This window comes from Acanthopagrus latus, chromosome 2, assembly GCF_904848185.1.
Source record: "Acanthopagrus latus isolate v.2019 chromosome 2, fAcaLat1.1, whole genome shotgun sequence".
NCBI classification, from domain to species: domain Eukaryota; kingdom Metazoa; phylum Chordata; class Actinopteri; order Spariformes; family Sparidae; genus Acanthopagrus; species Acanthopagrus latus.
Window position 1 is genome coordinate 625,001 of NC_051040.1, and position 135,000 is coordinate 760,000.

At 45.4% G+C, this 135,000-nt stretch overlaps 11 protein-coding genes, 2 long non-coding RNA genes and 1 pseudogene across 33 annotated transcripts in view; 8 read left to right on the top strand and 6 right to left on the bottom strand.

The window, feature by feature from the left end:
• Positions 1-7,411, top strand: part of LOC119033671 (olfactory receptor 52K1-like) — a 126,517-nt gene extending 119,106 nt beyond the window's left edge. For 2 of the 12 annotated variants that reach the window (XM_037124059.1, XM_037124151.1), the window contains exons 2-5: positions 2,212-2,353; positions 2,913-3,019; positions 4,297-5,739; positions 6,376-7,411. In XM_037124059.1, coding sequence (XP_036979954.1) covers positions 6,433-7,380 — 948 coding nt within the window. In that variant the 5' untranslated portion in view covers positions 2,212-2,353; positions 2,913-3,019; positions 4,297-5,739; positions 6,376-6,432 and the 3' untranslated portion in view covers positions 7,381-7,411. Of the gene's footprint in view, positions 1-146; positions 355-2,211; positions 2,354-2,912; positions 3,020-4,296; positions 5,740-6,375 lie in introns of all 12 variants that reach the window. The other 10 variants (XM_037124091.1, XM_037124084.1, XM_037124098.1 and 7 more) reach the window with 10 other exon arrangements.
• Positions 7,412-13,626: 6,215 nt separating this feature from the next.
• LOC119030864 (olfactory receptor 52K1-like) lies at positions 13,627-18,866 on the top strand. Its single transcript, XM_037118798.1, has 2 exons — positions 13,627-15,079; positions 16,934-18,866. Exon 2 carries the CDS (start codon positions 16,989-16,991, stop codon positions 17,931-17,933), a length of 945 nt encoding a protein of 314 aa, XP_036974693.1. The 5' UTR covers positions 13,627-15,079; positions 16,934-16,988; the 3' UTR covers positions 17,934-18,866.
• A 1,326-nt stretch (positions 18,867-20,192) lies between these two features.
• Positions 20,193-23,681, top strand: LOC119007750 (annotated as a pseudogene).
• On the top strand, positions 21,155-26,384 carry LOC119008873 (olfactory receptor 52K1-like). Its single transcript, XM_037079589.1, has 2 exons — positions 21,155-21,435; positions 25,298-26,384. Exon 2 carries the CDS (start codon positions 25,346-25,348, stop codon positions 26,288-26,290), a length of 945 nt encoding a protein of 314 aa, XP_036935484.1. The 5' UTR covers positions 21,155-21,435; positions 25,298-25,345; the 3' UTR covers positions 26,291-26,384.
• Positions 26,385-27,774: 1,390 nt separating this feature from the next.
• LOC119008868 (olfactory receptor 52K1-like) lies at positions 27,775-32,445 on the top strand. The gene is made up of 2 exons (XM_037079578.1): positions 27,775-29,100; positions 31,167-32,445. The coding sequence occupies exon 2, from the start codon at positions 31,222-31,224 to the stop codon at positions 32,167-32,169; it is 948 nt and encodes a 315-aa protein (XP_036935473.1). The 5' UTR covers positions 27,775-29,100; positions 31,167-31,221; the 3' UTR covers positions 32,170-32,445.
• Positions 32,446-35,353: 2,908 nt separating this feature from the next.
• Positions 35,354-53,447, top strand: LOC119008837 (olfactory receptor 51E2-like). Of its 7 annotated transcripts, XM_037079538.1 has the most exons (6): positions 37,948-37,962; positions 38,192-38,259; positions 38,347-38,386; positions 43,617-43,737; positions 51,968-52,993; positions 53,366-53,447. In XM_037079538.1, the coding sequence occupies exons 4-5, from the start codon at positions 43,665-43,667 to the stop codon at positions 52,975-52,977; spliced, it is 1,083 nt and encodes a 360-aa protein (XP_036935433.1). In that variant the 5' UTR covers positions 37,948-37,962; positions 38,192-38,259; positions 38,347-38,386; positions 43,617-43,664; the 3' UTR covers positions 52,978-52,993; positions 53,366-53,447. The 7 variants fall into 7 exon arrangements, with proteins under 7 accessions (XP_036935452.1, XP_036935461.1, XP_036935469.1 ...); XM_037079520.1 differs by lacking the exon at positions 53,366-53,447 and having other exon boundaries at positions 51,968-53,342; XM_037079557.1 differs by lacking the exons at positions 37,948-37,962; positions 38,192-38,259; positions 43,617-43,737; positions 51,968-52,993; positions 53,366-53,447 and adding exons at positions 35,354-36,250; positions 36,426-36,475 and having other exon boundaries at positions 38,347-40,000.
• Positions 53,448-53,474: 27 nt separating this feature from the next.
• arrb1 (arrestin, beta 1) lies at positions 53,475-71,525 on the bottom strand. The gene is made up of 16 exons (XM_037079510.1): positions 71,345-71,525; positions 65,185-65,215; positions 64,660-64,720; positions 64,432-64,476; positions 63,740-63,936; positions 62,843-62,902; positions 62,646-62,713; positions 62,420-62,555; positions 61,909-61,993; positions 61,424-61,496; positions 60,335-60,472; positions 59,276-59,359; positions 58,889-58,912; positions 58,652-58,722; positions 57,301-57,349; positions 53,475-55,729 (listed from the first exon to the last, which is right to left on the bottom strand). Exons 1-16 carry the CDS (start codon positions 71,362-71,364, stop codon positions 55,618-55,620), a joined length of 1,254 nt encoding a protein of 417 aa, XP_036935405.1. The 5' UTR covers positions 71,365-71,525; the 3' UTR covers positions 53,475-55,617.
• Positions 71,526-76,215: 4,690 nt separating this feature from the next.
• LOC119030099 lies at positions 76,216-77,405 on the bottom strand. The gene is made up of 2 exons (XR_005078163.1): positions 77,363-77,405; positions 76,216-77,287 (listed from the first exon to the last, which is right to left on the bottom strand). It is a non-coding gene; the product is annotated as an uncharacterized LOC119030099 (long non-coding RNA).
• A 165-nt stretch (positions 77,406-77,570) lies between these two features.
• On the bottom strand, positions 77,571-90,075 carry LOC119011178 (protein Atg16l2-like). 3 transcript variants are annotated; one of them, XM_037084127.1, is made up of 18 exons: positions 89,430-90,075; positions 88,204-88,261; positions 88,040-88,100; positions 87,266-87,339; positions 86,729-86,980; positions 86,564-86,629; positions 86,143-86,235; positions 86,002-86,055; positions 85,811-85,916; positions 84,482-84,587; positions 84,333-84,403; positions 84,180-84,251; positions 83,274-83,394; positions 83,089-83,194; positions 81,448-81,600; positions 81,313-81,360; positions 78,735-78,836; positions 77,571-78,540 (listed from the first exon to the last, which is right to left on the bottom strand). In XM_037084127.1, the coding sequence occupies exons 1-18, from the start codon at positions 89,602-89,604 to the stop codon at positions 78,447-78,449; spliced, it is 1,812 nt and encodes a 603-aa protein (XP_036940022.1). In that variant the 5' UTR covers positions 89,605-90,075; the 3' UTR covers positions 77,571-78,446. The 3 variants fall into 3 exon arrangements, with proteins under 3 accessions (XP_036940022.1, XP_036940013.1, XP_036940004.1); XM_037084118.1 differs by having other exon boundaries at positions 85,811-85,913; positions 88,040-88,118; XM_037084109.1 differs by having other exon boundaries at positions 88,040-88,118.
• Positions 88,267-89,460, top strand: LOC119011194. Its single transcript, XR_005072136.1, has 3 exons — positions 88,267-88,384; positions 88,473-88,906; positions 89,321-89,460. It is a non-coding gene; the product is annotated as an uncharacterized LOC119011194 (long non-coding RNA).
• A 1,756-nt stretch (positions 90,076-91,831) lies between the features above and the next one.
• On the bottom strand, positions 91,832-93,957 carry wdr74 (WD repeat domain 74). The gene is made up of 2 exons (XM_037073094.1): positions 93,120-93,957; positions 91,832-92,736 (listed from the first exon to the last, which is right to left on the bottom strand). The coding sequence occupies exons 1-2, from the start codon at positions 93,726-93,728 to the stop codon at positions 92,218-92,220; spliced, it is 1,128 nt and encodes a 375-aa protein (XP_036928989.1). The 5' UTR covers positions 93,729-93,957; the 3' UTR covers positions 91,832-92,217.
• Positions 93,958-94,219: 262 nt separating this feature from the next.
• On the top strand, positions 94,220-103,797 carry LOC119005456 (protein IWS1 homolog). Of its 2 annotated transcripts, none has more exons than XM_037073082.1 (15): positions 94,220-94,460; positions 95,458-95,540; positions 96,158-96,821; positions 96,927-96,992; positions 97,146-97,362; positions 97,449-97,506; positions 97,586-97,692; positions 97,821-97,971; positions 98,052-98,134; positions 98,490-98,619; positions 98,709-98,826; positions 98,909-99,020; positions 100,239-100,295; positions 101,138-101,249; positions 102,784-103,797. In XM_037073082.1, the coding sequence occupies exons 1-15, from the start codon at positions 94,418-94,420 to the stop codon at positions 102,907-102,909; spliced, it is 2,127 nt and encodes a 708-aa protein (XP_036928977.1). In that variant the 5' UTR covers positions 94,220-94,417; the 3' UTR covers positions 102,910-103,797. The 2 variants fall into 2 exon arrangements, with proteins under 2 accessions (XP_036928977.1, XP_036928969.1); XM_037073074.1 differs by lacking the exon at positions 94,220-94,460 and adding an exon at positions 94,614-94,766.
• A 140-nt stretch (positions 103,798-103,937) lies between these two features.
• ostn (osteocrin) lies at positions 103,938-109,604 on the bottom strand. The gene is made up of 5 exons (XM_037073108.1): positions 109,384-109,604; positions 107,904-107,984; positions 106,595-106,824; positions 106,330-106,475; positions 103,938-106,259 (listed from the first exon to the last, which is right to left on the bottom strand). The coding sequence occupies exons 1-4, from the start codon at positions 109,438-109,440 to the stop codon at positions 106,388-106,390; spliced, it is 456 nt and encodes a 151-aa protein (XP_036929003.1). The 5' UTR covers positions 109,441-109,604; the 3' UTR covers positions 103,938-106,259; positions 106,330-106,387.
• Positions 109,605-124,291: 14,687 nt separating this feature from the next.
• On the bottom strand, positions 124,292-132,630 carry gmnc (geminin coiled-coil domain containing). Its single transcript, XM_037079069.1, has 5 exons — positions 132,429-132,630; positions 129,801-130,003; positions 127,275-127,360; positions 127,074-127,190; positions 124,292-126,340 (listed from the first exon to the last, which is right to left on the bottom strand). Exons 2-5 carry the CDS (start codon positions 129,880-129,882, stop codon positions 125,387-125,389), a joined length of 1,239 nt encoding a protein of 412 aa, XP_036934964.1. The 5' UTR covers positions 129,883-130,003; positions 132,429-132,630; the 3' UTR covers positions 124,292-125,386.
• Between the last annotated feature and the right edge of the window lie 2,370 nt (positions 132,631-135,000).

Genomic DNA, 135,000 nt, shown 5'->3' on the forward strand with positions numbered 1-135,000 from the left:
ATATATATATTATATATAACCTGCCTAGGCCCTTAGGCTAAATATCTCTGTTAAATTTGAGCTTCCTGTGTGAGCCATTTGTGTGGTGGTGGCTCCTGTGGGAGAAAGCTAACCAAAACATTGTCTTTCCTGTGGTCACTACACAGGAGCGTAAGCTGCTGGCGACAGAGCATCTTCCCACCATTACCTGCGAGGCAGAGTGTGTTAATTGGCCCGTTAGTGAAGCTGGTTGGAGTCTCCAGGGTGTCCAAGTGTCCACACAGACGTTTGAGCGTTGTGTTGTGCTACAGATGAAAATAGTGCTGTTGACGAGAAGAGGAGCTCCGTCGGGACTCATTACTGAGAGATGAAAGAGTAAACATGATGAAATCACACATCTCAGTCCCCACTGACCCCTCTCTGTCCACCACACATCACACTGTCAGCAATTAAAGATCTGTGACCTATGGAGAAAATAATGTGACCTTTAGTTGGGTGATGTAAAGTGTTGTCAATATGGTCCAACTTCTTTTTTAGTTTTGATTTCTGGTGGAAGTTTTCTCTCCTGCTGAATGGACAGGACATACAGGAAAATATCCAGAGAAATGTGTGAACATTAAGCACCAAAGGTTCAAAATGGGCTCAGAGAGTTGTAATGGTGTTAGTGATACATAACACATACATAAATATTGTAGATGTATAATGAAATTAAAACAATAATTGCATGTGTTTGGATAAATAATGATTAAGTTTGGAAAAAGAGCTTATCGCAAACATTTGAACCCAAAAGGAACAATTCACTCAGAAATGTGCATTCACTCGTCATCTCCTCCCTCCTGATGATGTTAGGAATCGATGGTGGGGAAGATGTGATTATTAGAAATTAATAATTAGTGATAATAATTATTCAATTATATCAATACATATTTATTATGATGAAATCATCAAAACGGGGCACCACCCTGATAGACCTTCACAGAGGGGTTCACTTTAAATGTAAATATTTGTAAAATATTAACAAGTAAAGGAACAGTGAAGGAAATGAATCTGAGCACTGACCATCACAACCAGAAAGTATCACAAACAAATAAATTATAAATTAAATAAATAAATAAATAATTAAACTGAACAACAAACAAACTCAAGCACAAAATAACAAACAAGCATGTAGTGTGTGTGTGCGTGTGTGTCTGTGTGTGTGAGTGAGACGTTCCAAAGACTACAACACTGGTCAGATGTGACTTGGAGAAACAAACACAAATCCTGCAATTATGATTCTGGTTCTGCTGAATCCTGTACCTGGAATTCAAAAATGGTGGACATGAATATGTCACCATAAAGATCATGATGAAAGATGGAACGAACGCGCAGGATTTGCACAGCGGCCATGGTTACAACACCGTTGGCTCCATGTTCACTTTTGGATACAGACAAAATATATTTAATTCCAAAAAGGTAGCACTGCTACCATGAGGTATATGTTAAGTATGAAAGGGGGTTCCCACAAAGCACACGTATCAAATGTTAGAGCTAGCTTATTAACCATAAAGGTCTCCAAGGAGTCACTAATGGCGGTTAAAATCCAGACGTCTGGTTGCTCTCTTTGAGTAACATGCTCACAGTTGCTCTTAATTTCTCCATTCATCCCGTCATTGCGCAACGGAAATGCATTCAGGTGCGCCCTCAGACAATGGGAGATGGGAGTTGTTGGTGCAATGAGGCTGCTCTGATGTCAGAGCCATGTGGACGGTCCCAACATCCCGCCTTTGGTCTGAAGAGTTGTTTATCTTTTCCGACAAAGCCGGCAACAATATCAAATGTTTGATGCCTTGAAATATGTGCTGGGACCCTGTTTCTAATGTTGCTGAAGTTTGGTGCTGTTCTGAGCATTATTTGTTGCTTTTTGATGGCGATTTATACTTGGATCCATTTGCTGCAGTGTACTGTTGTTGTGCGGTCGTTTCTGAGGATGCTAAAACTACGTAAGCTAGAAGTCCGCAAACTTTATCTCTTTGGGGGGGGGTCGTACTCGGTGTCAAGGTGTGTTAGAACATGGATTAAACTTACACTGGAATATCCCTTTAATCATGCTTTAATTCGTTTTGTATGATAAGTGATCATAATCATGTCGCATCTCTTCACATAGACAAAATTCCACTTTTAGAAATGGTGAAGATCTGGGAATGTTAAACATGATTTAGAAACATTAAAATCAATTGTTTATTTCAACAGAGTACTGGCCTTCACTCTAGCTATTGGACCGATGTGCCGAGCCCGCAGTCCAACCCAGAACACTCGAGGAACCAAAACTTCAGGACAGCCTGACTCCCAGACAAAGCAGGCTGAACATCTTCATACAGCTGGATCCACACACGTGAGAATGATTTGGTGTCTAAAGTTCTGACTTCTATCTTATAAACTTAAGAGAATTGAGATTATTGTCTCGTTAGTATTAAAAATTACTCCAGAATGTTTAATATATAAAAACCCGACCCTTTAACTTCACCATCTGCCGAAGGTCACATAACTTTATTACTTTACTCATTACAGTCTTTACATTTTCTGTTATCTGTTCTTGCTCATATTCTTGTTCACCTCAGGATTAGCCAAATAGTTAAAACAACGGAGGTGGTGCCCCATTTACGAGTGTATAATCAATCACCAGTGATTGATTACCTTTATTATTACATAGTGTATCTCCTACATCCTCCTGATAATATAAAGTCCTCCTCTCCTCCTCCTGATGGTATAAAGTCCTCCTCCAGTGTTCTGCTAAACAACTGAAGCAGCTGAGACTTGCTTTAAAACAGAGAAACAACCAAAAAACATCAGATGTCTCAATACAGTTTGTCTGCTGAGCTCACAGTCTGCAGGAGAGAACACATCACAACCTGATCTGAACAGAAAAACATATTTTTTTTTGTGTTCGGAAGCTGTGACTCAGGGGTCGAGCCAGTGTCTTGTTATTGGAGGGCCACTGAACCCCAAACTGTTCCTGGTGTGCTGGTCTTGCATCGCAGTCCCCAACATCAGTGTGAATGTATGTATGAATTACTGTAAGTCATTTTGAACAAACGAGTCTGATAAATGCCCTAAAATGTAAATAATTTACAGCCTTTTTAAAAATTCAGTCAACCCAGAAAAAACACCAAGTCTCATCTCTGAGAGGGCCAAATGGTTGATAGAGAAATCATTACCAAATTATCACAAACTCACTACAGGGACGAATATATTAGAAGTAACAACAGTAAAGCGAGGGAGAAGATCAAACTAACTATGTGCATTTTTACAAGATGAACAATGACATCCTAATCTGGAGAGAAGAGTGAAAGTGAAGATCAAGACTCAGCAGCTTCAGGTTATCTGTAAAGTACCACTGGAATCTAGAATGAAGTCAGAGAATTAACGAATCAATAGAGTGAACAGCAGCTATCCGGGCTGAAATCCACAGAGCGAGCGGCCGTGGTGTCGCTCCTGCTGCCCCAGCCAGCCCCCGACACACCGGCCGAGGGGAGAGACCCCGGTGCTGCTGCAGAGGAGCCGTGGACTGTGATGACTCTGAGCAGCAGGAGAATTTACAATATAATATATTTCTCGTCTTTCCCCTGATCATCTGAATAAGTCGCTAGATTTGTCACTAGTTGCTTTATTGAAATAAAGTCGCTAAGAGGGTCTGAAAAGTCACTAAATCTAGCGAGAAAGTTGCCAAGTTGGCAACACTGTGTGTGCGTGTGTGTGTGTGTGTCTCACTCCCGCCCTCATGTTTGTCATTGGTTGGCTTCAGCTGTCGATCCACAGCAAGCATGAAATGAGGTTTGTAATTGGCTGGCCTTAGCGGTGCATTCAAGGGCAATCGTAAAAATGATGTTTGTTGTGACTGCCAGAGCTGTACGTGCAGGGCGAGCGGGGAAATCTATATCGGTTATATCGTTTCTTTTTCGATATTAATATCTTGAATGTTCATATCTAGATATAGATACAATAACAATATATCGTTCAGCCCTACTTCTAACACAGTATCAATTTCATGTAATTGACACTTTTCACACATACTAATGCTATACATCAATTTCCTCAAACACTGAAAAGCAAATGTACAACTGATAGCAGAACAAATCAAAGCACGGACAGCGTGCAGACAGAAAAGTGTTTCAGGCCACTCCCTCTCCTCCACACTGTTTTTATTTGAAAGTTCAGCCCCAAAAGTGTTTGCGTGGAGAAAACAGCCTGTGTTATCAGAAGCTGATGTTACCATAGTTAACAGAAGTGCAGAAGTGGAGACTCGAATTGATGAATGCCTTCTTCCTTGACCCATAGATCTCCTGCAGAGTGGTTCAGTGGTGAAGGAATGTCATTGAGGAGACAGCTGTCACACATCAGGTGTTGTGCACAGTTTGAAATCTTCACAGTCAGATACAGGATGATTTTTCTGTCCCTGATAAAACAATAAATAAATGTTATTGAGGTTCAGGAGCACCAATCAAGTTCAAAGGTTGCCGTGGTAATGGTTGTGTCATTTAGTTGTTACAAGTTACACTACCTTGCTTGTGCAATATCATTGACTTTTATTATGTTTTCTGGGTTTACCATGTTGAATATGTTGCTCACTGATATCAGGGCCCTACACCCAACATGGTAATGCACCATGAGTACACTACAAAAACTGATGAGGAATGGTCTGAAGAATTTGGCAAAGAGCTGAAAGCATTGACCTGGCCTCCAACTGCCCAAGATCTGAAGCCGACTGAGCGTTAAGTTTGATCCATGGAGGCACCCATCTCGCAATCCCCAGGACACATACCCCTCTTCAACCAAGTCAGTTCAGTTGCTGGTTCGAAGCAAGTGCCTAATCTGGAACCAGTTCTTTGTGTTTCGACAGTCAAAGAACTATTAGGCAAACTGGTTCCAAAGGGGCACCAACACTTTTCCAGTCTAAAACAAAGAACTGATTGAGGCTGGGGGCAGGGTTAATCCGACCAAGGACCAACTAAAACAGCCTATGACAACCATTTTTACCAACTAGTCAGAGTAGTGTGTTCTAATGGAAAAGAAATTTGGTTGTCAAAAGGTTTACAGGTTTAAACCAGCACTAGTAGGAGCCTAGTCAAAAAGGGGGAATCAAAGGATATGTTTCCTCTGATCAGACACCAAATGACCACCCCCAGAGTTCCTGTGTCTACACCTCAACAGGTCAGAGCAAAGTAAAATTCATAGCAGGGCCTCCATGGATTGGAATGGGATGCCATTAAGGCCTAAGGGCAACCATTTTGAATCTCTCAAAAGGGTTTACATACTTTGGTTCTTATTTTTGATTGCATGACAGTGTGGTGACTTTCAGTCCAACTTGTTTGTCTCTTCAACCAATGGCAGCGTCAGACGGAGGATATTAAAGTGCAGAGTCAGTGTTCAGAAGGGACAGTTGTATCAGTCTTAATGGAAACCAGCTGATTTCTACAGAATGAACTGTAAGCAGATAGTCAGGTTTGAGTCTTCATTTTTGTCCTGAAATCACATTTCCTTCAAATTGAAGGAACAATTAGACGGTGGTGGGAGTTGATCTTACCTCAGATTGTTTCATACATTTTCTATACTGTCATATATTTATTCTGATGATTTTATGTCTCACTGAACCTGGAATGAGTTCAGTTTTCTCACTGAATTGGTTGAATCTTTGGATTGATTCCATTATATTTTAAGTTCTCTCTTCAGTTTGAAACCAAACCCCCTGAGGAGAGATGATCCAGCTCCACTTTATGACAGGTTTGTTTGCCAAAATGTTTCATGCTGTTGATGTGTTGTTGTTCTATTGTCATATATTTGCAGTTAAGCCCTTTTCAAAGTTCTCACATAGCCCGAAGACAGTCCCATGTTAAATATTAGGAAATGTAGTAAGTGTACAATTGTTTAAAAAGCTGATTATCACAGATATTCCTCAGAGGTCTATACAAACTGTAAAACTTCACAGACAGTTTGGGTCTTCCATTATCGCAGTTGGGTTTATTTTTTTGTTTATGTTTTTATATGCTCAGTAATAGACGAGATGATTGAGTTATTAATGCAATGTTGTTTCCTAAACAGATGAAACCCCTCAAAAGTCCCGTCATCTGTCCATGTGTTACAGTTAGATTCACATATCATTAATGTCATTGAGTAGAACATTAAAACAGTATTATGTGATTTTTTTCAGCTGATCATTATGCAGTAAAGGTATTGTATGTTGTACAGAGTGAACTGTATCTGTCAATCAGAGAGTGATCAGAGAGTGGCTCCAGTCCTGTTGTTTGAATTTCCATAATAGACAAAAGAATAATTTCTAATGTTATTTTTTTACATCGAGAAAGAAACATATTCAACTGTTGTGATGTTAAACATTCAAATCCCCTCCTGTGTTTTCAGATTTCTCTGTTTGATTCAACTAAAACTCTGAACAGGGAGGTTTTCTGAGGTGGGAGGATGGAGAACGTCTCCTCACACAAACACTTCATCCTCGATGGTTTCAGTGAACTCGGAGCACTGAGGCCCGTCCTCTTCATCCCCTTCTTCATCATGTTCATTGTGTCACTGTCGGCCAACTCCCTGCTGCTGTACGTTGTCATTTCACAGAGGAGCCTCCACTCTCCAATGTGCATCCTCATGGCCGGGATGGCGTTTGTGGACTTGAGCCTCCCGCTGTTCTTTGTCCCCAACATGCTGCTGAGCTTCTTGTTTGGCTGGAGGGGAATCTCTCTGACTGGCTGCCTGGTTCAGATGCATTTCATTCACTTTATAGGAACTTTTCAGTCCACGTTGCTTGTATGGATGGCACTGGACCGCTACTTTGCCATCTGCACACCACTCTACCACCATGAACACATGGCTTTACCCAAATTCCTCAAGTTTATAATCCCATTTGTGGTCAGAAATGTCCTCCTGGTTACACTGTTAGTGAGTCTGGCTGGAACTTTGTCATTCTGTGCTGGAAATGTGATGAACCACTGTTTCTGTGAGCACATGGCCTTGGTGGAGCTGGCCTGTGGAAGTACAGCCATCAACAACCTGGTGGGGTTACTGACAGTTTTCTTAATCCCAGTTGCAGACTTTATCTTTATTGCTGCTTCCTATGTGGTGATATTCAGCTCTGTGCTCAAGTCTGGCAGGTCAGGGGTCAAAGCACTTCACACCTGCATCACCCATATCATGGTCATCACTGTTGGTTTGATCCTTGGACAGGTTGCTTTCCTGTCGTACCGGATCAGAAACGGTCTTCCTGCAGCCATTCGGGTTTTCACCAGCACCATGTATCTGCTGTTCCCGAGTTGTTTCAACCCGATCATTTATGGGATCAGAACTGCCGAGATCCGACAGCACATCCTGAAGACACTGACATGCTGTCGCTTTGTTCAAACTGTGCCTCATTCTTAAGAAACTAATAAAAATCTGTAATGTAAAATGACTCTATAATGTTGAAATAAATTTCTTTGAGGAAAGCAAAGCATAAATAAATATTCCTAATGACATCAATAAAGACACTCATGGTAGAAAATATTGATTCATTCATTTATTTAACCTTTGTTTAGATGAAGGTTCGTTGAGGATGACACATCAGACATCACTGTGATTGAGTGGGATTATTCTTCCTGGTTCTCTTGCCATCCTGGGATTGGTCGAACTCTCAGTCTCTCCTTAAGAAGGACTGCTGATTTCCTCCTATGGTAGCTGATACTTGAGCTTCCATCCGAGATGCTTGAGGGGATCTTGTCTCTTGCCGGTTCTGCCCTGGTTTCACATTCACTTTGAATTTCATATGGATCCAAGATGGCACCACGGACGGCTGCCTCGGTGCTTTGCTCCGCAGTACATTGTTTTTGTGTATTTGTAACGTAATATGTCATCCTTCCCTCATCCAGTACACTCGGGAGGAACTTTTAAAATGTGAACATGCAACTGGTCACAAATTTTCGCCATTTTGCTTCTATCCTGGAATATTCCTGGAACTTCTAGTTGGAGGAGCAGCAGCTCTCTATGGGACGTCCAGGAGACGCAGACGGGGCAAATGAGCCAGCGCTGCTGTTAAGCTCAGACAGGGATTTCGAACAGCACTCCTGTCAATACACCTGTCCACTCTCTTAACAATAAAAAAGATGAACTGCTGCTTCGTAACAGCAGAAACTCGGACTTTTGCAGATCTGCTGCCCTGTGTTTTACGGAAACCTGTCTCAGCAGAGAGACACCCAGACATCGGCTTTCAAATTCTCAGAGCGGACCACATAGCAGAGCTCTCGGGGGAAGAGGAGGGGAGGTGGAATCTGCTTTTATATAAACAAAGGTTGGTGTGCAGATGTCACAGTGTTAAACAAACCATGCGGCCCCGACTTGGAGACACTTTTCATAAACTGTAAGCCATTTAATTCACCGCGGGCGTTCTCCTTGTTTATTCTGGTTGGTCTTTACATCCCACCTCAGGCCTGTGTTACTGAGGCTTTACAACACCTGGCTGACCAGATAACCGACATGGAGAGACATCCAGACTCTCTGCTCTTTGTTCTTGGGGACTTCAACAGAGCAAACCTCAGCCTTGAACTGCCAAGATATAGACAGCATGTTAAATGTCCCACCAGGGACAAAAACACTCTGGACCACTGTTACAATATTTTAAAGGAAGCGTATCTCTCTGTCCCCCGTTCAGCTTTGGGGCTCTCTGATCACTGCATGGTTCATCTTCTCCCAAATTACAGGCAGAAATTCAAAGTGAAGTTCCCCTGAAGTGAAGACTGTGAAGAGATGGACCACAGAGTCAAAGCTGGAGTTACATGCGTGCTTTGACTGCACAGATTGGAGTGTTTTTGAGGCTGCTGCTACAGATCTGGATGAACTCACTGACACTGTGACATCCTACACCAGCTTCTGTGAGGACATGTGAATGCCGACCAAAACGTTCTGCACATACAACAACAATAAACCTTTGTTCACTGCAAAACTCAGGATGCTTCGTCAGGCCAAGGAGGAGGCCTACAGAAGACAGAGTCCTGTACAACACCACCTGGAACACACTGACAAAGGAGATCAAAGTAGCAAAGAGGCGTTACACTGAGAAGCTGGTAAACAGTTTCAGGCTAACAGGCCTGCATCAGTGTGGAGAGGTCTGCAGGAGATCACCTACTACAGGAGACCATCCCCCCACATTGCAGTGAACTGGCTGGCGATATGAATGTCTTCTACCTCAGGTTTGAGAAGCCAACATTCACACCCAACACCCACTCCAACATCAAACAATCCTCATCACCCCCTGCACCACCTTCACCCCTCCCAACTGACCCCCCACCATCACTCAGGATCTGTGAAGAGGATGTGTGCCAGCTCCTCAGGCAATAGAAGACCAGGAAAGCTCCAGGCCCAGACGGCATGTCACCCTCCTGTCTGAAGGTCTTTGCTGACCAGCTGGCACCCATCTTCACCCAGATCTTAAACAGATCACTGGAGCTGTGTGAAGTCCCCTCCTGCTTCAAAAGCGCCACAGTAATCCCAGTCCGCAAGAAACCAGCAATCTCATGACTAAATGACTACAGACCCTTGGCCCTGACGTCTGTGGTCATGAAGTCCTTTGAGAGACTGGTGTTGAGCCACCTGAAGGACATCACAGTCCCCCTGCTGGACCCCCTGCAGTTTGCATATCGGAGTCAGAACAGGTCAGTGGTTGATGCAATCAACATGGGACTGCACTACATTCTGCAACACCTCAACTCCCCAGGGACATGTGCTAGGATCCTGTTTATGGACTTCAGCTCAGCATTTGACACTATCATCACAGACATCCTCCACTCCAAACTCACCCAGCTCACCATCCCAGCCTCCAACTGTCAGTGGATCACAAACTTCGTGACAGACAGGAGACAGCAGGTGAGGCTGGGGAAAATCACATCCAGCACCTGGTTAATTAGCATGGGCGCCCCCAAGGGATGTGTGCACTCCCCACTGCTCTTCTCCCTATACAACAACGACTGCACCTCAAGAGACCCAGACCCCTCCTGTCTGTAAGCAGACTCGAGTCTGCTTACAGACGGGAGGTGGAGCAGCTGGCCCTCTGGTGTGGTCAGAACACTTTGGAGCTGAACACGCTCAAAACTGTGGAGATGACAGTGGACTTCAGGAGTAGCCCCTCACTATTTTCAACAACTCTGTGTCTGCTGTGGAAACCATCAGGTTCCTGAGAACTTCCATCTGCCAGGACCTAAGTGGGCCCCAAACATAGACTCCATAATCAAAAAAGCCCAGCAGAGGATGTACTTCATGCGTCAGTTCAGGAAGTTCAACCTGCCCCAGGAGCTGCTGATCCAGTTCTACATGGCAATAGTCCAGTCTGCTTGCTGCACCTCCATCATCGTCTGGTTTGGATCAGCCACCAAACAGGACAGGAACAGACTGAGACAGACAATCAGGACTGCAGAAAAAATCATTGGTGCTAAACTGCCCACCATCCGGGACCTATACTCATCCAGAATCAGGAAATGGGCAGGAAACATCTCTGTAGATCCATCAGACCCTGGACATCTGTTTGAACGCTACAGAACCCTGTACGCCAAAACAGCCAGGCACAAGAACGGTTTCTTCCCCCAGGCCGTCACACTGATGAACACTAGATCAGTCATCCAGTCTCAGTAACCCCCCGGTTCCCTGACTCTATCACACACAGACATATACATACAGACTAAATTGCACTACAAATCCGCACTGCAAAAATCATATTTTGAATTTTCAAATAGATATTTATGATAGACCTCTGAACACTTGACACTTTACTTATTTATTTACTTATTTAATTTTTTATACAGTTCTTTTGTTCTTCTAGATGAATATTTATGTTATGTGTTTAAGTTTATGTTCATGTTTATGTCTGTACATCGTGAGCAAAGGAAAAAAAACAGAGTCAAATTCCTTGTATGTGTTCACATACTTGTCCAATAAAGCTCATTCTGATTCTGATTCTTTGTTTCTGGTCTTCTTCCCTCTGAGGGTAACACAGTCAACCTCACCATCTGCTTTTTTAATACCATTCCCAAGCGCCACTAGTTTGTAAGACATTTTGCTACTGGCATACTGGCATGTCCCCTTTACTAGGTCCCTCAGTTACCAACCACCACTGTTCCCAGCCCAAAAGGGAGCAATTTCTGTACCCTCTGTCCACATCCACCTTTGGTGCTGTCACAAAGTTGGAGAAAGGTCTGTGCTGCCTTGCTCAAGAACAGCTGCCAACAACGAGCAAATTGCAGACCGCAACTGGAGCCAGCCTCCCACTACATCGCAGAAACTCTAAGAAACCACTATGTCATTTCATTGGTGTATTTGAGATGGAAAGAATCAGTGTGTATATATATATATATATATATATATATATATATATATATATATATATATATATATATAGCAAAGTGAGTTGGTTGAATGAGTCTGTTGGTGAAGCTGCTCTTTAACTTGTCCAGAGTTTTGTGGTGGCTGAGCGACATTGTTCTTGATCACCAGCAGTTTTGCCAGCATCCTGTCCTCCTCCGCCACCTCCAACAGGGTGACAAGCTCAGAGTCAGCAACAGACTCTGCCTAAATGAGTTTATTAGGACTGTTTGCATCCTTTGCTTTGATGCCCACACCCCAGGACACCACGGCAATGAAGATGGTGCTCACAACAGTAGACTCATAGAACAACTGGAGTATCAGGTTACAGACATTGAAAGACCTGAGCCTCCTCAGGAAGTAAAGGGTTAGGGTTAAGGTCACTCAGGCTCTTCTGGCAGACTGCCTTTATTGTCCACATCCAGGTATTTATATGAATCCACAATGTCAACGTCTGCTCCACCGATGCAGACTGGAATGGTCGGGGCTTGTTCCTCCTGAAAGCCACCACCACCTCTTTCGTCTTCTTTCGTCTTCTTTCCCATGTTAAGCTGCAGGTGGTTCAAAATGGCCACAAGGGCCTCTGATCATCAGAAAATTTCTGCAGATGACCCAACTTACAGTCTGCAGTGTAGGTGGTGAAGAGGAAGGGAGACAGCACAGTTCCAGTGGTCAGACACACATTTTTGTAATCTCACATGCTGTGGTCTGCCTGTCAGATAGTCATCGACCCATGTGGCGAGGGGAGAATCCACATGTTCTGCATGTTGGCCTTCAGCAGCTTAAGCTGGATGGTGTTGAAGGCGCTGAAGAAGTAAAGGAACATGACACGGGCCGAGGTGTTGGGTCTATTCAGGGAGCAGTAGGCTTACTGCAGCAAGTAGATGATTGCATCATTGACCCCATTGATAGGCAAACGGTAAGGGGTCCTGTGATGGGCACATAGGGGCCTGAGGTGTGCTAGAACCAGCCTCTCTATGACCTTCATGTTGTGAGAGGTCAGTGCAATCGGCCTGTAGTTATCCAGTGCCGCATGACGTCCTTTTTTGGGCACCAGAACGAGGCAGGATGATTTCCAAAGCACTGGCCCTCTCTGAAGGTGGACACTCAGAGCTGGCTGGCACAGGCCTTCAGCACACGAGGGCATATATTCATACACTGATGGTGGTGGCTGCCAGGCAAGGTGTCGACCAGCACATCAGGAACAGTTTGGGGTTCAATATTTTGCCCAAGGACACTTTGACATGCAGACCAGGGGGATCGAACCAGCGACCTCTACCCCTGAGCCACAGCTGCCCTCATTAATACAGATATAGTTACTGAAGTTAGAAGCCACCCATCTTTCCATGTTTAGCCACTGAAGGCAGTCTTTCAGCCGTTTGTGTCTTCCTACCAGTCACCCTCCACATGACTAGATCATTTATGACCATCTTGCTAATACTTGAATATGCGCAGCCTGCGGCTGGGGTCTACAGTACTTGGTGTGTTAGAAAGGTTATGGTCTTGAGAAACACTGTTGACTCCACACTCCCACGTCTTTGACTCAACCTTGATGAGGGGAGACCTTGGGGTTTTAAGGGTTAAGACATGCAGAACAAGAGCCACTACTGCACTAGTTGTGAAAGAATATAGTCATATTTTTTTTATCAAATTAAACAGCAGAAGCTGGGCTACAACATGTAAAAGAAACATGTTTATATGACCCAAACATAGCCCAAACCCTACTTAAATAAACAACTAAACATCAAACTTCTTGAATCACCCTAACCCTAGAAAACTGGCTTGGGGCTTAAAAGGTTAAAGAGTGCCGCCTTGTTAGATGATCTGTTGCATCTGCATAAAGATGGGTGTTACACTTTGTTATGAATGATATGATATAGTGATATAGAAGACAGGAGCCAGTGAACAATTTTCTAAGCACTGCAAAGAAGTCAGTGTCTCAGAATTGAAGAAGAATAGATCTATTTTGAACATGTTAAAGGAGCCAGTAAGAAAATAAAACAAGTATAATAAAAATATAAAATAATGATTGAAATAATAATAGTAATAATAATGTATTTATTGCAATTCTAATCCAATAAAAACAAACATTACTGAACCTGTTACCTGCTCTCACACTCTGAAATAAGAGTGGGGCACAGAAATAATGATACAACTGTTTCTGATGAGCAATGACCCCGGTGCACTATAAGCATTCAGTTGTAACAGAGCGAGTCCATAATTAAAATGAATCCCGGACCAGGTGTTTAAAACAGCAGAGACAGGGGTGCAATGGCATGTCATGAGAAGACTAATGTTACACCTGTGACCATTTAATCATGAGCAGCTCCGTTGTGCTCGCATTGTTCGACTGGTTATATTCACTGAATCGCTACCCCGATTGTGTTGTACTTTACAATATACACAACATGATTTCTCAGTAAAATGCAACATCAACTCATAGCAAAGTCTATCATGGCAGAGGCTTTCTGTCAGCTTACTAGCTAATGTTTGACAAAAAAAACAAAGAAACACAGTTACTGTATGTACTTTTGTGGGTTCTGTTGTGATGGGTGAAAATGAATGTTGTACTTGAGTCACTGATTGATGACCTGCTGATCTTACACACCACTTCATCTCTTAATCAACAACATTAGAAACCAAGTTGTATTATTTAAGAAGGTCTTCCATGATATCTGCTTCACGTGTTAGCAGCCTCAACTGGACTGCAGCTTACTAATTGGTTGCCTGGTTTGTACTTCAAATCAGCCAGTCATGTTTAGAAGAAATCAACTTTTGATTATCACAAGATATGCAAATATTAGATTTCAGAAGTCAAGTCCCTTCAGGTCATCTGTTTGTAGTCCATGTTTCCATATGCCTCAAGTCATAAATGTCAAGTCACCGTCAAATTGAGTCTTTATCAGTGTTAGCCAACAAGGTATCAAGTCCTCAAATGTTCGACTCAACTATGACTTGGGTCAAGTCGCGTAGTAATTATATTACTGGCACAACTTTGAAGTAATGATTTAATTCATCTGTGTGTAATTTGACACTGAAACACTGCTGCTAATGTGCCAGTGCTGCTCCCTGACTAACTGCAGGACCAACATCAAGTTCACCTCAGAGAATTTATAGAAAATATTCTGAGTGAAATAAGTAAATGTGAGGTAAGAAGTGTCAAAACATATTACAAATCTGTGCGCACAAGGTAGGAACAATTCTGATTTGAGTCATTCGGGCTCTGTTCTGTCTTTCTTTCCTTGCTGGAAATAACTTGTGAAGTTTTCTTGACTTTGTTGGTGTTTTGATTGCATGACACTGTGGTGACTTTCGGTCCAGCATTCTCTGTCTCTTCGTCCAATGGTAGCATCAGACGGAGGATATTAAAGTGCTGATTCAGTGTTCAGTAGGGACAGGTGGATGGAGGAGAGTCAGTGGCTGACATTAACCTGCAGACGGGTCACATTCAGTCATGAACTCCCGGACAGCACCAAGTAGAAGCTGCTGATATCTACAGAGCTGAACTGTGAGCAGCTCGTCATGTTTGAGTCCAGATAGGTTTAGACATTTTCTTTACTGTAATACATTTAGATTCTCATGATTTTCTCTGTTTAATTGAACCTGACACATGTTCTGACTGAAGTGGCTGAATCCCATGAATTAATCCCATTATGTTTTCAGTGTGTTGTCCGTTGTGTCTTCAGTGTGAAACCAAACCCCTGAGGAGAGATGAGCCAGCTCTGCTATATGTCAGGTTTGTTCGCAGGAATCTTTCATGCTGTTGATGGTTTGTTTTTTTCTTTGTATTTATTTGCTGTTGAGCCCTTTGAAAGTTCATATATAGCCAGAACCCATACTTACTGTTAAATATTAGGACATGTGGTAAATGTTGCTGTGTTTATAGTTTCTGAGCACTACTGTTTAAGCATCAAGTCAGAATTATATCAACATATATTATTTTATATATATATTGGTATATTATCATTATATTTTGCAAACATGTACAACATTCAACAGCCTGCATGATTTGACTTTGACTGATTAAGAGCAAGATAAAATCCTTACAGTAAGCAACTTATTTCATCTTTGGGTCTAATAAACATTTACAAAGTATAACGTCAATCCAAAACGGTCCTGAAGTCCTACTAGTGTCTTTCTTGGAACAAGAGAAGCACCATCTTTACCGACTGACATTACTTATTCCTGTGAAAACAAACGCTGAATATTGCTAACATGAGGTTATCGGTCTTGAGAATATGACAGATTTCAATACATTACTTAAATTGTTTTTTTTTGTTTTGTTTTTTTTACCTTTTTAAATATGTTTTCAGACTCACTAATAGACAATATGGTCATATAAGATCAAATCATCCCTTAGTTATGTGTTTTTGTATTACAGTTCACATATAGTTCACCTACATTAAAAATGATCTGATTGTCAACAAGGAAATTATTGGAGGATCGTGATTATTGGATGAAATATGCTTTGGTATGATTTATGATTAACTCAATATTGTGCTTTGTTTCTTCATATCAGAACTCTGAATTGATGTTATATTTACAAAGAAGACAGATGAACCAGTCATAATGTTTTCATGAACTGTACTGATGGTCAAAGAATGCAGTGATGTATGTTGACCTCTGAGGAAATCTTGAGAGTATTTGTGACTTCAAGTTATATGAATTCAATTAACTTAGTAAATCTGATTGAATTGTTTGCTGGATACCGCAGAGTGAGAGCTGGCTCCAGGAGTGTGGTTTGAATTTTGTTGGTGGACCTGCTCTTTTGTTTATAAGATGATTATTTCTAATGTTGATTTGTACGACTTGAAGGCATCTTACAGAAACATACTATGATCAGCCACAAGTGAATAATGTTGATAATCTCTTTATAATGCAATACTCTGCTGGTTCTGGCATTAAGTTGATGCTAACACCCTTGCAGACTAAATACACCCCCTGGGGCAGCTTCGCTCTGCCACACCACAACATCTGCTCAGGAATGGCTCGGAGAACATGACAAAGAAAATGTTGATTCCAATCAGATTGAGCATGAGTGTGACATGCTAGAACAATTCCTATCTATGGAGGCCCCACAGGGGTTGGGTTTTTCTAGACCCATGGTGGTGTGGACACAGGACATCGGGGGGCCTTGTTGTGTTTAGGGCAATGGCAACAGATCATTTGATTCCTGTGTTGTGTGAGAGCAGCCCTCCATTTGTTTCAGACTTGTTCTGGTTTGCTCATGGATGTTTGACTAGATTATGGTCTTGGGAATTTGGAGACTACTCATTCAGTTTATTTTAGGTTACTCAGGCCGTTCCTGAGCAGTTTTTGCAGTGTGTGAGGGTGATTATCATACTGGGGGTCCACTGTCATTAGGCTGAGCACACAGTCTGCAACAGTGTTTGAGAGGGTGGTGCAGGTCAAGTGCCATCAACATGAATGCCAGGCCACGAGTCAAGGTTTCCCAGCAGAACATTGCTTCTTAGTTAGGTGATCTGTCTTATTCACTTCACAGGTTAGTACATTTGCTTTTGTTGCTGATCACTGATGAACATTGGAGTTGTTTGGAAGTTAAATGTTCAAATCATTTGGTCTTTCTCAGTTTTCAGGCTGATTCAACTGAAGCTCTAAAGAGGGAGGATTTCTGAGGAGGGAAGATGGAGAACGTCTCCTCACACAAACACTTCATTCTCGATGGTTTCAGTGAACTCGGAGCACTGAGGCCCGTCCTCTTCATTCCCTTCTTCATCATGTTCATTGTGTCACTGTCGGCCAACTCCCTGCTGCTGTACGTTGTCATTTCACAGAGGAGCCTCCACTCTCCAATGTGCATCCTCATGGCCGGGATGGCGGTTGTGGACTTGAGCCTCCCGCTGTTCTTTGTGCCCAACATGCTGCTGAGCTTCTTGTTTGACTGGAAGGGAATCTCTCTGACTGGCTGCCTGGTTCAGATGCATTTTGTTCACCTGATGGGAACTTTTCAGTCCACTCTGCTGCTGTGGATGGCACTGGACCGCTACTTTGCCATCTGCACACCGCTCTACTACCATGAACACATGGCTTTACCCAAATTCCTCAAGTTTGTGATCCCACTTCTGATCAGAAATGTGATCATGATCACACTGATAGTGACTAAGGCAGCACCGTTGTCTTTCTGCAGTGCAAATGTGATACAGCACTGTTTCTGTGAGCACATGGCCTTGGTGGAGCTGGCCTGTGGAAGCACTGCCATCAACAACCTGGTGGGGCTGTTGACTGTGTTCCTCATCCCTGTAGCTGACTTCATCATCATCACTGCCTCCTACATTGTCATTTTCAGCACTGTCCTGAGTTCTGGTAAGACAGGTGTCAAAGCACTTCACACTTGCATCACCCATATTGTAGTCATCACTGTCAGCCTGGCCATCATACTGGTCGCTTTCCTGTCATATCGGATCAAAAACAATCTTCCTGCAGCTATTCGCATTTTCTTCAGCATCATGTACCTGTTCTTTCCGAGCTGTTTCAACCCGATCATTTACGGTATCAGAACCACCGAGATCCGACAGCACATCCTGAAGACACTGACCTGTTCGTTCCCACTTATTAAGAGACCATTATAAAGTATCTATGTTCTATGAAACCTCATCTACAGCAGGACAAGAAAGAAGCCATTGAGAAGTTCATGGCAGCACTAATATTCAAAACTCCAGCATTGAACGGAGCCTCTCTTCCCTGTGCTGTCACAGCGCGGTGAGGTTGTCTTGTCTTGGGGTCTGTCTTGTGAACTTCCTGTTTTATTTTGAAATTAATTCTCCTCTCGTTTCAGGTCACTTGCCCTTCCTCTTGTGTCCCTGGTCTGACGTCATCCCTGATTCCTGATTGTTTCCACCTGTGCTCCCCTCCCTCATGTGTATAAAGTCTTTGTCTTCCCCTGTCTCCGTGCCAAAGTATTTCGTCTTTATGTCGTATGCCTAAGCCCTTCGAATCCACAGTCTTGATCTTCCTTGCGATAAGTATTTTCTTGGTTTATTTATCTGTATTTTTTGTCCTCTCTTGAAGAGTGATTTTTGGTTGTAAATTTCTGGTTAAGGTTTTGGTTTGTATTTTGAGATTTTCTAGCCCTTTTGGTTTTCCTCCTCGAGAGTGAATTTTTGTTGGTTAAGTTTCATAGGATAGAATAGATAAGTTTAATAGCCTTTGTGCTTCCTCTTCGGAGTGAAATTTTGTTGTAATTTTTATACTTAGAATTTGATCCTAGTTCAGTGTAGTTATCCTCCTTCGGGAGCGCCTTTCGTTTTATTTGTGTTCTTTGTTGTTTGTCTTGTATGTGTCTCAGCATTTTCATAGCTTTTGGTTATCATTCTTTCCTGAGAGTCAAAGAATCAGATTAATAAAACTTGATTGTACATCTGCCATACTGCATCTGAGTCCTCTCCTTTCGTCCAAGCCTGACATGTGCTCACTGAGGTGTGCAGCAGCCGTGAACTGAACATCAACTGAACATCAAAAGGTTGACACGGTTCACATAGTGAATAATATGTTATATTTCAGGATTCCAGTGGAGAGCTTACATTTAAAATTTTATATATATATCGAATGATGACTGTCACTCAAGGCTTACTTCCTGTTGGCGGAAGATGGTGATGAAGATGGTGTTCCATTTTCCCATCTCTTCCTTCCCCTCTGTCTTTGTGGGCACAGTCTCAGCCCAATGGTTTAAGGTTCTGATGACCCCCAGCTTGTGCTCTTAAAGATCCAGAGCAGACAGAGCAGATGGGAAAACCTAACAACATTGTCATTCCTTATGCTGCAGGAACAACTGAGGAACTCAGGAGGCTCTTTAATCAACATCGTATCCTTGCTCACTTCAAACCTACCAACACCCAGAGTCAGAAACTTATCCATCCTATGGACAAAACTCTCAGACATGAACAGAATAATGTAGTTTATGCTGTTTGGTATAGTAGGACTGTACAGATTTGTACACTGGGGAGACAAAACAACCTCTTCATAAATGAATGGCACAACACAGGAGGACCAACTCCTCAGGTCCAGACTCCCCAGGTCCAGACTCCTCAGGTCCAGACTCCCCAGGTCCAGACTCCTCAGGTCAAGACTCGTCTGGTCCAGACTCCTCAGGTCCAGACTCCCCAGGTCCAGACTCCTCAGGTCTAGACTCCTCAGGTCAAGACTCGTCTGGTCCAGACTCCTCAGGTCCAGACTCCTCAGGTCCAGACTCGTCTGGTCAAGACTCGTCTGGTCCAGACTCCTCAGATCCAGACTCCTCAGGTCCAGACTCCTCAGGTCCAGACTCCTCAGGTCCAAACTCCTCAGGTCCAGTCTCCTCAGGTCCAGACTCCTCAGGTCCAGACTCCTCAGGTCCAGTCTCTGCTGTCTGCTGTAATGAGATTGACCTGGGAACTGTCTGTCGGGTCTTCAGCTCTCACCTTCAGAATTTTTGTGCCTCCCAGGGGAGGTTGGGGACATGAAATCTGAGTGGGTCATGATCAAGGTCTCCATTGTAGAAGCTACTTGATGTGTTCAGAAGGTCATTAATCCATATTTGGCAATAACCCAAGAACCTGCGAGGGAAGTTGTCAAGCTGAAAAGGGGACCAAACTTCATGAAGGGTGTTGCAAGTTACTGTAGTTCCATAAACACTACGATATGTTGGAAAGTCGTTTGTTGGTGTGTGTTACATTTGTCCCTATCAAATCAAACCATGAACAATAAATGACTGAAAAAAACATGGAAGCCATTCAAGCTCATTTGGCCCAGAGGTCCCTTGAAGTAGCAGACAAAAACCAGTTGGCCAGAAGGGGTGCAGCGTCAACAGTCAGTGAAGAAAAACTCAGGTGTGGGAGGAGGTGGGGAAAGCTATGGAGAAGGACTTTCAGTTCGCCTTAGGAAGTTTACTGACAAATCCTCTGGCAGCTCAGGAAGAGAAAGCCAGTCTCAGCCCAGACTGTCGAAAAGTTTATTTCAGAGTTCCAGCTTGTGGAACCTGGGATTAAAGAGACGCAATGTGGCTTTTATCCTGGTCATGGAGGAATAGACCAGCTCTTCCTCCTTGCAGGCGTACTGGGGGGTTTACGCCCATATAACCAAAGTTAGAGGTGTTTCTGTTCACTCTGCACGAAGTTAAATCCCATCCCATCTCTATATCTGTTGTCTCTGACCGACCCTTAAACCTTCACTGACCCCCCATTTTGTAATGACACGATTTCTTGGATATGTTGAACCAGTGACAGGACTCTCTCCAGTCATCTGCAGTGTCATATTAATATATGTGTGAATATGTGACTCTCTCAAAGGGAATGATCTCAGTCACTTTAACACTGGAACACAGCTGCCAGTGGGTGCTGCTCACTAACCTACCACATGACCAACAAAAGAAATTTAAGAAAAAAATAAATTCAAGTAATGAATTGTCAGTTTGAGGGAACAAATTACAAATCTGTGCACACAATATAGCAACAACTCTGACACTGAGACATTCAGGCTCCGTTTGTTCCCTTTTGCCTTCTTGGGAACAACTTTGAAGTTTTCTTGACTTTGTTGGTGTTTTGATTACAAGGTAGGAACAATTCTGATTTGAGTCATTCAGGCTCTGTTCTGTCTTTCGTTCCTTTCTGGAAATAACTTCGAAGTTTTCTTGACTTTGTTGGTGTTTTGATTGCATGACACTGTGGTGACTTTCAGTCCAGCATTCTCTGTCTCTTCGTCCAATGGTAGCATCAGACGGAGGATATTAAAGTGCTGATTCAGTGTTCAGTAGGGACAGGTGGATGGAGGAGAGTCAGTGGCTGACATTAACCTGCAGATGGGTCACATTCAGTCATGAACTCCCGGACAGCACCAAGTAGAAGCTGCTGATATCTACAGAGCTGAACTGTGAGCAGCTCGTCATGTTTGAGTCCAGATAGGTTTAGACATTTTCTTTACTGTAATACATTTAGATTCTCATGATTTTCTCTGTTTAATTGAACCTGACACATGTTCTGACTGAAGTGGCTGAATCCCATGAATTAATCCCATTATGTTTTCGGTGTGTTGTCCGTTGTGTCTTCAGTGTGAAACCAAACCCCTGAGGAGAGATGAGCCAGCTCTGCTATATGTCAGGTTTGTTTGCAGGAATCTTTCATGCTGTTGATGGTTTGTTTTTTTCTTTGTATTTATTTGCTGTTGAGCCCTTTGAACGTTCACATGTAGCCAGAACACAGACTTACTGTTAAATATTTTTTTAGTTTCTGAGCTCAACTGTTTTAAAGTCAAGTCTGATTGATACAAACAGCTAAAAATCACACATTTTCCTTAAAGGCCCATACAAACTGTACAACGTTCAACAACCTCTATCCTTTGACTCTGAATTAATATCAGGAATTAAGGATTCATCTCCTTCTGACTGGGTTGTCTCCACAAGGTAGACAGGTGGACATGAGTAGCATTACATGAAGACCCTGTAAGAAAAGTCATGTTAATAACTTTAATGTAAAGTGACTCAGACAAGAGAGAATGTGGCCCAAAAAACACCAGGTCAGGCAACATCACCAAAGTTTGAGTCTTATGTGATCAACGTAGAGTAATGATTTTTCTGCAGAATTTATCCAGAATATGTTGAGGATCTCAGCAGTTGTCACTGCAATGTCTTGCTCCCATTTTTGTTAAAAGTGAATCTAATGCAGGAAACAGTAAGCTACTTGTTTCAGACTGTTTTAAGGTCATGAAAAGTGTGAAGTCCTAAATGTCTCTTCCTTTCTTACAGCAACTCAAACAAGATCTTATCAGATCTTATCAGATCTTGTCATGTTTTGTAAATGACTGATTTATTTTGATTTCATGTATTCAACTTTTATATTTTTTGCAGTTTACTCACTCAATGTTTAGTTTTTTCACAGTATGATTCAGTGTTTCAGCGACAACATCCATTAGGCATGTTTTCTTCCTTTGAATTGAAAGTTGAGGAATAAATAGTTTTGTATATTGTGTAAATTTGTGATTTTAAGATGACAAGTTCAGATACATTTTGTCCAGGAAAGAGAAGCTGTGAAATTACTGCTGGTGAGTCAGAGGGAATTGTAGATCTAGTGTTAGTCATTCTGTGAGGAAGATTAGCTGTAATATTTAATCTTGTCTAGATACTTTTTGGTAAATTGTCATGAAAATGTTGAAACTGTGTCAACAGAGTGTCAACAGGCAGTTTCAGTCAAGTCACCTGTGACCAATAGGCTTGATTGCAGGGCGGAGCCAAGTCTGCATGGGGTAAATCTAGCACATAAGGACTGATCACTAGAGCGTTAGTTGCAGTGTCAGGACAGCCGAATGAAGACTGGCGAACAAAGCCTTAGGAAGTTTCTCTGCGGGAGTCTGTCAAGGAAGTCTAAGCAATTCACTGCCCGTCACCAATTGGAGCCACAAGCTTTACTCAATCCCAGTCAAATCATCAAAACAAAGAAGCCTTCACCGGAGAAACATTGCTTGAGGCGGTAACCCAGCCAATCTCTGCTATCCATCATTCTCCAGCAGTACTGATTTTGAAGTACGGGGGGGGGCGGCTATGGAAGTCTGCAGTCAAGAAGGCGGACACCATTTCAGCCTGTGACTCCCTGCAGACCTTCCACTTCCTGGCCCTTCCCAAGACCTGGATTACCCCAGAAAACACTGCTACTCCAGCTACCCTCTCGTCTGCCTACTCCATTTCACACTCCCTGAGAAAAACAGGTCGAGGGGGAGGAACTGGCCTCCTCGTCCTCCTCGCCTACCAGGTCCTTCCCCATGACCACCTTTCCAGATCTGCTCTTGAATTCCACACTGTCTCTGTCATACTTCCTGTCAAACTCAACTTTGTGGAGATCTGTCACCCTCCTGATCCTCTCCATGACTTCTTTGATGAGATGGACGCACTCCGGAGCTGCTCCCCTGATGATGGCATTCCACTTGTTGTCCTGGGTGACTTCACCATCTCCCCAGAGAAGCTGCACTCACCTGAATTCATCAACTTCTTCTCCACATTTGACATCACACTCTACCCCCCTCCACTGACCCACCGAGCCGGGAACCTACTCAATCTTGTCTTCACAAGGTCTTGTAGTACCTTGTCACTCTCCATCACCCCGCTTACTGTGTCTGATCACTACGTTGTCCTTAAAATTCACCACCTCCCTCACCCCTAGACCTCACATGGTCACCACCCACCACAATCTGAACCCCCCCCCCTCCCTCTGCTCTCTCCTCTATTGTTCTTTACTCATTACCATCTACAGACCAATTTTCTCTAGTGTCTACTTAAGAAGTCTCTTCCACTCTGCTATCCTCCCTCTCCTCTTTAGTCACTCTGTCCACTCACCTCCCAACCGGCACTATCCTCTCCCCCCGACTCCCTGGCTGTCTGAATCTCTGCAAAACCAAAAGATCAGTGCTACGAGCGGCAGAGAGAAAATGAAGAAAATCACATCATCCTAACGACCTTGCTAACTTCCACAACCTCCTCTCTAACTTCACCTCAAAGGTATCAACAGCCAAATCTGCCTTCTACCTGTCAAAGATCAACTCCTCTGCCTCCAAGCCCAGGAAACTATTGTCCTTATTCTCTTCTCTCCTCACACCCCCCCCCATCCCTCCCCCTCCTTCCTTCCTCACTCCTGATGACTTTGCAACTTACTTTACCAAGATAGTAAAAGACATCAGTTCCTCATTTACTCCTATGCCCATCCAGTAAGCACCTTCCCTGATCACCATCACCTCTGTTGGCCTCACCTGCTTCAGCCCTCTCTCCTCTGAAGATGTTCTCACACTGGTGACATCTAACCGGGCCACCATCACCTCGATTCCCTCCTCTTTTCTTGAAAACATCTCTCATGACATCAATTGAGAAATCTGTCTTGACTAAGTGACCGGTATTGACCTTTATATAAGAATGTGTTATTCTGTTCTAGAGTTGGAGATAAACAGGGATTGAGAAATACTGATAACACATATCCTGCCATTCCTCACCTCAGTTGACAGTTCTCTATATTTCGCTTTACTCCATCGATTGTGATATGTCGTGGTTTCTCTCTTGTGGCAAATGTACTTACTGTCAGACACTTTGAACAAAAGCATCTGCTAAGTGCCCTAAATGTGAATGTAAATTTATTTAGTGAATTAGATTTAGTTGTTTACTACTTATCGGCCCAGAGAGTGATAGAAGGCTTCAGTCCTATGACTGGACTTTTAGTGGTCTATTTTTTGTTAGGGTTAGGGTTTTTGAACAATCTTGCAGGCATCTTTCAGAAGCATACTCTGATTATCTACAATATTACAAGGACAAACATGTTAAGTGACTAATATTGATCATCTTGATTCAATGCAATGTTCTGCTGTGAAACCCTGGGCTTCACATGCACCACCCACCCAAAGACTGTTGCAGACCAAGTAAAACCCCTCAAGGCGATGGCATGTCCTGCTCAGGACCAGAGGAAAGTGAGCTGAAGATGGGGACAAGCCAAACTATGGAGGACTCACCATGGATCAATTTTGGCTCTGAACCATTAAGGCATGGCTACAGTACCTGTAAGGGTGTCCAGTTGTGTCTGTCAGGAGGGAGCTGACACCTGATCGTGTGAGTCCTGTGAGTCGCAAAGTCAGAGCTCCATTTTTCACACTCGTTCCAGCTTGCCCATGGATGCTTGACTGGATTAAGGTTTTAGGAATATGGAGGCCAGGTGGACTCCCTCAGTTCCTTGTCATGTTCCTCAGGCCATTCCTGTGAAGTTTTGCGTGGTTCTACGTGGGACCACTGTCATCCAGTGGTTCCATTGCAATGACAAGTTGTAGTTTGTCCACAACAGTGTTTGGGTGGCCAGGCCAGGAGTCGAGGTTTGCCACTTGAGCGTTGCATTGTGGTGAGATGGTGAATGTAAGACTACTGTTGCTGATCACTGATGCACACTGGAGTCGTTTGGGAGTTAAATGTTCAAATCATTTGGTCTCTCTCTGTTTTCAGGCTGATTCAACTAAAACTCTGAACAGGGAGGTTTTCTGAGGTGGGAAGATGGAGAACGTCTCCTCACACAAACACTTCATCCTCGATGGTTTCAGTGACCTCGGAGCACTGAGGCCCGTCCTCTTCATCCCCTTCTTCATCATGTTCATTGTGTCACTGTCGGCCAACTCCCTGCTGCTGTACGTTGTCATTTCACAGAGGAGCCTCCACTCTCCAATGTGCATCCTCATGGCCGGGATGGCGGTTGTGGACTTGAGCCTCCCGCTGTTCTTTGTCCCCAACATGCTGCTGAGCTTCTTATTTGGCTGGAGGGGAATCTCTCTGACTGGCTGCCTGGTTCAGATGCATTTCATTCACTTTGCAGGAACTTTTCAGTCCACGTTTCTTGTATGGATGGCACTGGACCGCTACTTTGCCATCTGCACACCACTCTACTACCATGAGCACATGGCTTTACCCAAATTCCTCAACTTTATAATCCCATTTGTGGTCAGAAATGTCCTCCTGGTTACACTGTTTGTGAGTCTGGCTGGAACTTTGTCATTCTGTGCTGGAAATGTGATGAACCACTGTTTCTGTGAGCACATGGCCTTGGTGGAGCTGGCCTGTGGAAGTACAGCCATCAACAACCTGGTGGGGTTACTGACAGTTTTCTTAATCCCAGTTGCAGACTTTATCTTTATTGCTGCTTCCTATGTGGTGATATTCAGCTCTGTGCTCAAGTCTGGCAGGTCAGGGGTCAAAGCACTTCACACCTGCATCACCCATATCATGGTCATCACTGTCAGCTTGACTATTGCACTTGTTGCTTTCCTGTCGTACCGGATCAGTAACGGTCTTCCTGCAGCCATTCGGGTTTTCACCAGCACCATGTATCTGCTGTTCCCGAGCTGTTTCAACCCGATCATTTATGGTATCAGAACCACCGAGATCCGACAGCACATCCTGAAGACACTGACCTGTTGGTTCCCAGTTCTTAGGAGAACATTATAAAGTATCTATGTTCTATGAAACCTCATCTACAGCAGGACAAGAAAGAAGCCATTGAGAAGTTCATGGCAGCACTAATATTCAAAACTCCAGCATTGAATGGATCCTCTCTTCCCTGTGCTCACTGAGGTGTGCAGCAGCCGTGAACTGAACATCAACTGCACATCAAAAGGTTGACACGGTTCACATAGTGAATAATATGTTGTATTTCAGGATTCCAGTGGAGAGCTCACATTTAAAATTTTATATATATATCGAATGATGACTGTCACTCAAGACTTACTTCTTGTTAGCAGAAGGTGGTGCAATGACTGTGACTCCCAATTTGCATTTCAGTGTTTTCATTCCAGGACTAAGATTTGGGCCACATACTAAGATGTTGCTGTGACATAGGGAACGATGATGGTGTTCCGTTTTTCCCATCTCTTCCTTCCCCTCTGTCTTTGTGGGCACAGTCTCAGCCCAATGGTTTAAGGTTCTGATGACCCCCAGCTTGTGCTCTTAAAGATCCAGAGCAGACAGAGAGGAGGAGATGGGAAAACATAACAACATTGTCATTCCTTATGTCACAGGAACAAGTGAGAAACTCAGGTGGATCTTTTATCAACATCATATCCTGGTTCACTTCAAACCGACCAACACCATGAGTCAGAAACTTATCCATTCTGAGGACAAAACTCTCAGACATGAACAGAGTAATGTAGTTCATGCTGTTCAATGCAGCAGGACTGCACAGGTTTGCACATTTGGGAGACAAACAACCTCTTCATAAATGATAGGCACAACACAGGAGGACCAACTCATCAGGTCCAGACTTCTCAGGTCCAGAATCTGGTGTCTACTGTAATGACTTTGAACTGGGAACTGTCTGTCAGGTCTTCAGCTCCAACCTTCAGAATTTTTGTGCCTCCCAGGGGAGGTTGGGGACATGGAATCTGTGGGTGGGTCATGATCAAGGTCTCCATAGCAGAGGCTACGTGCCCAAATCAGAAGGTCATTAATCCATATTTGGCAGTAACCCAAGAACCTGCCATTGGACAATGGTGCTGAGGGAAGTTGTCAAGCTGAAAAGGGGACCAAACTTCATGAAGGGTGTTGCAAGTTACTATAGTTCCATAAAAACTGTGATACGTTGGAAAGTCGTTTGTTGGTGTATGTTACATCTGTCCCTATCAAATCAAACCATGAACAATAAATGACTGAAAAAACATGGAAGCCATTCAAGCTCATTTGGCCCAGAGGTCTCTTGAAGTGGCAGACAAAAACCAGTTGGCCAGAAGCGGTGCAGCGTCAACAGTCAGTGAAGAAAAACTCGGGTGTGGGAAGAGGTGGGGAAAGCTATGGAGAAGGACTTTCAGTTCGCCTTAGGAAGTTAACTGACAAATCCTCTAGCAGCTCAGGAAGAGAAAGCCAGTCTCAGCCCAGACTGTCGAAAAGTTTATTTCAGAGTTCCAGCTTGTGGAACCTGGGATTAAAGAGACGCAATGTGGCTTTTATCCTGGTCATGGAGGAATAGAGGCGTACTGGGGGGTTTACGCCCATATAACCAAAGTTAGAGCTGTTTCTGTTCACTCTGCACAAAGTTAAACACATTTCCAGTAGGTATTGGAATCTTTCAGGGTTGTCCCTTGACTTTTGCCTAAGGCAGATAGAAATACAGGCTAGGGGCCGACAATTAGATTGCAGATGGCGACTGTTCGATGGTGTTTATGTACAGTAACTACCCCATCTCTATATCTGTTGTCTATAACCGACCCTTAAACCTTCACTGACCCCCCATTTTGTAATGACACCCTTTCTTGGATATGTTGAACCAGTGACAGGACTCTCTCCAGTCATCTTGACAACTCAGGGCGGCTGTAGCTCAGCGGGTAGAGCAGGTCGACTAGTGATCGGAAGGTTCCTGGTTCAAACATCAGCTCCAGGCAGGGCTGAGCTGCATATGTCCTTGAACCCCACATTGCTCATCAGTGAGGGCCCTGCGATGAGCTGGCTTCTTGTCCAGGCAGTACCCTGCCCTCGCCCTGAGACAAGGCTGGGATTGGCTCCAGCAGCAACACCTTGGAAAGGGATAAGCGGCTATGGACAAAGACATGACATGCTGACGGGAATGATCTCAATCACTTTAAGAGTGAAACACAGCTGCCAGTGGATGCTGTTCACTAACCTACCACATGACCAACAACAGACATTAAAAAAAAATCACATAAAATTCAAGTAATGAATTGTCAGTTTGAGGGAACAAATTACAAATCTGTGCACACAATATAGCAACAACTCTAACACTGAGACATTCAGGCTCCGTTTGTTCCCTTTTGCCTTCTTGGGAACAACTTTGAAGTTTTCTTGACTTTGTTGGTGTTTTGATTGCATGACACTGTGGTGACTTTCAGTCCAGCATTCTCTGTCTCTTCGTCCAATGGTAGCATCAGACGGAGGATATTAAAGTGCTGATTCAGTGTTCAGTAGGGACAGGTGGATGGAGGAGAGTCAGTGGCTGACATTAACCTGCAGACGGGTCACATTCAGTCATGAACTCCCGGACAGCACCAAGTAGAAGCTGCTGATATCTACAGAGCTGAACTGTGAGCAGCTCGTCATGTTTGAGTCCAGATAGGTTTAGACATTTTCTTTACTGTAATACATTTAGATTCTCATGATTTTCTCTGTTTAATTGAACCTGATACATGTTCTGACTGAAGTGGCTGAATCCCATGAATTAATCCCATTCTGTTTTCAGTGTGTTGTCCGTTGTGTCTTCAGTGTGAAACCAAACCCCTGAGGAGAGATGAGCCAGCTCTGCTATATGTCAGGTTTGTTCGCAGGAATCTTTCATGCTGTTGATGGTTTGTTTTTTTCTTTGTATTTATTTGCTGTTGAGCCCTTTGAAAGTTCATATATAGCCAGAACCCATACTTACTGTTAAATATTAGGACATGTGGTAAATGTTGCTGTGTTTATAGTTTCTGAGCACTACTGTTTAAGCATCAAGTCAGAATTATATCATCTGAAAATCATAAATTTTGCGAACATGTACAACATTCAACAGCCTGCATGCTTTGACCTGTGATTAAGATCAAGATAAAATCCTCTGTATGTCATCTCCTCAGAGTAGACAGCTGGATCCAGAGTGTAATGACGGTCATATAGAAACAGGATCAGAAAAACAGAGCATGGCCCCAGAAGCTGCAGATCAGGCAGCATCTTTCAATGATACAGCCTATAATTACAAGATAATTATTAAAAGTTTGGGTTCATGTTGTCACGTGACTACATCCAGATATGTCCAACATCTTGGCAGATGTCATCACATCCTTGTTCCTTATCTTCCTTACAGTAAGCAACTTATTTCATCTTTGGGTCTAATAAACATTTACAAAGTATAACGTCAATCCAAAACGGTCCTGAAGTCTTACTAGTGTCTTTCTTGGAACAAGAGAAGCACCATCTTTACCGACTGACATTACTTATTCCTGTGAAAACAAACGCTGAATATTGCTAACATGAGGTTATCGGTCTTGAGAATATGACAGATTTCAATACATTACTTAAATTGTTTTTTTTTGTTTTGTTTTTTTTACCTTTTTAAATATGTTTTCAGACTCACTAATAGACAATATGGTCATATAAGATCAAATCATCCCTTAGTTATGTGTTTTTGTATTACAGTTCACATATAGTTCACCTACATTAAAAATGATCTGATTGTCAACAAGGAAATTATTGGAGGATCGTGATTATTGGATGAAATATGCTTTGGTATGATTTATGATTAACTCAATATTGTGCTTTGTTTCTTCATATCAGAACTCTGAATTGATGTTATATTTACAAAGAAGACAGATGAACCAGTCATAATGTTTTCATGAACTGTACTGATGGTCAAAGAATGCAGTGATGTATGTTGACCTCTGAGGAAATCTTGAGAGTATTTGTGACTTCAAGTTATATGAATTCAATTAACTTAGTAAATCTGATTGAATTGTTTGCTGGATACCGCAGAGTGAGAGCTGGCTCCAGGAGTGTGGTTTGAATTTTGTTGGTGGACCTGCTCTTTTGTTTATAAGATGATTATTTCTAATGTTGATTTGTACGACTTGAAGGCATCTTACAGAAACATACTATGATCAGCCACAAGTGAATAATGTTGATAATCTCTTTATAATGCAATACTCTGCTGGTTCTGGCATTAAGTTGATGCTAACACCCTTGCAGACTAAATACACCCCCTCGGGGCAGCTTCGCTCTGCCACACCACAACATCTGCTCAGGAATGGCTCGGAGAACATGACAAAGAAAATGTTGATTCCAATCAGATTGAGCATGAGTGTGACATGCAAGAACAATTCCTATCTATGGAGGCCCCACAGGGGTTGGGTTTTTCTAGACCCATGGTGGTGTGGACACAGGACATCGGGGGGCCTTGTTGTGTTTAGGGCAGTGGCAACAGATCATTTGATTCCTGTGTTGTGTGAGAGCAGCCCTCCATTTGTTTCAGACTTGTTCTGGTTTGCTCATGGATGTTTGACTAGATTATGGTCTTGGGAATTTGGAGACTACTCATTCAGTTTATTTTAGGTTACTCAGGCCGTTCCTGAGCAGTTTTTGCAGTGTGTGAGGGTGATTATCATACTGGGGGTCCACTGTCATTAGGCTGAGCACACAGTCTGCAACAGTGTTTGAGAGGGTGGTGCAGGTCAAGTGCCATCAACATGAATGCCAGGCCACGAGTCAAGGTTTCCCAGCAGAACATTGCTTCTTAGTTAGGTGATCTGTCTTATTCACTTCACAGGTTAGTACATTTGCTTTTGTTGCTGATCACTGATGAACATTGGAGTTGTTTGGAAGTTAAATGTTCAAATCATTTGGTCTTTCTCAGTTTTCAGGCTGATTCAACTGAAGCTCTAAAGAGGGAGGATTTCTGAGGAGGGAAGATGGAGAACGTCTCCTCACACAAACACTTCATTCTCGATGGTTTCAGTGAACTCGGAGCACTGAGGCCCGTCCTCTTCATCCCCTTCTTCATCATGTTCATTGTGTCACTGTCGGCCAACTCCCTGCTGCTGTACGTTGTCATTTCACAGAGGAGCCTCCACTCTCCAATGTGCATCCTCATGGCCGGGATGGCGGTTGTGGACGTGAGCTACCCGCTGTTCTTTGTCCCCAACATGCTGCTGAGCTTCTTGTTTGGCTGGAGGGGAATCTCTCTGACTGGCTGCCTGGTTCAGATGCACTTCATTCACTTTATTGCATCTTTTCATTCTACGTTTCTTGTATGGATGGCACTGGACCGCTACTTTGCCATCTGCACACCACTCTACTATCATGAGCACATGGCTTTACCCAAATTCCTCAAGTTTATAATCCCACTTGTAGTCAGAAATATCTTCTTGGTCACACTGTTTGTGAGTCTGGCTGGAACTTTGTCATTCTGTGCTGGAAATGTGATGAACCACTGTTTCTGTGAGCACATGGCCTTGGTGGAGCTGGCCTGTGGAAGTACAGCCATCAACAACCTGGTGGGGTTACTGACAATTTTCCTCAATCCAGTTGCAGACTTTATCTTTATTACTGCCTCCTATGTGGTGATATTCAGCTCTGTGCTCAAATCTGGCAGGTCAGGGGTCAAAGCACTTCACACCTGCATCACCCACATCGTGGTCATGATCGTAAGCCTGACTGTCGCTCTTGTCGCTCTCCTGTCGTACCGGATCAGTAACGGTCTTCCTGCAGGTGTTCGTGTTTTCTGCAGCATCATGTATCTGCTGTTCCCGAGTTGTTTCAACCCGATCATTTACGGTATCAGAACCACCGAAATCCGACAGCACATCCTGAAGATGCTAATGTGCAGTCGCTTTGTCCAGATTGTGCCCCATTCTTAAGAACTGATTTATCTTTGTATAGTCTCTGTAACTTACTTAGCCTGTTTCCATGAGAAAAGCAAAATATAATAATAATAATAATAATAATAATAATAATAATAATAAGAAGAAGAAGAAGAAGAAGAAGAAGAATGGAAATCAAAGAAATCTTGAGCCAGACCTGCCAGGGGCACTCGCCAGGAATCTGGTGGCCAGGCCTGATTCAGTGGGGCTGGGCACTGCTACGGATTGTTGCTGATACACATCCACACAACCAAGGAGGGTCAACGCCATTCAGCTGGACCAAGGGTGGATCAGACCCACCCTGCGAAGTGTCAATGCGAGGAAAGCAGCTGGTCCAGATGGGGCCACCGGCTGGATTCTCAAGGCCTGCACAGACCAGCTAGCAGAGGTTTTCACTACCATCTTCAACCTCTCACTAGTGCTGGGCGGTATGACCAAAAACGTATATCACAGTATTTTTCAAAATTCCGATATATATATATATATATATATATATATATATATATATATATATATATATATATATATATATGACAGTATTTTTTTTTCCATGCATAATCAGGTGTTCACAGCATTTTCTACTGGTTGAGAGAGGAATTACTAGCCCCTGTTAGATTGAAAAGGCGGCACATTTGCTGCAAGGTAAAGGTATAAGGGAGGTGTAATTTTCCTCTCCAGTTTCTCATTCCTTCCCCCCAAAAAGCGCCACTGAGGTCAGCGTAAACATGTGACATGACGTGAGGCACAAATTTGGGCATGGACACTGACATACAACATGTGCATCGGAAGAAATGTGGGAACACTTTATAGATTTACTTAATTATAGACCCGTGGCCCATATTCTCGCCTCCTCAGTCAAATACATGCCAATGTTAAACCCCTGCTATTAAAAGAAGCGTGCAGCAGAGCGCCTCGCCTCTTCTGTTAGCTGCCTCAAGTAACAGACAGCTAACAGGAAGCATGTCGAATTTGTCTTCAAAATAAGAGCTTTACGTTGCATCCCATTGGAGTTTAGAACAGGGTTCCACCACTATTCACCCCCACTACACCTGGCCGTCGCATCATGCCTGTTTAGAAGCGCATGGAAAAGGGTCCGGTCTGAAACAGTGTCCCATGGCGCAGCATTCTGAACGTTGTGTAATCAAATACAGTGGTATGGTGGTATATTAAAAAATTCATATCATAACAAAAATATACACCAGTATTCGGTATGAACCGGTATACCGCCCAGCACTACCTCTCACTTCTACAATCTGCAGTCCTCACCTGCCTGAAGTCAGCCACCACCATTATCAGTCCCAAAGGTACAGTGAACTGCCTTGATAACTATTGCCCAGTTGCTCTCACCCCCATAATTATCAAATATTTTGAGAGACTAATCCTCTCTCACATCAAATCTGCCATCCTTGCTGACCTGGACCATCACCAGTTGGCTTATCGAGCCAACAGGTCGACAGAGGATGCTGTCAGCACAGCACTCCATACAATCCTTACACACCTGGACCAGCCCAGCACATTTATAAGAGTGCTGTTTGTGGACTTCAGCTCAGCATTCAATGCGGTCATCACCCACAAACTAAGCTACAAACTGAGTAACCTGGGCTTAGGCAGTTCACCTTGCACCTGGATACTGGACTTCCTCAGCAACAGACCACAAATCGTCAGGATGGGAGGCCACAGGGATGTGTCCTCAGCTCCCTCCTCTACTCCCTCTTCACCCACAACTGCTCCCCCATCGACCCAACCAACACTATCGTCAAATTTGCTGATGACACAACCATTGTAGGACTGATAACAAACAACAGTGAGTCAGCCTACAGGGAGGAGATTTAACATTTGACAGAATGGTGTTCGGACAATAACTTGGATTTAAACACCTCGAAAACCAAGGAACTGATTGTGGATTTCTGTAAGTCTAAATGTACAGAGCTCTCTGCCCTCTACATGTGTGGAGAGGAGGTAGAGAGGCTAGAGAGCTTTAAGTCCCTGAGGTTCACATCTCGGCTGACCTCACCTGGACCACACACATCTCATATAGGTTGGGGAAGGTCAAACAGAGACTTTACTTCCTCAGGAAGCTAAAGCATGCTCACCTCCCTCAACACCTGCTGACCAACTGCTGTCGGTCAATGATGGAAAGGCTCCTGACATACTGCTGCATGATGTGGTTCTTTAGCTGCATGGCACAGGACAGGAGGGACCTGCAGCAGGTGGTGAGGGTAGTGGAGCGTCATTGGGACGACGATACCACCCTTCAGAGACATTTACACTGGCCGACTCCAAAAGATGGCCGGCTGTATTGTTGAGGATCCCACTCACCCCGGACTTTACTTTTTCTCCGCCCTGCACTCTGGGAAGAGATATCAATCTATCAGATCAGAGACTAACAGAATGAAGAACAGCTTCTTCAATAGGCAGTGAAGTGCCCCCCCACCCTTCACCCCTGACTCTCTAAACACTTGAAGTGCAATAAAAAAAAAACACTACTTCCCCTCACACACCTCATTCACATACCCCCCTATCAGAACCTTTTTCACTTTTAATTTGTTTATATTTATCTTGTATATAATGTATTATTATTGTTGTGTATATGTTAGGATTTTTGTCTTTTTTAATACTGTTTATATTTATAATTATTTGTTTATTTTATTTGTCTAAACGAAGAGCAGCTAACTGTGTTTCGTTGTTTCTTAAACAATGACAGTAAATGTCTATTCTATTCTATTCTATTCTATTCACAGGAACATAAGTGTATGTAGTGGCAGGTCACCATAGGCTCAAGGTCATTATCAATGTAGAGGCTACTCGCCAAGTTCAGAAGGTCATTAATCCGTGTTTGGCAGTAACCCAAGAACCTGCCATTGGACAATGGTGCTGAGGGAAGTTGTCAAGCTGAAAAGGGGACCAAACTTCATGAAGGGTGTTGTAAATTTGTATCATCCATAAACTCTGTGATACGTTGGAAAGCCGTTTGTTGGTGTGTGTTACATCTGTCCCTATCAAATCAAACCGTGAACAATACATTACTGAAAAAAACATGGAAGCCATTCAAGCTCATTTGGCCCAGAGGTCCCTTGAAGTAGCAGACAAAAACCAGTTGGCCAGAAGCGGTGCAGCGTCAACGGTCAGTGAAGAAAAACTCAGGTGTGGGAGGAGGTGGGGAAAGCTATGGAGAAGGACTTTCAGTTTGCCTTAGGAAGTTTACTGACAAATCCTCTAGCAGCTCAGGAAGAGAAAGCCAGTCTCAGCCCAGACTGTCGAAAAGTTTATTTCAGAGTTCCAGCTTGTGGAACCTGGGATTAAAGAGACGCAATGTGGCTTTTATCCTGGTCATGGAGGAATAGACCAGCTCTTCCTCCTTGCAGGCGTACTGGGGGGTTTACGCCCATATAACCAAAGTTAGAGGTGTTTCTGTTCACTCTGCACGAAGTTAAATCCCATCCCATCTCTATATCTGTTGTCTCTGACCGACCCTTAAACCTTCACTGACCCCCCATTTTGTAATGACACGATTTCTTGGATATGTTGAACCAGTGACAGGACTCTCTCCAGTCATCTGCAGTGTCATATTAATATATGTGTGAATATGTGACTCTCTCAAAGGGAATGATCTCAGTCACTTTAACACTGGAACACAGCTGCCAGTGGGTGCTGCTCACTAACCTACCACATGACCAACAAAAGAAATAAAAAAAAATAAAAAAATTAAAGGAATGAATTGTCAGTTTGAGGGAACAAATTACAAATCTGTGCACACAATATAGCAACAACTCTAACACTGAGACATTCAGGCTCCGTTTGTTCCCTTTTGCCTTCTTGGGAACAACTTTGAAGTTTTCTTGACTTTGTTGGTGTTTTGATTGCATGACACTGTGGTGACTTTCAGTCCAGCATTCTCTGTCTCTTCGTCCAATGGTAGCATCAGACGGAGGATATTAAAGTGCTGATTCAGTGTTCAGTAGGGACAGGTGGATGGAGGAGAGTCAGTGGCTGACATTAACCTGCAGACGGGTCACATTCAGTCATGAACTCCCGGACAGCACCAAGTAGAAGCTGCTGATATCTACAGAGCTGAACTGTGAGCAGCTCGTCATGTTTGAGTCCAGATAGGTTTAGACATTTTCTTTACTGTAATACATTTAGATTCTCATGATTTTCTCTGTTTAATTGAACCTGACACATGTTCTGACTGAAGTGATTGAATCCCATGAATTAATCCCATGTTTTCGGTGTGTTGTCCATTGTGTCTTCAGTGTGAAACCAAACCCCTGAGGAGAGATGAGCCAGCTCTGCTATATGTCAGGTTTGTTCGCAGGAATGTTTCATGTTGTTCTTTTTATTCATATGTATTTTCTGTTGAGCCCTTTGAACGTTCACATGTAGCCAGAACACAGACATTCTGTTAAATATTTTTTTAGTTTCTGAGCTCAACTGTTTTAAAGTCAAGTCAGATTGATACAAACAGCTAAAAATCACACATTTTCCTCAAAGGCCCATACAAACTGTACAACGTTCAACAACCTCTATCCTTTGACTCTGAATTAATATCAGGAATTAAGGATTCATCTCCTTCTGACTGGGTTGTCTCCACAAGGTAGACAGGTGGACATGAGTAGCATTACATGAAGACCCTGTAAGAAAAGTCATGTTAATAACTTCAACGTAAAGAAAAGTGACTCAGACAAGAGAGAATGTGGCCCAAAAAACACCAGGTCAGGCAACATCACCAAAGTTTGAGTCTTATGTGATCAACGTAGAGTAATGATTTTTCTGCAGAATTTATCCAGAATATGTTGAGGATCTCAGCAGTTGTCACTGCAATGTCTTGCTCCCGTTTTTGCTAAAAATGATTTGAATGCAGGAAACAGTAAGCTACTTGTTTCAGACTGTTTTAAGGTCATGAAAAGTTTGAAGTCACTTCTAAAGTCCTAAATGTCTTTTCCTTTCTTCCAGCAGCTCAAACAAGATCTTACCAGATCTAAATGATTGATTTGCTCAAAAAAAAAAACATAACATAACCACATAATTAACAGATAATTATGTGGCTGTCAACGGATCATTATGCCGATTCCACTGTGTTGTCAAACACTGCATATGCAAAACATCAGTCTGTTAGAACCCACTGTTATTACTTTGATTTCATCTATTTAACTTTGATATTTTTGCACTTTACTCACTCAATGTTTTGTTTTTTCATAATATAATTCTGTGTTTCAGCTACAACATCCATTAGGAATGTTTTAATCCTTTGAATTGAAGTTTGAGGAATAAAGTGTTTTGTATGTTGTGTATATTTGTAATTTTTAGATTATAAATTAAACTTAATAAATTAGATTTAGTTGTTTGCTAGTTATCGGCCCAGAGAGTGACAGAAGGCTTCAGTCCTATGACTGGACTTTTAGTGGTCTGTTTTTTGTTAGGGTTAGGGTTTTTGAACAATCTTGCAGGCATCTTTCAGAAGCATACTCTGATTATCTACAATATTACAAGGACAAACATGTTAAGTGACTAATATTGATCATCTTGATTCAATGCAATGTTCTGCTGTGAAACCCTGGGCTTCACATGCACCACCCACCCACCCAAAGACTGTTGCAGACCAAGTAAAACCCCTCAAGGCGATGGCATGTCCTGCTCAGGACCGGAGGAAAGTGAGCTGAAGATGGGGACAAGCCAAACTATGGAGGACTCACCATGGATCAACTTTGGCTCTGAACCATTAAGGCATGGCTACAGTACCTGTAAGGGTGTCCAGTTGTGTCTGTCAGGAGGGAGCTGACACCTGATCGTGTGAGTCCTGTGAGTCGCAAAGTCAGGCCTCCATTTTTCACACTCGTTCCAGCTTGCCCATGGATGCTTGACTGGATTAAGGTTTTAGGAATATGGAGGCCAGGTGGACTCCCTCAGTTCTTTGTCACGTTCCTCAGGCTATTCCTGTGAAGTTTTGCGTGGTTCTACTTGGGACCACTCTCATTCAGTGGTTCCATTGCAATGACAAGTTGTACTTTGTCTACAACAGTGTTTGGGTGGCCAGGCCAGGAGTCGAGGTTTGCCAGTTGAGCGTTGCATTGTGGTGAGATGGTGAATGTAAGACTACTGTTGCTGATCACTGATGCACACTGGAGTCGTTTGAGAGTTAAATGTTCAAATCATTTGGTCTCTCTCTGTTTTCAGGCTGATTCAACTAAAACTCTGAACAGGGAGGTTTTCTGAGGTGGGAAGATGGAGAACGTCTCCTCACACAAACACTTCATCCTCGATGGTTTCAGTGAACTCGGAGCACTGAGGCCCGTCCTCTTCATTCCCTTCTTCATCATGTTCATTGTGTCACTGTCGGCCAACTCCCTGCTGCTGTACGTTGTCATTTCACAGAGGAGCCTCCACTCTCCAATGTGCATCCTCATGGCCGGGATGGCGGTTGTAGAGCTGTGCCTCCCGCTGTCCTTTGTCCCCAACATGCTGCTGAGCTTCTTATTTGGCTGGAGGGGAATCTCTCTGACTGGCTGCCTGGTTCAGATGCATTTCATTCACTTTGCAGGAACTTCTCAGACCACGTTTATTGTATGGATGGCACTGGACCGCTACTTTGCCATCTGCACACCACTCTACTACCATGAGCACATGGCTTTACCCAGATTTCTCAAGTTTATAATCCCATTTGTGGTCAGAAATGTCCTCCTGGTTACACTGTTTGTGAGTCTGGCTGGAACTTTGTCATTCTGTGCTGGAAATGTGATGAACCACTGTTTCTGTGAGCACATGGCCTTGGTGGAGCTGGCCTGTGGAAGTACAGCCATCAACAACCTGGTGGGGTTACTGACAATTTTCTCAGTCCTAGTCGTAGACTTTATCTTTGTTGCTGCCTCCTATATGATGATATTCAGCTCTGTGCTCAAGTCTGGCAGGTCAGGGGTCAAAGCACTTCACACCTGCATCACCCACATTGTGGTCATCACTGTCACCCTGAGCATTGCACTTGTTGCTTTCCTGTCGTACCGGATCAGAAATGGTCTTCCTGCACCCGTTCGGGTTTTCACCAGCACCATGTATCTGCTGTTCCCGAGCTGTTTCAACCCGATCATTTACGGTATCAGAACCACCGAGATCCGACAGCACATCCTGAAGACACTGACCTGTTGGTTCCCAATTGTTAAGAGACCATTATAAAGTATCTATGTTCTATGAAAACTCATCTACGGCAGGACAAGAAAGAAGTTGTTGAGAAGTTAATAACAGCAAAAACATTCAAAGCTGTAGTTTTGAACGGAGCCTCTCATCCCTGTGCTCACTGAGGTGTGCAGCAGCCATGACCTCACAACCAAACAGCAAAAGGTTGACACGGTTCACATAGTGAATAATATGTCATATTTCAGGATTCCAGTGGAGAGCTCACCATTAAAATTGCATATATATCGAATGATGACTGTCACTCAAGGCTTACTGTTGGCAGAAGATGGTGCAATGACTGTGACTCCCAATTTGCATTTCAGTGTTTTCATTCCAGGACTGAGATTTGGGCCAGATTCTCAGAAGTTGCTGCAACATAGGGAACGATGATGATGTTATGTTTTCTCATGTCCTCCTTATTTATTTTTATTCATTCAACATTAATTTAACCAGGAAAAGACTCACTGAGATTAAGAATATCTTTTACAAGAGTGTCCTTCCCCTCTGTCTTTGTGGGCACAGTCTCAGCCCAATGGTTTAAGGTTCTGATGACCCCCAGCTTGTGCTCTTAGAGATCCAGAGCAGACAGAGAGGAGGAGATGGGAAAACGTAACGACACTGTCATTCCTTATGTCACAGGAACAAGTGAAAAACTCAGGAGGATCTTTAATCAACATCATATCCTGATTCACTTTAAACTTACCAACACCATGAGTCAGAAACTTATCCATTCTGAGGACAAAACACCCAGAAATAAACAGAGTGATATAGTTTATGCCGTTCAATGCAGCAGGACTGCACAGATTTGTACATCGGTGAGACAAAACAACCTCTTCATACATGAATGGCACAACATAGGAGGACCAACTGCTCAGGTCCAGACTCTGCTGTCCACTTACATCTGAAGGAGAAAATCTTTCCCTTGAGGACAACAATGTGAATGTCTTGTCCAGAGAAGACAGATGGTTTGAAAGAGAAGTAAAAGAATCCATCTATGTCAAACTGGAACAACCGCATTTGAACAGAAGACGCGGACTAAGACATCACTGATTACCACCTACAGTGCTGTACTGAGTTCTCCCAGCATAACAACCATTCACACCTGGGCGAACCTACACTTAGCAACCCACATGAAGATCGGTTGGGTCAAGTGGCCCTAAAGACTTGGAATTCAGAGCTCACAAGTGTCCTGAATGACTATGTAAGGACACTCCCATACTGTGTAAGGACATTCCCACACAGTGTAAAGACACTCCCATACTGTGTAAGGACATTCCCATTCTATGTAAGGACACTCCCACACTATGTAAGGACAGTCCCATACTGTGTAAGGACATTCCCATATTGTGTAAGGACACTCCCATACTGTGTAAGGACATTCCCATATTGTGTAAGGACACTCCCACATTGTGTAAGGACACTCACATACTGTGTAAGGACATTCCCATACAGAGTTTCAAAGCCTGCAGCTTCCCTCGAATTGGTTAGAGCTAAAGAAGCCTCTTGGCTGAGAGGAGAGTCTAGTCAAGTCTAGTTGACTATGATACAGCACTTAGAATTATCCTGCCCTGGATGACTGAGAACCTTCATCAACATAAAATAAAACATATGAACAAAATTGAAAAAGAAAGAAAGAAAGAGAGTGAGGCGCCATTTAGTTCGGTTGGTAGCGTGCGTGACCCAAGTGCCGAGGCTCTGCAGCGGATCCGGGATCCGGGTCCCTCTGCTGTGTATCGCTCCCCCTCTCTTACCCTGTTTCCTGTCACCCTCTTCAAGCTGTACTATCAATAAAGCCAAAAAAATACTTTAAAAAAAAGAAGAAAGAAAGTGACAGCTAGTGGAAAGATGAAATTTTGGAAACAATGACAGTTTCTCTGTTTAGACAAAAAATTACTTATTAATGTGATGGCTGCAAACATTCAGCAACAACTATTTAAATGAAAACATGTTGTTAATGATTGTCCGGTTCTCTGTGAGGTTCAGGACAAATTTCATCCCAACCAAGTGAAAAATTAGTGATTGCTGGGGCCAACCTTCAGAAATACATAACTTAGAAGTATTTGGAGATCAACTGTAGGATTCTGCAAGGTGCCATGAATTTAAACAATGTTTAATGGACGTCAGTTCTACAGGACAGTGGGACTAGATTCTTTCTCTTAGTCATCTTTTAACAAGAAAATCAAAGAAGGTTAGTTAGAGGAGCATTAACACAAAAATTCTGGACACATTTAAATTACATACAGTATGTCTAATAAAAATACAGTATAAAATGCCTGTGTAGAGATATTTGTCCGTTTATGTGAAAATATACAGTCCGTTATTTATTCATGTTCATAGATGCAGTGCCACTCTTCTTGACTAAAGTACAGTTTACGTTTCTTAGACATATGTCAGTGTCTGTGCTGCTGCTTGGGTAAAATAAATCTCTGTGTTATTATAACAATATACTAAATACATTTAGGGCAGTTAGCAAATGTCAATCCGTCCTGTTTTCTTCTACTTTTCCGTGAGGGTCGTGGGGACGTTACCGCTTCTGTTACGGTCTGGACTTGCCTCAGGGGCCAAATCCAGCTGACCGTGGGCGAAGGCCAAGGTCAGCTGGATGAGTCGCCAGCTCGTCCCAGGACCCTTACTGATGGCACAGGCTGTGCCAACTGCACATCAGAAGCAATTTTGGGGTTCAGTATCTTTCTCAAGGATACTTCCACGTGTAGATCAGTTCCACCTCAGGGAAGCCGAGACTAGTCCACCAGCTCTACTCACTGAGCTACAGCCGTCCAAGGACACTTTACAAATGTAAATCCATATTAAGAATGAACTTTTAGAATCACAATTACCTGTTTCATGTTGTTTTTTCATTAAATGTTTTCATTGACACAGAATATTTGTTGATTTTGGTTTTATGGGTAAAACCAAATGTTTTTTTCATGTATTCATCACAACAAATCTAATGAAATTGATCCTTTTTTAACATATTCATATTCTTACACTGAGTCTGTTGATTTCAAACACTGTATTTATTTATGTATCCAACCTTCAACAAGGCTATACTTTATTACACTTTATTTAAATGTATATAATGCACATTTTTGCCTCCAGTATATAACCTCCTCCTGTATGCACTCATCGTATAGTCCTTTCTATATTGTATCTTTCTCTCATATCTAATTTTTTTTTCAGTATTTGTAAGTCTTATATTACTGTATGTCTACCTGCTACTGTCACAGGTGAATTTTCCCAATGTGGGATGAATAAAAGTCTAAAGTCTAAGTCTTTTAACTTATAACAGTTCAGTTTTTTTCTACCACGATCTGAAATGTGACATGATGACAACAATAATCACTAGATGTCACTGTGACGCTGCACATAACAGCAGGACTCAGTCTGTGACATCAGACTTCACTGAAGGTTCAGCTACTTGACACCAGATAGCAGAGAAACATCCTATTTAATTGAAGCAATTACTTTCTTGATCTTCTTTCACTTCCTGATTGGTTGATAATTTCAGTCTGAGGATGGTCCAGTAGTTGAGGACACTGAAGAGGTGACCATGGTTCAGATCCAACCTGTCAAACCAAAGTCTATAACAGTTTCATGGGAAAGCAAAGAAAGTGAACTTTTTAGGTCAAAGTAGGATGTGAAACAGTGACATCTGTGTCTCTGTGTGAATAGCTCAGTGCATAAAACAAGAGTCAGTGGCATGATTGCATGGGTTCAAACCCCACCTTGGTCAGATATAACTGCTATATTTGATAATGATGTGTCTGGCATATTTAGAATTCATGTGGATAAAAATGCAGAAAATGTACATGCAGGATTTGAACCACAAATCAGTTGAACTATTGAGCTTTGTGTCATATATGGATGATCACACAATCATTTGACCGCTACATGCTTTAAATACTGAAGTCTAACTGTGCTGTTTGAAGGAAGAACTCAGACTGTTGGTTGTTTGTTTTCAGTGCTGAAAATAGTTCGGTGGTGAAGAACTGACTGACAACATAGTGATCTGAGCTCAATACTTACCTTAGGAGAGCCGGCACATTTACCCATTTAATTGATTAGATGCAGAAACAAAGAAATATCTTCATCAGTAATGATGATATTAATGTTTTTCTTTGGACTTTAATTTATGGAAGACACAATAGATTTATTTTTAGGTTCAAGCAGAAACTGAACCATTGAGCAGGAATAGAGTTGGAGGTAGAATGTTTTTTTTGGACCGTTTGGTGTTCTGTCCAGTTTCATTCTGACTTTTCTTCTCGCTCCTCTTTCAGTCTGCTCCTCTTTCTCTCTCTGGTTGGTGGTTGTTTTCAGTGCTGAAGATGGTCCGGTGGCTTAAGACGTTGACTTGCGAGGCGGGGACGTGGGATCGAACCTCAGTTCAGACAACCAGAGGTAGGTGACAAAAGCATGAGTGTGTGTGTGTTCAAAACTAAACCCAAACTAACGTTCAAATTATGTCCATCAAACTTCAATCGTTGCGTTCGTTTGCTTGCGTGCTCGCTCCTGGAATTTGCATCGTGGACTGATTGTGACAGACGGGATCCTGGAGGAAACAGTGAGCAGGTAAGTCTGGTGGAACCAGCTGGCTTGATGGAAGCCAGCTGGACATTTAGACTACTCACAAAACTTCGATCTTTCGGTGCTGTACTGTGACCTTTCTAACCCTTATATGTAGAGTGTTGGCTGTGCTAATATCTCAGTGGGTAAGACACCCGGCAGGACCTGAGAGATTATGGGTTCAAACCCAGATGTGACTGCTGCCTTTAACAAATGTTGATTTCCTACTAACTGCCACTTCAGTATCTGTCCTGAAACAGCTGAACCTGTTTCGTGACTTTCTAAATTCAATCAGTGTGGTGAACTGATTGTGACGCAGTGAGCAGCTCAGTCCAGCCAGCAGATGATGATGATGATAGTTGGGACTTGACTTGACAGTCATTATTTCAGTTGACAAAAATTTCTTTTAAGATTTCACTTCATTTAGAATTTTTTTTTGTTAAGCTTTTCTCTTCACTGCACTGATACTGAAGGGCACCATCAGACTAAATGATGCAAATACAGTTTTATAGGTCACAAAGGCATGTAATCAGTTAAGATACAAAACATGATTAAATGGTAAAAAAAAGAATAGAATATCCATCCATCCATCCATCTTCTTCCGCTTTATCCGGTACTGGGTCGTGGGGGCAGCTGTCTGAGAAGGGACACCCAGACTTCCCTCACCCCGGACACTTCCTCCAGCTCTTCTGGGAGGATCCCAAGGCGTTCCCAGGCCAGCTGGGTGACATAGTCGCTCCAGCGTGTCCTGGGTCTTCCCCGGGGTCTCCTCCCAGCGGGACATGCCAGGAACACCTCCCGAGGAAGGCGTCCCGGGGGCATCCGAAACAGATGCCCGAGCCACATCAGCTGGCTCCTCTCGATGTGGAGGAGCAGCGGCTCTACTCCGAGCTCCTCCCGGGTGACAGAGCTCCTCACCCTATCTCTAAGGGAGCGCCCTGCCACCCTGCGGAGGAAACTCATTTCAGCCGCTTGTATCCGGGATCTTATTCTTTCGGTCATGACCTAAAGTTCATGACCATAGGTGAGGGTAGGAACGTAGACTGACCGGTAAATCGAGAGCTTCGCCTTTCGACTCTGCTCTCTCTTCACCACGACAGACCTTTATAACGACCACAACGGCCGCCGCACCGATCCGCCTGTCAATCTCACGTTCCATCCTTCCCTCACTCGTGAACAAGACCCCAAGATACTTAAACTCCTCCACCTGAGGCAGTAGCTCCCCCCCCAACCCGGAGGGGACAAGCCACCTTTTTCCGGTCGAGAACCATGGCCTCGGACTTGGAGGTGCTGATTCTCATCCCAGCCGCTTCACACTCGGCTGCAAACCGCCCCAGGACATGCTGGAGGTCCCGGCCCGAAGGAGCCAACAAGACCACATCATCCGCGAAAAGCAGAGATGAAATCCTGTGGCTCCCGAACCAGATCCCCTCCGGCCAGTGGCTGCGCCTAGAAATTCTGTCCATGAAAATAATGAACAGAACCGGTGACAAAGGGCAGCCCTGCCGGAGTCCAACATGCACCGGGAACAGGTCTGACTTACTGCCGGCAATGTGAACCAAGCTCCTGCTCCGCTCGTACAGGGATCGTACGGCCCTTAACAGAGGGCCTCCAACCCTGTACTCTCGGAGCACCTCCCACAGAATGCCACGAGGGACACGGTCGAATGCCTTCTCCAAGTCCACAAAACACATGTGGACTGGTTGGGCAAACTCCCATGAACCCTCGAGCACCCTGCGGAGGGTATGGAGCTGGTCCAGTGTTCCGCGGCCCGGACGAAAACCGCATTGTTCCTCCTGGATCCGAGGTTCGACTATCAGCCGAATTCTCCTCTCCAGTACCCTGGAATAGACTTTCCCAGGGAGGCTGAGGAGTGTGATCCCCCGATAGTTGGAACACACCCTCCGGTCCCCCTTTTTAAATAGGGGGACCACCACCCCGGTCTGCCAGTCCAGAGGCACTGTCCCCGACTGCCATGCAATGTTGCAGAGACGTGTCAACCAAGACAGCCCTACAACATCCAGAGACTTAAGGTGCTCAGGGCGGATCTCATCCACCCCCGGTGCTTTGCCACTGAGGAGCTTCCCAACTACCTCAGTGACTTCAGCTTGGGTGATGAATGAATCCACCTCTGAGTCCTCAGCCTCTGCTTCCTCTATGGAAGACATGTCAGTGGGATTGAGGAGATCCTCGAAGTATTCCTTCCATCGCCTGACAATATCCCCAGTCGAGGTCAACAGATCCCCACCCCCACCGTAAAGAGTGTTGGTGGAGAACTGCTTCCCCCTCCTGAGGCGCCGGATGGTTTGCCAGAATTTCCTCGAGGCTGACCAATAGTCCTCCTCCATGGCCTCTCCGAACTTTTCCCAGACCCGAGTTTTTGCTTCCGCGACTGCCCGTGCTGCCACTCGCCTGGCCCGCCGGTACCCGTCAGCTGCTTCAGGAGTCCCCCGGGCCAACCAGGCCCAGTAGGACTCCTTCTTCAGCTTGACAGCATCCCTTACTTCCGGAGTCCACCACCGGGTTCGGGGATTGCCGCCACGACAGGCACCGGAGACCCTACGGCCACAGCTCCGGACAGCCGCATCAACAATAGAAGTGGAGAACATGGTCCATTCGGACTCAATGTCCCCAGCCTCCCTCGGGATAAGGTCCAAGCTCTCCCGGAGGTGGGAGTTAAAGACCTCCCTGACAGAGGGTTCTGCCAGACGTTCCCAGCAGACCCTCACAATACGTTTGGGTCTGCCAGGTCTGTCCAGCTTCCTCCCCTGCCAACGGATCAGACTCACCACCAGGTGGTGATCAGTTGACAGCTCAGCCCCTCTCTTCACCCGAGTGTCCAAGACATACAGCCGGAGGCCAGATGACACAACCACAAAGTTGATCATTGACCTCCGGCCTAGGGTGTCCTGGTGCCACGTGCACATATGGACACCCTTATGTTTGAACATGGTGTTCGTTATGGACAAACCGTGACTAGCACAGAAGTCCAATAACAAAACACCACTCTGGTTCAGATCGGGGAGGCCGTTCCTCCTAATCACACCCCTCCAGGTAACACTGTCGCTGCCCACGTGAGCGTTGAAGTCCCCCAGAAGAACGACAGAGTCCCTGGTTGGAGCACTCTCCAGTACCCCTCCCAGGGACTCCAAGAAGGCCGGGTACTCTGCACTGCTGTTCGGCCCATAAGCCAAAACAACAGTGAGAGACCTATCCCCAACCCGAAGGCGCAGGGAAACGACCCTCTCGTTCACTGGGGTAAACTCCAACACATGGCGGCTGAGCCGAGGAGCTATAAGCAAGCCCACACCAGCTCGCCGCCTCTCACCGCGGGCAACTCCAGAGTAGAAGAGAGTCCAGCCTCTCTCAAGGAGTTCAGTTCCAGAGCCCAGACTGTGCGTAGAGGAGAGCCCGACTATCTCTAGTCAGTACCGCTCAACCTCTCGCACCAGCTCAGGCTCTTTCCCCCCCAGTGAGGTGACATTCCATGTCCCCATGGCTAGAGTCACCATCCAGGGATTGGGTCGCCGGGGCCCCCGCCCACGACCGCCACCCAAATCACACGGCACCTGCCCCTTCTGGACCCTCCTGCGAGTGGTGAGCCCACAGGAGTGCGGGCCCACGTTGCTCCTTCGGGCTGGGCCCGGCCAGGTCCCGTGGGCTAAGACCCGGCCACCAGGCGCTCGCTTCCGAGCCCCAACCCCACTATCAGAAGAATAGAATACTCGACAACATTTTTTGACTCCCATTCTTAAGTGAAAGTACTGAGTTACATCGTCCTGATTCACAACATTCACAAGGAAAAGAAAACCTGGAAGATCACAATGACTGAACTTGTTGTGGCCTCTCGTTCCTCACAGGACGACACAGATGCCTGATTCAGAACAAAATGAAAAGTTGTAGCTTCATTGTGTTTCCAGAAATATCGTGTTTGCTGGTCAACAGGTGAAATGAAGAGGAGGAGGAAGAACTGACATCAGCTGAGTTGAGCTTGTTTATCTGTTAAAACTGGAGTCTCAAAAATCTCATTAGAGCTGCAGCTCTGAATGCTGCCAGTCGGAAAATTAAGCAGAGCAGATAATTAATCCCAGCGTCCTTCTCAGAGGAAAATAAACTCTGCTGTTTTGACCTCGGGGCCAATTAGCTTTGAGGAACGATGACAACAAACTGCCGGCTGAGACTCCTGAGGGGACGAGACACAGACTAATTAGATTTCACAGTTTATACAGTTAAAATGTTCCTTCCTCTGAGATACTGCTTCACTAATGTTACAGGAGACAATATCAGACTGTCAGATTTGATTCATTTCAAAGACTTTAGGAGGAAATACTGCTTTCAAAATTACACTTAACACTTAACTTATTCTGTTAACCACACTGTCACTGTCTCGTCTAACTGACAGAACAATATTAAAGCGTGACTTGGATCTGAAGGAGATAAAAGAAAATATCATCTTGGTGCACAGAAACTGAGCCATAAGCAAGAAATAACAGAATGAACTGCAGTGCTAATAAAGTTCTTTTTATCTGTTGAATAATTTGTCATTTAATAACAAGAACAAGTCATCATGACATAAAAAACATGGAAGACTTTCTGTTGTATTTAAATAAATCAATAAGTCATCAACAAGATGCAGTGATTCATCAGTCTGACATGGTGAAGTGACGACATGAAGGTTTTGTGGTTTAACAAGAAAACTGGCTGCAACTAACAAGTTGCAGCATCAGTTAATTCACCACTTGCTTGCTTGATTGAATGATTATTGCTTGGATCAATAAATTGCCACAAAATAATAAAATGTCAGCAGTTTTTGCCTAATAAACAACTTGAATGATAAATCAGTTGCTAACTGATGAATCATTTCAGCTCTAAAAACAGAATTTAAGTAATAAAGAGACGAATGCGTCATGTAAAGTCACATAAAACAAAAATATCACAACTTCAGTTTTTCTTTCTGGGAATCAATGAAGACATGGAGGTATTTCAGCTCTTATCTTTAGAATCACAGATTTTAAATAAACTCTACATGAATCAGCAGGCTGATTGAACTCTAGAGACTCCAACAGCATCAGCAACATTTAAACTGGTTAAAACGGGTTTCAGCCAATCAGCGCTGCTGCGTTTGTGGTCAGTCCTCCTGTGGGACGTTTGGACTTCAGGTATAAGACGGAGGGAGAGAGGAAGGAGTTCCTCCTGACGACCAGCTGATGAGCCTCGGCAGGTAAGAACATTCACTGTGTCTTAAATATTTAACCAACGATTGACTGATATTAAATTACTCAAATTTCAAGTACAATTTTCCGACATTATGTTTTTCTGCCTCATTAATATTTTCATGTTTTCATTTTGGCTTCTCATCAATATAATTGTGTCGTTGTAATTCTGATTTTGTATTATCATCACAGATTTTTTAAATTATTCATATGTTTATTATTCAACTATTTTCAGGTGACTGATTTGAAAGTTTTTGTGAATAATATGTAATAATCAAATTTACTTCAGTATTTTCACTTGATGCTTCTGCTGCATGATTCCAGAGAGAAACTCTGTTGTTCTTCATGTTGATTCAGATCTATTTAGTTTGACTGACTAGTGATGAATTCAGTCGATGTACTTTTTTCATTCACTGCTATAATTTAATTTACTTCACGTTTCTGCTTCGTGGTTTTGTCTTCACTCTGAAGCTGCTGTCTGTTGTTACCAGCATGATGTCTGACTGTCCTGTCGAGCGTTTAATGGGAATCATCAGCTGAAGTGTTCAGTTTCACCGGCAGCTGCACAACAAAAGATAGTTTAACAAAAGAAATCAAGTGAATCTGAGAGAGAAAGTAGGATCATATAGTGTGTGTGACTGTGTGTGTTACCTGTATGGAGTGAAAGTGAGCTGCAGTATTTCATTCTGACAGGTGTGTAACATCTCGATCCCAGTGAAAACATTTGTGTTTCTTTGTGTAATACTCATTTTGACCACAAGGGGCTGAAGCACCACAAGCATCCGTGTTCATCCAGAGGAGTTTCGCTTTCTCTCTGCACCTGAAACACATGAGCAGCTGTAGCTCTGCGGGTAGAGCAGGTTGGCTAGTGATCCGAAGGTTGATGGTTCAAATCTCGGCTCCCGAGCAGGCGACAGGGTGTACCCTGCCTTTGCTCAGTGACAGCTGGGACTGGCTCCAGCATCGACCCCTGAAAGTGTTTACAGATGATTATTATTATTCATGTTTTACTTTAGCAACACGAGGACGGTCCGTGTGTCCGTCAGCATTACGTTCGAGTGCTGCTGCAGTATTTCTGTGTTTACAGGGAACACTGACTCCTTCACCTTCACCTGCACAACTTGTGCGTGACAATCAGTGGCGTCCGTCAGCCGGGGACACTGTGTAAAAATGGAAGTTTGTTACGTGAACACTATTTATTTATTCATTGAGGTGTAGTTATGTGAATGCGGCCTGGATTTGAGTTTTCGAGTCCACTGCAGCCACTTCACACTCAACAACTCCATGAAAACTCAAATCATACTCAATATGCTCGCTCTTCATTCTTTAATGCTGTTTGAACTAATCTTGGCTTTCTAGGATCAGTCAGGCAGCGTCAGTCCGGCTCTGACTGATGAAATATAGATTGAAGGTTTGGCTGATATTTTTACAACTGAAAGTTGTCTATGGAATAACTGTTCCACACAAGAGTCATGATGTAAATAAAAAAATCTCCACTGTTGTTTTCAGCAACAAGTTACGACCACGACAGCAGCAACAGAACACCGACATGGCCGAACACTGGCAGAGGTGAGTGAAGACACACAGTGTTTGTACTTTAATATGTAGGAAGTGATTAACTTTAATAATTAAACAATAATCCCTGTACGAGCGGAGCAGGAGCCTGGTTTGCATTGCCGGCAGTAAGTCAGACCTGTTCCCGGTGCATGTTGGACTCCGGCAGGGCTGCCCTTTGTCACCGGTTCTGTTCATTATTTTTATGGACAGAATTTCTAGGCGCAGCCACGGGCTGGAGGGGGTCCGGTTCAGGAGCCACAGGATTTCATCTCTGCTTTTTGCAGATGATGTTATCTTGTTGGCTCCTTCGAGCCGAGACCTCCGGCATGTCCTGGGACGGTTTGCAGCTGAGTGTGAAGCAGCTGGGATGAGAATCAGCACCTCCAAGTCCGAGGCCATGGTTCTCCACCAGAAAAAGTTGGCTTGTCCCCTCCGGACTGGGGGACAGTTACTGCCTCAGGTGGAGGAGTTTAAGTATCTTGAGGTCTTGTTCACGAGTGAGGGAAGGATGGAGCGTGAGATTGACCGGTGGATCGGTGCGGCGGCCGCAGTAATGCAGTCGTTGTATCGGTCTGTCGTGGTGAAGAGAGAGCTGAGTCGAAAGGCAAAGCTCTCAATTTACTGGTCAATCTACGTTCCTACCCTCACCTATGGTCATGAACTTTGGGTCATGATCCCGGATACAAGTGGCCGAAATGAGTTTCCTCCGCAGGGTGGCAGGGCGCTCCCTTAGAGATAGGGTGAGGAGCTCTGTCACCCGGGAGGAGCTCGGAGTAGAGCTGCTGCTCCTCCACATCGAGAGGAGCCAGCTGAGGTGGCTCGGGCATCTGTTTCGGATGCACCCGGGACGCCTTCCTCAGGAGGTGTTCCTGGCATGTCCCGCCGGGAGGAGACCCCGAGGAAGACCCAGGCCAGCCGAGTGACTATGTCACCCAGCTGGACTGGGAACGCCTTGGGATCCTCCCAGAAGAGCTGGAGGAAGTGTCCGGGGTGAGGGAAGTCTGGGTGTCCCTGCTCAGCCAGCTGCCCCCGCGACCCGGCCCCGGATAAGCGGATGAAAATGGATGGATGGAATTAAACAATAATCTCAATGAAATCACCTTCTTCTGATCTCAAAGTGTTTGCTGACAACGTGCACTGAAGCTGATTCTTAAATAAATGAGATGAGCATCATATGAAATCTGTTCTGAACGTGTTGGTTGAGTTGTAGATGCACAACGATCACACTCATGCTGTCGTCTATAATCAATTAAACACACAGATGAAAATTTTCTGTCTGGACTGTTACTGTTCAGGTGAAGCCGGCGCCATGTTGGACGCATCGCTGGGCAACAACTTCTCCCACAACACCTTCGTGTTCAGAGGATTTCCTGAGCTGCAGAAACACCGCCGGCTGCTGGCGCTGCCGTTCTCCGCCTCCTACCTGTCGGTGCTGCTGGGAAACTCCCTGGTGGTGTATGTGATCCGCAGCGTGGAGAGCCTGCACAGCCCCATGTACCTCCTCATCTGCGCACTGTGCATCGTCGACATTCTCATGGTGACCGCCATCGTCCCCAAGATGCTCCTCAGCCTCCTGTTCGACAGGGATGAGATCTCATTGGCTGGCTGCTTGACTCAGATGTTTTTCACTCATTTCCTGTCGTCATTGGAGTCAACATTGCTGTTGGCGATGGCGCTGGACCGTTACGTTGCCATCTGTCAGCCGCTGCGCTACACTGAAATCATTGGCTCCTCCATGTTCGTGAAGCTGCTGCTCTTCACTCTAGTCCGCAGCGGCTCCATCATGGCCACACTGGTCGGTTTGGCAGGTTCACTGCAGTTCTGTGGCTCCAACACGATCCAGCACTACTACTGTGACCACATGGCTCTGGTCAGCCTGGCATGCGACAGCACGGACAAAAGTAACGCGGCAGGCCTCGCTGTGATCGTTTGCTTTGTGGGTGTTGACATACCGCTCATCTTCCTCTCCTACATGAAGATCCTGAGCGTCGTCCTGAAGGCAGCGGTGGCCGACGAGGACCGCTGGAAGGCATTTCACACCTGCGGCACTCACCTTATCGTCATGATGTGTTTCTACCTGGTGGGAAGTGTCACATTTCTCTCTCACAACCTAAACCTCCCCATACCGACAGACGTCAACACCTTCATGGGACTCATGTACATTCTGTTCCCCGCAACAGTCAACCCCGTCATCTACGGCGTTCGGACCAAAGAAATTCGAAGCAGCTTTTTTAGGATTTTTAAACACAGAAAGAAAATGATAAAGACGGTGAAAGTTTCTCCAGCTGGCAAACAACAAGCGTGAAGGTTTCCTGCTCAAGGTAACATGGTGTGTCATCCAATGAGGTTCAGGTATTGCCATGACATCATGTTGGGTTTTAATATTTATCAACAGTCGTGTTTCATGCTGTCGATCGTGTTTGATGGGTGTGTTTTAGATGTCAAACCTCAGCTGTTAGCTGGTAACATCAGAATAATGCAGATTTTCATGTGAACAGGCTTCAGTTTCAGTTTCAGCACGATGCTGTTTGTTGTAAGAATAAGTTCAGCTCACAACAGCGTGTACAACAGTTCTCTGTTGTACACACGTCGACTAAATGCAAGTTTGATTCATTTAATTCTTCTTCTTTTGGGCCCAAAACTGTTTCATTGGTGTCTGAATTAATACATTTTTGTCTGCATTATTACTGAAGGAAGGAAGACAAACATCCAGAAAACATACGTCATCGTTATCACGTCTTCTGATCCAGCAGGCGAGTTCAGGATCTTATGTCAGAACATCACAACTGTCAAACGCACATGTTGCCACAAACGTCCCTTTATTAAAGATGCAGTGGAACATACAGGTTTCTCCAGGCCCTGTCAAAATAAAAGCCAATTAAAACATTGTTACAGATGTGTTTTGGTGATCTTTAGCCTGTAATGTTGTGTTAAAGTTTCACTCAGTCTGTCACACACACACACACACACACACACACACACACACACTCACATGGACGTTTCGGTCATTGTTCAAATTCCAACGTTCAAATTTTGCCTGCAGACAAACAATAAATGTTTTGTTTTCATCACGTTGTGACGCAACAGAGTGCCTCTGATTGGTGCATTCAGGGACACTCGGACACAAGAGAGTCAGCTGGGAAATGTTCTGATCCAACACATCTCACTTCCTCTGTAGTTTTATTCTCAATGATAACTTGTTTTTTCATGTAATAAAGAGGAGAAAATACAGGGCATTAAATTCACAGTTGCAGGTTTTTGACAGTGGTGTTGGTTTTGTTTTTAGACCAGTTTCAGCTCAGATACAAGTGCTTCGATTGAAACTATAAAACCGTCTGACACCAGATTTCTGTAACTAGACTTTGATTTGGTGACACATTACAATAAGAACCACAACAAATTAAGACCTTGGGAACAAATGATGAAACTGTTGTTAACCATTAATTAATGAGTAACTTCCAACTCTCGTCAGCATCGAGTCTCTACATCATTAAACCTGCAGAACCTGAAGTTTCAGTCTGGCTTGTTTAAAGTCTCACATTTACATTTAATTTGTATGAAACTGATGATTTTTTAATTTAGAAAGATGAACTTGGATGTTTTTAGACTTTCATATGAATCCTAATTAAAGCCATTATAATAATATGCTCTATACTTTTGAATTGTCTGAAAGTAGATGGAGATCCTCAGAACCTGCACCAAACCAGAACCATCTCATTTATTACTAATTAGTTTACACATTAGTTTCTGTTTTGGCACTGAGTAGTTACTAATTAGTACTAATTATTACTTTCTCCAGTCTACTCCGTAACTCACTAACATACTGTAAGGCCAACATTATTTGCAGTCTCCAGCTGTTGTCCACTCGCCGTCCCCTCAGCTGCAGTTCAGCCACTTTATCAGTCAACTTGAATACAGTTTCCATCGGTACCGGTCCGCGGCCCGGTGGCTGGGGACCACTGGTTTAACACAAAGATCTCGCTGTACGAACAGTGACTGACTCAAGTGTTACATACTTTACACACCAACACATGTAAATATGTAAATATGAGGCCCAGGTTTAAATATGCTTTTAATAAGAGTCCTTCCCCACTTGTTCCTTGATGGATTAATCATTAGCTACTCATTAAGTAACATTTAATAATCAGTTAGTTGGTAACGTCTCATAATTTTGTGCCTCTTATGTGTTTTTGTAGATTCTTATAGACTGAAGAGAAACGATCTAAATACTGATGATGATTGAGAAAATGATCAATAACAAACACTCGTATGCTCCTTTAAAATTAGGGCCCTCCTCATCAGAGGTTGATTATTCATGACATTAATTAATCATATAAAGTATTGATGTATATCATGCAAAAGAAGCCACCAGTTCCTCTTGGCTGATCAGTGGCTCTCTGACAGTTTCAGGTCCTCTCGGCGGGTCGACTCTTCTTCTGGTGTTTCTTCACAATCTGCAGCTTCGTCTGCACACACTGACTGTTAACATCAGCTGGTGAACTGTTCCAGATCAACCAAAGTTGGCAGTGTTGTTGTTATTAATGAAGACCCTCTGATACGACACATCGAAACTAATCTCAACACAACGTTACTCCTGTTCGGTCCCTAGTGGAAACACATAGAACAAAGTGACATTAGAGGCATGCTACCAGCCGTCGTTACAATGCCGCAGTTGCCGGTTCGGGTCTCCGGCCGGCCGACAAAGGAGGGGAGAGCTGCTCCGTCTGAAAACACAACTGACGTCTACGCTGCGGTATTCTAGCTTTTTACACCCGGCAGGACGCAGAGAGAGGACGAACATTAACGAGAACACAAACACGGCACCGCCGAGTGTTTAAAGGGTGTCCAGACTGTGGTTTGACCTAAATGTGACCTCCGTTAGCTCCACACTACAAACAGCAGCGAAACAACAACAGCAGCACGGCAGCAGTGACGCTCGGCGCCTTTATCTGTCGTTGAGTTTGGGAGAGTCCACTGGCTCCTCGTCTTCGTCCTTGTCGTCCTTCGCCCCGATCAGCCTCTGACGGGCAAAGTCCTCGAAGATGATGTCATCGTCGCTAAGGGAGAGGAAGGAAAGGGTTAAGATTGTTAACTCATGACAGAACTTTCAAAGACCTGGTTCAGATCCGTCCTGAGTGATCAGGTCACACCTGGACAGCTCTAATTACAGGTGTGAATGAGATACTTGAAGGAGCTCAGCTGACATCTTCTGTGAAACAAGAAGAAGAAGAAGCCAAAACAACAGGCAGGATGGATGTAGTCACCACAGCATCACCAGACTCCATTAACAAATGTGGTGATTTTAAGAGTTGTTGAGTTGAAACAAACTTTATAAACACTATGAAACTGTGTCTCTGACAGATTCTGACTCATTGTGTCCTTGTTGTAAATTCAGCATTGAACCAGAAGCTGAAGTTGTTTGTCTCCTTGTAAAAAGTGTCAGTTTGTGGCAGCATGTCTGTACCAGCCTGTCTGCTTCTGTGTCTAAAGTGCTAAAGTCTTACCTGCCAACATTGATCAGCTGTTTGAACACACTGTTTACACTGATTTCACCATTTACACTCCATTTATGAAAGAAGAAACATGTTGTTGATCTAAACATGTCACATGTTACAAAGACACTAAACAGGAACAATATAGGCGACTTCTTTGTCCCCGTGGAGAAAGTCCCCAGACTCCCTTAACAAATGTGTCAGTTTAGTGAGTTGTTGAGTTGGAGACACTTTATAAACTCTGTGAAACTCTGTCTCTGACTCATTCTGCATTATTTGGACCTTCTTGTTAATTCAGCAGATGTTCTACATGAACTTCTTTCTGTCTGTGAGTAGAAACATGGAGTCTGTTTGTCTCAGAGATGGACGGGTTTGTTTCATACAGAGCAGGAAGTGACATCACATCACAGGTGGTCACTCAGGACGGATTTAGCAGCAGGTCTGAACTGGGTCAAAGAAACAACAAAAAAAGTCCAGATTTGCGATGAAGGCAGGAAACAGTGGAAGGTTTAGAGACAAAGAAGACAAAGACAAGTGAGACCGATGTGTTGAGCCACGAGAGGAATCAAGTCCTAAATTAGATTTCCTCCACCAGAGTCAGATGAACAGATGGATATCAGGTTCATGACTGTACACAGATCAGCTCAGCTTGAAGCCTGAAGGCAGCAGGAAACCGCCTCACAGTGAAAAGGTCCAAAAAGGATGAAGTGCAGAAACATTAAAGTGTCAGTCTGTTCGTATCGAACCATCGCTCCTCACAAGAATTTAATTTCTGCTGCTGGTCAATAAATTCTTATTTTTTGTTTTGTGGTTATGTGAGCGTGAACTAACGAGCAGTAAAATGCAGCGTTGCCTCTCGTCGGCTCGCAGGAGTCGTTCTCTGAGTCTCGCTGACAGCAGGATGAGTTTCCAGTTTACAGCCCATTTCCTGCTGCAGCTCACAGCAGCGAGCATTAAGACGCATTAAGGCTGAGACTCCGGAGACGAGTCCATCACAGCTAATGCCTCAGCAGGCGGAGAGGAAACCCTCTCTGCTGTCAGGGTTATTGACGAGGCCGTAAACCAGAGAAGAGCCAATCAGATCACAGAGGAGGACAGACGGACAGACAGTCGGTCAGGGAGAGACGGATGCTTACTTTGTGTCAAACTGGATCAGGTTTGTGTCGATCTGAGCTTCATCTGGAGCTGCAGCACAGAGCGAGGATGTTAGTGAAACCACAGATTCTAGTTGTCATCAGTCTGCAGCTCTCTGCCACATCAACCATGATGCATTTAACAGACAGAATTTAATGAATTTTGAAAAATGTTATGAGAAGTGAGACACTTCCTCAAACACTTATATCCAGCAGTGAGTTAAGGCTCCGGGTTATAACACATGAATGTAAATTATGGATTATTTGATGTCATCGCATGCTGTCTTCCACACGACAGACGTGTCACAGTCCTCAGTCTGTCCTCCACGAGACGTTCAGGTACTCGGGTAAAAAGAGACTCTGGTGACAGTAGAAGTTCTGATCCAGCTTGTTTCCTCCAGTACAGTAACAGAGTTCAGGCTCTGACATGGACTCAGAGTATCAGAGTAAAAAGTCTCCCTCTGAAGGACATTTGTGCTCAAAGCTAACTGAAGCTCACGTCGTATTAATAGAATTCAAAGACTATTAAAGTTAAAGGTAGAATCAATAGGATTTGTCCCAGCTGCTCCTGAACGCACCACAAAGACAGTTGATTGTTGAGTCTCATTCCCAGGACGTCAAATAGACACATGTTGGGTTGGTAAAGCGTCCCGAGCAGCAACAAAGAGAGAAAATCAGAAACTCTCTGCAGATACGAGACACTAACACGCCTTTTCTCCACATTCCAGCCTCCCTCTCTGTCTGTTTACGGCTTCTTACGGCTTTTACCTCTTTGTCTCGTCTCGCTGATGATCAGCTGAACCAGTCAACAAGCCAAAGATTCCAGGAAGCAATCACACATGACTGTACTCTATTACTTTTACTGGAGTAAAGAGTTTGAATCAATACTTCTACTTTCACAGAGTCTGTTTTTACACAAGTACCTGAACGTCTCCTGGAGGACAGACTGAGAGGACTCCTGATTATATCTTTATGATAAAGGGTTTGTTTTAAAACAGAAAAACAACCAGAGAAACATCAGATGTCTCCATCAGCTCGTCTGCTGTGATCACATCACAACCTGATCTCAGACCAGATTTAACCCTTTATTAAGCTGAAGTCTTCACTGTGAGCTGGTCTCAGCTGGATCTGCAGATATTGGTCAAGATTATGGTCGATTGTTGTCCTTCGTCGTTGAAGAGTCAAACTAACCTGCAAACATCTTTGACCTGAACCTGTTGAACGTTGTGGAGTCAGACTGTGATCGCAGCAGACGAGCTGCGTGGAGACGTCTGACGTCTGCTCAGGTTTTAGTTTTATGTGTGTTCTGTTCAGCAGGAGGTGAACGTGTGATTGCAGATGAAGCGTGACGCACCGTCTCTGAAGAAAGATTCTTCTAGTGGCTTCGGGTGCATTAATGTGAACGGCAGCTCAACGGAGACGTCGCTGGAAAACAAATGATCAGGTTATGAAAACACCAATAATCCAGCTCAGCTTCATTAAGACATCTATCAGTGTGAACGTTAGCCCGGTGAGGCGTTCAGGTGACCTTTGTAAATCTCAGCGTGTGTTTGAATGTGTGTGTCTGATGTGACATCACGTGAAAGGTTACCTTGCTGCCAGATCTCCCAGGAGCCTGAAATCAATAAACATTTACCAGCGTCAGTTCACAGCTGCAGCGTTTCCACTTGTTTCTATTGACGAGCTCATTAACTGTCACGGTGTTAACGGAGCGGTTAAAGGCCGACTGTGTGCTGTGAGTCTGTCAACGCCGTCTGAGGAGGACACTTAAACTCAGAGCGTCCAAATGTCACTGTGTGACTCATCTTCACACAGGAAGCGAGAAAAGAAACGTTACATCAGTTCTTAAAACGTATCAGACTTCATCAGAGTGAGACGTTCTCTGCACGTTTTTAACAAATGTTTCTGCTGCTGAGACAAAGTGCAGTGACAGTCAGTCGGCCGTTAAAGCTCCTCTCAGCTGATCTCTGATACTGACCCGCCGCGGGACACCACCAGCTTCACTTTGACTTTGTAGGACACGATGATGCCGAGGATCTCCTTATTGGCTCCCTCTCTTAGCCTGAAAACAATCAGACCAATCAGCAGACACTTCCTCTCTGAACCTGTGGTCTGAAGCGGAGCTGCGTTTCTTTGTCTCAGCAACTTTAATGACAGCAAAGTTTAAATCTAATCAAACTCATTTGGTCCGAGTCGGTGACCTGAGTCATTTTTCTTTGTACAGATCAAGTGAAATCTTTCTTATTAACATGAATTAACAAACATAATAACATAATAACATGTTTAATGTTGGTTTATCAAATTCATAAGAAAACATTTTATTGACGAGTTTCTTGTTACTGAGTTGATGATGTCACTGTTCAACCTTCAGTCAGCTGACTCGTTAAGATCAGCGTCTTTATCAGACATGATCTGTGACTCATACACACTTCATATGTTTGTTGCATCAGCAGATCAGTGCCTCGTTAGTGATCCACTGATTGTTCCATCGCATCATAGTTTTTCAAAAACATGAAATGACTTCACGAATCTGATCATAGTAATTTATGTTAATAAGCACCTTAGAAGTAACAACATAATAACACAATTGTTGTGTTTGTAATATTAAAAACAATATTATAGCATCTAAAACCTGCTAAACTGCTGATAAATGTCCAATAATACATTCAGAATTATGCTTTCACAGTCTTGCTAATGTTGATTGTCACTTACTTGATATGAAGCGTTACAGAATTAGACTGTTTTAGTTTTTTGAGTCTGTGAATAATTAAACTGAAGCTTTTGGTGTGTTATATTGCATATTTACACCTGAAAGAGCCAAATTTCCTCCCTACAGGTACAAATAACTCGGCTGCAGTCCACAGAGCTGAGGACAGTCGGGACAAGGATGATGAAATTTAATTCCTGTTCTTCAAAACCACAAGGAGGAGCTAAACAAAGTTTTCTACTGTTTGGTGAGTTCAGCTTCTTCTTACATGTTTTATGAGCTGATTATATTAATAATGTCCCTGAAACATGTCCTACATGTTGGACTCACAGCGTGCTGGAGGCCAGGTTTGTGTCCTCGTGCTTCAGCTTTCCATCCAGAGCGAGGCCTCGTTTCTCTCGGTTGTTGGCCAGAAACGGAGTGAGAGTGAAAACTTTACAGAAAGTTGAACTGGGAGCAACGACGTCACTGTGGGCAGAAAAAATAAAGCCAGCAAACCAGTTTGAGTGATGATCTTCTAACTCAGAGATACATAAATAATAAGAGAGAGAGAGACTGACACAGCTGCAGACGTCCACGGCTGCCAGTAAAAGAAAACTTGATGAAATGATAAAGACAAATAAAAAGTCAATTGTTTCTAATAATTATGACTTTCTATGTCAGCATTGTATCGAAGTCAACCAGACACATTTCACCTCTCATCCAACAGGCGTCTTCACTCCTAACTAACTGGACGAGCTGCAGGGCTTTAACTCTGTGTGGGAATGTCCTAACATGTTATGGGAGTGTCCTAACACGTTATGGGAGTGTCCTGACACGTTATGGGAGTGTCCTGACACGTTATGGGAGTGTCCTGACACCTTGTGGGAGTGTCCTGACACCTTGTGGGAGTGTCCTAACACTATATGGGAGTGTCCTAACATATTATGGGAGTGTCCTAACATATTATGGGAGTGTCCTGACACGTTGTGGGAGTGTCCTAACACGTTATGGGAGTGTCCTAACACGTTATAAGAGTGTCCGAACACAATATGGGAGTGTCCTGACTGTTGACCCAACCAGCCTTCATTCATGCTAAGTCTAGGTGAGTACTATAGGTGGTGATCAGTGATGCTGTTCCAGTTTGACACAGATGGATTCTTTTTCTCCTCTTTCAAACCATCTGACAACTTAACTTATCAACCATTCACACCTGGGCTCACCTGGTCCTAACATCCCACATGAAGGCCGGTTGGGTCAAAAACTCATGTGTCATTATCTTTAAGGTCACTCCCACACAGAGTTTAAAGCCTGCGACTCCCCTCCTGTTAGTTAGAGCTGAAGAAGCCTCTTGGACGAGAAGAAGCGAAGTGTAAATGAAAATGTTATTTTCCTGCCTTCAGTCTTTACAGTGCTCAATGTGGTGAGAGGTGAACTCACTCTGACTCCTCGGTGGCGACGGGACATTTGTACTGAGCCGTGTTGAACAGGCAGATGTCTGCGTACTGTCGCACTGCAGGAACACACACATCGTGAGGAACACACACATCGAGAAGAACACATGCATCGTGAGGAACACACACATCGAGAAGAACACACACGAAGAAGAACACACATCGAGAAGAACACACACGTCGTGAGGAACACACACATCGACAAGAACACACGCATCGTGAGGAACACACACACGAGGAAGAACACACACATCGTGAGGAACACACACGAAGAAGAACACACACACGAGGAAGAACACACACACGAGGAAGAACACACACACGAGGAAGAACACACACACATGAAGAACACACACACATGAAGAACACACACACATGAAGAACACACACACGAGGAAGAACACACACGAGGAAGAACACACACATGAGGAAGAACACACACTGTGAGGAACACACAGGTGTGGGACTCACCTGAGATCTTCATCTTCTTCACCGTCTTGTTGGTGTTGTTGGTGACGTGGACGTTGACGCTGATTGGCTCCCCGTGGTAATAGATCTGCAGCACACAGGACAGACAGCTGTGACCTGCAGCTCAGATTTTGCTGAGCTGCAGTTTTTTGGTTGTGTTTTAAGGCTTGAGTTGAGAACGTATTGGCTGAATTTGATGACTGAGGTCGCAGTCTGACAGAGTGTGACCTCACACTCTGATGTCCACACATCCTGATTCAGGTGATTACTGTCAACGAGACGGTTCACTGACGACAGAGGCGTCACTCTGCTGCTGTTTCTAAACACCAAGTTGCTGCAATGATCCTCACTGAGTTTTCTCTCAGCCTGGTCTGAACGGATCCTTCCTCCTTCCTGTACAGAACTTTGTACCTTCTGTTTGTGCAACAGAATAAAGTGTTTTGCTTAGCTTAGCTTTTTGTTGACTGTGTGTGTGTGTGTGTGTGAAAGGTTCAGGTGTGAGCTTGTCAGTCACCTCTTTGTCCAGAGAGGCCTCCAGGTGCAGAGGTTTGTCCGACATCAGGAACTGTCTGGTGGTCTCTGCCGTGGGCTGAGGACCCGGCTTCTCTGGAGCGTACTGGACCTTCCTGATCACCAGACGTACCGAGTTCCTGCGACAACAACACAACTCTGTCTCTGCTAACGAACGAGTGGTTGCATTCACAGATCCTGTCCTCATTCTGTCCCCAACTCACTTTTACCTTTTGTGGATCTTCTCTTCGACATTTTCTGCACAGAACGCTTTCACCTCGAAGTCGACTCCGCAGGCCTGCAGACGCACAGCAGCAGGAAAATCATGTCTGGATTTATTCCTTTGTCATCTGAGACAGAGACACATGGTGCACAGGAGGACATTTGTCCTGCTGCTGCTGAGAAAAGTAAAACCTGATGTCTTTACCTTCCCGGTGTCCTCGGGGCCCGGCTGCAGGGTGACGGAGCACGGCAGGTTCAGAGGAATCTGAGAACACAGCCAGATATAAAATATCTCAAAAAGTCACCAGACGACAGCTGCGATATTCATTTAGACAGGTTCCATCATCACAGTCCCACTGTGTCCACCTCGTCAACAGCTTCAGGAGCTAAACCACATTTATTTATCGTGTTGATTCATAAAGCTGTCGTACATTAAATCACTCGTGGAACAAACAAGTTCGTTTCACTTTCTGCTACTTGTGAAATGTTGTTTTTACTCCACAACATGTATCAGTCGCTTCAGCCACTTTATAGATTTATCTTAATCAATCCAAAATATATGATAGATAGATAGATAGATTACAAAGTTAAACTAAGACCAGACACCTGGAGCTGAATGACATCACCCTCCACAGCAGCGCTGGTGAAAGATGTCAGATTGATTCATGTGTTAAAGAGATACAGTGTCACTTTATACAGCCACAAGATGGCGACGTCATCACCACACGTTATGTTGTCGTGCACCAAGTCTCTGATTGGCTGCGTGGTGACTGACGCCTGATGATAGCGCCCACGTGTTAACTGAATCATTGGTTGAAACAGAAGCGTTTAATTAACAGCTGATCCTGTTTGTCTTCAGGCTGAGAGGAGAAACAGGAAGTACAGAAGCCCCATTGTGACGAACTTAAGTCGTTATCAGTTTTTTTTGCATTTTAGCTCATTGATTAACCCAGATGAGAGAGAAGGTTCAGGACGTGTAGTGACACGTGATGCTGCCTGCTCTGGAATCGTGCCTGACAGGACGTGTTCAGGGCAGCGACTGCCTCTTCATCCAGCTGATAAAGGATGATTACTCACTGATCAGGTCTGTCAGGCTCAGTACCTCGAAGGTGAACGGGTGAGCGTGTTCTCCCAGTTTCTTAATCAGCCGCTCCTGAAGTCGGGTCAGGCTCTTCTTCTCCTCGGGCAGCGGAGGAAATGCCTGGATGTTCGCCACGAACAAGTCTTTACGAAACGTCAACCCGAGGACGTCCAAATCCTCTCGACCATAACGGAAGGCACAGGTCAGAGTCACGAACACTGAGGGGGCAGAAAACACATCACATCCTGAGAAAAGTCCTTCAGGAAATATTTAAATGGTTGAATTGAGGCTAACGGTCTTTGTGCTAAGCTAGGCTAAACACATCCTTTCTCTGCGCTGAACACACTGAAGTTTAACTGATCTGTGCAGACAGACGACGGCTGACTCATTGTTGAAATGCTCCGTTAGACCTACAGCATGTTGAACAGAAAGCACAGTGGCTCCAGGACGCCTCCCTGAGGAGGGTGGAGAAATGTTGGACTGCTCCTTTAACCCATCTGTTGTCAGCGCGGTGGCTAATTTAAAGGCGGATTCCAGTGTTTTCACTTTTATACTTAAATCTGGATATTTTTACACAAACATAAAGTTTAACTGTATTTGCTGGTTGAAGATTTGAAGTCTGCTGCGCTCAAAAATAAGAAAACAGGATAATACCTGACTGTTTCTATACAATTCAGTTAAAGAAGGAAATATTAAAGCTGCAGATTTCTCACCTTTTCGCTCCTTCAGGTACTCCGGGTCGATCAGGACGACGCCGTCTGCAGGAGGAAAAGATAAAAAGTCCATAAACATCTAGAAGAGATCCAAACCTTCTTCTGGTTTTCATTAGCTTTGTATGTCAGGTTTCACCCAAATCAAAGAGAGAAACAATCAACAAGGAGCCGATGATCAATAATTCATAATTCATGTTAACAATCAACAACAGTAAAGACTGATCTCACCGACGGGCTCCACCAGGTCCACGTGGTCCACAAAGTCTCTCTTCCCCAGATAGACAGTGAGCTGAGGGAGGAACAGCAGCCAATCAGAATCAGCTGTTAGATCAGCAGCCAATCAGAATCAGCTGTTTGAGTCAGTTTTGAAAGACTTTTGTCTTTGTTAACATGTGCTGTCTCTTGCAAAATGTGATGTTCGATGTCAAATCTGAAAATCCAAATTTCACTTGTGAACTAAAATGTGAGCGTAAGTATCAGACGTGACACATGAATCTTGTTTTCACCAGATCATCAGAATTTCCACATTGAAATTTGCTTCCTTCCATTTTCACACATGGACTCAGATGTTAGTGTGTTTGCTCAGGCGTCTGTCATGTGGTCACGCTGTGGATGTTCAGGTTCTGTCTCCAAGTTTTCTGTCTAGTTGTTCACAAACAGTTCAGAGCCTTTAACCTCACAGAGGACTGACGGGAGATCAGTGCTTCAGGTGCAGAGTGGAGGAAGACGAGCGTGAGGAAGACGAGGACTCACCTTTCCGTTGGGACTGGCCTTCTTAAACACTCTGCAAACAGACAGAGAGAACAGACGGTGAGTCGCAGCTTCTTCCTTGTATTTTATTTTGTGGTTATTTTTATTCTTGGTGTAATTATAATATCGTCCGTTCTGATTGGCCGGGAAGTGTTTGAGGTGAACGCAGCGGCTCAGTTCATCTTCAGAAGCAAACACGTTGACATTTATCACAAATGTCTCAACTTTTAACAAATGTCCTCATTTTCCCCCAAAATGACTTTTCCATAAGACGTCTTTACCAACAACAGTGATGAAATGATGAAACTAAGTACTTTAAACTTCCACTGCATTTATCTGATGACTGCAGTAACGAGTTACTTTACAGATTACATGTTTAGATGACTGTCTTTTCTCTTCAGTCAGACGAACAGCTGACTCAGTTTATACACATGCGATGGATCAGTTACATCACTGATACTAAACTACATTTAATATCAGATACTTTTACTTGAGTTTGACTGTTCAGTGTTTTTTACACCTTTAGAATCAATCTTCATCACCATTATCTTCATCACCTCCTCCTCCTCCTCATCAGCAGCTTCCTGTCTCTGCTGCTGTCTGACCTCCTCCTCCTCCTCCTCCTCCTCCTCCTCCTCCTCCTCCCTTTGTTAATGTTGTCATAAATTAGCTGCTGCAGCTCCATTAGCTTTCAGCTTCCTCCTGAATGGATCTTCATCAATCAGCAGCATCAGGACGCTGTTTTACCGGAAACCGCCGGGGCTCCTGGGAGCTCGTTGAGCAGGCGATTACCTGCTGGACATCATCTCTGCAATTAGTGCAATCAGAGCGAACACGAAGCAGCTCTGACCTCACATCACACATCAGCTGGACTGTGAGAGCCCGCCACAGTCCAGAGCCAGTTCAGTCATTTAAAGACTCGTATCGGTTCCCTGCAGCTCGTTATGAGAAGGAAGTTTTTATTGTTTCCTCATATTTAATAAATTGATTCAGATTAAATCAGAAAATTAGTCAAACAAAGTCAAATTAAATGATCTATAAAGAAGAACTGGTTTGTTTTATGAAGCTGGTGATGGAGTTTCATCCTGTTCCAGTAGTTTGAAGTTATTATTGTATCTTTAAAATGGAAACTGAATTGTAGCATTTAAAGCAGAATAATCTTAAATGATGACCTCATATTTATATATTCTATCATTATCGTTAAACAAAATAAAAAGCTGTTAAAAGATGTGAAAGTCACTTTTCAACCCTGCAGACTGAGAAAGGTTCACGCTGCTGAGTCCTGTGAAAACAAAGTGCTTCAGCAGAACCATCAGAACCATCAGAACCACCGGAACTGTCAGAAATAATGAATTAAGCAGCTGACTGTCTTCACTGTCAGAGCACTTTAGATTCATCAGAAGATAAAGTGTAAACATGATTAATGATTCATCGGCAGGATGTGAGGCGCTCAGTGAGTCACACATAAATCATGAGACAAATTCTGTCACTTCATGTTTCAACACAACACGAAAACACACATGGCTCCTGTAGAATGTGCGTCTCAAACAATTCAGATGCTTCAATGATCAAAAACTTCAAATGTTCTCTAATAAACTTTTCCAACAACTCAAACTGAATCGCAGCAGAAAACAACACATCGGTGAGAGTTAATGTCTAAATGTTAACTGAACAAAAATCATCAATTCCTTCCCTAAACAGGAACACTAATGCTAATGCTAATGCTAATGCTAGCTCAGCAGAGAGAGCAGCTCAGAGTTTTCAGACGTAGGCGTTTCCTGCCGTTATAAGATAAACTCGTTACTCTGACAGACTGAATTATATGGCACAGTGTTCCTTCATCTTGTTCTAACGAGGAACTCGTCCTGTGGCAGCAACATGATAATGATAATGATAATCATCCTGGGCATTGGACTGTACTCATTGGACAAGTCCCACCCAGGAACGCACAAAGTCGTTCTTGGTGGGGGTATGCTGAGGGCTCAGTCTAAATCATGACGTCTCGCACAGTTTATGTGTTTCGTATTAACCTGAATGATCAGGACAGCATGTAAATTACTATAACCAACAATCATTTGAGAATGTTTTGCTCAACAGCAGATGGCAAACTGAAACCAACCATCAGGTTCCAGGTCGTAGCAGCCAGAGAGGAAGCAGCACCAGACTCCCTTAACAAATGTGTCAGTTTAGTGAGTTGTTGAGTTGGAGACACTTTATAAACTCTGTGAAACTCTGTCTCTGACTCATTCTGCATTATTTGGACCTTCTGGTTTTAGGAGGTTCTGCAGCCCCTACATGGTCCCGCTTACTCAAGTTTGTCCTATAGTTTGTGGCCTCTACAAATCTGTAGGATTGTGGGAGTGTCCTTACATGTTGTGGGAGTGTCCTTACAGGCTGCGGGAATGTCCTTACATGTTGCGGGAGTGTCCTTACAGGCTGCGGGAATGTCCTTACATGTTGCGGGAGTATCCTTACACGCTGCGGGAATGTCCTTACATGTTGCGGGAGTGTCCTTACACGCTGCAGGAATGTCCTTACATGTTGCGGGAGTGTCCTTACATGCCGCGGGAGTGTCCTTACATGATGTGAGAATGTCCTTACATGCTGTGGGAGTGTCCTTACACGCTGTGGGAGTGTCCTTACATGCTGCTGGGGAGTGTCCTTACATGCCGCGGGAGTGTCCTTACATGCTGCTGGGGAGTGTCCTTACATGCCGCGGGAGTGTCCTTACATGATGTGGGAGTGTCCTTACATGATGTGGGAGTGTCCTTACATGCTGCGGGAGTGTCCTTACACGCTGTGGGAGTGTCCTTACATGCTGCTGGGGAGTGTCCTTACAGAGTCGTTAGGGCCTGAATGTTACTGTGATGGAATCAATTATCATCATCTCTGACTCCGGACATGAGGTGTGAACCCTCTGCTGTGTGATGTGATTGTGCTGGTTGCATTTGCTGAAGAGTTTCATCTGATCGATCAGGACGCTCTGACAGAGAGGCAACACTAACTGACTGATCAATACCTGATCATTGTGTCAGCTCGCTGCCTGAAGACTCCCCCGACACTGAAGCTACAGCAGAGAGGCTTACACATCATAACATCACACCTGAGACAAGAACGAGAATGTTCTGACATCACAGCAGGTTTCTTCTCACTTCTACCAGAACAGAAGAAGTTAAATGTTCCATATCCGAGAACTGTTGCTGGAAACGGAGCTGCCACTCCTCACAGGACGAAGTTCATTGTTTCTGAGTCCAACTGGGCGTCTTTGGTTTGTTTCCTGTGAGACTTCATGATCTCAGGCTGCTGTCAGACAACATGACACCATGAAACTAAACACAGACAGACAGACGAGGAGGAGAAACACAAACTGAATCGCTTTAAACTCGCTACACTGACCCAACACATCTCCAACAAACATCCAGCAGAACTAGAATCAAATCCAGAATCAAATCTCTCATCTCTCATCAGCTGTTGAGTCCAAGTGACATCCTGACTTGGACTTGGAGTCGTTATAATCTGATATAAGTTCGCACACAAGACTTCAGTCTCTTACTCCATGCAGCAAATGGGGACTTTTATTTAAAAATGTGCAGAAATCTGAACCAACATAAATACCTACAGTTTGTTTTCACGAGTCTGAATGAGGAATGAAACACACGATGAGCTTCAACCACTGAGCTGAACATCAGGTCATGGTGAAAAGACGTCCAGTGGAGCCGGAACCAGAGTTCTTGTGACGCCTTTGCAGCAATCAGGATTACTGTCCTAGTGGCGTCCTTACAGCGTTCAATATTAAAGTTTTCACTGTGTAATCTTCTCAGTAAAGCTGACGAGTAGCTCTCCTGGTAAAGTTCACGCCTCCTGCAGCTGCTGAGGCTCAGGGTTCGAGTCCAGTCTCTAGTTTTTGCATATGTAAACATGACATATCAGAAAACTTCTAACAAGAAATATAATCGTCATCGACTGTTCTGTTCTGTTCTGTTTCCAACGAAACGCTGCAGCACAAATCAAGATCCATCAGCGCCACCGGCCCCCGGTCCCCGGTCCAAGTGACAGGATCAGAACCACACACGGAGACCTGACATCACACAGTGAACAACAACACAGTTCAAAGAGGTGTGGAGGCCATGCTAACCATGTAGCATCCAGACCTTCAGTGGCTGTGACAGAGGAGTCAGACTGATGGAGGTTCGGCCTGAATGTGTTCACATCCACCTGACGGAGCGAACGATCACCTGCTGCATCAGTCAGAGCTAAAGTTTAACGCTGTATTAAAGCTGTGACTCAGTGACTCACACCTCTCAGGTGTTCTCGTTCTGCCCCCATGATCTTTCAGACTTTGTATTCAACTCATTCTGCAGTTTTTAGAGAAGTTTGATTTTTGAAGGTTAAACAAAGAAAAACGTCCAAAAGAATCTCAAATGGAATAAATAGATGCAATAATGATGTTTATGAGTTGTGACCCTGCTGATATACCAAGTCTGATCCGGGACGGGGTGGTTCAGTCCTGTATCGTAGGCAGCTGGACCCGTCCTAGTTTCAAAGAAGCCTCTTGGACGAGACAGAAACTGAAACTCGTCTAGCTGACGACGATACAGAACCACTGACTGTACGAACCAACACCTCGAGTTTAAATCAGCAGGTCGCACAGTCCAAATGAATACAGACAAACAACAACATGCAGAATTAATTCTGAACTCAAGTCCATAAAAAATCAAAAAATGAAAACTGCAGAAGAGTGTGTGTGTGTGTGTGTGTGTGTGTGTGTGTGTGTGTGTGTGTGTGTGTGTGTGTGTGTCATGTCCTGAACACGAACTCTTCCTCTGTTCAGCGTCTGGAGGTAGTTTCAGTTTTCCCTCCTCTGACAGTGACGAGGCCTGGAGGACGGACGCAGCTCACAGTCTTAAATTAACTCGTTATATTAATTCATCGTCCTCGTCGTTAATAATCTGAAGTCTGAAGGAGGTTTGTGTGAATGAGCAGCAGCAGCAGGGTGAGCTGCTCTGTATGTCTGACAGATCTCACAAGCTCATTAATATTCTGCTGACAGCACACACAGCCTGCAAACACACACACACACATGCACACACACACGCACACACACACATGCGCGCGCACACACACACATGCACACACACACTTGTACACACACACGCACTGTAAGTGTTCCGTGTGGAACCACAACAACTTGAACGTGCTCCGTCACCAGAACTGTTCTGTTGGTGTGAGCAGTATCTGAGCAGGTAACTAATAAATATATTTACATGTACAATAAAATTAAAATGTTCCACTTTGGCTCTGATGTAATCTGTAAAGTAACTAGTTACTAAAGTAATCAGATAAATGGAGTGGAAGAATATCAGTACCTCAACATCTTAATGACATACAGTACTTGAGTTAATGTACTTAGTTACATTCTGCTAATATAAACAAAGGTTCAGCTAGCATCAGCGGCTGCTCTGATTGGCTGATTGAAGCCACGTTAGCCACGTTAGCCACATTAGCCACGTAGCTCCAGGGATGTCAGCTGACGGTCCACCATTTTGTGTCCTATTAATGTAACTATTAATTCATTAGGCTACCAACCGACTGGTTATGTTTCTGCTCATATTAATAACACATTATAGTCTCTGTGGCCACTAGAGGGCTCCACCCAGCAGGACACACACATCAGGGTGGACGGCGCCACATGTTCAGTTCTGGTTCTGGACCTTTGTGACGTGTAATCAACACTTTAAAGACTCAACTCTTTCTCCTCCATCTGTTTTAAAATGACTGATTGTTTTGAACAGTTTTTTTAAGAATTCAGATCACAGACAGATGCCCCCCCCCCCCGTTTCCTGTCTGTCCTATCAAAATAAAGGCAGGAATCCTCAAAAAGACAAAAGAACATCAGCAGAGTGCCGCTGACACGGACGTCACACTGCTGGAGGTTCTGACAGAACGTTATGTAATGTTACAACAACACAGTGTGTGGTTCTCCTGCAGGAACACACACACACACACACACTGTATGTCTCTGAGGAACCAACAGCAGCACAATGATGTGAAGGAACCACAAACACAAAAGCTCTCCGTATGTACACACACACATGCACATGCACATGCACACACATGCACACACACACACACACATGCACACACACACATTATTAAATCTTACCTGGTTCCTTTATCGACCATCCTGACGACGCCGACGAGCCGACAGCAGCCCGGACAGAGAGATGATGATGGAGGAGGAGGATGGAGGGATGCCGTCACCGTGGAAACTGAGGGGAGGATGTCTCTCTCTCTCTCTCTCTCTCTCTCTCTCTCTCTCTCTCTCTCTCTCTCTCTCTCTCTCTCTGTCTCTCTCTCTCTGTCTCTCTCTCTCTGTCTCTCTGTCTCTCTCTCTCTCTCTCTCTCTCTCTCTGTATCTCTCTCTGTCTCTCTCTCTCTCTCTCTCTCTCTGTCTCTCTCTCTCTGTCTCTCTCTCTCTCTCTCTCTCTCTGTCTCTCTCTCTCTCTGTCTCTCTCTCTCTCTGTCTCTCTCTCTCTCTGTCTCTCTCTCTCTGTCTCTCTCTCTCTGTCTCTCTCTCTCTCTCTCTCTCTCTCTCTGTCTCTCTCTCTCTGTCTCTCTCTCTCTGTCTCTCTCTCTCTCTCTCTCTCTCTCTCTCTCTCTCTGTCTCTCTCTCTCTCTCTCTCTCTCTCTCTCTGTCTCTCTCTCTCTGTCTCTCTCTCTCTCTGTCTCTCTCTCTCTGTCTCTCTCTCTCTCTCTCTCTCTCTCTGTCTCTCTCTCTGTCTCTCTCTCTCTCTCTCTCTCTCTCTCTGTCTCTCACTCTCTCTCTCCCTCTCTCAGCAGGAAGTCGTCGTCATGCCGTCAGATTCTCCTCAGCGGGAGGAAAAACCTCCATCTGAGCTCCGACTGAACAAACGACTGAATCCCCCTCTCTGCTCCTCCTCCCCTTTAACTCCCCCTGTCAGACTCATTAGCAGCAGAGTGTTTTCAACATGAAAACAGCCAGAGGACAGATTTTATTTCTGACATTAGCGTCACACCGACAGCTGGATTCTGACCTCTGTTGTCCCTCCACTGAATAAATATATTAAGATTATAAATCAGAGACTGAAACGTGAAGCCGTGTTATAAATATATAATTATAATTCATCTGGAAGCTTCACAGAAGGGAAACTGCGTCACAGAGCTGCAGAACTAACTCAAGATTTTCTATCATGTTGAGTCAATTTGAATAAATTAAAGGTGCATTATGTAAGATTTAACATCTTGTCCAGTCAAACAGGGGGCAGTGAATAATAAAGGCTAACTGAAGCTGGCATTGGCTAGTTAGCTGGGTTAGCTGTGCAGCTAGTGGTCAGGACTTGTCTCCATGCCAACGATACACAGACAGGTGGGTCACTCACTGCTGCCACGTTCACTTTCGTCTTTGTATATATATATATATATGCCGCTATATAGTATATATATATATATATATATATATATATATACATATATATATATATATATATATATGCCGCTATATAGTATATATATATATATATATATATATATATATACATATATGGCCTGACCGGCCCGTTTTAGAATGTTTTCAACTAAATTCTTACTGCAGATGTGTGATTTATTACAGGAGACTGAATTGTGGCAAAGACGTTAATGTAAACTTATGACATATAAGTCATGTTGAGTCAACATGAGAGGAGGGTTAAGCATTAAATTTGACTCTTTACATTTGATCGTATGTCATTAAAAGAGATGGAAAATTAACATGTAATTAAAATAATTGAAGTGAACATTTTGTTCCTGCAGGTCGGCGCTCGCTGAGGTCGGAGGCAGCAGCTGCTTCCCGTCTTCTAATTAAGGACATCGGTGTGAAACAGCCTGCAGCTTCTTCAGCGCCACGTCGTATTTTTAAAACTCGAGGACGACGAGACTTCAACAGTTTGACACAAACACAGAAAATTAACATGTGAGAGACGAAGGAGACGGAGGTGAGGCAGCAGAGTTTATCAGACATGAAGAGAGTTTGTTCATCAGCTTGTAGAAACATTAAAACAGTTTTTCATCCACGCTGACAGAAATATGAAGTCAGAGGACGATCAGCTTAGTGGAGCTCAGAGACGTTAGAAAGACTTACGGGAGCTTATTACAGTTAACTAACCCTCATAACGAGGACCTGAGTGTGAAGCTCTCCGGAGATCAGGCCCTGCATTACACCAGGCAAAATGAAGTAGTGTTTATGCAACATTAAAGGGAGTTTTAGGTTAAATGTGGCTATCAGTAATAATAAATAATTATCAGAGATGATTATTAATTATGATAAATAATATGATCCAATTTACATCAGATCACTTCGGGGCACCACACTTACAGAAGGGAATAAAAATCTAAAAATCTGTCTCAGAAACAGGTACTAAACTGTTTATAACTCTGAATTACTTAATACTTAATTACTTAACTAATAACTAATTCAAATTAATAAGTACAACCAAATGTTCCATAACAGCTGTAATGGTTGAAGGATTTTGGAGTTCTTGACAGTTCTTGCTGACTCTCTATCTTGGCTGAGCAAGAATCATGAACAGAACATCAGAAACAGAAGTTACACAAAGAAAAGGAAAATTCAGATAAACACGATGATCATGACACTGAATCCACTCAGTACCTGTGTGTCTCAGTTAGTCTCTGGGTTGGTGAGAGCAGGAACATTAGTGATGTCCACTCGTTACAATAGTCACTTCCACATAGTGATATAGTGTCCAAGAGTGTTTGTGTTCTCTCGTCAGACTTCAGTGCTGACTACTGCTGTCGTCGGACTTATTTTGGTAGACTTACAATTTGGTTCTTCAAGCAGGTTTTTCTGTGGAATGGTGCCACAAATGTGAAAGTCCAAATGACTGTAACATGGTTTTTGTTGACAGTGCAGTAATGTTGTAAAACAGGGTTTTTTCAGGGTGTGTGTGTGTGTGTGTGTGTGTGTGGTTAGTTGCATGCAGAGACTCTGAGTGTGTGTGAAACATCATTCGATTAACGTCGAATTAGCCGTCTAGGAAAGCAAATTACCAATAACCTGACCTGAGGTCACAATAAAACCAAAACGGTGAACAAACACATAAATTGAACACATTACATCAACAAGAGTTTAAAGTCCTGTGCTATGCTATGCTATGCTATGCTATGCTATGCTATGCTATGCTATGCAATGCTATCTATGCCCAGTTCAGTGTTGCCAGTTCAGTAAAGGTGCTGCTGGTTGCAGGAGAACGTTGGAACTCCAGTGTTGAATGCTGTTCTTGCTGTGAAGGACTGCTGAGAGTCAGAGGAGGAGGAGACAGTTTGCTCCTCTCCTTTGCAGGATAGCAGCTCGGTGCTAACCTGCTTGGTGTTCCTCAGTTTGTTAGGTTAGCTGGTACTGATCTGGAATATTGGCAGGACCTCGCGGCGCTGCAGTGAGGAGAAGTTCTTTGCGCTGCTGCAAACGCAGCTTGCCGCTCTCAGCAGCTGTTAGACCAGAAGAAGAGATCTTGAGGGCAGGCAGAGCCGTGAGGGGAGTCGAGGGCGTCGAGTGAGAGAGGAGGAACAAGGAGGAACGCTGGACTTCTGACTGTCTGGTCAGAGGGGGGTCTGTCACTCTGACCAATAGCAGCTCAAAGCTGAATTTTGCACCTAGGTGTGAAGAATGGTGAATTCTGGGACACTGAGTTCAGCTCAGAGTCGATTTTGAAATCCACAATGAACGACTTCATCTGTGGGTCCCGACATCTTTTAATGGAGTTATTATAACTAAGGTTCAGGAACTTGACCACGCCACCCCGTCGTGCCGCTCCGCCACCCAGGCTCATCCAAACACCCGCGCCTCATTAACGGTCCGACCCAATCACACGTGAAATCTATATAGACAAGCTTCACCAGCTCTCTCCTGTTCTTCCCAAGTTCTTAGAACCCCCCACATCAGACCCTCTCCTCCACCTCTCACAGAACCGCCAGCAGTCCAGCCTTCCACATCGACACTCAACGGGAAGAAGATCCTCCAGATCAGGAACCCAGGCCATCCCAGCACAGGAACCACGAGGGGATGATGAAGCCACGCCGACCGAGATGTGTGCCCAGTGAGACGTACCCCGCTCCCGGGTCCTAGACTGTCCAGCCGATCTGCGCCCCGCTCAAACCGACCCCGACCCCCTCTTCCCATCCTTTCCAAAATCTTCTACCAATTCAATGAACTATCTTGACATCAAATTGTGGCATGGTCTTGTTCGTGAACGTGTCTGTATAGACTGAGAACATTTAATCACCCCTGTATCTCTGGACAGAGCTCAGCTTGCTCTGTTCCTGTTTTTAGTCTTCATGCTAAGCTAAGCTAGGCTAAGCTAAGCTAAACTAAGCTAAGCTAATGTTTTGGCCACTTTGGGGCAACAGAAACAAGTTTCTTCTCAGCAACATTTCATGTGTTTCAGACCGACAGACTAATGTTTAGATTCATGAACACAAACAAGAAAAGTTTGAAAAGTGAATTTAATTCATTTAGATTTAGGGAATTAATCTGAGTAATAACTTGTAATAAACAGATTATAACACACAGACGGGCAATTGATCATAGAGCTCCTCCTGTCAATCATCTGACTGCTGCAGAAGTGATCGCACATCAATGAAACTCATAACAGCATGTTGAGCTTTAGAGAAATCACTGCAGATCTTTCAGCCACAGGACATGGCCTTCATCAGCAATCAATAACAATACATTACAAATAGAATTCATATTTCAGAACAGACGTATTCTGTTAGACTGAGATACGTCCTCCTGTCTGTTCACAGCTACAGCTGCAACCATGATTATTACACTGTAAAAATACAAATAATTTGAGTTTGAACTTTTTGTCTAAATTTGACTAAGTTCTGATTCTGACTTGTGATAAATCATGTTGACACGAGTCGACTGATGAAGACGTGTCAGTGACTCATGTTGTTCGCCCTCACTTTGGACTGACAGGCTGATCTGACAGCAGCAGGTGGAAAATAAAATCAGACTGAATCTGTATCATTAAATGTTTTGTTATGTTTCACCATTTATTTAAAAAAACAAATGGAACATTCCCTTTTTAAATCCCTCGTAGGTCACACAGGTTCAAGAGTTACCAAGCAAAAACAAAGAAAACGAAGCCATAGAATAAATAACAGACACTGGACAGAAGACAGACGCTGTTAACACACCGCTGATCATTACAAAGGGACAAAACGTGGACAGAAATGAACAAACTAATCTCATCTTCATCCTCTTCTGTTGCATTACAAGTTGACGTGACAGTGAATCAGTTCTCTAAATAGTTGGCAGTTAATAGTTGACAATGAATCAATCGATCGATCAACTTATCGTTGCAGCTCCAGATAAAATAAACCCCAAATTAAAATCAGCTTCTCGTGTCGTCACTGTCCCCGAAGATCAATGAAGGATCATCTTAAACTCTGATCAGCTGTTAATCATTAATATTAATGAGAAACACGACAGAACAAATGTAAACGTGTCTGAACTCAAAGATCCTCTGAGAGTGAAGACGCTCCACTCTGTTAGATCCCATCAGACCAATGAGTTAAAGTTAGAGCAGGTTCACTTTGAGTTTGGAGCTCGAGTCAGAAAAACATTAGTTCATTATTATAATATGACACAGATTCAACCTGATCAATATAAACATGTGATGAGAGCATCGACTGACTCGTGACTCGTCTCTGTGTCACCAGAACCTCAGAACAGTTCTGATGAGACGGCTGCTGCTCTCCCTCCAATCATTAATATAACAATGTTTAGTTTCAGAGATTTCATTATATTCTCACTCGCTCGGGTCAAAATCTGAAAATATCTTCTAATAATCATTTTGATCTTTAAAACGTGTGTCACTCAGTTGTTGGACCTGAACCAGGACTTGGTCCAGGTTCTGTGGCCTCAGTGGACCTGCTGACTCACAGACGAGCTCAGATGTTGCAGCAGCAGATGCAAATCAGCCAGTTTCATGTTGGCGTCTCGAGCCTGCGGACATCAGTTCTGTGTTTCAAGCTGCTGACTTCAGTGTTCAGAGCCGAGCGACCATCAGTGCCACGATCAGTGCTGCGCCTCCTGCTGCTGCACCTCCTGCTGCTCCTGCTGCTCCTGCTGCACCTCCTGCTGCTCCTGCACCTCCTGCTGCACCTCCGAGCTGCAGAGCTGCACCTCCTGCTGCTGCTCCTGCTGCTGCTGCTGCTCCTGCTGCTGCTGCTGCACCTCCTGCTGCACCTCCTGCTGCTGCTGCTCCTGCTGCTGCTGCTCCTGCTGCTGCTGCTGCTCCTGCTGCTCCTCCTGCTGCTGCTGCTCCTGCTGCTCCTCCTGCTGCACCTCCTGCTGCACCTCCTGCTGCTCCTGCTGCTCCTCCTGCTGCTGCTGCTCCTGCTGCTGCTGCTCCTGCTGCTCCTCCTGCTGCACCTCCTGCTGCACCTCCTGCTGCTGCTGCACCTCCTGCTGCTCCTCCTGCTGCACCTCCTCCTGCTGATCACGACGTCTTCGTCTGTTCATTTCTGATTTCACTAAAGCGGGTACATTTCTGCCAGTCAACAGGATGAGACCAGACGACCTGAGTAACTTTTTTAAAATAAAACTTCGGCTTCTTCCAAAAGGAACACGCAGAAGAAAAAAAAGTCTGAGGAGGTCAAAACTTCAGCAACATGAAGTGTGAAGAGCCGCTTCGCTGTCACTGTCACCTCTACAACAACAGCAGTGCACCAGAATCACCAGCTGGCAGCTGTTAGCTTGTTCCTGAGCTCTGAGCAGAATGTGATGATGTCATAGCGACCTCTGACCTCTGACCACCAAATTCAAATCAATGAATCAGAGAATGTGACTCAGGCCATGTTTCACATTTCTGCTTATAACACAACTGCAATGACAAGCTGCTTATTAAAACAGTCGGTGATGAATTGGTTTATCGATGGATGGAGCGATCGTTACAGCTCTACGGCGTTCTGTGCTCCTGCACACGGTCCCGTCAGAACTCGCAGGTGTCGTGATGAAGGCGCCTCAGTTTGTCCCGTCAGTGGCCCTGAATGTTGTCTTGTTGTGTTTCTGCAGCACGGTTTGGTTATAAATGAGAAAAATGCCTCGAGCGTTCATCCCTTTTGTCCAGTCAACAAACAGTAACATAGAAAACAAAACCAACACGTCCCTTCGACTCGTCTCAGATCAGATCTGAGGTGAGGCGCCTTGTTGCCGTGACAACGTGACCTCTTCGTGGATTGGCTGTTCAGATGTCACTCCAGAGGACGGCCAGCCCTCTCTTATCCACGCTGACGACGTGTTCACCTGACAGAGACCAGGACACAGCGCTGATGGACGAACTAAAGAGAGAGGAGACGGGTCATTAAAGGAACAGTACAACTTTTATCCCTCAGGGCGACGTGCTGTGACCTCTGACCTTTCTACTGAGACATCAGAGATTTAAAGAAATTAAATTAAATCCTCCAAAAATGATTTTACTTCTGACTACCTGACTCATGTGTGGATCAGCTGATCAGTATCTGTTGGTTGTTACCTGTGCTGGTCCGGCAGGCGGGTCTCCAGTTTGCCAGTGGAGAAATTCCAGATGTAAACGGTGCCATCTGCTGATCCGGCAGCGAGGAAGCAACCGTCTGGACTGATGAGAGAGAACGCCAGGTTACACCGAGATGAACTGTTCAAACAGGGTCATACGACAGAACCTGAACTATGCGGAGGATCCTGGATGACCTCAAGTCTGGTAGACCCAAACCCAAAACCAGCAGGTCGTACCAAGTTCTCTGAGTAAGAAACAGAACTGCTGTAAAACTTTCTAACCCCTGAATTCTACCAGATCCGTGTTCGGCCCGTCTCTGATCAAACCCGGCAGTGGAGCTGAAAGGTTCTACTCTCGTCTCCGTTACTTCCACTGGCTCTGTGTTGTGGATCTGCTCCGGTCCGGACTCTGAAGATACACAAGGATTCTTCTTCTGCAGGATGTTCGATCACAGAGCAGACAGGAAGTGACAGCCGAAACATCAACATAACATCCGGTGAATTTTCAGAATAAAACACTCCAAGCTTCTCTTCTCTCTTCTGTTCTTGTGTTTCTAACATGTAACCTGCAGCTCCTCCGTCTCACAGCTCCAGCAGTCCGGTGGTGCTGCACCACGCTGTACTGACGGATGTCGGATCAAAACCAGAGCCGAGCTGTTCTGCAACCAGTGGACTTTGCAGGTAAACTGTTCTACAGCCACAGTTTCTCTCAGAATGTCTGTTTTCTCACAACAAGTGTTATGAAGTGAAACAGGACTGCTTCTGTGCGGAACCTGAACAGAACCCACCAGAGAACCCTGACTGTGTGTGCGTGTGTGTGTGTGTTTGGATAGAAACACATTTTCATATTGTGTTTCATTCTGGTCCTGCTGTCGTCATGGAAACTGCAGAGAAGGATCAGCAGCATCTCTTCTGTCTGTTTTCATCTCTCGGCTCTCTGCTGGAATCTTCTGATCAGCAGCACATTGATCATTACCAGGTATTAATCGTCAGAACCAGTCAGCTCTCATCACCACGTCTCCTCCTCTCAGAGTAATCAGATTACGTAGATAATCAGACAACATGGTTCTTGTCAGGCGTTTTACCCCCAGATGTCTGAATGTGTTGGAGTTTTAATCACTCAGATAGAAAACCCAGAAAATGACCAACTGATCAGAGTATTGATTTAAACTCCACGTTTCCATCAGTTGTTCTACAGCAAACACACAGTGTGTTTACATGACACTCAAGAAAACCGAATTACTGCGTCAGTCCGACTATGATCGGATCATGAAGATGCATGTTTACACCTCAGTCTGAATAAAATCGGACCGGATCAGATTTCTCATAGTCGGATTAAAACACCTAGATTATTGGATTGATAGTCACATTACTCCTGCATGTATACGCTCCATCGGATCGGATCAAAAGAAAGAGCGTCACCGTGCATCTAGTTTGTGTAATTATCATGTACACCATATACGAAGTGTACAAAGATGTAGCTTCATCTCGCTCTTCGTACGCCATCTTTTTCGACTGCCGAGGCAGCTGGTGACGTAAAGAGGTCAGCCGGAGGTGTTTCTGTTGCCACTAGTTGAAATGGGTACAGCGCCACCTAGCGCACCGGGTCTGACATGCTCCGGCCCAATAATCCGGTTTTCTCACTGACATGTACACTCGGATAATTGCAGTTGTCTAACTGAGCAGCAGAGTCGAACTATGGCTGTAATCTGACTAAGCTGTGCATGTAAACTGACAGATAGGAGGAATTTTACTCTCTGATTTTTTAAATCTTGTATCGTCCAATCAGAACACTCAGTAACCAGACTGACACCGGTTCTGCTCATGGTTCCTGCCTGTTAAAGGCTGATATGTGTCATCTGTTTGAGTCTCACGCCACAGTTGCGAGGAAGAAAAACTCAATCAGGTTCGTCCTCGTCGCTGAGCCCAGCGACTCGTTCCAGCTGTTCTGACCATGACAGATGTTTTGTGCGTCAGATCGTTGACGTTCAAATAATTTCTTGAGGCAATATCGTGACACACAAGATACGCCTTGATATTTATAAATCTCAATCTCAAATCATAAATGGCAAAACTGAAAGAAAATCAAACATCACAACATGTCTGAGCGAAGAAGCCGTTCGTCCACATCGATCCTGCAGCAAGTATTTTACTCCACTGTCATCGTTAGTCACCGGGCCGAATGAGGCCGCAGAACCTGGACCAAGTCCAGGTTCTTGTCCGGTCCTGAATCAGCTCATCACCCAACAACTGAGTGTCACATTTTATATTCAAACGATTAACAGAAGATATTTTCAAAATAGCTTTTGACCCGAGAGATTCAGAACATAGTTAAATCACTGAAACAAAACTAAACAAAGCATCGCTGAAGACTGACGCTGAGTTCTCTGATCAATAATCAGCAGTAACGTGGATGTAAGAATTAGAAAGGTAAGTTCAGGTATTTCAACATGACGAGCCTTTAAACCAGGAGACACTCGGCTCGTATGAGGATATGATTGATATCGCAGCCACGTTAAGACCAACAGCTCCGGTGTTTCTCCTCCACATGACGTCAGTGCAGTCGGCAGGTAACTCACCTGATCACAGCTTTGGTGCTGTCGCTGCCACATTTGAAGCCCTCGGCTCTGACGGACACAAACACACAGCATCAGTGAACGAACACTCGTCACACACACACACACACGCGCTTTCTTAAAACGTCGTGTTTCTACCTGAAGCACATGCGGTCGTTGCTCCACCTCCTCAGGTCGACCAGCTGCAGGCAGTCGTCACGGCAACAGCTGAGCAGCTGGCGATGGTCGGGGCTGATGTCCAATGAGGTGACTTTACCCTGAGCAGGAAGCTCCTGCACACAGCTGACCGTCCTGACAGACGACACAGAGCAGGTGACGGACGCTAGCATCGCCTCCACAGAGACGCAGACGGACGCATGTAAAAGTTTAGGCTATAAAAACATTTGTTCATCCAGATAACCTCCACAGATGAACTCCACTCTGTGATGTTTGAAGCTACATTAAATGTGTAGCAGTAAGAAGCTAATGTTAGGCTACAAACAGACGGCAATTCAAGTCCCCGACAACCTCTGAGATTAAAGGCTCAGTCTGTAGATTAGAGACTGACTGAAACAAACTAAATAAACAAACTGACCTTAAAGGAAAACTCACTTCATACTGTTTTACTATGTTTCTGTGTGTGTCTTTCTCGCTTCAGATGGTGTTCTGGGACCTTATTGTCCTCTGAGAGCTGCTGGTTTAACTACTGATGAGTAAAGTTGTATTATTACCTCATTAATATTGTAAATATTAAAATTCTGAGTTTGAATTTCTTCTTTAGAAATACAGAATGCTCCTTTAACATGTGACCAGTCAGCTCAGGAGGTGATACCAGCACGTGATTGGAGGACAGAGCTGTCAATCATCCGCTGGTTCTGATTCTACAGGCAGGAAGAGGAGGAGGAGGAGGAGGGAGCTGTTGCTAGGTAACAGAGGGAAATGAGGACAGCCAGGAGAATGAATGAGGTGTGTGTGTGTGTGTGTGTGTGTGTGTGTGTGTGTGTGTGTGTGTGTGTGTGTGTGTGTGTGCATCAGTCAGAGAGAAGAATTCAACTGTTTCCACTGATGGAGAGGACAAGTGTTCAGTGATGAAGAGCTCAGGTGTGACGTATTACACCTGGACACATGTTGGAGGTGGAGCTCAGTGGCGTTCACATCTTCTCGGGTATAAACTTCCCACTTCTTCCATGTTATGTGACGTCTGAGCCGGCTAACTTCCAGTTTAGCACCTGGCTAACTTGAAAAGAGCTAAAAAATTGAGTCGTGCAGCTCGACTAGACTTTGTGTCTTTACTGGACCAAATGGATCGAACTGTGACAGTGAACCGGGTCGTCTGTCCGGGTTCATAAAATGTATCCACAGTTTTACAGACGTTTCTTTCATCATGTTAGTTTCTGAGAAGTGTTGAAGCGGTGAAGCGGTGAAGGAGTGAAGTGGTGAAGTGGTGAAGGAGTGAAGGAGTGAAGGAGTGAAGGAGTGAAGTGGTGAAGGGGTGAAGTGGTGAAGGAGTGAAGGAGTGAAGGGGTGAAGTGGTGAAGGAGTGAAGGGGTGAAGGGGTGAAGGGGTGAAGTGGTGAAGGAGTGAAGGGGTGAAGTGGTGAAGGGGTGAAGTGGTGAAGTGGTGAAGGAGTGAAGTGGTGAAGGGGTGAAGTGGTGAAGGAGTGAAGGAGTGAAGGGGTGAAGTGGTGAAGGAGTGAAGGAGTGAAGGAGTGAAGTGGTGAAGGAGTGAAGTGGTGAAGGAGTGAAGGAGTGAAGTGGTGAAGTGGTGAAGGAGTGAAGTGGTGAAGGAGTGAAGGGTTACCTGGTGTCCCAGACTCTGATCTTGCAGTCGTAGTGTCCACTGATGATGGAGTTCTCAGAACAGACCAGGTCGCTGCAGTACGACGGCACGTCAGCTACCTGCACACCTGCACAGAGAGGTGTGACTTCATCAGTCCCTGAGACAAGTCATTGATCAGTCATCAGTTATTTATTGATGAAACTCACAGGCAGCTCTGTGGAGGTCCCACAGTCTGATGGTTCTGTCTGCACTGCCCGTCACCACCTGATGAGGTAAACTGCTGAACCTCGCCGCTGTCACCTTCCTGCTGTGACCTGTTAGAGTCAGCTGACACAGGTGAGACAGACAGAGGAGACAGACAGAGGAGACAGACAGGTAAGACAGACAGGTGAGACAGACAGAGGAGACAGACAGGTGAGACAGACAGGGGAGACAGACAGAGGAGACAGACAGGTGAGACAGACAGGTGAGACAGACAGAGGAGACAGACAGAGGAGACAGACAGGTAAGACAGACAGGTGAGACAGACAGAGGAGACAGACAGGTGAGACAGACAGGTAAGACAGACAGAGGAGACAGACAGGTGAGACAGACAGGTGAGACAGACAGGTAAGACAGACAGAGGAGACAGACAGGTAAGACAGACAGAGGAGACAGACAGAGGAGACAGACAGGTGAGACAGACAGGTGAGACAGACAGAGGAGACAGACAGGTGAGACAGACAGGGGAGACAGACAGGTGAGACAGACAGAGGAGACAGACAGGTGAGACAGACAGGTGAGACAGACAGAGGAGGCAGACAGAGGAGACAGACAGGGGAGACAGACAGGGGAGACAGACAGGTGAGACAGACAGGTGAGACAGACAGAGGAGACAGACAGGGGAGACAGACAGAGGAGACAGACAGGTGAGACAGACAGAGGAGACAGACAGAGGAGACAGACAGGTGAGACAGACAGAGGAGACAGACAGGTGAGACAGACGTCTGTGTAAAACATTCAGATTTTGCCGTTCATCTGACGGCTGCTGTCAGTTTGGTCGCCGTGACGTTCGGACTTAAATGTGTGAAATTGTTTGCGTAGTCTGGCTGCATGCTGGTTGCCGTGGTTACCTTGGGAACGGACTCGTCGCGCTGCCACAACAAGGCCGACTTATCGTACGAGGCTGCGAGGATCCTCAGACCCTGAACAGACATGAGACAGTGAAACGTCAGACTGCTCCTTTAACTCATCGGCGACTCGTTAACCCAGCAGCTGACTCTTACCATGGGGTTGAAGTCGATGCAGGTGACTCCCTCCGTGCTGCCTTCCAGAGTGGCTCTGTGAGTCAGCGAGCCTGATGACATCATCAGTGAGGTCACAACACCATCATTAACAACATCATAGCTCTGATAATGACATCAACAGTTCTTACCTGCTCTGACCTCCCACAGTTTGATGACTCTGTCTGTTCCTCCGGTGGCCAACAGGTCTGAACTGGAGCTGAACCTCACAGCGTTGATGCCTTGCTCATGGGCCTCCTGACAGACAGAGAGCAGGGAACAGTCAACAGGAGCCAATGGACCGGTTCTGCTTTGGTTTCTACCACTCTCTGCTCCCTCCGACTTCCTGGAAGTAAATTTGTGTCCTGCTCAGGGACTGTCGGGGTTCAGGGTGTTGTAGCAGGACAGAGTGCTGAGCTGCAGCCATCATGTCCTCACACAAACACACCAGCTTCAAAAACGCCTCAGAAAAGTGAGATTTGGGCCAAACAGCACAGCTCCTGTGGAGTCGAGCCGTATGCACGACCCACAGATCGAAAGACGGTCCGACTGCAAAATATTTTAATTATAAAACCACAACAAAGACGTGACGTGCGGCGCCAGTGAGAGCAAACGGCAGGCGTGATGGAGGAGACGCAGCCACTGCGTCCACAAACACCAGCAGGTTGACTGTGACAGAGAGGCATGATGGGTAATGAGATGCAGACAGAGGAGCTCTTTGTCCGACACAGGAACCTTCACTGTGTGTGTGTGTGTGTGTGTGTGTGTGTCACTGCAGATACAAGCCAGATAAGTTCTGTAAAAATGATTCAGTGAAAATCTGATGGATCAGAACCAAAGTATTGATGAATGCTGCTGATTAGTTGCTGCTGCAGTTTGTCTTGTGTCCACAGGGGGGAGACAGCGGCTGGCTGTGAGGGAACAGCTGACACCATCAGAACCGACCTCAGAACCTGTTCCGTCACAGAACTGCAGTATGGGTCTGTTATTAATATGTAAAGCTTGTTCTGGACTTTACTGGTCGTTTACTGTTTGGTTTGATGGTTAGTTTTGTTTTCTTACTTAAACTCTTAAAGATGATTAATTATAATGAAATATAAAACATCTGCTTCAAAACCAGATACTTCCTGTTTACATCCCCCAAAGCATCATGGGAACGTTCAGCATCATTACCTCCAGAATAAATACAAATATTAGAGACACGTATGTAACGTTCATTCAGTGCACACCCCCAACAAATGGTTGTGTTCTGCTTGTGTTCTGGTTGTGTTCTGGTTGTGTGCTGCTTGTGTTCTGGTTGTGTTCTGGTTGTGTTCTGGTTGTGTTCTGGTTGGTGCTGCTTGTGTTCTGGTTGTGTTCTGGTTGTGTTCTGGTTGTGTGCTGCGGGTTAGGGTTAGGGTTAGGGTTAGGGTTAGGGTTAGGGTTAGGGTTGTGTTCTGGTTGTGTTCTGGTTGTGTTCTGGTTGGTGCTGCTTGTGTTACCAGTGCTTGTCGAGCTCTCACTGGGACTCTGGCTGACACACAGATTCCCACCGGACACATCAGATCCTCCTCCAGGCTGCACACTGAGTGGCCACGCCTCTTCCTGCTGACATCACACACAGATAAGCTGATGAGCAACGATCGTCATCTGAGACGATTCCAACATGGACGAGCAGGACGTGGCGACTCACTCAAACAGCTCTCTGATGGAGCTCAGGATTCTCGGTGACGTCGCCGATGCCGACCTGACAGGATGAGACAAACCGACCTCAGAGGAAGAAGACAAACTTGATGGAGGTTTAACAGCAGTGAGTCTGTTTCAGGCGTCTCACCTGAACAGTCGGGTGTGTGGTCTCTCTGTGGACTCTGGGTCGTGGTTTTCCTTCTTTGGAGACGTGGATCTGGAGGTCGGAGCGCTCGAACAACTGAAACACAAACGACCAACATCACATTATTAACTCATGGCTCAGTTGGCTGTGGAGCAAGAGGCCCTGGAGTCTGTCTGGACCAGGACCTTGGATCACAGGGGGAACAGGGCCCAGCTCAACTGGATCTGCCACCTGACATGTGAGTTAACGGGTCGGACTGCAGACTGGACTGAACTCAGTGTGGTGAGGACAGGGGACACATGGACATGATGACAACCTCAGAACTGACTGTCAACTTTTGACCTGAATTAGAAATATTCTGATATGTGTACAAACACACAGCTGTCATGTTTACTGGATCCAAAGCAGCAGACTGACAGCTTACCTGTCCACTGTGACCTTTGACCTGGCAGCGGTCTGCAGCTCCTTCTGTAGGTTCGCTTGTCGAGCTCTGATGGAAACAGACAGACAGTACAGGTGCGTTCAGGTGCGTTCAGGTGCGTTCAGGTGTGGTCAGGTGCGTCAGGTGTGTTCAGGTGCGTTCAGGTACCTGGACCTGCGTTCGTTGCGACTGTTCATGCGTGCAGCGGCTTGTTTTTTTAGGTGGATCATGTCCTCCAGCAGGTGTCCTTCTTTCACCTTCTCCTCTCTCAGTCTTGTCTCCGCCTCCCTCTGTCGCTCCAGCAGGGTGTCATACTTCATCTTTAACGCCCCGTTCTCCTCCTGAACCTGCCCCACCCGCTCCTGCAGCTCCTGGCGAGCATCAAGCGCTCCCGCCAGCCACCGCTCCTCCTCCGACAGTCTGATCATAAAGATCATCAACAAGGTTAAAGGGTCAGTTCACACAAATAACTTCACAGTGTTTCTCCTGACAGGTAGTTCAGGTGCGAACATGTTAGGACGCTGTGATGAGGATGATACTGCAGTCACATCCTCCACCTCCTCCTCCTCTCTGTGCCTCTAACTACTGACTCTGAGGAATCCTTCATCTACTGACACCTGATGGGACTGAACCAATCAGCTGCCAGCATCCTCCTCATCAGAGCAGACAGGTGAGCAGACAGGTTCAGGTATGTGTGTGACTCACCTGGCATGTTGCTCCTCCAGAACACATTCTTTGATTTTAATCTGCTGCTGCAGCTCCACCACCTGATAGGCCAGCTGACAGAAACACAGCAGAAGAATGAGTTCATGTACAGAACCGTCCTCTGAGGGACGAGGGTTCGATGTGGCAAGTGTTGTCGTCCACAGAACAGTTCTGGAGCTTCACAGTAAAACAGAGTTGTCGCATTCTGCTAAACAACTGAAGCTGCTGGAGACTTGTTTTGAAACAGAGAAACAACCAAAGAAACCCCAAAAAGAAAAAAATCCAAAACTTCAAAACATAGCAGGATCAGCTGTTAGCAGTGAACCTGTGGATGTTCAGACATCTGTCACTGGATCACTGATACTGAAGAAAAACCCTAACCCAAAAAAACATCCCCCAGAGTATAAAACAGCCAGAGTCAGGAGTGTTGTTAGTGTGAACGTCTTCAGATCAGTCAGTGATGTGTTCTCTCAGCAGACGAGCTGTTGGAGACATCTGATGTTTAAATCAAGTCTCAGCTGCTTCAGTTGTTCAGCAGAACGCTGCAGCTCTGTTTGACTGTGAAACTGTTCTGTCGACGACCACAACGTTTTGGCATTTTTCTTCAAACTGACACTCTACACTTGATGTTTGACGCATTTTCTAAATGTTCTTATTCGACATGTCAACACTGATTCATGACACTGAAAATGACTGTTAGCTCAGGTTAGCATGCGAGTCACACGTGTGACGCAGCGGCGATGTGCAGGTGATCCTCAGCAGGTGAGTCAGTACCTCTCCTGTCGTCTTCTTCAGCTGGCTGTTCCGCTGAAGCAGAGAGGAGACAGAGCTGCTGCTGTCAGAGGAGGGACGCCTGGATACATGAAACAAACACACCCTCATCATCATCATCACACACATTCTGAGCGTGTCAGAGGTCAGAGGTCAGGTGTAGTTACCTGACAGAGCAGCTCAGGATTCCTTTGGCCAGGCTGGTTTTCTCCAGCAGCTGAGTGTCTGAAACACAGAACAGACTGACAGTCAGTCTCTGAACATAAAGTTTAAAGTAAAAGACGTCGACATTAGAACACAAACAGACTCAAACATCCTGTCTGCATATTTAATAAGACATGTGTTGAGGTAAGCTATGCTAACTTTAGCAACAGCTAACATGGGAAACAAAAGAGAAAAACACAGAAGTGATTCTTGGTGGGGTTTTTTTTTTCAGTTCAGTGTCGGAGAGAGAAACTCAAACCAAACTCCATTCAGCATCTGGTGACTTTAAGATTCCTGCCTTATCTGCCACCTCTGAAGTCTTTTTAGTTTGTGAGGATTAAAACACAACAACTTCCTTCACCTGTTTTTTATGAGTCAAATGTTTGAACTTCCGCTCTATGTTCTGTTGACCTGCTGCCAACATGAACTGAACCCAGATCAGCATCATTAAATCTCCAATCTAGTTTGAACAACTTTCACTTCTGTCAGTCATCATCCACATACATGTGTAGAGTTTAACTTTAATCATGTGTTAGCATTGAGAGCAGCTGTGTGCAGGTCGTGTATCATCAGTGGATGATGCAGCAGCAGACGGACATCTGTCACACATGAGTCACCGTCAGGAGGAAGTGGAGCAACATGTGGTTTAATTTCTGACAGCTTCCTGTAAGTACCATGTTGTTTCAGACGTGACACCTGAAGTAGAACTAACAGATTATTTTCATCTGAGTCAGAAACTAAAAGCAGATTATCTGGATTATCAGATCTGACTGCTATAAACTCTCTCTGAACCAAACTCCACATAAAAAGATCTGTTTTCTCTTGAAGTCGTTCTGACACAGCTGACAGCTGAGACGCATCTTTCAGAATGTGGACCTGGATCAGAACCTTTGGCTCGGCTCAGTTCGGGCTGCAGTGAATCTCTGAACCAAACTCCATTCAAACAATCTCAGTTTATCGTTACATTGTTTATGAGTCTTTGGACTCTTTGTGGAACTAAACAACTCATTTTCAGCCGTGTAAGTAAAGAGCTCTTAAATCAGCAGCTTTTTAAATGGAGTTTGGTTTCACTTTCCACAGGTCCAGTCCCCAGTTACCTGACCTGATTCAGAACACACTGGGCGTGGCCTGAGTCCAGCCCATCTATAATGGATTCAGAACAGATCAAACTTGTACTTGTCGGTCGTACAGAAGCGGATCAGGTCCTGGAACATGGTGTGCTGGCTCCGGTCTCGGTGCTTCAGCTGCCGGACGATGTCCTTCTTCCAGGACTCCGCGGACCTGCCGCCGCCTCCCGGAGCCAGAACCCGGCCGCTGCGCTCCGACACCCCGGCTGCATCTGTCATGACGGTCTCGTCGGCCATGATGCCCGGAGCCCGGGCTGATTCATGCCGTTTCCCCGCGGACAGACGCTCACAGAGCGGCGTGATGTGACGGACAGCTCCGAGATGACGCTCCAGCTCTCCGGCCCGCCGCCATGTCTCTTCTTCTGTGGTACAGAACCTGTTCTGTTTGTCTCTTCTTCTTCTTCGTTTGTTTTCTTCTTAAAGTTTTTTCTTCCAGCCTACGTCACTCAGGCGGGGGGCGGGGCTGGAGGCTCGCGGTGCCAGCTGCCGGCCTCTCAGCCAATCACCGCCACCTCAGTACTTCCGGTTTGACTGGAGAAGGAAAAACAAACAAACACACCATGCGGGACCCCCGGTGACGTCATCAAAACTAATGACACTTTTTATTTTTACTGATGTGACGTAATGTTAGACGGTGACCTGCTGAAGACACTAAATATTGTATTTTTCTAATGGAGTTTGGTTCAACGGTTAATAAACGGTTAAGCATAATAATAATGTTGTCTTCATCTTCTTTCAGTTTCTTTGCTCAGACACGAAAGCAGCTGAAATATACCTGATAAGTGATATTAAAAAGTAAGTTATAGATATCCTGTCAGTAATACACATGCTGATAACATCTGAATAACCTTAATATCTTTGATGTTTTTCTGAATTCTGTTCAGAAGCATTTTGTATTATATGTGTATAAAATTTCTCAATATCCAGACAGCAACCAAAATATAAAATGCTGATAGAACAGATCAGGAGGCTGATGAAGCTGAACTGAACTGAAGAATGTTCAATATTCACAGGATACAGAAACAGAATCATCCTCAACATTTAACTTTTTATTATTTTCTTTAATCAGTGTCCAACCTCTAAAATGTTTGAGACAAGTTTTGAAACAAGACATTTGTTGTTCATATTTATAATGTTATTTCTTCAGTGTTGAACATGAAGCCATGTGGTTGGTTGGTTGGTTCTGTTGAATGTTTGTCATCTAGTATCTGACAATAACTTAATGTATTTTATAAACAAGTTCTGTAAATGTCCTGTATAATGATGTCCGTCACCTCACGTGTCCTCACCACCTCACATCAACTCCAACAACCATGGTGCACCATTTATTCACTGATCCAACATAAATCCAAACCAGTGTTCCCTTTTTATTGCTCCAAGTGTCTGTAGTTCTATTATTACTCTTTTCACCTGACTGGTGCTTGGAGGAAACAAATTCCTTTGGATCGTAGAACTAAAACACGACTCCACTTTTATTATTCAGGTGTCTTTTATTGTGGAAAAACAGTTTAACAAAGACCTAAAACACTGCAGCACAAAATAAACGTGTTTAATGTTACAAACACTTTTAATCCATCACAGCTGCGTGTGGGACTAAAACTGACTGTGTCTTATTCTGAAAAGTAACCAGTAACTGAAGTGTAATGGAGTAAAAAGTTTCAGCTGATTACAGTTGTTTAATTTCAGCCTTTTCAGCCTCTTTTGTTTCTTCATTCAGAAAACATTCAGCAGCTGTCAGTCGAATTTAGAACGACGAGCTTCCTGTCCTGTGTTTTCTGTATAGAGTGACTCTTTGTTGACATTTTGAAATGTCCCTTTTTCAATGTTGATGTGTTGGATGTATGCAGAATCGTTGAGGACATTTTAAAGGCCACAATTCAAGGAATGAAAATGTTTCACATGTCACAGAAATCTGCCCGCAGCAAATAAACTTAAAAACACCATCCATCCATCCATCCATCCATCCATCCATCCATCCTCCACTTATCCAGTACTGGGTCGCGGGGGCAGCTGTCTGAGCAGGGACATCCAGACTTCCCTCACCCCGGACACTTGCTCCAGCTCTTCTGGGAGGATCCCAAGGCGTTCCCAGGCCAGCTGGGCGACATAGTCGCTCCAGCGTGTCCTGGGTCTTCCTCGGGGTCTCCTCCCAGCGGGACATGCCAGGAACACCTCCTGAGGAAGGCGTCCCGGGGGCATCCATAACAGATGCCCGAGCCACCTCAGCTGGCTCCTCTCGATGTGGAGGAGCAGCGGCTCTACTCTGAGCTCCTCCCGGGTGACAGAGCTCCTCACCCTATCTCTAAGGGAGCGCCCTGCCACCCTGCGGAGGAAACTCATTTCAGCCGCTTGTATCCGGGATCTTATTCTTTTTCTGTCATGACCCAAAGTTCATGACCATAGGTGAGGGTAGGAACGTAGATATTTTTCAAATGGACTTTGATGCAAGAACAAACTTGCCGTATTCTCTTTTCAAGCCAGGTTCTACTTTTATTGAAGTACATCTCAAACTTTTTACTCCACTACTTTTATCTTTAGTTACAAATTAGATTTTTAACACAAAAGCACTGAAGAGTTTAAAGAATAAGATGTTTGTTCACTCTCAGCAGCAGCTCTGATTGGCTGTGGCTCATCTGATGACAGGTGAGACAACGTGCTCTGGGTTTATAAGGACGATTAATATTGCTCAGGAGATGTCTGGAGGCACATGCTGCTGTTTTAATAAACAGAGTATAGAAAATGCATTTTAGAGCACAAACAGCTGAGAGACAAATCTCTCCTCTTCCACGTGTTTCAGTCTGAGTGACAGCGTTCAAATGTCCCACACTCTGACCACACCACAAACGTCCCTCAGTTCTTTTTCTTCTTCTTGCCTTTTTTCTTCTGCGGCTCTTCTTCCTCTGTGGTTTTTCTCTTTGGCTTCTCCTCCACTCGCGCCATGCTGTCCCACACCTCGTCTCCCTCCTCCTCCTCCTCCTCCTTCACCTCCTGAGCCCCGCCCTCCCCCGCTGGCTCCTCCAGGTCTCTGCTGGAGAACAGGAGGCAGTTCAGGCGGGACTTGAGGTAGACTTTGTGCTGTAGTTTGCGGTCTTCCAGGCTGTGGATGCGGAGGAAGCGGTCGAGGCCGCAGGACGCCACCACCGGCTGGGAGGGGTGACACTGCAGCCCCCGCACGCCCCCCACCAGCCCCTTCAGACAGCCGCGGACCAGACCTTTCCTCAGGTCCAGCAGGGCGATCTGGCCATGAGTGTTTCCAACCACCACTGTGTCCCCGCTGGCAGTCAGGGAGAGAGCGGTGAGCGGGTACTCGCCATACTCGACCTCCAGGACAGGACGCCGCTGAGGGGAGGACGGGTCGAATATGTGGACCTGATGAAGGAGGAGGAGGAGAACTGTTAAAGCTGCAGAATGGTTTTTTAAACCACCAGAGGGCGGAAACAAACGTAACCAAGCACATCTGCTCAAAAACACACAGATTTTGAATGAGGTTTGGTATCAGAACAACAGTAGCTACTTTTGCTGCACTTCTCATCTCAGATGGAAATATTGAACTTTAAATTAACATGATGCAAACCGAATGAAAGAGTCCATTTTAAAGATCATTTGGGGGATTGAACTTTTATCGAGGAGGTGCAAATTTGCCAAGAAAACACTTAAATTGACCGAATTTTGAATGGAGTTTGGTCTATGAGGTCGGGATCTCAGGTTAAAATCTTTTTTCCTTCACGTTTAGCCCCACAGTGCGAACATACCTGATGGTAACCTGTGCAGGTGACGACTTTGTCGGTTCCCGGGATGAAGGCCATGTCTCTGACCCAATGCGGCCGCCGTAGATCGAGCCAGTCGTCCCGCAGGTTTTTCGCGGTGAACACGGGCTTCTCCGGAGTCTCCAGGTCCCAGATCTTGAGCCCGTTCTCCTTCCCTCCGGTGGCGACTTTGTGCGGGTGTACCGGACTCTGCCGCATCCTGCACACGTTCTTCCCCGCGCTCAGCTCCTTCACGGGCTCGCTGCTGTCCTCCCTCCACACCCGCAGCGTCCCGCACTCCACGCAGCTGACCAGCGTGGAGCCGCTGAGCACAGCCAGCCCGGTGAAGCAGCCGTCTGCCGGGTCTCCGCAGCGGCGGGTCTCGGTGAAGGATCCCTTCTCGGTGCTGAAGGTCTTCACGGTTCCGTCCACGGAGCCGACCAGCAGCTCGCTCTCCGCCGGGTCCCCCCAGCACAGCGCCCGGACCTCCTGGTCGCGGCTCAGGTGGCTCGTGTTGCAGAAGTTGAAGGCCTGTTTCCGGGACAGACTGACCCCCTTCAGGATGCCGGTCTCCGAGCCCAGCCACACGGAGCACAGCCGGCTCGTGTCCCCCATCGGTCCGAGTCTAAATGGACCGAAACCTGGACAAAAACTGGATTTAAACAGTTGGAGGTCCTGGTTCAGACACACGCGTGTTTTCCTGTCACTCTGTCGCGCCTCAATGACATCACGTAAAAAAAAAAAAAACTTTATTGACCACAGGAAACTCTGACCAGTGTTCAAAACTGCAACAACAAAAATATCACGAAACAAAATCCATTGAAGTCATTAATTCATTTCCTAAAAGCAAACAGCCTAAATAATATGGTACAATATTAAATAATAATAATAAAGAAATAAACATAAAAGAAGTGAAACAATAGATAAACTTCAAAAAGTGAATAATCGCAATTACATTTTTTGACGACGGTTAAATCAGATACAAATCGACGAAGATGCACATGCAACTATTACTTATTCATTTTAACTGTGATTGTTGTGACTCTGGTTGTTCGTCTTCATAAAGTTTATTTAAAAAAAAAACTAAGACGTCATTGCGAGGCGACCGCACATGTGCGCATGCGTACATGATGTATGTTACACCATTTTGGATCTTAGGGCTACTGGAGCTAGCTGTTGCTGTTAGCTTTCACAGTGCGTCGTTACGTTGATCGGGTTTATTTTCCCGCTTTATTGTTAAAGTAGAACAAACAGAGACGTGTCCTGTGTTCGGTTCTGATCCGGAATCTGTCTTCGTCTGAGAAATGGACGGAGAAGAGGACGACTTCATGTCCGGGAGCCATTCCGGTACAAACTGCTGCTCTGCTTTGTTTCCTATGTAACAAGCTAGCTGACGAGCTAACTCCACTGTGTGTGGGCCCTCACGGGGTTAAACAGACTGTAACACTCCTCACTGTCTCTGTCTAATGACAGTTGATGAGCTTCTTTGTTAATTGAACAGATCCAGCATCGCTCTGGTTGATTCACCGGGAAAACAGGACCGCTAATCATTAGCCGGCTAGCAGATGTAGCAGCTAGCTGAAGTCAGGATGTGTTGCCAATGTTTTACAGTTTCTTCAGATGTTTCTGCTTTAAAGCTGAAGTTTAATGAATGTGAGTTGATGCCGATTTATGAAAATCGTTTGACATAGTCATAAAACGTTCCCGCCAAACCAACTTGTGATCACAAAACGTTAAATGTAAAAATTTAACTGGCAGCGACGTTATGAAGCAGCCGGATTAAAGAGCAAACCTCCAGGTTCAATCTGTTCGTTTTCTCTTCATATTAAATTCACGGACCATTTACAGGTTATTCCTAAACATTAAAATGCTCGAGTTTTGCATGGAGTTTGGTATGCAGATTGTGGAGTCTGAAATTTTAAATTACAAATTAGAAATTACGAAACGTGTCTGTCTTAAGTTTTAACCAAGTTCAGGTTGGATATGAAGCCTTTGTTAAGTTTGTGTGTGCTGAAACAAACTGTTTTCTACTGGCTGTTATTTACACATTAACATTTTGAATGGAGTTTGATGTGCACTGTAGAAGTTCTAAACCTTTCTATTAAATGGAGTTCCCTCTGGAAGCACCACAGTACAGGTGTACCTGTCGGTGAGTTGTGCAGTAGACCAGCTAGTCTCGATGAAAACCAGGTCAGACCCAGTCCGGCTGGGAGATGTGGCAGTATCACTCCCGTCATTCAGCTGAAGTCAGACTGAAGCAGCTCTACACGTTTCCAGCTGTTGTCTCTCTGCAGGTTCTTTGTGTTAACTGCAGTATGTTTTTGACCTGTTGTGTGTCCTGCAGATGACGGAGGTGGCACTCCAGTTCTGGATGAACACCACGAGTCAGACGGCGAGGAGGTTAGGAGCGACAGACATCAGTCTGAGGTCAGACACCCGACACATATCAGTGGAGGAAAATCCAGAATACTGCAGAATGTTATCATTTAATAAACCTGGAGGTCAAAGAGTCAGAGATACACCTGAGGACAAACATCAGTCAGGATCCATGTGGGTCACTGTGACGTAACTGACATGTGGTCTCAGCAGCAGATGTTTGTAAACACAACATCTGTTTCCAACCACTGAACCAGTAACACAACAGCACCAGACTCCCTTAACAAATGTGTTTGTTTTAACTCAACAACTCTTAAAATCAACTTTATAACGTAGTGAAACTGTGTCTCTGACAGATTCTGACTCATTGTGTCCTTGTTGTAAATTCAGCATTAAATCTTTCAGCTGAAGTTGTTTGTCTCCTTGTAAAAAGTGTCAGTTTGTGGCAGCATGTCTGTACCAGCCCTGTCTGCTTCTGTGTCTAAAGTGCTAAAGTCTTACCTGCCAACATTGATCAGCTGTTTGAACACACTGTTTACACTGATTTCACCATTTACACTCCATTTATGAAAGGGAATTAACCATTGTGTCTTTCTGCTGGTTGGACTCAACAGAACCGGGTCTCCTTAGTCTCAGATTCTTTGACCTGCAGCTGTTTGTCTCCATAGGATGAAGGCAGCAACGATGAAGACACCCCCAACGCCATGGAGACCAGTGGCGCAGCCAGCGGTTCTGACAACGAGGATCATCGAGGGGGGGGCAGCGACTCTGAGGGCGAGGCCCCGCAACGTCGCCATGACGACGACAAAAGTGACTCAGAGGCGGAGGCTCCTCGGCACGCCGACAGCGACGATGACTCCTCTCCTGTCAAACGCAGGATGAGCGGGTCAGACAACGAAGAAGAGGAGTCATCACCCGTCAAACACAGAGCTTCAGATAACGAGGAGGGGGGAGGGTCCTCTCCTCCCAAATGGAGGAGGAGCAGCTCGGACATGGAGGAGGAGAAGCCCAAAGCTGCCGCAGACAGCAACTCAGAAAATGAGGACGCCAAACCGGCTGTGTCTCCTGACCGGCGGTCCAATGCCAACAGTGACTCTGACACAGAGACACCTGCCAGACGCAAGGCAGCACAGATAGACTCTGAGGAAGAGGAGAAGCAGGAGGAAGCTCAGGGAGGAGGAGGTGGAGGAAAGTGGAAGTCTGTGATGCAGTCTGACAGTGAGGAGGAAGAGGAGGCGGGAAGGAGGAGGAAGGCTGCAACAGCAAGTGATGGAGAGCAGCAGGAGGGGGAGGAGCAGAAGGATGAAAGTGACGATGAAGACGAGAAGCCAGGTACTGATCCGAGAGCAGCGTCCTGTTACCACGTCTCAGATATCAGCTGATTGCTGGCTGTGAAACAGTGGAATGCTCCTTTATCAGTTTGTCTTTATGTTGCAGTGAAGAGGAAGAAGGCCATCCTGTCCGACAGCGAGGACGAGGACGAGGACAAGGCAGACAAACAAGGTGAGGTCATCACACTGTGAATCATGGGTAAATAGATGAGACTTATTAAGGATAAAACTGAAGTCAGACCAGTGTGAACATGGACAGTCAGGATCCCAGTCAGAGTTTCAGAGTCTGAACCATGAAGTTCTCTTGTGTCCTCGGTCTGGTCAGCGGTGAAGAGGAGCCGGGCGATGTCAGACGATGAGAACTCGGACAGCGACGGAGTGCCCGGCGGGCCCGATAAGAGCCTGGCAGCCAAACTGAGAGAGCTCGGCTCGGACAGTGGCAGCGACGACGACGACAGGACGAAGGCGGCAGAGGGGAAGAAGGATGAGAAGGCACTGTTCGGCAGCGACAGCGATTCTGGAGACGGAGACCAGGAGGAAGAGTGAGTGCTGGATCACAGGCACGATGTGACGGTGTTGTGATGTGACTGTGAAGGCCGGCGACCTCTGACTTCTGTGTTTGTTCCAGGAAAATGATCGCAGACATCTTTGGAGAGTCCGGAGACGAGGAGGAGGAGGAGTTCACAGTGAGTACGAAAGAGTTTGAGACAGTGTGTGAGTTTGTGCAGCAGCTTCACCTGCTCACACCATCTCCTCCACCTGCAGGGCTTCAACCAGGAGGACCTGGAGGACAAGAAGGAGTCCAAGAAGGAGACGCAGGAGCAGATGGAGGAGTCCGACTCTGATGACGGAGTGGACCGCAGCGGCCAAGAGTGAGCAGCACTGTCCGATTATTAACCAACAACAGATTGAAACAAACTTAGAAATGATCAGAGAATAACTGTGTGTGTGTGTGTGTGTGTGTGTGTGTGTGTGTGTGTGTGTGTGTGTGTGTGTTCAGTACCAGCTTCATGTCGGACTTTGACATCATGCTGGCGAAGAGAAAAGCCATGAACAGTAAGAGGAGGCGTCACCGTGACGGCGGGACGTTCATCAGCGATGCCGACGACGTGGTCAGCGCCATGATCTCCAAGATGACTGAGGCCGCCGAGGTCCGCCTTACAGAATAAAAGCCCGTCTGAGTGATCCGGTTCTGTGTTCTGTGATACCGACTGTGTGTTTTGTCCAACAGGAGGATCGAACTCTGAACAGTCAGAAGAAACCAGCGCTGAAGAAACTCACCCTGCTGCCACAAGTCGTCATGCACCTGAAGAAGTAGGACCACTGAACACACACACACACACACACACACACACACACACACACACACACACACACCTCTTGAATTCAGCAGCTCTTTATTCTCTCTGGACTCTGAAGGAGTCTCATGGAGATAACAGATGTTCAGTGTCTGTTTATGGAGTCCGACTGTGTAAAACCTTTGACTCTAACAGCGTGAAACAAGTTCAGACTTCTGCTGTCGAGATGTTCGATTATTAACGAGATGATGTTTAGTAACATGAAATATCAGAATACAAAACACAGCTTTATAAAATGGATTTACAAAGCATAGCAATAAGGCCGACGACTCGAGGAGGAGGCGATCACTAACATGATGTCGGTCCTTCAGACAGGACCTGAAGGAGACGTTCATCGACAGCGGCGTGATGTCGGCCATCAAGGAGTGGATCAGCCCGCTGCCGGACAAATCACTGCCTGCTCTGAGGATCAGGGAGGAGCTGCTCCGGATCCTGCAGGAGGTGGGTCAGCTGTTATAGGGTGTGTTCAGTGTGTGTGTTCAGTGTGTGTAGTGTGTGTTCAGTGTGTGATGCTGTGTGTCCTCCTGCAGCTGCCCAGTGTGAGTCAGGAGACTCTGAAGCACAGCGGTATCGGCCGGGCCGTCATGTTCCTCTACAAACACCCCAAAGAGTCTCGGAACAACAAAGACCTCGCTCTCAAGCTCATCAGTAAGACGCGTCTGTTCGTCCTCTGATGCTGAACGTCCTCCAGAAGTGTCACTGCAGCGCTTTCACGTGTGTCTCGTTGCAGACGAGTGGTCGCGGCCCATCTTTGGCCTCACGTCCAACTACAAGGGGATGACGAGGGAGGAGCGCCAGCAGAGAGACCTGGACCAGCAGATGCCTCAGAGACGACGACTCAGGTACAGACGTGACTCTGCTGTCAGCGCTGAGATTTACTCACTGATCTGTCTGAGCGTGGATGTGCGTAGGAACATGGAGGTTATACTACTGAGAGAATGTAGTCCCAAAGGAAACGGCTGTTTAACGACAACGTGAAGCTGCAGCGTCATCATGTTGAGCTTTGAACTGGTTTTACTTCAGGTTTCTACGTTTACATTTATCAGACTGACAGTAATTCATACATTCACACTGATGGTGGTGGCTGCCATGCACGACCAGCACAGGGGAATCAAACCAGCAACCTTTTGATAACAAGGCGCTGGCTCTACCCCTGAGCCGCAGCCGCCCGTCTGCTCCACAGGCTGAGAGGTAAAATGTTTTGGAGGAAAGTTTAAGGCTCCTCCCTCTTTACAGGTCTCACGTGTGTGAAACAGGAAGTGGAGAGCTTGATGATGTCACTATGATGACACAGTCACTTCCTGTACAGGCGAGGTGGCTGTAGCTGGTCTGTGAAACCTCTTCTGGAGTCCTTCAGTGAAAAATGATCATCACTAATTATGAATCACAACATGATCTTTCCTCCACGCAGCGCTAACACTCGCTAACTGCAGCTGTCACTTCTGTTGTTGTGTTCAGTCTCTCCTCACACATTGTTGTTTCTCTGAAGCTCCACCTTCACTTCTCTTCCATTCCTCTTCATCCATCCTTCTCCCCCTCCTCCTGCTCCTCCAGTCAGCCTCAGAAGGTGGAGAGGGTGGAGGAACCTGACGTCTTCTCTCCACCGATCAGGTTGAGTCTCAGTATTGCATGGTCACCGTGAGTCATGCCTGTATCCTGAGTGTGTCCTCTCTAACACGACGACACTCACTGGTGTGTTCAGATTTAACATGTACGTGCTCAGCTCTGATTGGCTCGTGGTTTGGTGCACGAGTCGGATGGATGTTCAGTTCCTGGTCAGTAACAGAAGAGGTGTCGGGTGTTTCTGAGTGCTGACTAACCGCTGTGAGGTGGAGAATGCTAATTTTAGCATGGAGGCTCAGCTGGAGGAGTCAGACTGTGGACCAGCTGACTGTGGACCAGCTGACTGTGGACCAGCTGACTGTGGACCAGCTGACTGTGGACCAGCTGACTGTGGACCAGCTGCTCAGTCCAAACACAGATTTGTAAAGTTTGCTTGTTTCCCTCCAACATGTTTCTCCATGATGATACAAAGTTTCTCTCCTCATTTCTGTCTGTAGTTCTGGAGGTCAGACGCCTCGCAGAGACCTGGAGAAGCAGCTGACCGGAGAGGAGAAGTAAGTTCAGACCAGCTGTAATCACACACACACGCACGCACGCACGCACGCACGCACGCCCGCACGCACGTTAGTTAATTAAACGTGAGTTAATTAAACTTTATAATGTTGTGAAACTGTTTCTGACAAATTCTGAATCACTGGAGCCTTCTTAGGATTTCAGCATTAAATGTAATACATGAAGCTGACTATTAACCACAATTTCACCAGACTCCCTTCACAAAGCATCTAGTTTTAATAACTGTTGAGTAAGTAAAACTTTATAAACATTATGAAACTGAGTCTCTGACAGATTCTGACTCATTGTGTCCTTGTTGTAAATTCAGCATTAAATGTTTCAGCTGAAGTTGTTTGTCTCCTTGTAAAAAGTGTCAGTTTGTGGCAGCATGTCTGTACCAGCCTGTCTGCTTCTGTGTCTAAAGTGCTAAAGTCTTACCTGCCAACACTGATCAGCTGTTTGAACACACTGTTTACACTGATTTCACCATTTACACTCCATTTATGAAAGAAGAAACATGTTATTGATCTAAACATGTCACATGTTACAAAGACACTAAACAGGAACAATATAGGCGACTTCTTTGTCCCCGTGGAGAAAGTCCCCAGACTCCCTTAACAAATGTGTCAGTTTAGTGAGTTGTTGAGTTGGAGACACTTTATAAACTCTGTGAAACTCTGTCTCTGACTCATTCTGCATTATTTGGACCTTCTTGTTCATTCAGCAAATGTTCTACATGAACTTTTATTTCTTTGTGTAGAAACATGGAGTCTGTTTGTCCTAGCAGTGTTTATATTCCACTATAATCAGATTAATTTTACTAAACAACATTTTCTTTCTGCAGAGCCCTGCGACCCGGTGACCCTGGTTTCTGTGCTCGAGCTCGGGTGCCGATGCCCTCCAACAAAGACTACGTGGTCCGACCCAAGTGGAATGTAGAGGTGGAGTCCAACAGGGTGAGTACCTGCAGACTGTCACCTGCAGTCTCACCTGTTTACACAAACAGAAAAAAAAAGGTCATAGGTCAGAGCTGCAGGCTCGTTCTGGCCCGTACAGGTCCACATGTGTAACAGATATCATTATTATTATTATTATTATTATTATTATTATTATTATTATTATCAAAATGTGTCTGTCATGACACCATGACACCACAGGGGGGCAGACACATGGAGAAGTGAGTGATGTGTTCACTGACATCAGTCACCTCTGGTTGTAGTCTGGCTCTGGTGACAGCAGGAAGTGCGGTCATTAGCTGCGCTGTGATTGGTCCTCTGTAGAGCTATAAGAAAGGCCTCAGCCGGCTGGAGAAGCACAAGCGTCGCTTCGCTGAGCAGATGAAAATGAAGCGTCCGCAGGGAGCGGTGAAGATCAGCATCGAGGGGAACAGAATGCCCCTGTAGCTCCTGAGCCGGCCTGCAGGGGGCAGTAAGTCCTGCTGCATGGTGTGACCCGGTCCGACTGTGTGAGCTGCACCGGTTCCCCTGAAGACGCTCCACTCTGTAGAACCAAAATTCAGAGACAGAGTGGAGCGTCTGTCTGTAGAGCACCATCTCTGTGTGAAGCCTCCGACTCACCTGTGACCTCTGACTCACCTGTGACCTCTGACTCACCTGTGACTCACCTGTGACCTCTGACTCACCTGTGACCTCTGACTCACCTGTGACTCACCTGTGACCTCTGACTCACCTGTGAGCACCGCCGACCTAACATTTCCTCCCTGGTCCACACACATCGTCGTCAAGTTATTTCATATTTTCATGCTTTTTACAGCGGGGAATGAAAAAAGGTAGTACAGTCATCAGTACAGTCGGGACCAGAACTCTGAGACTAGAATTTTAGTTTCTATCATCACAAATAATATCAGTTAATAGTCCAGTTGAAATAAACTTTTTCCATCAGCGCTGTCAGATTCTGGTGGTCTCGTGTCCTCAGCTGGTGCTGAAGACGCTGCAGGACGCTCGTCCTCTGACAGAACCGCTGGCTGGACTCTTGTGTGTCGTTGCTTCACTGAGTCCTGACACTCTTCCATTAGAACAGTTTGACTGCAGCCACTTCCTGACTTCACTGAACTTTAGGACATTTTGGACTTGATGTAATTGATTGACTCAGGACTGTGTAGCTCGGCTGCACAGCCACCAGCTCTCCTGCAGAGCTCGAAGGGTTCACGCTGGTCTGACTTGATTGATTAACTCTCTACATTTTTATTGGTGGTCGTGTTGCTCGATCGTTCACCAGCACAGATCAATTACTGGCTGAGTGTTTTGGAGGTCTGTGATTGGCTGCCTGTGGCCTCTGAGGGTTTGAGCTTCTTGCATGAGTCTGAAGTGATGAAACACTTCGCTTTGGATCGAACTGCGTTTCACATCTCTGCAGTTACGTAACGTTTGTGGTCTCAGAGATGCTGTCGGTGTTTCCTCCCCCTCTGAAACTGTGAGCAGCCTCGTAGCCTGCTTTGTGTTTGACCCGATGTTCTGTCTGTTCCTGCAGGGTCCGTTAAAGAAGGGGATGTCTCGAGTGGATAAACAGATGCGTAGAATTGCTGACATCCGCCGCCTGACGAAGCCGGGTCACGCTGTTAAAATCAGTGTGGAAGGAAACCGGATGCCGCTCTGATTTTAACCTCCATAGGATTTATTCACTTTATTTTTTTTTTTCTTTTTAATGTGTTGCTCCTGAACAATCCCACATTTCTCCTCCCTCCTCAGGTCCAGATCTGCCTTACTGAAGGGCTGAGGTCACTGAGACTGAAGTCAGAATGTAAATATCTGCAGTAAACTGAAGTTACAACAGCTCACAGCATCAGCTTTGTTGTTCACATTAGCTCCAAACCAACTGGATCCTCAGGTTTGACTCATCTGAGAACTTTGTTTGTCACCATGATTGCTAACATTGTTAACAGTCACTTTACTTGGTGGTAAGGCTAATGCTAAATGTCAGTAACATTAGCTAATGCTAATGTTAACTTGTGTTGTGATTTAGCTGCTAGCTGCTAACGTTTACAGTCGGCTGTTAGCTGGGTCAGTATTGTGACTGTAGCCGTCAGCTGTATGTTGTAAAGGTTTAATCCTCATGAATCGGTCTTTAAAGTAACGAGCTCCATGAATTATCGCTCTTCATCCTGTTGGTTTGGACAGAAATCCGATCTGAAGATCATTCTGGTGACATTTGAGGTTTTTTTCCAACAAGTTTTAAGTTTGTCAGAACCTTCTTATCATGTTTCAGAACAAACTCCTCCTCACACCCGCTTTGTTTTAATGTGAAGGTGTTTTGCTACCAGGTAGGCCAGACCTCCTCTTCCTCTTCCTCCTCTTCCTCTTCCTCTTCCTCCTCCTCCTCCTCCTCCTCCTCCTCAGTCCATTTTGTCCCCTCTCTGCTCCCATAGCGGCTGTACAGAAGTCTGTAAACTGTCTGCAGGTCTGATTGTGTGAATCAGCCCGTCCGTCTGCACTGTTCTGGATCAGATGATACTTTTCTTAATAAAGATTCAACAGAAAACATGAACGAGTGGAAAGTTTCAATCTCATTGTTTTTATTTTCACTTTTTAATTTTCTTGTAGCAGAAATGCTGAAGCACAAACAGCTGCATTCAAACAATCTTCTGCTTTTTTAGTTGTTTAAGAAAATGAGGTGAACATGAAGAAAATTAATATCCCACTAATATTCCTGTTTCATAACTCGCCTGACATGTTTGTTACTTCACAGAGTGGAAGTTGATCCGCTGGAGCTGTTGAAGCCATTTTGTGTCAAAACAATCTCTGAACTGCTGATTGGTTCATTTAAATGCTTCCATGACGACGCACAGAGCCAAACGTAAACAGGAAGTGATGCAAACTGACAGTTCAAACTTCCATCTTTTCTCAGAATTCTGACTCATGTTTGCTCAGAGGAACGAAGGCAGCCGGTGTCTTCGAGCGCTGACTGCAAACACAAGTCGTCCACCGATCGACGACATCAACAATCCTGTTTCACAGGATTCTGACTAAACTCAGAATCGTAACTTTTTTCTCAGGACTTTTTTTTTTTACTTTTTTCATGATTTTTGACCTTTTTGTAGAATCTAGTTGAAATCTTGTCAAAGAGTCACGAGAAAGAGTCTGAACTCAGCATACAAACTCAAACACTGAGTATCAAAACTCAAACAGCTGATCACTGCGTGTCATCGCTCACTCAGCTGTTCGGATGGAAACACTGAAGAGGTTCTGAATATCTTGGACCTGGAAGAAGTTTACATGTGAACAAAAGTTTAGTTTTCAGGAGTTTGTGAGAAGCTAATGTTTCTCTCCGCAGCTCACAGGGTGACGCCAACGTGATGCTGTGAGAACAGTCCTGTCAGCATCACTTCCTGTCAGCATCACTTCCTGTCAGTGTCACTTCCTGTCAGCGTCACTTCCTGTCAGCGTCACTTCCTGTCAACGTCACTTCCTGTCAACGTCACTTCCTGTGAGCTCATGAATCGTTCTGACGGTACCATCATCACATCCTGACGGACAGAACAGTCCAGCAGATTTTTAATAATCTGCTTTAAAAGATCCTGAACTTCCGTTTGAGTCGATAAACTGAACTGAAGTGTTTGTTCTGTGAACACGATCAAACATCACGGACACGAGCAGCTGATCACTGAGGCTTTATTGAGCTGGAACAAGCAGAACAACAGGACAGAACTGGACTGAACAGAACACTGTCACGTCTCAGCGACCAGGAAACGTCTCCACTGCACCGTCACCACGTCGGTACCGGACCGGCTGATTTCACAGGATGTAGATTTTATAACAACACAAACAACACGAGCTGTTTTAAAGGAACAGCCTGCTGGTTTTAAAGGAACAGTCTGCAGCAAAGGAGGAAGTCAGCTGAAGTCATATACTGAGGAGGTTGAGGTGAACGGTCTTTCAGGTGAAGCTGTTCATCCCGTGTGACTTGCTCAAGTCTTACATAATGTAAGTGAAGATAAATAACTTACTGATTTTAACACAAACCCAGATGTTCTCCTGAACGTACTCAGACTGCAGGTCCAGACGGTCGTGTTCTGGTGCTCTGTAACGTTCATGTTCACTTGGTGATCGACTCATTCGGGTGTTCTGATGTTAGAATATGTTGATTCTCACAACAGCCTTGTCTTTGTCTTCTGCACTTCCTGCAGTATGTTAGCTCCTCGCTAGCTTGCTAAATTAGCCTCAGTGGTTTCTAGATGCAGTTGGTTAGAAACAGTGTTAATGAGAGCGTGACGTGCTGACTGACTGAGACAGGCTAGCTGTTTCCCTCTGTGTTTTTATGCTGAGCTAAGCTAACACCATCCTGTAACATTTTCCTTAATAGGGGGTGCAGTTCACCTGATGGCCTGTAGGTGCTGCTTGAAGAAAACAGACTGAGTTTGTTTAAGTCAATGTGGGACAACATGGACTTCCTGTTTGTCCTTCCTGCAGTGGAGACGTCGTCCTGCTGTCAACAGACCTGCTGCGACAAAATAACACAAACTCTACGAGGCAGAAACTCAGGTAAGTCGCGTCACGTGTTCAGTTTCAGTGTCGAGGCGATGGATGCCTCCGGTCACAGGAGGGGGCGGGGCGGGGCGGGGGGAGTGATGAGGCGTTCAGGTGACACGGTAAAAACTTTCAAAACAAGTCATTGTGGAAATAGAGATCGAGAGAAGGAGGGTCATTTTATCATAAGCTTACATACAGTCAGACTTCTCTTGTAACCAGTGGAGTCGCCTCCTGCTGGTCGTTGGAGAGAATGTAGGTTCTGTTCTGGCTTCACTGTTCGGACCCTGAAGCTTCATCTGGTTTTTATTCCGTCTGTCTCAGACATGAGAGATAAGTTTACCAGCAGCACCTGAATGCACCATCACTTAACATTCATGGCCATGAGGGGGCGGGGCAGGAGGGTGGGGGCATCCAGGTGAGGTGAAGGTGGATGATTGACAGGTGTGGCTGGCTGCTTTTCATGCGGCTGTGGTGAGTCCTCTGTGGAGAGAAGACGTCAGTGAGGCGTTAAAAGAATTTAAAGTGACATTTCTGAGTTTTTGAGCCGTACCTGTCCAGAGGAGGGCGCTGTAGAGAGGGGGCGGGCCGTCTGAGGGAGGGGGCGGGGCCTATCCTCGACTGCTTGGTAGACGACTCATGCCGATCCTGTCGATGGGAGGCGGATTGACTCGACGCCGCTGCAGCTCGACCGACTTACTACAAACAGACAGGTGAAAACAGGTGAGCAGAAGGTTCAAGAAGGTTCACTTCCTGTCGTTCACTTCCTGTCGCTCACTTCCTGTCGCTCACTTCCTGTCACTCACTTCCTGTCTCACCTCTGCTTGTTCGTCGCCTGTTTGGTCTCCATGGAGCTGACCGACAGCCGGTCCAGCGGGGCGTTGTTGCCGGGGAAACTCCTCTTCCTCTTTGGCTCCATGACGTCATTCTCCATCCTCACCAGGTCATCCAATCGCAGCAGCTTCGCCGTTAGCTCCTCCCCCGCCTTCATCCCTCCGTGACGAAGCCGAAGTCCTAACGGAGGCCTCGACATGGGCCGGTCTACATGCTGGAACACAAGGACAGCACAGGATGAGGATATGTCCTCTGAAAGCCAACATGACAGAGGCGTCTCCATGGCAACCAGGTAACTGATCATGTGAGACAGAGCTGGGCTAGGACTATGTACTGAACCACAGCTGGGGTCAGACTATGTAGTGAAGCATACTTCCTGTCCAGTATACACAGTTCATTTTATTATTTGCATTCTATGTGAAAATGAGTGAAATGAGTCATGATGTGAAACTGGACAGATCTGATTTATTAAACCTCATTAAGACATTCGACAGTTCATAATAATAATCATAATTTGGTTAAAACCGTAAAACAAGTGAAGTCTCCTCACAAGGAACATTGTAACGGGCGTCTGAACGGCGACTCATTGTCAACTGATTGTGTTTCAGTGAGTCGGGATGAATCTAAGAACTGGAACACAAAGTAAAGATGGGATCAGACTAAACACATGCGTGTTATTTTCTATAAGGGAGTCTCCTCCGTATAGAAAACATGCTCCCTGCTCCGTCAGCTGTTTTCATACGTCAGGACTGTTGTTGTCGCTCGTCTCTTACATCACAACCCTGACGGCGAGGACTTCCTGACTTCCTGTCTGCTCGCTGCCTCTGACGAGTCACACGATCGGGTTTCATCCAGACTAAACAGAAAACAGAGCTGGCAGCTTTGTGTTGGCCCTCGCTCCCATGTTTCTTCATCTGATATGGGATCAGGGGCCCCAGAGGGAGGCGCCGTTTGTTTTGGCCCTCAGGACACAAATCTGATCTGCTGCCTTGCCGCGAGTCGATCCAGGAGGAGACGAAGCAGAAGGGGATGGGTCGGACCAAAATGCCTCAAGCATTTATTAATTAAAACCAAAAAAAAAAAGATTTCTGTGTTTAACTCAAGTCTCCAGCTGCTTCAGCTGTTCAGCAGACGTTCTGTCAGGATCATCGGGAGGAGAGGATGGAGCTCTGTGACGTTCTCAGCAACTTCATAACATAAATTTCCCTTCATGGATCAATAAAGTCCTACAGTGACATCATGACTTCTTGTTGATTGTATTGTGTGTGTGTGTGTATGTGTGTGTGTTCTGACCCGGGCAGGTCGGACCCTGAATCCTTCGGCGCTGCAGAGGAGCAGAGTGATGCAGATCAACAAACAGCCACAGAACTGCATCTGAAACGAGCAGCAGACAGGATCGTTCACGTGGAGCTGCAGCCCCGCTAACTGCTGCCGGACCCAGAGCAGTTAGCGGAGACCAGCCGGGACTGTTCTGGTGAGTCTGAGTCTGTTTATGTCCGCTAACCTCAACGACACAATTCACAAATATCATGTCACGTGCTTTCCCAGCTGCACCTGAACGCAGCAGAAGCTTCAGTCAGAGGTCACAGTGAGAACGACGTTTTATTCTACATGACACAAGAGTGATTTTCACACTTTTCAAAGATCCTTCTGAAGATTTCTTCCAAATTTTGAATCATGCGGCTGTGAGCAGAGCTGCCTGTGATGCAATGCATTATGGGAGAAAAGTGTTCTTCAACATGGAAGCTCAAAAATATGACTTTGATTAAAATACGAATATAAAAATAATTTGTAATTTTCTAGTGTTATAAAGTTGTCTTCCATGACACACACACACACACACACACACACACACACACACACACACACACACACACACACACACAGCAGGACACTTTTAGCTGCTCTGTATTGTCCAGCAACATCGGCTAATTTTAGTATTTTCCATCCCTGCAAATAAACGTCTTTTCACTGTCACGTGCACGCTCACTGATGTGCACTTTCCTGCATTCTCCTGACACTCTCTCTCTCACACACACACACACACACACACACACACACACACACACACACACACACACACACACTCACACACAGTTTGTGTGTGTCTTTGCATCAGTCACACACATTCTCACTGATGCACTCTCACAAACACACAAGGTGAACTTCTTCCATTCACACCAGTCGTGATGCTGACGTGCAGCAGCTCTCATTCATGCATGTGTTAAAGACACACACACACACACACACACACACACACACACACACACACACACACACACACACACACACACACACTGCAGATTCTTCCATTCACAAAAATACCCTGTGTTTCCTCCCTGCAGTCCAGACTGAACATCACAGAACTGTGACAACTGAAAGTGATGGAAGATGAACGAGACTTTGATTTATTTCACTGAAACAGTTAAAATAATAACTAAACTTCAACAAAAACAACACAAATTAGAATAAAATGATTATGAAATAATGCAAAAGCTGCAGCCCTGGTCAGATTTCAATTATTGATCAGAAAAACTCAATAAAAACATTTAAACATTTAAAACTTTTTAGTTTGAAATATCAGATTAAAAAACTCTAGAAGTCCTGAGAAATATGTGAGTTCACAGAAACTAACAACATTAAACCAGAAGCTGAAAATATTCTGCAGGAGTCTGCACACACACACACACACACACACACACACACACACACACACACACACACACACACACACACACACACACACACACACACACTCACACACGCACTGTACCTTCTCAGAGTGTGTGTCCTGCTGCGTCGTCTCTTCTGTCTCTCTGTGTCTTCTCATCAGGTTTTATAGCAGCTGCCCGGGAATCTCCTGTCCAATCAGCAGCCTCCGCTGTAATGACATCACTTCCTGTGCTTTCCTTCTTTTCCACTGTGTGTGTTTGACATTTAATCATCAGGATCATTAACTCATTAAATCGTTAATGAAACCTCCTGGGAACAACCACACCTCCTCTCCTCTCCTCTCCTCTCCCCTCTCCTCTCCTCTCCTCTCCTCTCTCCTCTCCTCTCCTCTCCTCTCCTCTCTCCTCTCCTCTCCTCTCTCCTCTCTCCCCTCTCCTCTCTCCTCTCCTCTCCTCTCCTCTCCTCTCCTCTCCTCTCCCCTCTCCTCTCTCCTCTCTCCTCTCTCCTCTCTCCTCTCCTCGCTCCTCTCTCCTCTCCTCTCTCCTCTCTCCTCTCTCCTCTCCCCTCTCCTCCCCTCTCCTCTCCTCTCCCCTCTCCTCTCTCCTCTCCTCTCCTCTCCCCTCTCCTCTCCTCTCCTCTCTCCTCTCCTCTCCTCTCTCCTCTCCTCCTTTGACATCATTTATTTATTATTTAAGCTCTGTTCTTAACATTCTTCTGTAGTTTGTACCTGCAGAAGTCTCACGGACTCATCGGGTCCTGACTGGTTCTGACCCAGTTTGATCTGTTTCTGTCCTGCTGATGAAGTTTTTTTTTCCTTTGTGTTGCTGTTGCCATGGCGCCGTCCCCTAGGGGCCCGGTGACCTCGGGGCCCGGCGACCTCAGTTCTGTCCCTCCATTCATTCAGGACGGACGATTGGCTCATTGAGAAAACACACCTGGGCTAATAACGCTAATGACGCCGCAGCTAACATGCTAATAATGACGGAAAACCTTCCTCGCCCGTTAATTACTGACGACCTCCTCTGATCCAGGTGATGTCACCCCTCCTCACCCCTCCTCACCCCTCCTCACCCTCCTCACCCCTCCTCACCCTCCTCACCTCTCCTCACCTCTCCTCACCCCTCCTCACCCCTCCTCACCCCTCCTCCCCTCTCCTCACCCCTCCTCACCTCTCCTCACCTCACCTCTCCTCACCCCTCCTCACCCCTCCTCCACTCTCCTCTCCCACTTCACCCCTCCTCACCCTCCTCACCCCTCCTCACCTCTCCTCACCCTCTTCACCCCTCCTCACCTCTCCTCACCTCTCCTCACCCTCTTCACCCCTCCTCACCCTCTTCACCCCTCCTCACCCCTCCTCACCCCTCCTCTACCTCCTCACCCCTCCTCACCCCTCCTCACCCTCTTCACCCTCCTCACCGCTCCTCACCCTCCTCACCCCTCCTCACCCCTCCTCACCTCTCCTCACCTCTCCTCACCCTCATCACCCCTCCTCACCCTCTTCACCCTCCTCACCCCTCCTCTACCTCCTCACCCCTCCTCACCCCTCCTCACCCTCTTCACCCTCCACCCCCCGCCACACCCTCCTCACCCTCTTCACCCTCCTCACCCCTCCTCACCCTCCTCACCCTCTTCACCCTCCTCACCTCTCCTCACCCTCCTCACCCCTCCTCACCCTCTTCACCCTCCTCACCCTCCTCACCCCCCCTCACCCCTCCTCACCCTCCCTCTCCTCACTCCTCAGTGTACTCAGTTACTTTCTGTACTGCGAGTTGCTGTTTGGGTTTCGGTTCTGTGTCTCTCAGGTTAAACTCACATGACCTGAGAACTGAATGGAGCTTCAGGTGAGTCATGACCATCACTTTAGATTTGTACCAGTGTGCTCCGTACCATCGCCACGGCAACAGGGACAAAACAAGTGCCCGTAGCAACGTCCAGGAGAAACTGGTGGAGCCAACATGGCCGACAAACAAAACTAATTGACCCAAGTTCTGCAGCCAAACTGTCACTAAACCCGAAATCTGGTCCACAGAACACTTGGTCCATCCGGTTCTCCAGAGGATCCACTTCAGACCTTCTCCTCTCACAGCGTCGGTCCAGAAGCTGCTTCTTCTGTAACCGTGACGACCAAATGTTTGATGTTTAAATCAATCAAAGACTTTGTCGTTTAATATGAAGCCGTCATCCAAAGAATAAATATCATCTGGTGATTTACACCAACAGGCCAGCTGCTGTAGAAACACTCTGATCCAGTATCAGTTCTGATCCAGTATCAGTTCTGATCCAGTATCAGTTCTGATCCAGTATCAGTTCTGATTCAGTTAGTGATGGCGGGGGAAGATGGGGGAGGACAGTTTCACCAGGGAGGAAGTATTTTGTTCTTTTTGCAAACCATGACCTTTTCAGAACCCTAACCGAGTGAGTTCTGTTCTGAAAGCGACCCAGAGGCACAACGTGGCCTCAGATCTCTGTTTGAGCCGGCGATTCAACACAAAACTGCCGGATGTTCACAACCAGACGTCTTTGAAACAAACACAAAAATGGAAACTGTCCCGACGTCTCGTTATGTCTGTAAGAAAACTGGATTATTTGAACATCTTCCAGCTGTGACAGAACCACGGGAACGTCAGCAGAGCGTTGTCACAACATGAATCTGAAACTGAACAGACGTGTCCAGATATCTGGTTTGCAGAAACGAACACCGCCAACATTATTTCTGGTGATGGAAACGTCCAGTTAATGTGTTCTCAGTCCCTGTTGAAGGGAAGTCACCGCTCACAGAGGAGGAGAAAGTGTTGCTCACCGGTTTCCCTCGCGGTCCTGCTGACTCCTCAGTCCTGGTGTCAGGATCCCGTTGATTCACGGAGGTCAGATGACTCACATCTTGTGAGGGAAGCAGCTCGGAGCCAAATCAAGCCTGGAGGATTCCCCTGGACGTTTCCCACCGTCCTCGCCTCGGTCTCTCTGTTTGCTCAGTCTGAAAGCTGAGATTTCAGTCTCGCCGCTGAAACACGACGCCTGGCTCGACTGTTCGTGTTCAGTCTCTCTGAGCGTCGCTGTCGGTCGCAGCAGGCAGCTGTTGGTTCTGCGGGACACATGTGGACGCCGTGGTGAACAGAACATCTGATCTCATGGCCTCAGGAGCTTCACACTGACAGTAGCTCTCACTGGGTTTATTATCTGATAACTCTGATGAACAGAACAGAAGATTATTCATCATTATTGATCCTTTGGTGGAGCTGTGACCGTGTCCAGCAGCTGATGTGGTCCACAGACGGAAACAGACATAATGACGTCTCTGCAGACTGACTTGTTTTGTGCGTCTGTGATAATGAAGGCTGCAGGACGGAAAAGGACAAATGTATTTAACACACAGTCAGACTGCTGCTGTTGTTGGTGGGCGGTGGGATTCACAGTTTCCAGCAGCAGTTCCTTCACAAACCCAGTTAAATGTTTCAGTCAGGACGTCCTGGTTGTGACCCGGAGTCGACCCGTCCCACGCACCAACACCATCGGAATCTGTGAAACCCATCCACTGCTTTGGGGTTTCCCCCCAAACTCTCAACTAAATTGTCGCATTTCAGACTCAAGAACTGTAATAAAAATTGTCGTCTTCAAACGTTGTCCTTTGTCCAACAAACGGCCCGAAACCCAAACAAGAAACAGCAAATCCTCAGGCTGAAGAACTGGAACCAGACCACGTTCGTCTGAAGTGATTCACTTTATTTAAATCGACCAATGGCTGGAGGTCAAACAGTGATGTCACTCAGGGTCCCGTCGGCCAACGTCGGGCTATCGGTGAGCGTCTGTGGTCCGGTTTACGCTGCTGCATGGTAACATCAGTACCTGCGGTTCTGATTCTACCACCAGCTGCTGATGTTGTGTGACTACACTCGTCTCTGCTGCGCCGTCACAGATGGAGCAGAACACACAGCTGCTTCACATCACACACATCACACACATCACACACATCATCCTCATTTCCACTAAATTACTCTGTATGTGTGTGTGTGTGTGTGTGTGTGTGTGTGTGTGTGGTGAGGGGCAATGAGCCATGTGATTGGCTCATTACTGAGTAAACAAACAAAGGCTAGCAGCCGGCCTATCAGCAGAGAAAACTCAGCTCTCGTCCTCCAGGTGGTCCAGGACGATCCTCGTGTTCATGGACGAGGTGGAAATATAATTTACACTTCACAAATCATCACCAGTCATGTCTGATCAGTCCAACCACAACATGAAGGAAGGAAGGAAGGAAGGAAGGAAGGAAGGAAGGAAGGCCTCTGACCATTGTCCCTGTCACACACCTGTAGTTCCACCTGTAGCCACCAGGTGGCAGTAGAGCACAGCAGCAGCAGGTCACAGTCTGGTTTGGTGCTTCAGGGTTTTACAACAGTGAAACATAAATATAAAGATTAGAACAGAACCAAAGAGGACGAGCAGAGAAAGATCACATGAAACCAAACAGAAAGAGGAAACTTTGACTGAAACCTCATCAGGAACCTCCAGAACCTCCAAAACTTCCCGGAAGATCCTTGAAATTTTCTCATCAGTCCCTAAAATACCTCACAGGTCCGTAACAGTTCCCTGCAGACAGTGTGTCACATCTTATCAAGCTAACCTCCTGAAAATGTCCTCAAAAACACCCAAAAGAACCTTCAGATCCATCAGGATCTTCTCAAGCACCAGAAACCTGATTTGATTTTCTCATGGGACCCCTTGAACCCGTTCACAGTCCAAGAAATCTTCTTAGTAACCCAAGTGTTCCTCTAGGATCCCTTCAGTCATCAAGACCTCATGAAAACAGCAAACAATCAAACTTCTTCAGGGACTATGTGAGACTCATCTACTCCTGGACCCTGGACCCTGGACCCTGGTGAAGCTGTGAGCAAAGTTTCATGTTGTGTCGAGCCTTCTTACTGTTTTAGAAATAGAGATATTGTAAAAGCGCCCATAGCACTCCCACTGAAAATGAGTTTGAGGCAAAAACGAAACTACAGTAAATCTTAAAAGTGCCTCTTTCATCATAATTATGCTTTTACATGAAGGTTTGACTCAGATACATTCACAAAAACAGCCTCAGTTGCATTTTGGAGAGAGTTTCCCTTTAAAAACCCAGTGATGTCCACAGGAACACTCGGGATCTCCGCAGAGCACAAAATGACCCGGGAGCCCACAAAAACATTGAAACAGTGACAGAAGTGACGGTAGCTCCGGATCCAGACCATCTCCAGAACTGCAGGTCCTCGTCTGATGTTCTCTTCGTCCTTGTTAAGTGGACTAACATGTTTTAAACTTACAAAGACGGATATTTTCAGGTGGTTTCTTAAGTTTTCTTTGTGTTGAAGCATAAATCACATTTTTGATTTGTGCTTCAGATGAAACTGAATTAAACTCCACATGAAGTTCGTCAGTCTCTCCAGGCTCGAGGCTCGTCCGTCTCTGAGGGCTGTGAAGGGACAAACTGACTCGACTGACAGCAGTTAGACTTCAACATGTCACTCCCACTAATCTGTGATAATCTGACATCAGCATCAAGCTTCAAACAAACACTTAAAGTGAGTTTGCCTGTCTGGTAAGTTGACGCTGACGTGCAGATCTGTGTTGTGGAGCTGTGACGGTTAGAAGAGGTTCAGGATTAAAGTGTCAGCGATGTTAAAAGTGAACGTGACGCCGTGATCGGAGTGTCAGCGGGCGGTTTGAGGCTCCTGGCAGCAGATGAAGGCGGCAGCTTGACGCGAGGCGACGGCTGACAGCAACCAACCGGAGCTTAGAGTGTCAGCGAAGGTTTGAAGGACAGCAGCGTGCTGCAGGCCAAGCCCCGCCCCCTGAGCGTATCTGATGACGTACAGGTTTTTAAAAATCTACAAACACAACAAGAGACGGGGCGGCTGTAGCTCAGTGTGTAGAGCTGGTGGGCTGGTGATCAGAAGGTCGCAAGTTCAAATCCTGGCTCCCCTGGGTGGAACTGAGCTACATGGCGTATCCAGGGTGAACCTGGCCTTCTCCCATTGTGTGAACTGGATTTGGCCCCAGTAAGGCCCGCAGCCCCTCAAGGGGAAACGACAACATCCCGCGACAGATAAGCGGAAAGACAACAAAATAAAACGAAACAACAAGAGAAAACTCAGAGACACCAGAGCTGCAGGCCAGAGAGACGACGAGATGAGGCGAGGCGAGAGCTTTGAAAAGGTGCAAAATCAGCCAACATGAAACAACTGTACGGTCAGGTACGATCACACCTGCAGCCTGCACAGGTACGATCACACCTGCAGCCTGCACAGGTACGATCACACCTGCAGCCTGCACAGGTACGATCACACCTGCAGCCTGCACAGGTACGATCACACCTGCAGCCTGCACAGGTACGATCACACCTGCAGCCTGCACAGGTACGATCACACCTGTTAACTGTCAGTGCGTCCTGTAGACGTCACGTCCCTGCTGATCAGTTTACAATCATGCAGCTAGCTTAGCGTTAGCGTTAGCCTGCGGTGTCAGTTCCAGGCTGTGTGTTGAGGACGATCAGCTGACTGGTAGTTTCCAGAGGAAACTCATGTTGGTTTGTTTTCTTTATCAAAGATCCTTTATTGATTTGTTTGTGAAGAGGGCTCACTCTGTGGTTTATTGCTGAAGTTTACAATCATCCATCAGTGTTCAGATTGATCGTCTCTGTCAGTTTCACCTCAAGGTCTTCAAGGTGTGAGAAGGACGACGCATCCATCAAAACATCACACACACACACACATACACACATACACACACACATACACACACACATACACACACACATACACGTCCTTCAGGGGGATCAAACCTGTGACAGTTCACAGTCCAGCAGTTCATCAAGGACACAACAACAGGACATCTGGCCTCTACTGTCACTGTGTGTGTGTGTGTGTGTGTGTGTGTGTGTGCGTGTGGGGCGATGTCTCTTGTCACCGTAGCGATGGATCCAGGCCAGAGTGTCCCCAGTGAGCGCGCTCAGATCAGAGCTGCATCCACCAATCAGATTGGTCCTGACGTGGGGGGCCGCTGGCATCAATCAGGTCCTCAGATACCTGCCAATAACACACGCACACACACACACATACACACACACACACACACACACACACACACACACACACACACACACACACACACACACACACACACACACACACACACACACACACACACACACACACACACACACACATTGAACTTCAACCCTTCACAGACAAACCTCAGTGTTCTTTATGTTTCGTAACATTTTCATTCTGATTTAAAGTTTCTGCTTCTTTTTCAGTCATAAAATAAAAACTTTCCACCTTCAGTTCAGAACCGTCTTCAGCTCAGAACCGTCTTCAGCTCAGAACCGTCTTCAGCTCAGAACCGTCTTCAGCTCAGAACCGTCTTCAGCTCAGAACCGTCCTCAGCTGTGAAGTCTCAACCATCTACAGCCACAGTTCAAGTCACAACACCTGGAGACCAGACCAGGTGTTTGAATCCAAACCTTGATGTCGTGACGAGATTCAACCTCAACAAACGTGAAGTTGTAACATGGAGAGCCGTTGAGTCTGAACGGGCCGCTGATTGAACAGAACCTGTCAGTGAACAGTGGTTCTGGAGGTGAGGTTGTGTTTTTGTTTGTATCCTGATTGCATGTGAACATGTGACTCCTGCCTGCAGGTGGGAGTCACCTGTCAGGAAGCACGACGACACTGACAGTCAGCGAAGAAGAAGAAGAAGAAGAAAAAGAAGAAGAAGAAGAAGAAGAAGAAGAAGAAGAAGAAGAAGAAGAAGAATGTGCTGTGACAGAGATGAGACACGCTTCACTGCTCAGGTAAACTCAGGTGTGTTTTAAAGGAAGATTCCACATATTTCCATCAGTCATCTGTGTGACTGAGTAACACATTAAACATCCGAGCAGCAACCCTGAAAACTTCAGCTGCCTCTCTTACTACTACTACTACGGTTACCATGACGACCGGCGCTGTTGGCCCGCCGGCTGCCCCTTCAGGCTTGGCTGCTGTTCAGACACTCAGACCCCCCCACCACACACACACACGCACACACACACACACAGTATTTGGTTTAGAGACACAACAGACCTGCTTCAGTCTTTTCTGCTGCGTGTTTGGATGCTTTTCAGGCGGCTGCTGCATTTAGTCCTTTAGTGAGTTATGTGTGTGTGTGTGTCTTGGACTGTTTGTGTCCTCATTACATCACAGATTAGACACTTTGAGACAAGATCAGAGAGTTTAAAAGCTGCACTGATCAACATTTTTATAGAAACCCACAGAGGACAGTTTCAGTCTCCACGGCTCTTTGGCTTCTTTCAGCTCCCTGTTTTGGTTTTACACCACACTAACTGTGTGTCTGTTCTTTGGAAAAGATATTTACAACGACGGCGAGACTTTATCCCGGTGTGTTTTTAACAAGCTCAAATAATAAAAGAAAAAACAGCAGCATTCACTGATTCAGCAATAAACCACAGAGTGAGCCCTCTTCACAAACAAATCAATAAAGGATCTATGATAAAGAAAACAAACCAACATGAGTTTCCTCTGGAAACTACCAGTCAGCTGATCGTCCTCAACACACCTGGGACAGACACCGCAGGCTAACGCTAAGCTAGCTGTTGGTGTTGTGACGTCCTTTCTGAATGATGAACTCAGACTGTCGCCGCCTGCTGCTGTGGAGAGTCGTCACATTGGTGTAAGTTTCAAAATAAATTAAGTATTTTTTTAGTGACCTTCCCTCCACAGAACAAACCTTCATGAAGTCTGTTCCTTCACACTGTGTCTGTAGTTCACGCTGCAGCCTGCAGGGGGCGCCAGCAGCCTCATGCTCTTTGTGTTTTTATTAATGACTAATAATCAGTTCATGCACATGTTCACCGCCCAGATACTTTGGGCTGTTTTGGGGACATTAAGCGCTGTGTTATGTTAAATCGAGCTCTAATATGGAAGTAATGAAAGTTGTGTGGTCACATTTGAGATTAGGAGCCGCTCGTTCGCTGGATTCCTGTTGGGATTAAACCAGATTAGTTTGTGGACCTGCTGAGACCCCAACAGACCTGCAGCGGTCCAAGACTTCAACCTGCTGCTGTTTGACTCACAGGTGAAGTTTACAGCTGCTGTCCTCAAATACTGAATCAATAACTGAGGAATAAGAGTTTCAAGTACAGTTAACATCCATCCGCAGTGCAGGAGGCAGCACCAGACTCCACTAACAAATGTGGTGATTTTAAGAGTTGTTGAGTTGAAACAAACTTTATAAACTCTGTGAAACTCTGTCTCTGACTCATTCTGCAGTATTTGGACCTTCTTGTTCATTCAGCAAATGTTCTACATGAACTTCTTTCTGTCTGTGAGTAGAAACTTGGAGTCTGTTTGTCTCAGTGATGGACGAGCAGGAAGTGACATCACAGGTTGAGGTTAATGTTGGATTTGTGTCTCTGTGCTGAAGATGTTTGAGGATCGTTGTCATCTGATGATTGTAAACCATGTGTGACCTGTGTGAGGTGGTGATCCAGGAGTGGGCGGGGCCTCATCTCAAATATCAGATTTAACAGTTCACATGTTCGAGCGAAATCCAGTCTGCTGCTCTCAGTTTGAACTGGTTCAACTGGTAATTAATTACAACTGTTATAGTTAGAGCATACCTGTGTGTGTGTGTGTGTGTGTGTGTGTGTGTGTGTCCACTGTAATACCACACTGAGGCTCAGTGCCAGCATCACACTCAGTCATGTCCAAACACACACACCTCAGAGCTAATGTGTTTATGGCGTTGTGCCAGTGTGTGTGTGTGTGTGCGCGTGTGTGTGCGTGTGTGTGTGTGTTTGTGTGTGCATGCGTGTGTGTGTGCACGGTGCCAAAGGTCGTCTCCGTTGGTCGACTTACATTCCACACACGCTTAGAACACGCGACCGGCGTTATTTGATCCTCAGAGGAACAAACAGCTCGTCGTCCTCAAACTGATGGAACGTAGTGAGTCCATTCACTCTGGTTCTGTACAGGTTCTGGTTCTGTACTGTGGGTCAGAGTTTAAGCTCTGAGGTACTTGTACTTTACTTGAATGTTGCGTTTTTTCTACATACTTCCACGCCACCACTTTTTCTAAATAACTTCAGCTACTAGTTACTTTGCTCCCCCTCTTCATGTCAGCTGATAAATTGTTGTTTCTTTTATCTCTAATATCATTTTGGGCTTTGACCCAAAAAATCAAGTATCGTCTGGCTGAAAACACGTTAACTGTTTATTTTCAGTGAAACTGTTGTTAGATCAGATCTCTCATCAGACTCTATGATGTGGACATGTTCCAGCTGATTACAGAGCTGATTTTAGCATTAAATATATGAAGATTCAGCTTCTAACCTTTGAAATGAGGTGAAACTTCAGAAAAACTGTCCTGAAACTGTGAAACTATTAAAATCAAGTTATCTTCAATACAGAAACTGATTTAATGACAGCAGGAAGCTCTTAAACATACAGGTGTGTGTGTGTGTGTGTGTGTGTGTGTTTAGGTTAATTGTTGAGCAGCAGTTAGTGAGTCGGGTTGTAGTTACTCATCATCACACAGAATGTCATAAAGACTCATCAACCATTAAACTGAGAGCACACACACACACACACACACACACACACACACACACACACACACACACACACACACACACACACACACACACACCTGAGAGAGTTGAATCCTCCTTTTTATTTCACAGCTGTTACCAGAGAGATGATGAAGTACTGGTCCAGTCTGAACTGGGTCAGAACCTCATGATGTTGGTCAGTTTGTTGTCATCAAAGTCAGACCTTGTGTAGTTTAGTGTTGCAGCTCAGTGAACTACATCGTCTCATCAGTACATCACCGGAACCATCATGGAGCCGACTGGGTCAGAAAAGGTTCTGAACAAGATGAACGTCACAATAAATCTGCTCATACTGACAACTGCAGTTCTGGTTCTGGTTCTGCTGCGTGGCTGCAGATGTAGAGGAGCAGTTCTCTTTATTATGATGGATTTTCCATCTGATATTTATGTTTATGTGACAAACATCGTGTGTGACTGATGACACGTTCAAACTGGATCAAAATGAAACGAACATGTTTGTTCTGAGATGAGGTCCAGAACAGACGTGATCTGAACCGAGCGTGGTGCTTCCTGACAGCCGTCGTCTGCAGCATCAGAGACGCCGAGCACAAAAACGTTGACAGTCTGAATGTTACGAGTAGAAAGTTCAGAAGTACAGTGAAGAAGTGAAGAAGTCAACAGTCTCCTGCTGCAGCTTCACACAGACCCACTGAATCCACCTGACAGCAGATCAGCTCCAGACACACACAGGAAGTGAAGCTCTGTGACTGGACATGTGTCAGTGAAATGCACCCTGGGAGATGGAGTTGGCTTCTGTCCTTTAGGTTCACTGTGTGTGTGTGTGTGTGTGTGCGTGCGTGTGTGTGTGTGTGTGTGTGTGTGTGTGTGTGTGTGTGTGTGTGTGTGTGTGTGTGTGTCTGAATGCTCATTAACTCTCAGGCTTCATCTCTCTGCTGCAGGTTTTCTCCCTCACTGATCAGAGGTCAGAGGTCAGCAGCATCCACACACTCATACATGACACATTACCTGAAACCAATTAGTGTGTGTGTGTGTGTGTGTGTGTGTGTGTGTGTGTGTGTGTGTGTGTGTGTGTGTGTGCGCGCATTCCTGACTGTAAAGGTTTCCTCATCATTCTCTCATCAATCAGCTAATTACTGCTGGAGACTAATCAATAAAGACACACACACACACACACACACACAGAGTTCAGCCTGGTCTTGTTGTGTTAATCTCAGCAGAATGAAAACTTTAATCCATTATATTGTAGCAGAATCAGCTGTTAGCACTTCCTGTTAGCAGCGAGCCTGTGGATGTTCAGATAACTGTCACCGGATCACTGTGGTACTGAAGAGAACTTAAAAACATGATGTTTCTCAGGCAGGTTCTGCAGAGGCCCGGGATCACACACTGATGTGAGGACACGTTACGTATTGAAACTCGTTGTAAAGATGAAATCCTCGCTGGAGCTGCTGAGACGAACGTGTTGGCGTGCTCGAGCTCGACCGCATGTCGAGGGTGTAAACATGGAGGACGAGAGGACACCAGCAGTTTCCACCATCTTTATTTATTTATTACTTTCATCTGATCTCTGACCTGCAGCTGAGAGCTGAAACAGTCAGATCACACACCGACACTGCTGTCTCATCAGGTCCCTGCTCTGTGAGCTCGGATCAGAACCATCCTGGTGAGAAGTTAGTGAGAGCGCTGTTTCCAGGAGAGCCAGGGGCATTGTGGGATACCCCTCTGACAGACGGGGTGACATCATGGAGGCGGGGCCTGGGTGGCTCATTAGGAGTTAATGTCGGGTTAATGTGCTCTCTGCTGGTGTGTTGTGGTCTCAGTGTGAGCTGTTAATGTTACACCTCCACCTGACCGACAGCTGCTGGCTCCACCCACCTCCCACCGCCCTCAGCCGACCCACAATCCCACGGTTAATATGGCGGTTCACAGACCACAGTCGGGTCGGTCCAGACTCTCCTCGGTCTGATCCGGTCGGGTCGGATCCTCGGTTTTGTTGCTGCAGGTTCGTCTTGTCAGATGAGTCGGATCAGCACGGAGACGTTAAACACGGACCAGGAGAAGATCGTTCGCCTGACAGAATATTCTTTCTGTTCGTTTCTTTATGTTCAGTTTTCAGTTTGATGTTGTGACATCACTGTGTTTATGTTCTGGTCCGGGTTAGGAAAACATGATAGAACCTGGTTCTGTCTCCAGAAACACAGTCCCCACATCTCATTATCAGCATTTAGTGTTTCACATGAACAGATGTGGAAACACAGTCCTGAACAGTGGTCTGTGGCTGTGACACCGCCTCCTGACCCGAGAGTCGGTTCTGACCCAACAAGACAAACACATGAACAGATATCAGATAAAAATGGAGCAGTTTCATGTTTTAATGTGTTTTCAAATGTCTTCAGTAACTTTGATGAGTTGCGGTGTCGCTGCTGGACGTGAGGCTGATCCAGAGGATTCTGCTCTCTGCCATCAGATTAAGATTAAATGACAGCGAGAGTAAAACCAGAGCTGAGAGTTTATAAAACCGGTTGTACACAAGTGAGATTAAAGTGCTTTGGGCTGGTGGAGCTCTGTGTGTCTCCACCTGCGGCTGAATGTGAAACCTGAGCTCCGCCTCCGTCAGGAAACTGTCGAGGAAAAGCTGAAACAGAAATCAGCTCACCTGTGAGATGTGTCGACTCATTAGCTGTGTTGAGGCGGGCCAAGCTGTCGGGTTCTGCGAGAACGTGGCGGTGAGGCCGTTCCCCGGGATTGAGTTTCAGCCGGTCGGCCTCTTTAATGACCCCTTTCTCTGTCCGACGGTCGGCCCTCCGGCAGCAGCGGGCCTGTGATCCGGAGCGGCCCTCCTTTCACATTCCTGTCTAACTGACAGAGCCTCAAGCTGTCGGACATCTGCAGCCGTCACACCTTGTCATTAGAGATAGACCACTCGGTCGGCCCGCCTCGGACACTTCTCGCTCACGACTTTCCCTCGGCCCTGGCTCGCTCTCAGGGGACCCGGGTAGGGCCGGGACCCTGTGTTAGGACCCCCCAGGGAGGAGAAACCCTACCATCGTTACCTGTGGGGGGCGGATCAGGTGGAGGAGGCGAGGGGGGGTCTCTAGAGAGCTGCCCGCCTCCTTTTGTTCCTGAGAAGAGAGGGAGCTGGAGGAGGATGTCAGACTGGTTTAACTGGTAACTGAGCTAAAGACTGACGAGGCCGTCGGACAGAAAGGAAACTTTAACAGTCCTGTTTCACTCATGAGCGTCGCTTTGTGATGAACAGTGGTGAGAACACAAAGAAACACAATTTAAACCTTCTTCAGTGTGTTTACAGGCCGTCTGATGGACGATCAATAAGTACACAAACATCAGGATGACTTCCTTAATGTTACACATACAAAGTGACCACCTGTGATGTCACTTCCTGCTCTGTGTGAAACAAACCCGTCCATCTCTGAGACACACAGACTCCATGTTTCTACTCACAGACAGAAAGAAGTTCATGTAGAACATTTGCTGAATGAACAAGAAGGACCAAATACTGCAGAATGAGTCAGAGACAGAGTTTCACAGAGTTTATAAAGTGTCTCCAACTCAACAACTCACTAAACTGACACATTTGTTAAGGGAGTCTGGTGATAGTCAGATGTTAAAGTTACCAGCTGGTGATAGTTAGGACTTCTGAACATGTTGTAAGTGGTCCAGGGTTAAAATGTTCTCACAGTACTGCAGCAGCCAGTTCAGGTTCAAGTGCAGAGTGTTCTCGTTTGTTAGTTCACTGTTCTTTGTTCAAGCTTTACACACACCTGTCTCCATCTTTACACACACCTGTCTCCATCTTTACACACACCTGTCTCCATCTTTACACACACCTGTCTCCATCTTTACACACACCTGTCTCCATCACGTCTTTAGACATCCTCGACTTCTGACCTGCAGCTTGTGCTCAATAGAGAAAATTTGTTGTAAGTGAACACAAACACATATTATAATAACATATGATATGTTTTGGAGACAAAGTGAACGTCTGAAGTGGCTCCATGTAGATGTGAGGTGTAAAAGAAACGACTCAGATTCGTCTGTTAATCACATTTTTTTTATTAGTCCTTTCAGTCAGTTACAGTTTCTGAGTCACATTCTGTACGTGATCATATAAAAACATGGACAGCCACACCTGGAGGAAGAAACACCCAGAGTCAGCTGAGATTCTGCAGAAGGTTGTTTGTTTCATCGTCTCCTCAAATCAGGTTGTGATGTGTTCTCTCCTGCAGACCAGCTGATGGAGACATCAGGAGGAGGAGAGGAGGACTTTATATCCTCAGGAGGAGGAGAGGAGGACTTTATATCCTCAGGAGGAGGAGAGGAGGACTTTATATCCTCAGGAGGAGGAGAGGAGGACTTTATATCCTCAGGAGGAGGAGAGGAGGACTTTATATCCTCAGGAGGAGGAGAGGAGGACTTTATATCCTCAGGAGGAGGAGAGGAGGACTTTATATCCTCAGGAGGAGGGGAGGAGTGATTATCTTTGATTATCTGAAATAAGCTGTATTGAAGCTGATCTTTGCTCGTGTTAACTGAGGGATTCTGCATTTTTGTGCCAATATGTGAATTTATCACATTTGAAAGTCACTCTGAGATAAATTCATGTTGCAGCTGTCTCAGCTGATTATTTCCTGTGAATCTGACTTCTGCTCAGAAGCTGCAGCTTGTATTAAAAGTGCTTTGTGTTTAGTTGGTACGCTAGCTAGACGTTGCTTACATGCTACTGGCTAACACACTACAATACTGCTGTACATTACATCCACTAATTTAAATGAATATTGCTGCAAAATACATTTTACAACCTTTTTTCACACACTGGCACCAGTTAGCTCGTGGTGTTAACAGTTGTCACACGTCCCTGAACTGACACTGATTTACTGCATTTTTCTGTAATCACACTTTTTAGAAACAGTTTCCTGAATTCTGACAATAATCTGCTAAAATCATTTCTGTTTTTTTCATGTGAGGCAGTTTTCACTTTGTGGCACCATGTTGCATCGACTTTTAATATATTTAACAGCTGTTTTTTTGTGGCAGTTTCACAGACAAACAGTTTTAGGCACTTACGTCGACCTTCAATGTTTCAGTCACAGTTTAAATCCTAAAACAAGTTAGTCTTGTATTCTGAACATCCTGATGAGTTCAGTAATGTTGAACAAAATGTGTCGCAGCTTTTTCAAAGTCTGAAAGAAGTCTTCTCTGACGGCAGGATCGTGTTTCAACAAACAAAAGGCAAAATATCAGAAGACAATTGAATGTTATCGTATCAAGGTCTTAGAGGGAAGTTGGATAACTGACTGTATGTGTTCCTCGAAAGTCTTTTAAAAACGTTGTTCTGCTTCAGTGACGGGCCCAGAAAGTCTAACAAGTCAGCTACAAGATCAACATGGAGGTAAAGTCCAAAAAGTTTTCACATCGGTTCTGTTAAAAACAACCCAAAGCACGGAGCTTCTTCTGGGATCCTTTGGAAAGACGACTGTTCAGCTTCTTATGGTCCTTGTCTGGGCACCCAGGTGAAGTTCCACCTCCCCTCGGGGTCCTTCCTGACGAAGGCTTGTCCCTGGGGGAAGCTGTGGGTCTTGACGCTGCTGGACGGGCTGAGGGACATACTGAACGCCAAATCAGTGCGGCTGCGAGGCGTCTGAGGCGTGGCGGGAGGCCGAGGTCCGACTGACGGACTCATTGTGTTGCAGTCAGGAGTCCAGATCCGGTTCATGACAGGACTGCTGGACGAGGTCGGGGAGATGAGGACTCTCTCTCCTCGTGGACTGAGCTGGACTTTGTCTTTTGGTGGTGTCCAGTAAACAGAAAGTTTTTCTTGATTTCCATCCAGAGTTTGGACTCGACTGACGGGTCGGGTCGGACCGGTCTCTGCTCGGTCTGGAGACTGGGTGAAGGCTGGTTCATCTTCTGGAGACTGAAAAACAGGTAATGTGTTGTAGCTCCGGATCTCAGACTGTTTGGTTAGTCCAGAGGCAGTGAAGTCAGAGTGCTGACCCGACGACGTTGTGAGGTTCTGATGTGACTCGGCAGGATTGAACCTGAACTCATGTTGGCTGTGGACAGAAGACGGCGTAGAGGTGGCGACTGGGCTGAAGGAGGAGTTGAGGGTTCGCTCAGAGGATGAAGACAAGCTAACAGCAGAATCATAAGCTGAACTGCTGAGGCTGAGACCAGTCAAGGAGGAGGAGGAGCTGGTGGACGTATCGATGGTGTCTCGGTCCTTCAGGCCCAGCGTTCGTAGAACCCACAGGTCCAGGTTTGGTTCTGAGGACGAGGACGTCTCGGAGGACTCGGAGCAGAACTCAGCTGTCAGGTTCCTGCAGACTCTCTTGCTGAGCTGCTGGGAGGTTTGGAGGTGATGACTGCAGTTCTGGAGAGGTCCACTGTCCATGAACATCAGGCTCCTCTTCAGCTTCCTCCGGCCATCAGCAGTGAGCTTCTGTGAGGAGAGAACAAGACAAAGGAACGTTTCCATCAAACAGATTCTCGTCTCAAGTCTTTCATTAGACCGACTGTCAACTGGACTGAGAGTCTCCTGAAGTTGAGGAAGGTCTCTTTTTAAATGGACATGCATGATGTGGACCAGCTTCATCCTGAGTCAAACGTTTGGTGATGCTGCTGTTTCAGCTGAGCTCCAGCTGTGTCGGCAGTTCTGGTTATAACAGGAAGCTGCTGACTCTGCGTCCATGCAGCGGTTTCATTAGTCACTTTAAGTGAAAACACAACATTTCATAATTTTGCTGCTTCAAAAGAAAAAACTTTAAAATAACTTCTCACTGGAGGATTTATAAGAACTAGAACCAAATTAGCAGAACATTGTTAGCGGCAAAGTTTCTACTAAACAACTGCGTCACTGGTTAAAGACCATCAAGCTGTTAGTCCTGTTGCCGGGTCAGACCAAGTCAGTCTGAACCAGGTCAGCTGCCCGGGCCTGAAAGCTAACAGTGTTAGCATGCTGTCTGAAGTCAGACGACATCAGGGATGACTTTCTAAATCAGTTCTGGATCTCAGAGCTTCTGCAGGCTTTATTCTTTCCGGTCCAGCTCTGCACCTGACTCCCGGAGTAAATTACATCATTCAAGTCTCTGGAAGCCCCGAGATCCCAAACGGATCTGAAAAGAAGTTATTAACACGTCTCTCTGTTTCTGTCAGCAGCTCTGATCTTCACCCACCTTCGCCTTCTCTTCCAGGTTTCTGACAAAAGCCGAGTTGAAGAACTCTCTGAGTTTGCTGTTCTCGTCCTGCAGCCGGGCCAGCTCCTCCTCTCTCTGCAGCAGCGTGTCCTGCAGCTGACGGAGGGAGAGGAACACATTACTCTGCAGAACTGAATCCTCTGAGCTCCTGCTGGACTCCGTTCTGATTCATGTTCTTACCTGTTGGTTTCTCTGCAGGTGAGGTGACAGCTGCTCCGTCCACATCAGTCCAGCAGGTGGAGAGCTGTTGAAAACACACTGAGACTCTGACAGAGAGAGAGAGGCAGGCTACCGTTACTTTTAATGTGTAATCTGATTACACTGCTCTGTGTGTGTGTGGATGCAGACAGTAAGTCAGCAGTGATGGAGGACGTGTTCAACACCACAGTTCTCAAGTTGTCACCCTGAGGAAAACTCAAACTTGGAGACGATACCTTAAAAAAAACAGTATCTGATGCTATTCTGACTCTTTTATGTTTGTATGAAAGATAAATATTAAATATAGATGAAAATAGAATACAGTGTTTTGCATTTCCTTTTCAACTTATATTCAACTGAATACAAAGACGAGATATTTCATGTTCAAAGTTTTTTTGCAGATGTTCACTCATGTTGAATTTGATGCCTGCAACACGTTTCAGAACAGCAGACAGCAGCATGCGGTGGGGGGGGGGCAGGTCTGGACTGCAGGCAGGCCGGTCTGGTACCAGAACTCTTTTACTACGAAGACACGCTGTTGAGACACGTGCAGAATGTGTCTCAGCATCGTCTTGCTGAAATAAGCAGAGACGTCCCTGAAGAAGGCCTTGATTGGATGGCAGCACATGTTGTTCCAACACCTGTATGTACCTTTCAGCATGTGTGGTGCCTTCACTGATGTGCAAGTTACCCATGATGCCTCGGGCACTAACACACCCTCGTACCATCACACATGCTGGTGTTTGAACTGTGCTGATGACAGTCTGGATGGTCCTTTTCCTCTTTGGCACGACGTCCAGGATTTCCAAAAACAGTTTGACACGTGGACTCGTCAGACCACAGGACACTTTTCCACTGTTGGCCAGTCGAGCTCAGGTGACTCGGGCCAGAGAAGCCGGCTGTGATTCTGGGTGTTGTTAATATGAAGCTTTCACTTGGTAGAGTTTTAACTGGCATTTGTAGATGTAGTGACAAACTGTGCTAACTGACAGTGGTTTTCTGAAGAGTCCACGTGGTGAAATCCTTCACACAATGATGTCGGTTTTTAATGCCGTGCCGTCTGAGGGGTCGAAGGTCACGAGCATTCGATGTTGGTTTTCGGCCTCGTCGCTCACATGCAGAGATTTCTCCAGATCCTCTGAATCTTCTGATGATATTATGGACTGTAGATGATGAAGTCCCTCGATTTCTTGCAACTGTGCGTTGAGAAACGTTCTTAAACTGTAAGACTATTGGCTCGTGCATTTGTTCACAAGGTGGTGATCCTCGCCTGTCCTTGCTAGTGAACGACTGAGCCAGTCATGGAAGTCACCTGTTCACCTGTGGAAAGTTCCAGACAGGTGCTTTATAAGCATCCCTCCACTTTCCCAGTCTGTTGTTGCTGCTGTTCAGCTATTTTGGAGCATGTTGCAGACATCCAATTCAAAATGAGTGAATATCTGCACAAAAATCATAAAGTTAATCAGTTTGAACATTAAATATCTCGTCTTTGTATTCAGTTGAATATAAGTTGAAAAGGATTTGCAAATCTTTGTTTTCTGTTTTTATTTACATTTTACACAAAGTCTCAACTTCATTGAAAAAGTCAAAAGTGAAAGTACTCGTTCAGAATCTTGTTTATACTTTTGAAAAGTCAAAGTAATGTGTAACTTAAGATGATAAAGGAATGTATTGGAGTTAAAGTATCCATCAACAGAAAATGTAAATACTCAGGTAAAGTACAAGTACCTCAAATTTCTTCATATTTGATGGTCGTAGCAGCCAATCAAATCTTTTAAAGTAAAGAGTGATCATATCATGTTCATGTAGTCGGGTGTGAACATCAGAGTTCTTCACAGTGTTTGAATATAAAGTTGTTAATTCTCTGAACTTGTGATGTTTCCTGCAGCCTCCAGAGGTGCTGGGAGGAGCTGCAGCCCAGCAGGAAACCACAGGATGAATGTTAATGTAGAATTAGATCTGTGGTGTGATGAACGAGTCGCTCGCCGCTCAGGCGACATTTAAAGAGAAGAAGAAACCGGCTGAGTCAGCTGCTCTCTGATTGGCTGGATACATCGTATCACAGCAGTCCCGCTTCACCGACTCTGATCTGACCTCTGCTCTGGAAACGTTCAGCAGAAACACAGCAGAATACTAAGAGCATATTAGCTTAGCTTAGCATAAAGACTGTAAACTGGGTTAGCCCGGTTCTGATCCAGCAGAACATGTGGTTTATTTCTTCACTCAGTCTGTGAAAAATAAATTCAGAACCAGTTTTAATCTGTAGTTTTACGGAGACATTTTTTTCTGATGACTTCTTGCTCAACTTTTATAGTAACAGAGTATCTTCATACTGCAGTGTAATCAGATTACTAATCAGATTACTAATCAGATTACTAATCAAATTACTAATCAGATTACTAATCAAATTACTAATCAGGTTACTAATCAAATTACTAATCAGATTACTAATCAGATTACTAATCAGATTACTTCTTCCAGCCCTGATGGATGTTTGTTGGTTCTCACCCCACACAGACGGCGACCGCGTCTCTCCCAGGTCGATGAGGTCACGGGGGTCACAGGCCCAAACAGAGGCCAGGGTTTCCATGGTAACGTCAACAGTGTCAGGGCCGAGGGCCAATCCTGGAGCAGGAGGTGATGATGATGATGGAGGGAGGAGGAGGAGGAGGAGGAGGAGGAGGAGGAGGAGGAGGAGGAGGGGGGTTTCCCTACAGAGACACAGAGAGAGTTTGTGTGTGAATGAAGAGAAGGGAGGGTGTGTGTGTGTGTGTGTGTGTGTGTGTGTGTGTGTGTGTGTGTGTGTGTGTGTGTGTGTGTGTGTGTGTGTGTGTGTGTGTGTGTGCGTGTGTGTGTGTGTGTGTGTGTGTGTGTGTGTGTGTGTGTGTGTGTGTGTGTATGTGTGTGTGTGTGTGTGTGCGTGTATGTGTGTGTGTGTGTGTGTGTGTGTGTTGATATGGTGATGATCAACACTTCAGTTTCTTTCATGTTGAGAGGAAACAGTTGTACAGGCGGCTGTCGGCTGTTGTCAAACATTTAAAAGCTGATTTTATTTATTTTTTTATTAAACAATCTGATGATTCACAAGAAGGAAAAATAAGATGTGACAAAAACAAATCATGATGTTTTGCAGAACACATAAACTCATCATGTCGCGGCCTGCTGTGGCCCCCGACCCTCAGGTTGGACCCACTGCTGAGCTCAGCTGGTTAATGTGAGCTGACGTCTACGTGTCAGACACATGGTGGACTGTCCCTTTAAGAGTGGATGGACAACTGAAGGACAGTGTAGGACAGGCAGGACGAGGACAGACAGGACGACAGACAGGATGACGACAGACAGGATGACGACAGGCAGGACAAGGACAGACAGGACGAGGACAGACAGGATGAGGACAGACAGGATGAGGACAGACAGGACGAGGACAGACAGGACGACAGACAGGATGACGACAGACAGGATGACGACAGACAGGACGAGGACAGACAGGATGTCCACATACTTGTGTCCACATTGTGAATGACACAGTTGATCTGGACTGTCAGTCAGTGAAGGATAAAGTCAAACTCTCGCCAAAATGCAACCGAGGCTTCATTTTCAGGTCAAACTCATTTTCAATGGGAGTGCTACGGGCAAATTTACAATAGCATCAAAATCTGTATTTTTAAAACAGTAAGAAGTCTGGACACAACATGAAACTGTGCTGGTAGCATCACCAGGGTCTCTACACATGAACACCAGCACTGACAACATTGTTTGTGTACACAGAGTTACTGAAAAGAAAGTTTTTGAACAGCTCATGTTAGCAGCAGCTTGTTCTGCTCGCCGCCGTCCTGCCAGTGGAGAAGAGTCGACCTCAGGATGAGACGTAACCTGGAGGACAGTTAAGGTGGAACTACTGTCTTCCAGCAACAACTATCCACACCAGATCTCATGTGACTTTACCGGCTTTTGATTTTAGTATTGTTTCTTACATGGGGCTCCTTTTTCAACTTCAAGGTCAATATTGTTTTTCACTAACAACAAATTATCCACATTTATATGGAACTAAGCTTTAGGAGCGTTCCACCTTAACTGTCCTCCAGGTTACGTCTCATTCTGAGATCGACTCTTCTCCACTGGCAGGACGGCGGCGAGTGGAACAAGCTGCTGCTAACATGAGCTGTTCAAAAACTTTCTTTTTAGTAACTCTGTGTTCACAGACAATGTTGTCAGTGCTGGTGTTCATGTGTAGAGACCCTGGTGATGCTACCAGCAAAGCTTCATGTTGTGTCCAGACTTCTTACTGTTTTAAAAACAGATATTTTGATGGTAATGTAAAAGTGCCCGTAGCACTCCCATTGAAAATGAGTTTGACCTGAAAATGAAACTACAGTAAATCTTAAAAGTGACTCTTTCATTGTAATTACACTTTTACATGAAGGTTTGACTCATAAACATTCACACAAAAAGCCTTGGTTGCATTTTGGAGAAAGTTTCACTTTAACTGTGAAACTGGGATCAATATTTACACCAAGTACAGATTACTGATCGATATCTGTATTGATCCATCTGCTGTCAGCCAGTCACTGATGACGAGGCTTTAGGAGTAATGGAGTACATGTCACAGGGCACAAAACGGTGTCTGCATTCTGTTAAAGCTGTAATCAAATTACAGTTACATTTAGTGATATAAGGATTGCAGTTGTGACTACACACACGCACGCACACTCACACGCACATACTCACACGCACACTCACATGCACACACACACACACACACACACACACACACACACACACACACACACACTGCACCTGCGCGTGTTTTATAATAAAAGTAATGAAGTAACGTTGATAGAGTTTTAGTTGTATTAGATCAGTGACTGTATCCGGATACTTGCTGCAGTAACTCCTCCCTCTCGTGCAGCTGTAATGTTACTTCACTACTCTAACTTGTGCTGCAGGCTGTCAGAACGCGCGCGCTGTCTCCACCTGTGACCGCAGCTCACCTGCCGCTCCGCCAGACTCCATTCACAAAACACTCCAAATAACGTCACACACGCCCGACTGCACAGAACCCCCCGCCTGCATATCGATAATCATTAATAATGTTCAGTAATCATTGATTATGTGTCTGATGAGACGTGAACTCACCCTGCGGCTCCGCGCGGGACGCTGCGTCCGTCTGTGCGTAAAGGCGCGCGGCAGATTCTCCGCAAGCAGAAAAACCCGCGAGAGGAAAAACAATCCGATAAACAAATAAATCTTTAAAAACAATAAAGTGATCGATGAACACGTTGTTTGTCCTGCACGTGAGCCCGAGAGGAGCCGGAGAACTGAAGTCCTGACAGACCCGAGACACACTGACCGCAGCCAGACCAGCGCGCAGCAGGTGAGTGTGTGTGTGTGTGTGTGTGTGTGTGTGTGAGAGAGAGAGAGAGAGAGAGAGAGAGAGAGATATGACAGATTGCTCTGTCCAATCAGCTGGTCGGATGGAGCTGTGACGCTGCAGAGTGAAGTTCTGTGAAGGTGACGTCATTCTGTCAGGTAGGATGACCTGTACTCATGTTGTTGTGGAAAGTAACTAAATACTTTTACTCAGCTACACTCATGAGATGCTCCTTCTCCAGTATTTCAGTTTTCTCTTGCTTCATGCTTCCACTCCGCTACATTCATCTGACCAGTTACCTTACAGATGACATCAGATGACATCAGATGACATCAGATGACATCATCAGCTCAGAGGTAATCTGAGGAGTAACCAGTAACTGTAACAGATGTGGTGGAGAACAACAAACACCACTTCTCTCTGAGGTGTAATAAAGCTGAGGTGTGTTTGTCACCTGTCTTCACAACAGACATCCCATAATACCTGGAGGTCAGCAGAGGTCAAAGGTCACATGTGGTGGTGCCTTCACAGACCGTCTGGATTTAGTGGAGTCATAACGCTGATCGATCAGCCTGTTCACCTCCAGCTGACACACACACACACACACACACACTTCTCCCACTAGCCTTTGTGGCAGGTTAAGTGGTGGAGCAGGAGGTGCAGGAGGTGCAGGAGGTGCAGGAGGTGCAGGTGGGGGGTTAATCACCTCCACCAGCAGGTCTGCTGCCCCTCAGCTATCAGCAGCAGCAGCAGACGTGTGGAGCTGCAGGTTGATGGTTTAAGTCCCAGAGCAGCAGAGATGTTTGTGAGGAGAACGAGGAGCTGATGGTGCAGCAGGTGTGTGTGTGTGTGTGTGTGTGTGTGTGTGTGTGTGTGTGTGTGTGTGTGCGTGCGTGCGCATGTGTGTGTGTGTGTGTGGGCGTGTCCTCGTCTCTGTTGTTTCCAGGCGACCTGCTGAGTCTCATTTGTATCCAGTGGATCAGAACTCCCTCTGCCAATTAAACGGAGCCTCCGGGTCGCCGTAGTTAACCAGAACCTGAGCGGCGGGCGGCTCGGAGGATTACGACCCGCTGCAGGTTCACGGCCAGCTGCTTTCATTTGGCGAGCTGAGATCTGCCTGCTGAGGTCAGCATGTTCTGATCAGTGATTTATTTCTGCTCCACCGTCAGTTTGACACACTCAGAGGGACTTCATGATGCATTCAGGGACACATTTTACAATCTAACTCTACAGCAAAACAGGGAAGTCATGGTGAGTTCAAGTACACTTCACAAACTCATCAAGGTTGATTAAAATGTGAAGTTGAAACTTAACATCTGTTAAAACTCTCGTGTTGACTCATGGCAGCAGATAGTTACACAGAATAATAATAATAATAATAATAATAATATCTGAGAATATATATATATTTAATATATTTATATATATTTAATATATATATACTTTAGAGAAGCTCAGCTGGACTCTGATCAGCATGTAGCCGTTGATCCTGCAGCAGTTAATGATCACAGATGAAAGTTTATTTTGTTTGTCAGAACTTTAACTTCTAAGTTTGAGCAACACAGAAGAAACTGATCAGGGTCACGGACCTCCAGCACCAATCAGCGTTCTGTGTTCAAGATTTCAACGTTCAAAGGAGGGAAATAAAAGAATGAATCAAATATTAAGATGAAGAATCTGAACGTCTTCATGTGACACAGACTTTATTACCTTCATCTTATTTCTGCCGTTTTTAAATAAACCAGCGTACGTTTCACTGCAGGTACTGTAGAATCAGCTGGTGGCACTGAAGGTTTGGACCCACCGGGCTGCACCGGGTCCCTGATCAGCTGCATGACATCATCAATATTAATCCATAACCTGCGATTCTACATCAGATATAATAAGACGTGTGTCTGCAGATCATTCTGCTCCTCACACTGACAGACTTCTAACAGCAGTGATCCAGCTACAGGTGAGCTACAGGTGAGCTACAGGTGAGCTACAGGTGGTCTACCTGGTGGTCTAACACAGGTTCAGGGGGACAGATGTTAAAGCAAGTCCGCCCCCCCTCTTAGTCCTCCTCCCTGCTGGGATCCTAATGACGGGGGGACGGACGGATGGATTTGTTGGACAACAGCAGCAGCTGACTGACTGCCAGCATCCCTACTGGACGTCCACTCACACACACACACACACACACACACACACACACACACACTTTCGCACTCACACTCGCACTCGCACACGCTCACGCTCACGCACACACACACACACACACACACTCACACACACACACACACACACACACTCACACACACACTCACACACACACTCAACCTGACTTCTCTGGTCTTT

Excerpts from the sequence above, each read along its gene's own strand:
- LOC119008873 (XM_037079589.1), top strand. The coding sequence starts at position 25,346 with ATGGAGAACGTCTCCTCACACAAACACTTCATCCTCGATGGTTTCAGT.
- LOC119008837 (XM_037079538.1), top strand. The coding sequence starts at position 43,665 with ATGGTCCGGTGGCTTAAGACGTTGACTTGCGAGGCGGGGACGTGGGAT. Across the intron at positions 43,738-51,967 it reads CTCAGTTCAGACAACCAGAG|GTGAAGCCGGCGCCATGTTG; the intron begins GTAGGTGACAAA and ends GTTACTGTTCAG.
- LOC119005456 (XM_037073074.1), top strand. The coding sequence starts at position 94,703 with ATGTGTTGCCAATGTTTTACAGTTTCTTCAGATGTTTCTGCTTTAAAG. Across the intron at positions 98,135-98,489 it reads GTCGTCATGCACCTGAAGAA|ACAGGACCTGAAGGAGACGT; the intron begins GTAGGACCACTG and ends TCGGTCCTTCAG. Across the intron at positions 98,827-98,908 it reads CCTCGCTCTCAAGCTCATCA|ACGAGTGGTCGCGGCCCATC; the intron begins GTAAGACGCGTC and ends GTCTCGTTGCAG.
- LOC119011178 (XM_037084109.1), bottom strand. The coding sequence starts at position 89,604 with ATGGCCGACGAGACCGTCATGACAGATGCAGCCGGGGTGTCGGAGCGC. Across the intron at positions 83,395-84,179 it reads GCGACGAGTCCGTTCCCAAG|CTGACTCTAACAGGTCACAG; the intron begins GTAACCACGGCA and ends CACCTGTGTCAG. Across the intron at positions 81,601-83,088 it reads ATCAGAGTCTGGGACACCAG|GACGGTCAGCTGTGTGCAGG; the intron begins GTAACCCTTCAC and ends GTCGTCTGTCAG.
- LOC119030864 (XM_037118798.1), top strand. The coding sequence starts at position 16,989 with ATGGAGAACGTCTCCTCACACAAACACTTCATTCTCGATGGTTTCAGT.
- ostn (XM_037073108.1), bottom strand. The coding sequence starts at position 109,440 with ATGAGAAGACACAGAGAGACAGAAGAGACGACGCAGCAGGACACACAC. Across the intron at positions 107,985-109,383 it reads AGGACACACACTCTGAGAAG|ATGCAGTTCTGTGGCTGTTT; the intron begins GTACAGTGCGTG and ends TGCTCGTTTCAG. Across the intron at positions 106,825-107,903 it reads TCAGGGTCCGACCTGCCCGG|CATGTAGACCGGCCCATGTC; the intron begins GTCAGAACACAC and ends CTTGTGTTCCAG.
- wdr74 (XM_037073094.1), bottom strand. The coding sequence starts at position 93,728 with ATGGGGGACACGAGCCGGCTGTGCTCCGTGTGGCTGGGCTCGGAGACC. Across the intron at positions 92,737-93,119 it reads CCTGCACAGGTTACCATCAG|GTCCACATATTCGACCCGTC; the intron begins GTATGTTCGCAC and ends CTCCTTCATCAG.
- LOC119008868 (XM_037079578.1), top strand. The coding sequence starts at position 31,222 with ATGGAGAACGTCTCCTCACACAAACACTTCATTCTCGATGGTTTCAGT.
- arrb1 (XM_037079510.1), bottom strand. The coding sequence starts at position 71,364 with ATGGTCGATAAAGGAACCAG. Across the intron at positions 62,903-63,739 it reads CTCACCCGTTCACCTTCGAG|ATTCCTCTGAACCTGCCGTG; the intron begins GTACTGAGCCTG and ends CTGTGTTCTCAG. Across the intron at positions 55,730-57,300 it reads CTGATCCAGTTTGACACAAA|CGACGATGACATCATCTTCG; the intron begins GTAAGCATCCGT and ends CCTCTCCCTTAG.
- gmnc (XM_037079069.1), bottom strand. The coding sequence starts at position 129,882 with ATGGAAACCCTGGCCTCTGTTTGGGCCTGTGACCCCCGTGACCTCATC. Across the intron at positions 127,361-129,800 it reads GCGGTCGCCGTCTGTGTGGG|AGTCTCAGTGTGTTTTCAAC; the intron begins GTGAGAACCAAC and ends TCTCTCTGTCAG. Across the intron at positions 127,191-127,274 it reads ACCTGCAGAGAAACCAACAG|CTGCAGGACACGCTGCTGCA; the intron begins GTAAGAACATGA and ends TCCCTCCGTCAG.